The sequence below is a fragment of the Ascaphus truei genome, chromosome 20 (assembly GCF_040206685.1).
Source record: "Ascaphus truei isolate aAscTru1 chromosome 20, aAscTru1.hap1, whole genome shotgun sequence".
Lineage (NCBI taxonomy): Eukaryota > Metazoa > Chordata > Amphibia > Anura > Ascaphidae > Ascaphus > Ascaphus truei.
Genome location: NC_134502.1, coordinates 32,229,865 through 32,334,864, shown reverse-complemented (window position 1 = coordinate 32,334,864; position 105,000 = coordinate 32,229,865). Strand labels below are relative to the sequence as shown.

At 47.0% G+C, this 105,000-nt stretch overlaps 4 protein-coding genes across 5 annotated transcripts; 3 read left to right on the top strand and 1 right to left on the bottom strand.

Moving 5' to 3' along the window:
* The first annotated feature begins 3,832 nt into the window (after positions 1-3,832).
* LOC142470872 (vitelline membrane outer layer protein 1-like) lies at positions 3,833-15,445 on the top strand. Its single transcript, XM_075577673.1, has 3 exons — positions 3,833-4,173; positions 14,092-14,201; positions 14,925-15,445. The coding sequence occupies exons 1-3, from the start codon at positions 4,009-4,011 to the stop codon at positions 15,241-15,243; spliced, it is 594 nt and encodes a 197-aa protein (XP_075433788.1). The 5' UTR covers positions 3,833-4,008; the 3' UTR covers positions 15,244-15,445.
* A 5,691-nt stretch (positions 15,446-21,136) lies between these two features.
* Positions 21,137-81,829, top strand: LOC142471189 (uncharacterized). Its single transcript, XM_075577977.1, has 7 exons — positions 21,137-21,481; positions 42,794-42,903; positions 43,599-43,891; positions 48,212-48,307; positions 48,781-48,913; positions 49,842-49,979; positions 81,362-81,829. The coding sequence occupies exons 1-7, from the start codon at positions 21,317-21,319 to the stop codon at positions 81,678-81,680; spliced, it is 1,254 nt and encodes a 417-aa protein (XP_075434092.1). The 5' UTR covers positions 21,137-21,316; the 3' UTR covers positions 81,681-81,829.
* On the bottom strand, positions 62,518-68,225 carry LOC142470875 (vitelline membrane outer layer protein 1-like). Its single transcript, XM_075577675.1, has 3 exons — positions 68,015-68,225; positions 64,571-64,680; positions 62,518-62,992 (listed from the first exon to the last, which is right to left on the bottom strand). Exons 1-3 carry the CDS (start codon positions 68,177-68,179, stop codon positions 62,698-62,700), a joined length of 570 nt encoding a protein of 189 aa, XP_075433790.1. The 5' UTR covers positions 68,180-68,225; the 3' UTR covers positions 62,518-62,697.
* A 17,027-nt stretch (positions 81,830-98,856) lies between the features above and the next one.
* On the top strand, positions 98,857-104,670 carry LOC142470876 (vitelline membrane outer layer protein 1 homolog). 2 transcript variants are annotated; one of them, XM_075577676.1, is made up of 3 exons: positions 98,858-99,210; positions 103,292-103,401; positions 104,165-104,670. In XM_075577676.1, exons 1-3 carry the CDS (start codon positions 99,169-99,171, stop codon positions 104,457-104,459), a joined length of 447 nt encoding a protein of 148 aa, XP_075433791.1. In that variant the 5' UTR covers positions 98,858-99,168; the 3' UTR covers positions 104,460-104,670. The 2 variants fall into 2 exon arrangements, with proteins under 2 accessions (XP_075433792.1, XP_075433791.1); XM_075577677.1 differs by lacking the exon at positions 103,292-103,401 and having other exon boundaries at positions 98,857-99,210.
* The last annotated feature ends 330 nt before the right edge of the window (positions 104,671-105,000 follow it).

Below are 105,000 nucleotides of genomic sequence, written 5' to 3'. Positions count from 1 at the left end.
GTTAATATACCCCCTATCCTGCAGTTTCAGGTGAGTAACCCAAATTGAGCAGAGTGGTATTCATACATCCGCTGTTCTCAAATGAGAAGTTCCATACCTCCTGGAGAACTCGGCTAACCGTCTGGTCAGACAAAGTAAAAATCTGTAAGGGGAACCTGTATCAGGTATACATTAATTTGTGTTAACCAGGTGGGATGTGGTAAAGCACACTGTGGTGTGTTAACCGGCTTCAATAGGGGATCTACTGCACCGACACACTTTATACAAGCAAATACCCAGTATGTACCTGGCAGATACCTGGAATGCGCCGCTCCTCACCTCTGACAAGCCCCGTTGCGTTTGCCTTCCCAGCCTGGGTTCATGCCTGGCTGACGGGCGGCTGATCTGTTAAATGATAATGATTAGGATTTAATAGGCTGCAATGCTTCGCGTGTCTACCAGATGGCATAAATTCATGAATTGTAATGCAGTATATATATATATACTGTGCAGTATTGCAGCCAGCGGGAATAAAATGCTTCAATCCCTGCCTGGAAAATACCTCAATGCACTCGGGCAGAAAACAGTCACAAACCTCAATACACCCGGGTATACCCGAATTCGTGGGACTAGCCGAGCTCGAATAAAGTGTGTCGCCAGTGTATAGGGGAGGTGCCAGATCAGTCAGCTGTAAGGGACAGTTAGGTGGGACTTCCAGTTGTGCGTGTACAGGACCAGAATATGATGTGGTGTTTGTTGGTCACTGAAGCCACTGTACCATGCTGGCTGACCGCAGCAATCCCGAATGTGACTGGCTGGTGCAGGGGGTCGGTGGTCAGTGTGAGAGGGGAACTGTAATAACACCGGCACCGTGTGCTGCTCCCGATCCGGTGCCCTAGAGTAACCTGGTCTTGTGTTCTCCATGAGGTATAGAAGTTCTTATCTGAGAATATTAATACCACTCTGCTCGATTTGGGTTACTCACCGGAAACAGGGGTCCACAGAATGAGACCGCGTTATAACCGGGATCGCGTTATAAAATATTACCACGTGAGGACTTACCGGCATCTACATCTCTCTCCTCTCTGCAGCTGTCAGCTCTCTCCTCTCTGCTTCATATGGCTGTGTCCACGTGCCGCACTTATGTAGACTTTCGAGCGCAGAGGAAGTTTTTTTTTTTTTTTAAACATACAATTCAATGCTTTATTGCAAACGGACACATACACCCATGTGGGAATTGAACATTAACACATTTTATATAATACACATGCAAGAGTCGAACTTAAACTCTAGAGCACATTGAAATGGACTGCACTGTAGCGTAGAGGTAGAGAATTGGTACTAATATCCTGGGTTCGATTCCTGTATGATATGGTATAATTTATAAAATAAATAAAAAATAAAATGATAATTTATAAATTATACATAAAAATAAAATTAGTATTATTTTATAATTTTTAAATGAAAAATGGTTTTCAGGCAAAAAGTGACACAGTTTGCTCATTTGCATGCTATTTCCCAGAATCCCTTGCTGCAGTGGAAGCACTGTACACTAGGTGATAATGGTGAAAGGCAGGGTTGCAGACCTGTCTGAGACGTGAATGTGCTCACAAGTGATCTTTTTATTTGCTATATGCTATATGGTGGAGGTTTCTTGTTGCCTTTTTCACCCACCATAAATTAAAATGTTGATATATATATATACAAGCTGAGAGACCCGGTGTTGCCCGGGATGTGAACCGTGAATAAATATGTGTAAATGTTGAATTGTAAACTGTTAATGTCATGTGACTGTTATGACACTTACACACACACACACACACACACACACACACACACACACACACACACACACACACACACACACACACACACACACACACACACACACACACACACACACACACACACACACACACACACACACACACACACACACACACACACACAGTCACAGTCACGCGGTGACAGGGGAAAGCAGGGACCGGAGGGGCATCCCCCCTCCCATCTCCTGTCCCGCGGCCTGTCACGCGGTGACAGGGGGAAGCAGGGACCGGAGGGGCATCCCCCCTCCCATCTCCTGTCCCGCGGCCTGTCACGCGGTGATAGGGGGAAGCAGGGACCGGAGTGGCATCCCCCCTCCCATCTCCTGTCCCGTGGGCTGTCACGCGGTGACAGGGGGAAGCCGGGACCGGAGGGGCATCCCCCCTCTCATCTCCTGTCCCGCGGCCTGTCACGCGGTGACAGGGGGAAGCAGGGACCGGAGGGGCATCCCCCCTCCCATCTCCTGTCCCGCGGGCTGTCATGCGGTGACAGGGGGAAGCAGGGACCGGAGGGGCATCCCCCCTCCCATCTCCTGTCCCGCGGGCTGTCATGCGGTGACAGGGGGAAGCCGGGACCGGAGGGGCATCCCCCCTCCCATCTCCTGTCCCGCGGCCTGTCACACGGTGACAGGGGGGAGCCGGGACCGGAGGGGCATCCCCCCTCCCATCTCCTGTCCCGCGGGCTGTCACACGGTGACAGGGGGAAGCTGGGACCGGAGGGGCATCCCCCCCTCCCATCTCCTGTCCTGCGGGCTGTCACGCGGTGACAGGGGGGAGCCGGGACCGGAGGGGCATCCCCCCTCCCATCTCCTGTCCCGCGGCCTGTCACGCCGTAACAGGGGGGAGCGGTGACCGGAGGGGCATCCCCCCTCCCATCTCCTGTCCCGCGAGGTGAAGTGGTGAAGATGCGCTGATGCGGCGACCATTTTGTATTTTCCACGACCGCGTTTTAACGGGGTTTACGACAGGAAGGCTTTATTTTAATGGTTAAGCAGTGTGTCGCATGAGGCTGAAGGTGAGTCGGGCGGGGGGGTGTTTGAGGGGGGGGGTGTTTGTGGGGGGGGGGGTAGGTTTGTGGGGTGTGTGGGGTTTGTGGGGGGTGGGGGGGGTGGTTTTGTGTGGCACCGGAGTGTTTCTGGAGTGTTGTGTTGCAAGGTATATGAATTAATTTGGTGCCGACAGGAAGGCTTTATTTTTCCGGTGAAGCAGTGTGTCGCATGAGGCTGAAGGTGAGTTGTGTTGTGTCCTGCGGTTTTCAGGTGCTTACACAATATATATAGAGAGTCTGTACCTGATTCCTTTTGGTGGTAGCAGCCGGTGAGGGTTTAAGTGCGTTCAGAGATGAGAGCTGTGAAGCGTCATCTCCCAGAGCAGTGAGAGTTAGGTGCGTTCCCAAAGCTCAGTGAGGGCTGGGAGAGTGAGGCAGTGGTGAGGTGTGCGGGGGCGGGCCAAGGGGGCCTTGAAACAGTGGTGTGAGTGTGTCAGGCCAATGAGAGGTGTGGGGGGAGGGCCAAGGGGGTGGTGTCAGTGTGTGAGGGGGTGGTGTTAGTGTGTGAGGGGGCGGGCCAAGGGGGTGGTGTGAGTGTGTGAGGCCAATGAGAGGTGTGTGGGGGCGGGCGGGGGCGGGTGGGGCAAGGGACCAATGATATTGCCGCTAGGGACAGGGAACACACCAGGGAAACATACATACATACAATGCTTTCAAAAATATATAGTAGATATGTATTCAGCACTCAATAGGTTAAGATGTTTTAAGGAATCTTGTGGTCAGTGTGAAACTAATAGAATACAATGTTATTGGTATCAGGGGCAACTTGAAACCAAGTTGTATGATGCCCATTTTAGTGATAAGACTTGTTTTTGTAAGTTCCTAATGTTCCTGAGATAAGGTACGTGATGGTAACCACAGAAAAACAAGTATGTAAACAAGTACGTCATTTAGTTGGCTGAGACAGTGATGTATATCTCTTCGATCCAAGGGTATAAAATGTAGCTGTCGCAGGATACGCCACTGCCTTCTCAGATACTCGCCACCTTGAATAGAAGTATTTTGTATGTTGTATCCTTGCTGAATTGCTGAGCTGATTGAAGAAATAAAGATTGCTGATTTGAACTGCAAACCTGATTCCCGATTATTACATTGCCGAAGTTTTTCTCACCGTTGACATCTCTTGACATCTCCAGTTGAGTTCCTCAAGACCCCACCATGATGTTCCAGGCAGTCTCATCCCTCCTCCTCCTCTCTCTCTTCTCAGTAGGACAAGGGAACCCTAAATATGACATCAGTGTCTCCAACGGTGGTGAATTGGGTGAATGGGGGCCAGTTGAAATGTGTCCCGATGGTTCCCATGCCAGAGGATTCTCTCTCAAGGTGAGATAAATATATACAGTAATAATAATATGATTTCTTGCATGGCAATGTATGTGCTTCTGTATATGGGATTTTGATGGCACAATATTTAAATTGCCCCGCAGAACTTACAATCTAACTTTGCAGGCGCAGTCAAATATTTTAACTTATGTCAGGACTACTTCAGAGGCCAGCTAATTACGGCAAAAATCTCCTTTATAACTGTGATTTATACTTTTTACTCTCAGTATTTAGAAGTAGCCGATACTCCCTCCCCACGTATTAGATAACCCCCTTTCATTGTCCATATTAGACACTATGGGGGCTGTGCACAAAGCAGTGATACAGTAAGTGTTTTTAAGTGAGATAAATGCCGTTATGGCGCAATTTATGGCGCAACTTTTTTATCAATGACGGTGTTTTGGTGATAAAAAGCCTTATAAGTGCGATACTGCAGTGTTATCACTGCTTTGTGAATCGCGCTGCACGCAATTTTGCACCATAAGGCATTTATCTCACTTAAAACCCCCTTACAGTATCACTGCTTTGTGCATAGACCCCCCTGTGTGATGGGGACGATGCACCCAATAGGTTGACCATTGACTGGCATAGTGTTAAATGATGCCCATATTATATGGGCATGATGTATCCACTGTGCCATTCAATTGTTTTATTGGCAGTTGTTATGCATTTAGTTAGCCATTTGATGTGATTCATTTTGCAATGTAAGGTGTTTTATTTTGGCCTGTTTTTTTATTCCTTCACAATTTCTTGCTATAGTGGTAAATAAATCCTGCCCGTATTATATGAGCATGATGTACCCATTGTACCAATGAATGGGTGAAGGGTAGTTGCCTGGGGAGGGTGGTTAGGCCTCCTTGGTGGGTAGGGGGGGTTATTTAAAAGTATTATTTTTTGGGGGGGTCACACAATTGGTACCACAGGCCATTGTGGACCCCCAGACACCCGAGGGGATCACCCGGGAACACCCACCGGCCTGTTGTATTAACGGTGTGCTGAAAAAAGGTAAACAATGCTTTCTGACTGTCTCCGTTTCGTTTTGGCGCGCTTTTAAAGTACGATTCACGTATCACTGCTTAGTAAACTGGCAAAAAACTGTGCGTTTGCCGATAAAGCGCTGTTATCACTGCTTAGTGAATCGCGCCGCAGGCAGTATCGGACTTAAAAGTCATTTATCGGACTTAAAAGCAGTTATCACTGCTTAGTGCATAGCCCCCTATATAAAGGAAATATTACAATCCTCTTTAAATCACTTTTTGCAAATTCACTTTTTAACCTCACTTTTCTCTCCCTCGCCCCTTTTCCCTATGAGAAATCTCCTTACATTCCCTAATATAAATCCTTTTACTCTCCCTATCAGTAATTACCATTGTTTTACCTATTTAGTTAATCCTTCCCCCCCCCCGTACTATCCCCCTGATAGAAATCCTTTTATCTCTCCCCCCTATTAGAAATCTCACTTATCCTCCCCTATCATAACCCCCCTTATTCCCTCTATTAATCATCCCACTTATTCTACCCTATAAAAAATCCTCTTTAGTCTCCCACTACGTTATATCCCCTTTATACGTCCCCTATTAGAATCCCCCTTACTCCCCCTATTAGAATCCCCTTACTCCCCTATTAGAATCCCCCTTACTCCCTGTGGCAGGACGGCCTGTAGCCGAGGTCAGGGAACAGTCCACACGTGTAGTTTCAGGATAATGAAAAATGTTCAATGGCTTTATTTCTCCACAGTAACATAACATGCGGGTACACGGTCCCTTTAACAAAATAAATCCTGCTCCACGTTGGGAGAAAAACTGACTAACACAGCAGACCTATCTAGCAGGCTGGCTGGCTAAACCATAACCAAACCTTCAGAGTCTTTTAAGCAGTCATGAAAACAAATGAAACAAATCTTACTTTAGCTGCAGTAAGTAGTCTGTTGTATCCTTCTGGCTAGCAGCACATCTATCAGTGTGCTCTTGTCTGAGAGAGCCAGCTACTGCTGGTAACAAGATCCTTTTCTACCTTTCTGGCTCTCAGGTGTCAGCTTACTTCCTGACTACCCAAGTTCCACCTGAGTTAACCCTTATGAGTGCTGGATGAAGCACTCAGACATATGTCTCCCAGGCGTAACTGATAGGAGTTGACTTCACTCTGTCACATACCTCCCCTGTTTGTGTGGCTAGTGTCCCACACGGCTGAAGCCCGACCCTCCACTCCTTCCCTTGACAAAAAGTCAGCATTTCCTTGGTCCTTTCCAGGTCTATGCTGAATATCAAACGAGAAGGGATGGAGGGCAATATATCACCTGGTCAACCTTGGATTTGTGTCCTTCATGGTGTTTAACCACTTCAAGGGCGCATGGTCAGTGACCAGGGTGAAGTGTACTCCGGCGACATAATGTCTCAAGGCCTCAATTGCCCATTTTACAGCGAGGCACTCCTTCTCAATAACGGAATACCTCACTCCCCTTGGGAACAGCTTCCAGCTGATGAACAGTATGGGGTGTTCAACACCATCAAATTTCTGAGACAGCACTGCTCCCAGTCCTACCTCTGAGGCATCCGTCTGGATGATGAAGGGCTCTTTAAAATCTGGGCTCCGAAGAGCGGGGCCCTCTGACAGGCACTTTTTTAGCATGTCAAAGGCGTCTTGGCACTCCCAAGACCATTTAACTTGGGTTGGGGCACTCTTTTTTGTCAGATCTGTTAGGGGTGCAGAAATTTCCAAAAAATTGGGGATAAACCGCCGGTAATACCCTGCTAACCCCAAAAGGGAGCGGACCTGTGTCTTTGTCTGTGGGGTGGGGACTTCCTTTATGACGGCCACCTTGCTAGCTAGTGGCCTTACTATCCCTTCCCCAACGGCATAGCCCAAGTACTTTGTAGTGGATTTACCCTGGGCACATTTTTTTGGATTTGCAGTGAGTCCTGCTTCTCTTAAGGACGTTAGGACTGCCCTTAACCTTTTTATATGAGACTGCCAGTGTCTGCTATAGATGACAATGTCATCCAAGTAGGCCGCGGCATATGCCCTATGGGGTCGTAGTACCTTGTCCATTAACCTTTGGAACGTGGCTGGAGCCCCATGTAACCCAAATGGCATAGTGACGAATTGGTATAAACCGAGAGGGGTGGCGAAGGCATTTTTGCATTTGGATTCTTCCGCTAGAGGTCTGCCAATATCCTTTCATGAGATCTAGGGTGGAGATATACTCTGCTTTACCAAGCGAATCAAGCAATTCATCCACCCTAGGCATTGGATATGCATCAAATCTGGATACAGCATTTACCTTTCGCAGATCTACGCAAAACCTCACCTTCCCATCTGGTTTAGGGACCAACATGATAGGGCTACACCATTCGCTGTGGGACTCCTCGATCACGCCCAATTCCAACATGTCTATTATCTCCCTCTCTACCAGGTCTTTTCGGCACTCTGGCAATCTATAGGGACGGGACCGTACTTTTACGCCAGGTTCTGTCTCAATCCTACGGGACACTAAATCAGTCTGCCCTGGCAGCTCAGAAAAAACATCTGAGAACTGGTCACATACATCAAGTAGGTCTGACCTTTATTCCGTTGTTAACTGCTCTCCGATGGGAACCTGATGGTCAGTGTACGTACTACCCTTTGGAAGCTTTGGACCCAAATCCGTCTCTCCTTCCCGAGGGTGAATGAACAGCGATCTCATCGTTTTCCAGGGTTTCAGGAGGTTCACGTGGTAGATTTGTTTACCCTTCCTGGACCCTGGTTGAGAGATCTCATAGTTCACCTCCCCGGTGCGGCGGAGGACTTGGAAAGGACCCTGCAACTTCGCAAGGAGTTTACTCTCTGATGTCGGTAGTAGTAGCATCACTTGGTCCCCAGGTTGGAAGACCCTCAAGTGAGCATTCTGGTTGTACTGCCTCTCTTGACGTTCTTGAGCAGATTTGAGGTTTTCCTTCGCAAACCGACCTATCATGTCTAGGCGGTTTCTAAGGTCTATGACATACTGAAGGTTATTCTTGGAGGGGGAGGGCTCCTACTCCCAGGATTCCTTCAGTAGGTCGAGAATACCCCGAGGTTGGCGTCCATATAGGAGCTGAAACGGGGAGAAGCCTGTGGATGATTGGGGAATTTCTCATACCGCAAACAAGAGGAAAGGGAGAAGTTCATCCCAAGCTCGCTTTTCAGTGTTCACAAACTTCCTAAGCATAGATTTTAAAGTACGGTTAAACCTCTCTACCAATCCATCAGTCTGAGGATGGTAGACCGAGGTCCGGACTGATTTTACCTCCAATAACTTCAGGACATCCTGCATTAACTTTGCCATGAAATTTGTTCCCTGGTCAGTTAACATTACTTGGGGAAGTCCTACCCTAGAAAACAGTTCTAACAGCCTGTGAGCAACCTGTTTAGCAGTGGCTGATCTCAGAGGGAAGGCCTCAGGATATCTGGTGGCATAATCAACAACAACGAGTATAAATTTATGTCCCTTCGCAGAGGGTTCTAAAGGTCCGACCAGATCTACCCCAATTCTCTCGAATGGGATGGCTACCAAGGGCAGAGGAACCAAGGGAGCCGGCTTTTGTCCTTTTTGGCTAGTTAACTGGCATTCAGGACATGTCTCACATAGTTTCATGATGTCACCATGTATGCCTGGCCAGTAAAACCGGGACGAGATGCGGTCCGTGGTCTTATCTCTGCCCAAATGACCACCCCATGGGAGATTATGGGCTAGGGTGAACACTGTTTTAATCAACCCTTTAGGGACTAGCATCTGTCGAATGACCTCCCCTGTTCGTGTAACCTTATTCACACGATATAGTATGTCATTCAACAGTTCAAAATGTGGATACACTTTTACACCTTGTTCATCTATTATCTTGTTGTTGACCTGTACCACCTTCTCATATTGTCTAGTCAGAGCTGGGTCCTCCCTCTGCCTCTGACGGAAGTCAGGAAGATCCAGGGCTGGCAACACTCCCGTATCTATCTGTTCCCCACCCTGGTCATCCCCGGCCATGACCTGCAGTCCTTTGGGCTGACTAATGTTACCAAAAGTCCCAGCCTTTCTTAACCAGTCCTCTTTTTCCGTACGTTTCTGTTTACGTGTCTTTGGGACATGGTGTCTACGGGGGAAAATCTCTGGGGAAAAAGGGAACAATTCTCCGGGCTTCTCCGGTACCAGAGAAGTAGGCTCTGTAGGAGAAGGGGCCAACAATGTTTCGAGGTAGGGCTAGTCTCGGCCAAGTAGAACAGGAGCAGGTAGCCAGGGAGCAACTCCCACTAGTAGGCTGGCCTCTTTATCCTGGATACGTAGTAGAACGTTCGCCGTCGGGTATCTCTTTGTAGCCCCATGGATACACTCAATATTCCAAGGAGAGTCATAAGATAGTCTATTGCTTGGAATTAGGCCCTCTAGGATCAGGGTTTTTCCAGAGCCCGAGTCCAGCATGGCGTTTACTTTTGTCCCCTCCAGAGTTGCTGGGACTAACCACGGATTGTGGTCCCCTCGGAGACAAGCTGTGGCAGTGGTTCTGCCATATGAACAGTCCATCTCCTCATCTCCTGAGTCCGCAAACTCGGTCGTCCGCGGAAGCTCTCGACGGGGCTCGTGTTTGGACCTCTCCGCTGTTGGATGGGGTCATCCCTTCTGGTTGGTGGGGTTATCCTCTCCACTGGGTGGGTGACAGGAGTCCAGGTTCTCGGGGAATACTGTGGGTGGCGGCCTCCCTTGAGTGATCCAGTGGCCTCGGACCCAGGATGGGCGTCTCTGCCGGAGTTTGTACCAGGAACCATCTGAGATGGGAAAGGGTCTTCTGATCAGGTTGACTGGATCTCCCGAGCTGGCGGGTTGTAGACCCCTCGATTGTCTGCTCTCCTGCCTCTAGCATCACCGGAAGCAACTGGTGTTTGCACCGGCCGTTCCCAGCTATCCTGTTGGGTGTCGTCGCCCAGGAAGTTTTCCACCAAGCAGACCGCTGAATCCAGGGAAAATGCAGCGTGTCTTTTTACCCAGGAGCGGGAGGAGGGGGGCAGTATCTGTATGAACTGCTCAAGCACAAACTGTTTAAGGATCTCTGCCTTGTCACGTTTTTCCGATTGTATCCACCTGGTACATAAGTCTACTAAGCGGTGGGCTACGACCCGGGGTCTGTCTCTGTTTGTATATTTGACTGTCCGGAACCGCTGTTGGTAGGTCTCTGGAGTGAGGCCTAGGCGATCCAGAATAGCAGCCTTTAGTTGCTGATAGTCCATGGCCTCGTCTGCTGGAAGAGCCTGGTAGGCTGCCTGAGCTTCCCCTATGAGGAGTGGAGCAAGAGTCGTTACCCAGCGATCAACTGTCCAGCCATGGGCCGTGGCTACCCTTTCAAAAGTGAGGAGAAATGCCTCTGGGTCTTCGTTTGGCTTCATTTAAACAGCATCACTGGTGGGTTATTTGGAATCCCTGGTCTGCCTGGGGTTGGGCCTTCGACCAGCAGTTGGAGTAGCTTTTCCTCTCGCCGGGGCTGTTGCTCATCTTGCTGGGCTTGTCGCTCAGCTTGTTGGGCTTGATGTTCTGCTTGCTTGGCCTGCCATTGTATTTGCTGGGCCTGTTGCTCAGCTTGTTTCTCTGCTAGCTAGAGCTGTTGCTCAAGGAACTGAGAAAAAAAAAATTCCATTTTTTTTTTTCTGTGTGGCCCTTCAGATACAGGGGTTGTCCGTCATCTCAGTTCTGACACCACTTGTGGCAGGGCGGCCTGTAGCCGAGGTCAGGGAACAGTCCACACGTGTAGTTTCAGGATAATGAAAAATGTTCAATGGCTTTATTTCTCCACAGTAACATAACATGCGGGTACACTGTCCCTTTAACAAAATAAATCCTGCTCCATGATGGGAGAAAAACTGACTAACACAGCAGACCTATCTAGCAGGCTGGCTGGCTAAACCATAACCAAACCTTCAGAGTCTTTTAAGCAGTCATGAAAACAAATGAAACAAATCTTACTTTAGCTGCAGTAAGTAGTCTGTTGTATTCTTCTGGCTAGCAGCACATCTATCCACGTGCTCTTGTCTGAGAGAGCCAGCTACTGCTGGTAACAAGATCCTTTTCTACCTTTCTGGCTCTCAGGTGTCAGCTTACTTCCTGACTACCCAAGTTCCACCTGAGTTAACCCTTATGAGTGCTGGATGAAGCACTCAGACATATGTCTCCCAGGCGTAACTGATAGGAGTTGACTTCACTCTGTCACACTCCCCCTATTAGAATCCCCCTTACTCCCCTATTAGATATCCCCCTTACTCCCCCTATTAGATATTCCCCTTACTCCCCCTATTAGAATCCCCCTTACTCCCCTATTAGAATCTCCCTTACTCACCTATTAGAATTCCTTTTACTCCCCTATTAGAATACCCTTACTCTCCCTATTAGAATCCCCTTACTCCCCTATTAGAATCCCCTTACTCTCCCTATTAGAATCTCCCTTACTCCCCTATTAGAATTCCTTTTACTCCCCCTATTAGAATCCCCCTTACTCCCCGTATTAGAATCCCCCTTATTCCCCCTATTAGAATCCCCCATACTCCCCCTATTAGAAATCCCCTTACTCCCCCTATTAGAAATCCCCTTTGCTTTCCCATTATCCCCTAAATCCCAAACCTCACTATAACACCCCACAGTTGGTCCGAGTTTCTGGCCCAGATTTGGGGTGCAGATATCTCAATTATTGACATCCGATGTCCCATACCAGGGCCTGTAAGTCGGGAAGAAGCGGGTCCCTGAGTCAGAAATCAAAGCAGCCTAAGAATTGCCCCATTACTCCGTTCTGCCCCCACTGCTGCCTTCTTACCCAATTTAGGTCTGTACCCTAATAAGAAGTGTTACCTGTAACCCCATAAAGTGCCCCTCGTTCTAATATCCCACAATTAGGATTAATCTGAGAAGCAACATAGGTAAATTATATGGTCAGGTCAGTGACGTGTTTAATGGGTTAAATGGTCAGTCCCACATAGGGGCAAAGTGACCTAATGACAGAGGGTGAGAGGGGGAGAGTGGGGATGAAAGTGGGAGGGTGGGGATGAGAGGGGGAGGGTGGGGATAAGAGGGGGAGGGTGGGGATGAAAGGGGGAGGGTGGGGATGAGAGGGGGAGGGTGGGGATGAGAGAGGGAGGGTGGGGATGAGAGAGGGAGGGTGGGGGTGAGAGAGGGAGGGTGGGGGTGAGAGGGGAGGGTGGGGGTGAGAGGGGGAGGGTGGGGGTGAGAGGGGGAGGGTGGGGATGAGAGCGGAGTGTGGGAATGAGAAGGGGAGGCTCTTTCAAATTTTAGTTACGCCGCTGGCCCCTATTAGAATTTCAGTGGTTAAAGGGTCAGTCCCACCTAGGAGCATATTGACCTAATGACAGGGACGTGTTTAATGGTTTAAAGGGTCAGTCCCACGTGGGAGCAAAGTGACCTAATGACAGGGACGTGTTTAATGGTTTAAAGGGTCAGTCCCACGTAGGAGCAAAGTGACCTAATGACAGGGATGTGTTTAATGGGTTAAAGGGTCAGTCCCACCTAGGAGCAAAGTGACCTAATGACCGGGACGTGTGTAATGGGTTAAAGGGTCAGAGCCACGTAGGAGCAAAGTGACCTAATGACAGGGACGCGTTTAATGGGTTAAAGGGTCAGTCCTATCTAGGAGCAAAGTGACCTAATGACAGGGACGTGTTTAATGGGTTAAAGGGTCAGTCCCACGTAGGGGCAAAGTGACCTAATGACAAGGACGTGTTTAATGGGTTAAAGGGTCAGTCCCACGTAGGGGCAAAGTGACCTAATAACAGGGATTAATGGGTTAAAGGGTCAGTCCCATGTAGGGGCAAAGTGACTTAATGACAAGGACGTGTTTAATGGGTTAAAGGGTCAGTCCCACCTAGGAGCAAAGTGACCTAATGACTGGGATGTGTATAATGGGTTAAAGGGTCAGTCCCACCTAGGAGCAAAGTGACCTAATGACAGGGATGTGTTTAATGGTTTAGTGGGTCAGTCCCACGTAGGGGCAAAGTGACCTAATGACAGGGACATGTTTAATGGGTTAAAGGGTCAGTCCCACGTAGGGGCAAAGTGACCTAATGACTAGGACGTGTTTAATCGGTTAAAGGGTCAGTCCCACGTAGGGGCAAAATGACCTAATAACAGGGATTAATGGGTTAAAGGGTCAGTCCCATGTAGGGGCAAAGTGACCTAATGACCGGGACGTGTTTAATGGCTTAAAGGGTCAGTCCCACGTAGGGGCAAAGTGACCTAATGACAGGGACGTGTTTAATGGGTTAAAGGGTCAGTCCAACGTAGGAGCAAAGTGACATAATGACAGGGACGTGTTTAATGGGTTAGAGGGTCAGTCCCACTTAGGGGCAAAGTGACCTAATAACAGGGATTAATGGGTTAAAGGGTCAGTCCCATGTAGGGGCAAAGTGACCTAATGACCGGGACGTGTTTAAAGGGTTAAAGGGTCAGTCCCACGTAGGAGCAAAGTGACATAATGACAGGGACGTGTTTAATGGGTTAAAGGGTCAGTCCCACGTAGGGGCAAAGTGACCTAATGACAGGGACGTGTTTAATGGGTTAAAGGGTCAGTCCCACGTAGGAGCAAAGTGACATAATGACAGGGACGTGTTTAATGGGTTAGAGGGTCAGTCCCACTTAGGGGCAAAGTGACCTAATGACAGGGACGTGTTTAATTGGTTAGAGGGTCAGTCCGACTTAGGTACAAAGTGACCTAATGACAGGGACTTGTTTAATGGGTTAAAGGGTCAGTCCCACGTAGGGGCAACGTGACCTAATGACAGGGACGTGTTTAATGGGTTAAAGGGTCAGTCCCACGTAGGGGCAAAGTGACCTAATGACAGGGACGTGTTTATTGGATTGAGGGGTTATGAGTAGTTATATATGAGATGGATACATTGTAACTGATCTTCCTGATACAGGTGGAAAAATTCCAGTTGTTTGGTGATGATACGTCTCTGAGCGGGATACAGCTGCACTGTGTTAGCAGCAACAACAATGGGGAATATTCAATCCAGTCTACTGAAGGAGCGTAAGTCATTCACAGGACATGCACAGCCACACAGGTCTCTTCTTCACATGTACATAGCTTTCCTAACCTCACAGGTCTCTTCTTCACATGTACAGAGCTTTCCTAACCTCACAGGTTTCTTCTTCATATGTACAGAGCTTTCCTAACCTCACAGGTCTCTTCTTCATATGTACAGAGCTTTCCTAACCTCACATGTCTCTTCTTCACATTTAGAGAGCTTTCCAACCTCCTAGGTCTCTTCTTTACATGTACAGAGCTCACCAAACCTCACAGGTCTCTTCTTCACATGTGCAGAGTTTGCCAAGCATATATTACGATGACAGGATTTTGGGGTGTATAAGGAGGGGTGTATAAGGGAGTTCCGAGGGCAGCAAAATGTTGGGGTGTATAGGGAGGGAAATGAAGGCAGCTGGGAGGATAGCAAGGTATTCGAATATATAGAGAGGTGTATCACCAGGAGATTAAGGGAGGGGGTGATACCACTTTACAGATTAAAAATCCCCTTTCCTCTCACCCTATTAGAGATCCCCTTTCCTCTCACCCTATTAGAGATCCCCTTTACTACCCTGAAGGACGTAGGACAGGGGCGATGCCACTATATAGATAATTGGTCAGATCTCCCCTAAAATCCTGTGCCCCGTCCTACAGGTTAGGTCTCCTCTGCAAAAGCACCTAGGAAGTTTCCTCTTCACCACTAACCACGTCCTCCTTCTTCTCTCTCAGGTGGGGCTCATGGACCTCCCCTGTGTGGTGTCCCAACGGCAACCTCATCGCCTTCCGCTTGAGAGTAAGTCCACCTCAGGGGGACGGTGACGACACTGCCGCCAACAACATCATATTTATGTGCTCAGACAAAACGATACTAGAGGGATCTGGACAATCGTGGGGGACATACGGAGGGTGGAGCCAGTCCTGCAAAATAGGGATCTGTGGCATCAGAACCAGGGTGGAGGAGTACCAAGGAAAAGGAGATGACACGGCCCTCAATGATGTCAAGTTCACCTGCTGTAAAAACCCTTCTTTCTTCTCAACTTCCCCATGAAGGGTCTATATTCAATCGGGAAGGTCTTCGGGGGGTGGGGGGAAGGGTTAAGCCAGCGACGTCTCTAAATATATCTGGTGGAGATGGTTGGAGATGCAGATCTTTTAGGGCCCAAATTAGTGGGACGTTCGTATTGTTCAATATGTAATTTTGAAATAAAATTGAATTTTAATGTAAAATAAAATGGAAGTATTCATTGTGACTATTTGTATCCATTTAACGCATATTTGCTCCATATAACTCCTCCTATTACCCCATATAACCTCTCCCTATATCTCCTCCTTTTACTCTTATAACCACTCCCTATATCTCCTCCTATTAACCATATAACCGCTCCCTATAACTACTTCTTATGTTCCACATTACTGCTTCTTAAACTCCTTCTATTACCCCATATACCCGCTCCCTATAACTCCTCCTATTACCCCATATAACCTCTCCCTATAACTCCTCCTATTTCCACATATAACTACTCCCTATAACTCCTCCTATTGCTCCATATAAATGCTCCCAATATCTCCTCCTATTACCCCATATAACCGCTCCCTATAACTCCTCCTATTACCCCACTTAACCTCTCCCTATAACTCCTCCTATTACCCCACTTAACCTCTCCCTATAACTCCTATTACTCTATATAACCACATATGAAAGAAAGTCATCTCCACCTCTCAGTTACTCCGTAGACCAGTCAGCAGCATGTTGCAGTATTCGGGATATAATCAGCGCGTGAGTATGAATTTGATGGATTATCCCATGAGGATGGGACGTATTTTAGCAATATCGCAGAGGGGTAAATAACATGATCTGGAGGGGTGCTGAATGTGCAGGGGAATGAGAGGGGAGGGGCACGTATGACACCCAGGCCTCTAGCTTGGGGTATCGGGGTCATTGTGGAATCATCTGTTCCATGCGAGGAATCCGGTGTCGGTGTAGAGTAAGACGGAGGGGAGATGATGAGGTCCGTTTTTAACATGTTAAGCTTAAGATAGCAATTAGACATCCACGCGGAGATAACAGAGAGACAGATAGGGATATGAGACAGCAGAGAAGGGGAGCGGTCAGCAGAGGAGAGGTAGATGTGGGTGTCCTCTGCATAGAGGTGGTAGGAAAACCCAATGACTGTGTTAGTTTGCCAAGGAAAGAGGTGTAAGTGGAGAAGAGTAGAGGTCCTAGGGCAGAGTCCTGGGGTACACCGGCTGTGGGTGGGAGTGAGGAGGAGGGGGTGCCAGCACCGGAAACACTGAACGTGCGGTGAGATGGGGAAGATATAAACCAGGAGAGGGCAGACTAATGGAGGTCAATAAAATGGAGAGTGTGCAGAAGTGGGGTCGGTGGGGGGGGAGGGGAGGGTGTGTGTGTGTGTGTGTATGTATTGTGATGCCGTCATTGCCCTCTAAGGGCTAGAATGGGGCAGTTGTGGGACTTTACAGCTCTCATAGAGTTAATCATTCTGGAAAGGTCTGTTCAGCTGTGAGTTAATGAGCTAATTAGCCTAGCCTGTATAGTCAGGAAGTGATACAGAGATTCCCCCCCCCCTCCCATGCAGCCAGACACACCCTGTTGAGAGTTAGGCCTCGGGCATGGTCCGTGCTTATGCGCTGACCCGTGCTGCGTCGCGCTGCTACTCGGCACTGAGCCCCTGCAGCCGCAATGAGAGCGGCTTTAGCAGGGGCTCGCGCACGCTTCCGCAAGCGTGCATAAGTCTTAGCAAAATTTTAAATTCAAGCGCTCAAGGGAGCGCAGTGCCGGTCATGTGAGCGGTTCGGCCAGTGAGGGCGAACCAGCTCCGTGACGTCACAGCCCACCCCCCCCGACACGCACCTTGACGGACCAAGGCCAGGAAAAGCTTTCCCTCGGCCTCCGCGCGCCTCCGCACGGCTGCAGTCCTATGGACGCAGCCTTAGAAGGACCTCTGATGGGAAATGCCACAGTAAACCGTCTCCCCGTGCAAAGGCCAAGTCCAACCCTTGGCATCAGGAGATCTCCACTTCACCCCTTTCTCCCTTAACCCCACGATCCCTTAACCCCACCTCTATCCCTTAACCCCATGAGATTTCAGGAGATACCGTGTATGTAAGTGTCACGGTAGACCAGTTATTGCCACATTTATACCTGGATCCTTTGATAAAAACAAAAAACGTGAAATCAAATACATTGTAATTTATTCACCTAAAGAACACACACACAGCGTAATTACAGAATAACACGAATAAACAGTTACTGGGATGGGGTAAAACGAAATAAACCGTCCACGGAACGAAATGCTCAGAAATCACATCTCTAGGCACCCATCACCAGACGTGGAGATGATGCACAAAAGGAGCCGGGTAATAGTCCTTGCCTAGGAGGCGCTAGCGGCAACCCCTGTTTCTCCGCCAAAATTAAACTTTTCGGTCCCCCAATGTAGGATTAGTTAGCAAATCCTTAGTCCTTACGAATGCTGGAAGCTGGATCCAGATCTTGGTTACGGTGTGAAAGTCTTCGTACGGGTGCTGTATCTGCTTACAAGATGGGACTTCTTTACAAGGTGGAATTCAGGTGGTGTACACGAGAAGAAGACTAACCCAGTAAGGAGTACTCGGCTAACCGTCTGGTCAGACAAAGTAAAAATCTGTAAGGGGAACCTGTATCAGGTATACATTAATGTGTGTTAACCAGGTGGGATGTGGTAAAGCATACGGTGGTGTGTTAACCGGCTTCAATAGGGGATCTATAGGTGAGGTGTCAGATCAGTCAGCTGTAAGGGACAGTTAGGTGGGACTTCCAGTTGTGCGTGTACAGGACCAGAACATGATGTGGTGTTTGTTGGTCACTGAAGCCACTGTACCATGCTGGCTGAGCACAGCAATCCCGAATGTGACTGGCTGGTGCAGGGGGTCGGGGGTCAGTGTGAGAGGGGAACTGTAATAACACCGGCACCGTCTGCTGCTCCCGATCCGGTGCCCTACAGTAACCTGGTCTTGTGTACTCCATGAGGTATAGAAGTTCTTATCTGAGAATATTAATACCACTCTGCTCGATTTGGGTTACTCACCTGAAACAGGGGTCCACAGAATGAGACTGCGTTATAACCGGTATCGCGTTATAAAATGTTGCCACGCGAGGACTTACCGGCATCTACATCTCTCTCCTCTCTGCAGCTGTCAGCGCTCTCCTCTCTGCTTCATATGGCTGTGTCCACGTGCCGCACTTACGTAGACTTTCGAGCGCAGAGGAGGTTTTTTTTTTTAAAACATACAATTCAATGCTTTATTGCAAACGGACACATACACCCATGTGGGAATTGAACATTAACACATTTTATATAATACACATGCAGGAATCGAACCCAGGAGCTTTCATATACTAGTACCAATTCTCTACCTCTACACAACAGGCTTGGTGTGGCAAAACAGACTCTATAAATATACTTAACCTCTAGAGCACATTGCAATGCAATGGACTGCACTGTAGCGTCGAGGTAGAGAATTGGTACTAACATCCTGGGTTCGATTCCTGTATGATATGGTATAATTTCTAAAATAAAAAATAAATAAAATGATAATTTATAAATTATACATAAAAATAAAATAATTATTATTTTATAATTTTTAAATGAAAAATGGTTTTCAGGCAAAAGGTGACACAGTTTGCTCATTTGCATGCTATTTCCCAGAATCCCTTGCTGCAGTGGAAGCACTGTACACTAGGTGATAATGGTGAAAGGCAGGGTTGCAGACCTTTATAAGACGTGAATGTACTCACAAGTGATCTTTTTATTTGCTATATGCTATATGGTGGAGGTTTCTTGTTGCCTTTTTCACCCACCATAAATTAAAATGTTGATATATATATATATATACTAGCTGAGAGACCCGGCGTTGCCCGGGATGTGAACCGCGAATAAGTATGTGTAAATGTTGTATTGTAAACTGTTAATGTCATGTGAATGTTATGACAGTCACAGACACTTACACACACTTACACACACTCACACACACTCACACACTTTCACACACTTTCACACACTTTCACACAGTCACAGACACTTACACAGACTTACACACACACTCTCACACTCTCACACACTCACAGACACTGTCACACACTCACAGACACTTACACAGTTACACACACTCACACACAGTCACAGACACTTACACACACTTACACACACTTACACACAGTCACAGACACTTACACAGACTTACACACACACTCTCACACTCTCACACACTCACAGACACTGTGACACACTCACAGAGACTTACACAGTTACACACACTCACACACAGTCACAGACACTTACACACAGTTTCACACAGTCACAGACACTTACACACACTTTCACACACTCACAGACACTTACACACACTTACACACACTCACAGACACTCACACACACTCTCACACACTTACACACACAAGCACCAACACCCGCTCCCACCCCCCTCCTCCTGCGCAGGCAGCGGGGACAACGGTGGGGAGAAGGGGAAGTGGAGACCGGAGGGGCATCCCCCTCCCATCTCCTGTCCCGCGGGCTGTCACGCGGTGACAGGGGGAAGCCGGGACCAGAGGGGCATCCCCCCTCCCATCTCCTGTCCCGCGGCCTGTCACGCGGTGACAGGGGGGAGCCGGGAGCGGAGGGGCATCCCCCCTCCCATATCCTGTCCCGCGGGCTGTCACGCGGTGACAGGGGGAAGCCGGGACCGGAGGGGCATCCCCCCTCCCATCTCCTGTCCCGCGGCCTGTCACGCAGTGACAGGGGGGAGCCGGGCCCGGAGGGGCATCCCCCCTCCCATCTCCTGTCCCGCGGGCTGTCACACGGTGACAGGGGGAAGCCGGGACCGGAGGGGCGTCTCCCCTCCCATCTCCTGTCCCGCGGGCTGTCACACGGTGACAGGGGGAAGCCGGGACCGGAGGGGCATCCCCCCTCCCATCTTACGTCCCGTGGGCTGTCACACGGTGACAGGGGGAAGCCGGGACCGGAGGGGCATTGGTTTGTATGGCACCGGAGTGTTTTTGGAGTGTTGTGTTGCAAGGTATATGAATTAATTTGGTGCCGACAGGAAGGCTTTATCTTTCCGGTGAAGCAGTGTGTCGCATGAGGCTGAAGGTGAGTTGTGTTGTGTCCTGCGGTTTTCAGGTGCTTACACAATATATATAGAGAGTCTGTACCTGATTCCTTTTGGTGGTAGCAGCCGGTGAGGGTTTAAGTGCGTTCAGAGATGAGAGCTGTGAAGCATCGTCTCCCAGAGCAGTGAGAGTTAGGTGCGTTCCCAAAGCTCAGTGAGGGCTGGGAGAGTGAGGCAGTGGTGAGGTGTGCGGGGGCGGGCCAAGGGGGCCTTGAAACAGTGGTGTGAGTGTGTCAGGCCAATGAGAGGTGTGGGGGGCGGGCAAAGGGGGTGGTGTCAGTGTGTGAGGGGGTGGTGTTAGTGTGTGAGGGGGCGGGCCAAGGGGGTGGTGTGAGTGTGTGAGGCCAATGAAAGGCGGGGGCGGGCGGGGCAAGGGACCAATGAGATTGCCGCTAGGGACAGGGAACACACCAGGGAAACATACATACATACATACATACATACAATGCTTTCAAAAATATATAGTAGATATGTATTCAGCACTCAATAGGTTAAGATGTTTTAAGGAATCTTGTGGTCAGTGTGAAACTAATAGAATGCAATGTTATTGGTATCAGGGGCAACTTGAAACCAAGTTGTATGATGCCCATTTTAGTGATAAGACTTGTTTTTGTAAGTTCCTAATGTTCCTGAGATAAGGTACTTGATGGTAACAACAGAAAAACAAGTATGTAAACAAGTAGGTTATTTAGTTGGCTGAGACAGTGATGTATATCTCTTCGATTCAATGGTATAAAATGTAGCTGTCGCAGGATACGCCACTGCCTTCTCAGATACTCGCCACCTTGAATAGAAGTATTTTGTATGTTGTATCCTTGCTGAATCGCTGAGCTGATTGAAGAAATAAAGATTGCTGATTTGAACTGCAAACCTGATTCCCGATTATTACATTGCCGAAGTTTTTCTCACCGTTGACATCTCTTGACATCTCCAGTTGAGTTTCTCAAGAACCCACCATGATGTTCCAGGTTGTCTCATCCCTCCTCCTCCTCTCTCTCTTCTCAGTAGGACAAGGGAACTCTAAAAATGTCATCAGTGTCTCCAACGGAGGTAAATTGGGTGACTGGGGGCCAGTTGAAATGTGTCCCGTCGGTTCCCGTGCCAGAGGATTCTCTGTCAAGGTGAGATAAATATATACAGTAATAATAATATGATTTCTTGCATGGCAATGTATGTGCTTCTGTATATGACTGCCCCACACCTCTGGAATGCCCTTCCCCTCAGTACCCGACTAGCACCCTCTCTATCCACCTTTAAGACCCACCTTAAGACACACTTGCTTAAAGAAGCATATGAATAGCACTGTGGATATTCTGAACACGATACATAAAGCTTGGCCCCTGCAGACGCACTTACCAGAACTCCCTCCTACTGTCTCTGTACGTTCTCCCTACCTACCAATTAGAGTGTAAGCTCCTCGGAGCAGGGAAACCTCTTCCGAAATGTTACTTTTATGGCTAAAGCACTTATTCCCATGATCTGTTATTTATATTATCTGTTATTTATTTGATTACCACACGTATTACTACTGTGAAGCGCTATGTACATTAATGGCGCTATATAAATAAAGACATACAATACAATACAGTATGGAATTTTGATGGCACAATGTATAAATTGCCCCGCAGAACTTACAATCTAACTTTGCAGGCGCAGTCAAATATTTTAACTTATGCCAGGACTACTTCAGAGGCCAGCTAATTACGGCAAAAATCTCCTTTATAACTGTGATTTATACTTTTTACTCTCTGTATTTAGAAGTAGCCGATACTCCCTCCCCTCGTATTAGATAACCCCCTTTCATTGTCCATATTAGACACCATGGGGGCTGTGCACAAAGCAGTGATACAGTAAGTGTTTTTTTTTTTTTTTTAACTTTTTTTTCCCTTTTATTGGAGACAGATAGAAGTTGGTACATACAGGGGTTAGAATCGATATAGTACTTAACATTTTTGGAATAGTAAAAGTTGATTGTAGAACGCATTAACAGTCTCAATAAAACGTTTTCTCACTTAGTAATAAGAAAAGGCGGGAAGGGGGAGACTCAGGATAGGGAGGACAGTTGGGAACGACATAAGATGGAGGGGGGGGTTAAACTGGGGAAAGAGGGAGGGGGCAGGGGGGAGGGGGTGGTGGGGAGGGCAGTGCAGGGATACTCCTCTCTCGTCTTCAGTGTTAGGGGTGGGGAGAACGGGCAGACTCTTCCCACTCTGGTTGATTATTTTGACAGGGAGTTATTCCTTTTTGCGGGGCCTAATCTGGGGGGGGGGGGGGGGGAGTTCCGGAACTTATCCAGGGCTCCCAGGTATTGTAAAATTGTGGCATTTTCTGTTTGAGCATTGCTGTTAATTTTTCCATATTCATAATTACGTTTATTCTATTTATTACTGCCCTTCTTGAGGGTGCTTTCACCTGTTTCCAGGATGCTGCCACTGAGCATCTTGCTGCTGTGAGTATAGCAGACATCAGCCTGGTCGCGGGGGTTGGGATGTCTTCTATTGGACTGCCCAGCACGTATGTCAGAGTGTCCAGCGGGACCTCTAGGCCCAGGGTCTCGTCCAGCAATCTCTTGACTCTGGTCCAGAATTTCTGGATCTCAGGACATGTCCACCAAATGTGGGCCATGTCTCCCTTTTGTCCACATCCTCTCCAGCACATGTCCGAAGCGCCGGGGAAGATCTGGCTCAATCTACTCGGGGTCAGGTACCAGTGAAATAGTATTTTATATATGTTTTCTTTTGTTACCGAGCAAATTGAGGTTTTGGGGGCTGCCTCCCAGATGTCCTCCCAGTCTTCGAGTTCTAATGATATGCCCAGGTCTATACAGCATTTTTGCATATAAGCATGTGTGGGCGAGGGAAGGGAGTTTTCGATTATACTGTAAATTGATGTGATTAGTCCTTTTTGGTATTCTCTCACTTGGCAGAGGGACTCAAATTTGGTTAGGGGGGGGGGATTTTGAGGACTGGTATAGAGCTCTGAGGAAATGTATTACCTGTAAGAATGCAAAAATTGGGAAATTTGGGGCCGTTAGTTTGTTTTTGAGCTCCTGGAAGGACAGAGCTTCGTTATTCTCTAGCAGATCCGCTACCGTGTTAATATGAAGGTCTTGAAATAGACCGATTTGGGCTTGGGCGCACCCCGGAGGGAATTCAGGGTTCCCAAGTATGGGGGTGAGTTGGGAGGGGGCTGAAGTTAGGCCATATTTCCCTCTGTTTTTGGACCAAATAGACCACGTGCATTTCATTGCTCCCAGTTCAAGTTTCTGGGGAAGTTTTTCTTTATATTCTGGGGACCATAACATTACTGGGAGAGGGACAGGGGATACATAGTTAGCTTCCATTTCCAACCAGCAGGCTGTGTTCGGGGGGGTTATTCCAAACCACTGCCTGTCTGAGCTGGGCCGCGTGATAATATCTGACCACATCTGGTACTCCCAGTCCGCCTCTCGTCTTTGCTGCCGTAAGCACCGACCTCGGGACTCTGGGTTTTCTCTGCTTCCATATAAACTGCATTATCTGCTTTTGTATGTTTCTCAACTCGGCTAGTGGTATTGGGATTGGGAGAGTTTGGAAGTAGTATAACAGGCGGGGAAGAATATTCATTTTGGCGGAGACGATTCTGCCGAACCAGGAGATCTGGTATGTATTCCAAGTCTCAAGGTCTCTTTTAATTTGACTAAGTAGGGGGGGATAGTTAGTTTTATATAGCATGGAATACATTTTAGTAATTTTTATCCCTAGGTATTTTATATGGGACGAGTTCCATCTATATTTGTAGTTTGATTGGAGGAGTTTCCATGCATTTTCAGGGAGAGATATATTCAGGGCCTCTGACTTGTCCCTGTTTATCTTATAGTCCGAGGACTGACTAAATTGATCTAGTAGTTTGTGTAGGTTGGGAAGGGAGATATGTGGGTTAGTTAGGGTCAGAATGACGTCGTCCGCGAAAAGGGATATTTTGTAATTTGTGTCCGCTATGGATATACCTGAGATATTCGGGTCTGCTCTAACTTGGGCTGCCAGGGGTTCAATTGAAATTGCGAAGAGCAAAGGGGATAGGGGGCAACCCTGTCTGGTTCCATTTCTAATATGGATCGTACTGGATTGTCCTCCTGGTAGTTTCAAGTATGCTGTGGGATTCTGGTAAAGTGCTCGAATCCCCTCTAAGAATGGGCCTGAGAAGCCGAATTTGATCAGAGTTTTATCTAGGAAGGTCCATTTGATACGATCAAATGCCTTCTCAGCGTCTAGACTTAGGATCATAGCTTGGAGTTTATTGAGATGCACGTGGTCGATGATATTAATAATTTTGCGGGTGTTGTCAGAGGCCTGTCTTCCTGACACAAATCCCACTTGGTCTATATGAATTAGTCGGGGGAGAATAGGGTTTAACCGGTTTGCTAGGATCTTGCTAAAGAGTTTTAGGTCTGTATTAAGCAGGGAGATTGGTCTGTAGTTACCGCATTGTAGCGGGTCCCTTCCTTCCTTGTGAATGATGGCTAGGTTGGCCGCTGAAATTGTGCCTGGGATCGGGGCTCCTTCAAGGAAGGAGTTAAACATATCAAGTAGAAAGGGGGATAGCGGCACTTTAAATTTTTTATAATAGGCGTTTGAGAAGCCGTCTGGACCAGGGGTCTTGGCTATCTTAAGGGTGCTTATGGCTTGCGCCAGTTCCTCCTGGGTGATTTTACCATTTAGGGCTTTGAGTTCCTCATCCATGAGAGAAGGTAGTTTACATTTCGCCAGAAATTGCGAGATAAAGTCTACATCTGTTGGATCTTGGTTAGGGGGGTGGAGGTTGTAGAATTCCGTGCAATATTTTGCAAATTCTTGGGCAATTTCCTTTTCAATATAGGTGGTGTGGCCTCCTTTAGTATGGATTTTGGTAATTTGGGCCCTTGTTTTTATGCCCCGAAGTTTTGATGCCAGAAGTTTATCGGCCTTATTGCCTTTATCATAAAACTTCTGGTTGGACCATTTAAGCTTTCTTTCCACCTCTTCCAATTGGGACAATTTTAGCTCGGTCCTTGTCTTATCAAGTATCCTGAGTAGTTTCTTGGAAGGGGACTTTTTATGTTGTTGTTCCAGATTTATTATTTTCTCAGTTAGCGCCTTTTGCGTTTTTAATTTGATTTTCTTTTTATACGATGCCAAAGATATTAGGTCGCCTCTGATTTGTGCTTTGTGGGCTTCCCACAGTGTAGACGCTGAGGAAACTGACCCTTTGTTCAGTTTAAAGAATATAGCTAGTTTGTGCCGAATCGTATCTACAGTTTGGAGGTCGTTTAGTAGCGAATCGTTGAGTTTCCAATTATAAGAGGTGTTCTTCACAAACGGAAGGGATAGGGTCAAATCTATCGGGGCATGGTCAGACCACGTTATCGGCCCTATATTGGAATGGGAGGCCGCCTGGAGGACATTTGTGGAACCTATGAAATAGTTGATCCGCGAGTAAGATTGATGTGGGGCCGAGAAGAACGTATAGTCCCTCTGGCCTATGTGCTGAGCCCTACAAATATCCGTAAGGGAGAAAATCTTAAAGATCTCTCTAAATCTTGTCGCTTTTTGCTGGGCCTGAGCTGTGTGCTGGGTGGACGGCAAGGAGGTTCTGTCCTGCTCCGGTGATAGGACCATGTTGAAGTCCCTGACTATAAGTAATGAGGCCAGTGCGGGCTGATCCAGGGAGTCCAGGAGATCCTGAATAAATTGTACCGGGTTTTCGTTTGGTGCATATATGTTTATTATGGAGATAGGGTTTCCAGATAGAGAACCTTGTAAGTGCAGATACCTCCCCTCTGGGTCTCGGGTTATATTGGTAAGGGCAAATGTGACACTATTCTTTATTAAGATGGCTACTCCTCTTCTTTTAACTGGGGAGGAGGCGTAAAAGGCCTGGGGAAAGGTCTGTTTGAATGTGTTTGGTGGATCATTAGTGTTGAAATGGGTCTCTTGTAAGCAGATAATGTCGCTCTGGAGTTTTTTGAGTTCTTGGAGCGCTAACCTACGTTTTTTAGTTGAGTTAAGACCCTTTACATTGAGGGACGTGATTTTAATTGTTGACATTATGGGGGGGGGGTGTTTCCAGGTGTACAAAGCCTGGGCCCCGTTTTTATCCCAAGACGGGGGTTGGTGTGCTTATTACTGGGAGGGGGGTTGGTGAATTCGCCACCTGTTTCGTGGGTCCTTTTGATGGGGAGAGTTCGGGGGGAGGGGGGGGAGGGCGGGAGCTTGGGAGTATAAGTCTTTTCCCTATACACCGCCATTGTTCGTGGCCCCACATTATACAGATTGTTAGGTTATCATTTTAGACAAGCTGGTTCATGACAGAGGGAAATTCCAATCACATGTTATCTTAGTATTCTTCCTGTGAAGCTGAGGGTTTTCACAGATAACCTTAAAGAGAGCAGTTCCCTTTCTAGCTTGTCAGTCAGGAGAGCTGGGGAGGAAGAGGGGGGGGGGGGAAGTGGGAGAAGAAGGGGGGGGAGGGGTCTTGGGGGTTAGCGACTGTTCTCTATGCAGTATCATTAGTCAAGTCACAGCAGTATATGGGTTGATATGATGCATTTTTAGTATTCTGGAAGCCAGAGGGTCACGTGTAGTATGACTTAGCTCAGATAGTGCCAACTCGCCCTCTTTCCTAAGCACGACAAGATCTGTTTCATTCTTAGTTTTATTGAGGGAAAACAGGATAAGGTACAGTCTCTTGTGTAGAGGTGTAGGTGTCTCTGTGTGTGCTCAGTATTCAAGGGAGGTGAAAAGATACTTCTTCATCACCATTACAGGGATTACAGAGAGGTACTCACAAGTCCAGGAAAAATGGTGGAAAGGAAAAAGCAGTGTATGCTGGGTGGTAAAATAATCTGGGGACAGACCATCTGTGGGCAGAACAGAGGGGGAGACAGCAGGCTAACCCATTTGAGAGAAAGGCTGGGGCTGCCATGGAAACTCACAGGAGTGCCTGGGGAAGCTACAACATGTATCAAAAATGTAGCATCTTTAATGCAACAAACTGTTGGGAACTTGCTATCTGTGTAGAGTTTGACGGCATCTGGTTTGCTGTCCATCTCATTCTCGAGTCTGGGTATAGTATGGTCGGGTTGTGGCGCCAGCTTAGCTTTGCCAAGGATGAACCTGATGTGGCAACTTCCATCCACGTCCGTGGTTCTTAGGTAGGCCACCGCCGCTATAGCTTTGGTGGAGGCATCTGAGAACACGCAAAGCTCTTTGCAGTGTGCGGCGGTGAGAGATATAGGTGAATAGGGGCGTGGGATTTGAAGTTGCTCGAGGGCCTTCAAGGAGTGCTTCCACGTTTCCCACTCTCTCCGGTTTTCTGGAGGTAGTGGGGTGTCCCATTCCTGTTTTTCGAAGGACATTTCTCTGAGGAGAGACTTCCCTTGTATAGTGACAGGAGCCACGAATCCTAGCGGGTCGTAGAGACTGTTAACGGTGGACAGGACTCCGCGACGTGTGAAGGGTTTTTCTTCTATGGCTACCTGGAATGTAAAGGTGTCTGTTTTAAGATTCCAGCTTATCCCCAGGCTCCGCTGTATGGGAGGCGTATCGGTTCCCAGATCCAAATTCTTTAGATCGTTTGCTTGATCATCTGCGTGGAACGCCTTCATCACTGTGGCACTGTTGGAAGCTATTTTGTGCAATCTTAGGTTGGCCTTGGCTAACATCTTTTGTGTCCTCTTGAGTAGATCTATGGCTTCTTCTTCGGTGGGTACTGATTTTAACACGTCGTCCACGTAGAAGTCTCTTTCGACGAAGCTCCTGGCGTCTCTCCCGAACTCTGCTTCCCCGTCTTTGGCCATTCTTCTGAGGCCGTAGGCAGCCAGCGCAGGTGATGGGCTGTTCCCGAAGACATGTACTTTCATGCGGTACTCTGTGATTTCATTATCTATGTCGTCATCTTGGAACCACAGGAATCTTAGGTAATTACGGTTGTCTTCTCGCACAAGGAAGCAGTGGAACATCTGTTGGATGTCTGCGGTTACGGCGATAGGTTCCTTGCGGAAGCGGATCAGCACTCCCAGAAGACTGTTTGTCAGATCCGGCCCGGTGAGGAGAACATCGTTTAGGGAGACTCCCTGATGCTGAGCACTGGAGTCGAATACCACTCGAATTTGGCCAGGTTTTTGGGGGTGGTAGACGCCAAACGACGGGAGGTACCAGCATTCTTCGCCTTCTTTCAGCGGGGGCGCCGACTCTGCATGGCCACTGTGGAATATTTCTTGCATGAAGGCCACGAAGTGTTCCTTGGTCTCCGGTTTCCTTTGTAGGTTATGGCGGAGTGAAGCGAGCCTAGACATGGCGTGGTCTCTGTTGTTTGGGAGGCGTCTTCTTGGCGAGCGGAAAGGTAGTGGGGCCACCCAACTGCCTAATTCGTCCTTGAAGAGCTCCTTATCCATTAACCTCAAGAATTCTTTGTCTTCCATTGATGGCGCCTGTTTGTCGTCGTCCTTTATTGTCTGGAACACTGTACTCCCTAGGTCGTTGGAGTGTTTTCCTGCCACAGGCACGTCTCCATAGTTTCTTTTTGTCTCGAGCTTCTCGTGGACCTGAAAGTGGTTCGGACAAGGTTTGAAGTGGGATATATACGACCGTTCTCCAACAAGTTCGTTCGTAGGGAACCTACGTTGTCGGATCCTCGTATCCTGTCTATGCATACTTCTCCCACTACCACCCATCCTAGATCGAGCCTTTGAGCGCTTGGGCCGTTGTGGTCCCCATTTCGCTGTTCGCGGATCTTGTGTGCTCTCATGATGTCTTTGCCAAGTAGCAGCAGGATCTGGGCGTCTTCGTCTAATGGTGGGATATGATCGCCAATGGCTTTTAGATGGGGATGGTGTCACGCCACGTCTGGTGTGGGGATCTCACTCCTATCTTCCGCCATGTGGTTGCACTCGATGAGTGTGGGAAGAGGCATGCTCACTTTGCCGTCTATTGAGCATATGGTGTAGCCATTCACTCTTCTCCCTGTAGTCTCCATTCGCCCTGCGCACGTTCTGAGAGTGTAAGGAGAAGTACTGTCTTGTATGTTGAACATATCGAAGAATTCTGACCTGACCAGCGATCGGTTGCTCTGGTCGTCGATGATTGCATACATCCTTTTGGCTCTTTGGGGTTGTCCCTCTGGGTGCACTGCTACCAGACATATTTTAGAGCAAGATCTACCGTCTTTTCCTTCTCCACATACCTCTGTGCATTTGGACACTACCGACGTCGTGGGGGGTGTGTCTCCCACTTCTTCCTCCCCACCCTGCTTTGTCGGAGGGTTAGGGGCTTTGCTTGCTTTGGGCTTCATAGCCTCTGGGTGTAAAGCGGCTATGTGCCTGTCACTATCGCACTCTGTGCATTTCATAGCTTCTTTGCAGTCCTTGAATAAATGAGTTGTGGAAGCACAACATTTGAAACAGGCTCCCCATTCCCTGAGTAGGTTCTTTCGCTCCTCTATGGGTTTCATCCTGAATCCGAAGCACTTGTTAAGTGGATGCGGCTTTTTGTGGATAGGGCATTCTTTGTTAAGGTCCCTTGGTTTTTTGTCCCTGTTGGCCGTCTGGCTGGGACTCGCGTGGGTCGTAGGGGGCACGTCCGTCCTGTGGACCGAGATGGGTGTTCTGGAGTCCTTGTACCTTGCTGTTGACCTTTCGTTCCTCGGGTGGCTGGCGCTGGATGTGGTTTGCGCCCCTAAGATGAAGCTGGGGTCGTTCCTTGTCTTTGCTGCTTCGCGAATGAAGCTCAAGAAAATTGAGAATGGGGGGTAGACAACCGAGTTCTGCCATGCTGTAGGTGTGTGTAGGCCTTTTGCCAGTGTGTGTGGCGTGCAGTCTTTTACCTTGTCAGCGATGGGCGTCTGTCTCAGATGATGCCGAGCGGTGTCCTGCAGCGTGCAGTGTTGGGGTAGCTGTACTTACAGGTGTCCGTTGGCTCTGACGCGTGTCCTGGCGGGTGTCCGATGGCATGGCCCTTGATGGCGCTGGCCGTGGGAACGTGCGCAGGGGTAGGTCGGAAGGTGGCTCCTCACTGTGGGGCTGAGCAGCGGGTGGACTCAGACAGAGAAAAAGGCAGTTAGGAATTGTGAGAGAAGCACTTTTGTTGCAAGGCTGCTGTGCAGTTTGAGCTACTGGTTGTCTGTGAAAGCTGCAGACTGTGTGCAGTTGCAGAGGCTGCTCTGTGTAGTCATGGAGTCTGGAGTAGCAGCTCCTGTAAGTGTCTGTAAGGCACAGATATCTTTTCACTATTCTGGAAGCCAGAGGATCACGTGTAGTATGATTTAGCTCAGATAGTGCCAACTCGCCATCTTTTCTAAGCACGACAAGATTTGTTTCTTTTCTTAGTTTTATTGAGGGAAAACAGGATAAGGTACAGTCTCTTGTGTAGAGGTGTAGGTGTCTCTGTGTGTGCTCAGTATTCAAGGGAGGTGAAAAGATACTTCTTCATCACCATTACAGGGATTACAGAGAGGTACTCACAAGTCCAGGAAAAATGGTGGAAAGGAAAAAGCAGTGTATGCTGGGTGGTAAAATAGTCTGGGGACAGACCATCTGTGGGCAGAACAGAGGGGGAGACAGCAGGCTAACCCATTTGAGAGAAAGGCTGGGGCTGCCATGGCAACTCACAGGAGTGCCTGGGGAAGCTGCAACATGTATCAAAAATGTAGCATCTTTAATGCAACAAACTGCTGGGAAGAGGGGAACTGGCACTGTGTTTGTGAGCAGAATCTAACACATGCAGCTTGTTCTAATAAGCTGACAAACAGGTCTGCAATAAAAGGGGGTTAAAACAAAAGTGGAGACAGGGGTATTCCTGTTCCATGACGTTTAGATAGACATGTTTTCAACAGTGGGAGATTCCCGTTGTGCATTCTTTTAGTATACCTGTAACAGGGGACTTATCCCTATTCAGGTAATGTGCCTCTAATCCAGCAGTGTGGTGGTTAACTGCTCTTAGTTAATTAACCTTAAAACACCTGCCTGATTAGATGGCTTAGAAAACCTGTCTTGTGAAACAGGAAGTGAGAACTCTGTAGCTCTGACTGAGAGCTGACCCTTGGAGCTGACCAGTCTTGAGCTCTGCACAGCAGACCTGATTTCAAGACCCAGGGAAAAACTTCTAAACCTGTATGCTGACCAACCCTGAAGGGAGCTGAAGCAGGGACAGTGAAGATTTTTCCCTCCAAACCACAAGGACCAAATAAGACTTCTAAAACCTGGATGCTAATATTTTCTATGCACGCATGGGTGCGGATCCAGGAGAGCAGAGAAGCTTACAACCAGATAAGACTTTTATTCTTAAGAGACTGTTTATATCTGCTTATTTTCATGCTATGTTTGGGGCTGGAAAGAAATGCTTGACTGGGGAGATGTGAATTGATTGCAGTGTTTTCACTAGAAATACTCCCAAGTGAATGGAAGCTTTGTTCCCCCCCCCCCCCCCTGTGTTTGGATGTTTTCCTGATAAAAAGGAAAAGGCAAAATAAAGCCTTATTATAATTTCACATTATAAAGACTCAAAGTGTGTACCTCTGTGAACGTCCGTCCACATATGGTGTCAGAAGTGGGATAAGAGGTGTCTTTGTAGTTAAAAAGGACCGGAGTTTTTAAGTGAAATTTTTTTGTTATGCTTTTTGGCCTCCAAACAAATCTGAGAAACTTAAAAAAAACCTCCATACAGACCAGAATTAAAGGGACACACCACTGCATTGAAACTTACAAAAACACAGATGGACTCTTTTGCCCAATCCCAAGAGGAGAGAGACTGCTGAAGCAGCTAAAACATTATTTGCCTATCACAAAGCGTAATACGGTCATTGAAATAGGGGTTTTGCCTTCCAGCCATAGTCAGGGTTCAAGAAGTGAGTCAGCCCTTAAAGGGGATAGGTGTTTGTTATTTTGAAAAGTTTAGCTGAAGCAGTGAAAACAGATGGTGACCCACGAGGGGTACTGATTTTGCAAATAAAGGTTGCCACACCGCATAGGACTACCAGCTGTGAATGGAGTATATGCAGAAAAGTGTGAAAATTGATACAAGACTGTGCTGAAGCAGGGGAATTTTTAGCAAACAAGTGCTGAGTGTAAAATTGCCCTATAAAGAAAAGGTTTTTCAAAGCCAATTGCTGAGTGTTGAGTCCACTGCCAAGAATGTTTTTTTTCTGCAAGTAAAAAAGTATGCCTATATATATCTTGGGAGCAAAACAGACACCCAAAGTGTGACGTGTGAATGCCATAATACCCAAAGATGAAACTGAAAATTACTGAACTCAAGCAGAAAACCAAATTCTGTTGCTGAAGCGGAGGAATTGCACCGAGCAAATAAATGGTGTATAGCAAATAGATTTTATTTTTAACCTAGCAACTGCACAATCTTGTATACCTGATAAAAGAAAATGCATGCACAGTACTGCTGATATTGAAAATTTTTTTTACCCAAGAAAGAAAAGTCTACGGAGATGCCTGTGAGACCTGCGACCTCTACACGCAGGATATGCCCACCTGTAGGACTACCACAATTGGGGGTTCTAGCAAATGCAGTGGCAACAGCTGCAATAGCGCCTCCTGAGGTCAGGAAGAAAATTACACCTGATAGCCTAAAAATGGAGGACAAGATGCAGCGTTCCTGTAATGAACCCTACCCCACGGAAGAGTGGCCCTTCCAGTCCAATAAAGAGGAAGACATCTTTTACAGGGAACCTGAACCGAGTCACACCCACAAAACACCCCAAGAATGGTGGGGGTGCCTGAACTCGGCAAGAACAGAAAAGACCGCTCCCTTTGATGACGAATATGATCAGCAGGAGACAGAGTGGGAGCAGCAGATCACCGAATATTTCTGTCAGCTAAAGCAGCTGCAAGAGAAGCCGGGTGGATCCAGTGATGCTGCTAAAACTTAAAATGAAGATGGAGACCCCAGTAACCCTGAAGGGACGGTGTCATCCAAATCAAAAAGGCGGAAAAAGAAAAGCGGTTCTTCACTTACCGTGGAAGTAACAGACACGTCCACAGATCCTGTGGAGGAAAAGGGGGACCGAGTTGCCCTGCAGCCTAGAGAAAATGGAGAATTCGTCCCACGGTTAACCGAATATCCAGAGGGCCCAAGGCAGAAGTCGTGTACCCCAAAGAAGTGTCTGTCCGGTGCCAACAGTGAGGAACCCTCAACCAACCATCCCAGGGAAGTGGAGCCAGAACCAATGAGTGACGATCCCTTGACCAGCCCTAAAGACGCCCTGAAAATTGCCAGACATGACTGTGATCTGCTCTGTGAAGAATTGGAAAGGGAAAAAAATAATAATGCTGAGCTACAGAAGACTGTGCTCGCAATTTACTCTGCGGCCAAGACCGAATTGGAGGATCTCAAGACTGAGCTAGATACTGCAAAGGCTTCTATTTCCGCCATGGATGAAAAGCAGAGCCAATCTGATAAAATGGAGGCTACGCTAAAGCGGAAGTATGAGGAGGCACTGAAGCAGATGACAGTCTTCCAGCAAGAGGTTCACACTCTGCGCATAGAGTTGAATGCCTCACAACAGGAGGTCAACAGTGTCCGGATAGAAGTGGACGTATCTCAGAAAGAGGTTTAGACACTCCGCAGAGCACTGGATGCCTCACATCATGAGACCAACAGCTGCGGCACAGACCTGGAAGTTTCCAGAAAGGAACTACACAGTCTCACTGAGGAGCTGGACATTGCTAAAGAAACTATTGGTAATCTTGATACAGATCTTAAAGTCTCTCAGAAGGAGCTTCAGACCCTAAACCTAGAGAAGGAAGTCTCCCGCCAGGAGATGGTCATTCCCAAAACAGATGTGTATAAATGGAAGGAGGACTGCAAAGAAGCCCTGAAGAATACAGAGACTGAAAAAGGAGAAAATTCAAGATTAAAAAGAGAAAACTTAAAACTGAAAGAAGAACATTTTCAGTTAACAGAAGAAGTCAAGGAAAAGTTTGACGCAGAGCACCGACTGCAGAACCAACTGCAAGGTCTGCGTACACACCTCCAGTATGCTGAGGAGAAGCAGCAAACGCTGCCGGAAGAAAAGCTGCAGGCTGCTAAAGAGGTACAAGCGCTGCAGGAACGTCTGAATACCCAGTACGTCCCCACAGAGCAGTATGAGGAGCTAAAGGCCACGCTGCATGTCTTCAGAGCATCGTTGGAAGCGGAGCTTCGATACCAGGTGACTCTGTATGAGAGGGAGCGTGAGAAGGCTCAGAAACTGGAGCAAGAGCTGGAGAGACAGAGAGACTGTTCCATTCCCTTGGGTCAGTACACCAAGGAGAAAACAGACGCAGCGGCAACCTTGACGACAAAAATTACAGAGCTCCAGAATATGAAGGAGACTCTGATACAGATTCCTCCAATACGGAAAAAGGTATTGGCTCTGCCCAAGCACCAGTATCCCACAGTAACTTATGCCCGCAAGGACAAGGGTACAGTGAGAGTTGGGGACTCCATGCAACTTCAAAACAAAATTACGAAGTTTGAGCCACCTAAGAAAGCACTAGCCAAACCTACAGCTGCCCAACAGGCAACAAACAGAGGTAGGAGTGCAGAATCAAAACCAGAAGAGTCCTTAGCTGAGGAATCTGAAAAAATAGGACATTCTCTGGAAAAGGAGGTGGAAGTGCAACTCGGTCCCAAAGAAGCTGAACTGGCAACTCCGTGGTGTGGAGAAACTGCAGAAAGACCGCTTAAAGAGCAGAAAACTCTAAGGGCTAGTCCTAACGGCCCTACAACTGTTGCCATACACTTTGTCTACAAAAAGAGGAGTGCCCGATGCAACAGAAATCTCATGTCCGCGCACGAGATAAAAAGACTTTACTTGGGAAAAGTCCTCCTCGAGCGACTGAGGAGTGCTGATCTCAAGCACCTTCGGGAGGAGACAAAGTTAAACTGGAGAAAGGGCTGCAATCCCAGCAGGACTGAGGGTTCTCCTCCTCCATCCACTCTCATTCAAGTCACAGAGATATCTAGAATGAGAGTGGAAGGATGGGCTTTAGCCGTGGCAAGCCCGAGCTTCCCACAAACAGGTGAGGTATGTAACAGGGGACTTATCCCTATTCAGGTAATGTGCCTCTAATCCAGCAGTGTGGTGGTTAACTGCTCTTAGTTAATTAACCTTAAAACACCTGCCTGATTAGATGGCTTAGAAAACCTGTCTTGTGAAACAGGAAGGGAGAACTCTGTAGCTCTGACTGAGAGCTGACCAGTCTTGAACTCTGCACAGCAGACCTGATTTCAAGACCCAGGGAAAAACTTCTAAACCTGTATGCTGACCAACCCTGAAGGGAGCTGAAGCAGGGACAGTGAAGATTTTTCCCTCCAAACCACAAGGACCAAATAAGACTTCTAAAACCTGGATGCTAATATTTTCTATGCACGCATGGGTGCGGATCCAGGAGAGAGAAGCTTACAACCAGATAAGACTTTTATTCTTAAGAGACTGTTTATATCTGCTTATTTTCATGCTATGTTTGGGGCTGGGAAGAAATGCTTGACTGGGGAGATGTGAATTGATTGCAGTGTTTTCACTAGAAATACTCCCAAGTGAATGGAAGCTTTGTTCCCCCCCCCCCCCCTGTGTTTGGATGTTTTCCTGATAAAAAGGAAAAGGCAAAATAAAGCCTTATTATAATTTCACATTATAAAGACTCAAAGTGTGTACCTCTGTGAACGTCCGTCCACAATACCCCTTTTGCATGTTATGGGAATTCACCATTAGCTTTAAGGGAACCAATTCTCTTTATATTTAGCCAGTCTGGGGGAACCAGGGGGATGGGGGGGGGGGGGGGGGAGGGAGGGGGTAGTTGAGTTGCATCTCTTTCAAAACACAGCCATAATTCACAAGTTATAAGCAAGTGTTTGGGCTGATTTGCGATGTTGTGCCAACAGTTACACGACACTTGTTAACCCTTGCTGTTCTTATTCATTATACACATTTTGAATTGTTGTGGGCCTTTGCCGTCCGTTATTGATCATTAGCATACTTTTTCATTCTATTTAGTCAGGGAGGGGGGGGGGGGGGGAGAGGGGAGGCAGGTATATATGGAGGCATTTGTATGTGCACATTACATTATTTGCAGATGTCTATGCCTGGCAGTTCACAGTCCCACAAGGGGATTATTGAGTCTTGCCTTGGATTAGAGCGTCTTCAACATATCGGGGACACCAGCTGTGTCGGGGAGGGGGTGGGGAGGATTAGGGGTACATCTTCTATGCCTTAAGGGATGGCTGGGGTAGTGGTGGTGGGGGGGGGGGAGAGGTAGGGTGAGGTGGATGCTTTCATACAACCTGTCCTTTGGAGATTGTAGCCAGGGGGGGGGGGCATTCCGTTGTCCAAATGGGGACGGGGGGGGGGGGGGCAGCGTCCCTGCCAGTGCGGGTGTCCTGGTGTCGAGGTCCCTTCCCTCAAGGAAGTATTGGCTGGAGGGGGAAAAAATAGGAGGTGGTCGCCTCCTTTCGGAGTTGTTTCGCCGTTTTGCAGTTGCAGGTTTTGTAATCCTGTTCACGGTGCGAGATCCTCGGAGCTGGTGGCGTAGGAGGTTTCAGTCTTTGGTGCCTCTCGGGATGGTCCAGTCAGCGGGCAGATCCAACGCGTTGTTTCATCGGTGGCAGGGTTGGTCGGCTCTTGCAGACTGTTCTCTGTCGGACTGTGCTGGGGAACATTGCGGCTCGACCCGTGGCAGTAGAGGTGAGGAGGATGGAGGGGGGCGAGGGCAATGGGGGGTGAGGGGAAGAAGGGGGAGGGGGAATGGGGGGAGACTTGGGGGGGGGGGTAGGGACGGGGGGGTGGAGGGAGGGGGAACTTGGGTTCTAGGGGGGGGGAATTTCATGGAGCTTTTGTTTTGAGGTCAGTTAATGGGGTGTTGCACGAGGGAGGTAGTCTGAGCGGGGCGAGAGTTCGGTTTGGGGGGGGGGGAGGTTTTGCTGGGGTGTGGTGATCAGTTGTCTCGGTCTTGATTCGCCGGCCTTGTTGTTCACTGGGTTTTTTGGCTTGCGATTCTTTCTGATGCTCTCGGTGTTTCAGCCGGATCCACTCGCGTTGTTCTGGGGGGGCTTCTCTATCTCTCCTCATCACTCCGGGTGGGGACGCCAATCCCTTTGAGGAATTCTTTGATTTCTTCAGGGTCGGTGATGGTGTAGAATCGCCCGTTCCTCGGTACAATGAGTTTAAAGGGGAAGCCCCAGCGGTAGGGGATTCCGTGGTCCCTGAGAAGGGTTGTGAGAGGCTTCATCCCTTGCCTCTTCAGGACTGTTGACCTGGATAGGTCATTAAATATTTGAATTGTACAGTCCTCCATTTTAACGCTCCCTTCCCTTCTCGCCGCTGCAGAGATCTTCTCGTTCGCTGTGTACGTGTGGAACTTCATTATTATGTCTCTTGGGCGGTTAGGGTCTGGCGATTTGGGGCCAAGGGCTCTGTGAGCCCTATCGAGCAGGAGCTCATGCTCAGTGAGGTCGGGGACCAGCTTTAGGAAGATCTTCTTAAGGTAGGACGGCAGAGATTCCGGCGGGACCGCCTCAGGTATTCCCCTTTATCGCAGATTCTGCCTGCGGTCTCTATTTTCGTGGTCTTCTATTGTGTTTTTCAGCGCGGCAATCTCGTGTCCCATTCTCGTTAAGTCATCCTCTAAGCTGGAGTGTGTGTCTGCAATTGTTGTGATTTGCGCCTCCACTGCGTCTGTTCGTGCGCTCAATTTGCTAATATCCGCCCTAATGTCTCTTAGTACTTTTTCGAGGTCTTGTACAAATCCTTTTCTCATTTTGAGAAGCAGGGCTTCGAAATCGCCTTACATTCCCTAATATAAATCCTTTTACTCTAACTATCAGTAATGGCCATTGTTTTACCTATTTAGATAATCCCCCCCCTCCCCCCGTACTATCCCCCTGATAGAAATCCTTTATCTCTCCCCCCTATTAGACATCTCACTTATCCTCCCCTATCATAACCCCAAATTATTCCCTCTATTAATCATCCCACTTATTCTACCCTATAAAAAATCCTCTTTAGTCTCCCACGTTATATCCCCTTTATACTTCCCCTATTAGATATCCCCCTTACTCCCCCTATTAGATATCCTCCTTACTCCCTTTATTAGATATCCCCCTAACTCCCCTATTAGATATCCTCCTTACTCCCCCTATTAGATATCCCCCTTACTCCCCTATTAGATATCCCCCTTACTCCCCCTATTAGATATCCCCCTTACTCCCCCTATTAGAATCACCCTTACTCCCCTATTAGAATCCCCCTCACTCTCCTATTAGATATCCCCCTTACTCCCCCTATGAGATATCCCCCTTACTCCCCCTAATAGAATCCCCCTTACTCCCCTATTAGAATCCCCCTTACTCCCCCTATTAGAATTCCTTTTACTCCCCCTATTAGAATCCCCCTTACTCTCCCTATTAGAATCCCCTTACTCCCCTATTAGAATTCCATTACTCCCCCTATTAGAATCTCCCTTACTCCCAAATTAGAATCCCCTTACTCCCCCTATTAGAAATCCCCTTACTCCCCCTATTAGGAATCCCCTTTGCTTTCCCATTATCCCCTAAATCCCAAACCTCACTATAAGATCCCCCAGTTGGTCCGAGTTTCTGGCCCAGATATGGGGGGCCAATATCTCAATTATTGACATCCGATGCCCCATAACAGGGCCTGTAAATCGGGAAGATGCGGGTCCCTGAGTCAGAAATCAAAGCAGTCTAAGAATTGCCCCATAATTCCTTTCTGCCCCCACTACTGCATTCTTACCCCATTTAGGTCTGTTCCCTAATGAGAAGTGTTACCTGTAACCCCATAAAGTGCCCCCTCGTTCTAATATCCCACAATTAGGATTAATCTCAGAAGCAACATAGGTAAATTATATGGTCAGGTCAGTGACGTGTTTAATGGGTTAAAGGGTCAGTACCACGTAGGGGCAAAGTGACCTAGTGACAGGGACGTGTTTAATGGGTTAAAGGGTCAGTCCCACGTAGGGGCAAAGTGACCTAATAACAGGGATTAATGGGTTAAAGGGCCAGTCCCATGTAGGGGCAAAGTGACCTAATGACAGGGACGTGTTTAATGGGTTAAAGGGTCAGTCCCACCTAGGAGCAAAGTGACCTAATGACAGGGACGTGTTTAATGGGTTAAAGGTTCAGTCCCACGTAGGAGCAAAGTGACCTAATGACAGGGACGTGTTTAATGGGTTAGAGGGTCAGTCCCACTTAGGGGCAAAGTGACCTAATGACAGGGACGTGTTTAATTGGTTAGAGGGTCAGTCCCACTTATGTACAAAGTGACCTAATGACAGGGACTTTTTTAATGGGTTAAAGGGTCAGTCCCACGTAGGAGCAAAGTGACCTAATGACAGGGACGTGTTCAATGGGTTAAAGGGTCAGTCCCACCTAGGAGCAAAGTGACCTAATGACCGGGATGTGTTTAATGGGTTAAAGGGTCAGTCCCACGTAGGGGCAAAGTGACCTAATAACAGGGATTAATGGGTTAAAGTGTCAGTCCCATGTAGGGGCAAAGTGACCTAATGACAGGGACGTGTTTAATGGGTTAAAGGGTCAGTCCCACCTAGGAGCAAAGTGACCTAATGACAGGGACGTGTTTAATGGGTTAAAGGGTCAGTCCCACCTAGGAGCAAAGTGACCTATTGACCGGGATGTGTTTAATGGGTTAAAGGGTCAGTCCCACGTAGGGGCAAAGTGACCTAATAACAGGGATTAATGGGTTAAAGGGTCAGTCCCACGTAGGGGCAAAGTGACCTAATAACAAGGATTAATGGGTTAAAGGGTCAGTCCCATGTAGGGGCAAAGTGACCTAATGACAGGGACGTGTTTAAAGGGTTAGAGGGTCAGTCCCACCTAGGAGCAAAGTGACCTAATGAAAGGGACGTGTTTAATGGGTTAAAGGGTCAGTCCCACGTAGGGGCAAAGTGACCTAATAACAGGGATTAATGGGTTAAAGGGTCAGTCCCACTTCGGGGCAAAGTGACCTAATAACAGGGATTAATGGGTTAAGGGTCAGTCCCATGTAGGGGCAAAGTGACCTAATGACAGGGACGTGTTTAATGGGTTAAAGGGTCAATCCCACCTAGGAGCAAAGTGACCTAATGACAGGGACGTGTTTAATGGGTTAAAGGGTCAGTCCCACGTAGGGGCAAAGTGACCTAATGACAGGGACGTGTTTAAAGGGTTAGAGGGTCAGTCCCACCTAGGAGCAAAGTGACCTAATGAAAGGGACGTGTTTAATGGGTTAAAGGGTCAGTCCCACGTAGGGGCAAAGTAACCTAATAACAGGGATTAATGGGTTAAAGAGTCAGTCTCATGTAGGGGCAAAGTGACCTAATGACCGGGACGTGTTTAATGGGTTAAAGGGTCAGTCCCACCTAGGAGCAAAGTGACCTAATGACAGGGACGTGTTTAATGGGTTAAAGGGTCAGTCCCACGTAGGAGCAAAGTGACCTAATGACAGGGACGTGTTTAATGGGTTAAAGGGTCAGTCCCACGTAGGGGCAAAGTGACCTAATGACAAGGACGTGTTTAATGGGTTAAAGGGTCAGTCCCACGTAGGAGCAAAGTGACCTACTGACAGGGACGTGTTTAATGGGTTAAAGGTTCAGTCCCACGTAGGAGCAAAGTGACCTAATGACAGGGACGTGTTTAATGGGTTAGAGGGTCAGTCCCACTTAGGGGCAAAGTGACCTAATGACAGGGACGTGTTTAATTGGTTAGTGGGTCAGTCCCACTTATGTACAAAGTGACCTAATGACAGGGACTTTTTTAATGGGTTAAAGGGTCAGTCCCACGTAGGAGCAAAGTGACCTAATGACAGGGACGTCTTCAATGGGTTAAAGGGTCAGTCCCACCTAGGAGCAAAGTGACCTAATTACCGGGATGTGTTTAATGGGTTAAAGGGTCAGTCCCACGTAGGGGCAAAGTGACCTAATAACAGGGATTAATGGGTTAAAGGGTCAGTCCCATGTAGGGGCAAAGTGACCTAATGACAGGGACGTGTTTAATGGGTTAAAGGGTAAGTCCCACCTAGGAGCAAAGTGACCTAATGACAGGGACGTGTTTAATGGGTTAAAGGGTCAGTCCCACCTAGGAGCAAAGTGACCTATTGACCGGGATGTGTTTAATGGGTTAAAGGGTCAGTCCCACGTAGGGGCAAAGTGACCTAATAACAGGGATTAATGGGTTAAAGGGTCAGTCCCACGTAGGGGCAAAGTGACCTAATAACAGGGATTAATGGGTTAAAGGGTCAGTCCCACGTAGGGGCAAAGTGACCTAAAAACAGGGACGTGTTTAATGGGTTAAAGGGTCAGTCCCACCTAGGAGCAAAGTGACCTAATGACAGGGACGTGTTTAATGGGTTAAAGGGTCAGTCCCACGTAGGGGCAAAGTGACCTAATGACAGGGACGTGTTTAAAGGGTTAGAGGGTCAGTCCCACCTAGGAGCAAAGTGACCTAATGAAAGGGACGTGTTTAATGGGTTAAAGGGTCAGTCCCACGTAGGGGCAAAGTGACATAATAACAGGGATTAATGGGTTAAAGGGTCAGTCCCACGTAGGGGCAAAGTGACCTAATAACAGGGATTAATGGGTTAAAGGGTCAGTCCCATGTAGGGGCAAAGTGACATAATGACAGGGATGTGTTTAATGGGTTAAAGGGTCAGTCCCACGTAGGGGCAAAGTGACCTAATGACAGGACGTGTTTAAAGGGTTAGAGGGTCAGTCCCACCTAGGAGCAAAGTGACCTAATGAAAGGGACGTGTTTAATGGGTTAAAGGGTCAGTCCCACGTAGGGGCAAAGTAACCTAATAACAGGGATTAATGGGTTAAAGAGTCAGTCTCATGTAGGGGCAAAGTGACCTAATGACAGGGACGTGTTTAATGGCTTAAAGGGTCTGTCCCACGTAGGGGCAAAGTGACCTAATGACAGGGACGTTTTTAATGGGTTAAAGGGTCAGTCCCACGTAGGAGAAAAGTGACCTAATGACAGGAACGTGTTTAATGGGTTAAAGGTTCAGTCCCACGTAGGAGCAAAGTGACCTAATTACAGGGACGTGTTTAATGGGTTAGAGGGTCAGTCCCACTTAGGGGCAAAGTGACCTAATGACAGGGACGTGTTTAATTGGTTAGAGGGTCAGTCCCACTTAGGTACAAAGTGACCTAATGACAGTGACTTGTTTAATGGGTTAAAGGGTCATTCCCACGTAGGAGCAAAGTGACCTAATGACAGGGACGTGTTTAATGGGTTAAAAGTTCAGTCCCACCTAGGAGCAAAGTGACCTAATGACCGGGATGTGTTTAATGGGTTAAAGGGTCAGTCCCACGTATGAGCAAAGTGACCTAATGACAGGGACGTGTTTATTGGATTGAGGGGTTATGAGTAGTTATATATGAGATGGATACATTGTAACTGATCTTCCTGATACAGTTGGAAGAATTCCAGTGGTTTGGTGATGATACGTCTCTGAACGGGATCCGGCTGCTCTGTTTTAGCAGCAACAACAATGGGGAATATTCAATCCAGTCTACTGAAGGAGCGTAAGTCATTCACAGGACATGCACACCCATACAGGTCTCTTCTTCATATGTACAGAGCTTTCCTAACCTCCCAGGTCTCTTCTTCACATGTACATAGCTTTCCTAAACTCACAGGTCTCTTCTTCACATGTACAGAGCTCGCCAAACCTCACAGGTCTCTTCTTCACATGTACAGAGCTTTCCTAACCTCACAGGTCTCTTCTTCACATGTACAGAGCTTTCCAAATTCCCAGGTCTCTTCTTCACATGTACAGAGCTCGCCAAACCTCACAGGTCTCTTCTTCACATGTGCAGAGTTTGCCAAGCATATATTACGATGACAGGATTTTGGGGTGTATAAAGAGGGGTGTATAAGGGAGTTCCAAGGGCAGCAAAATGTTGGGGTGTATAGGGAGGGAAATTAAGGCAGCTGGGAGGATAGCAAGGTATTCGAATATATAGAGATGTGTATCACCAGGAGATTAAGGGAGGGTGTGATACCACTTTACAGATTAAAAATCCCCTTTCCTCTCACCCTATTAGAGATCCCCTTTACTACCCTGAAGGACGTAGGACAGGGGCGATGCCACTGTATAGATAATTGGTCAGATCTCCCCTAAAATCCTGTGCCCGTCCTACAGGTCAGGTCTCCTCTGCAAGAGCACCTAGGAAGTTTCCTCTTCACCACTAACCACATCCTCCTTCTTCTCTCTCAGGTGGGGCTCATGGACCTCCCCTGTGCGGTGTCCCAACGGCAGCCTCATCGCTTTCAACTTGGTAGTAAGTCCACCTCAGGGGGACGGTGACGACACTGCCGCCAACAACATCGTATTTATGTGCTCAGACGAAACGATACTAGTGCAACCTTTGCTCTGGTGGGGTTCATCCGGAAGGTGGAGCCAAATCTGCAAAATAGGGATCTGTGGCATCAGCACCAGGGTGGAGGAGTACCAAGGAAAAGGGGATGACACGGCCCTCAATGATGTCAAGTTCACCTGCTGTGAAAACTGAGTCTTCTTTCTTCTCAACTTCCCCATGAAGGGTCTACATTCAATCGGGAAGGTCTTCGGGGGGTGGGGGGAAGGGTTTAAGCCAGCGATGTCTCTAAATATATCTGGTGGAGATGGTTGGAGATGCAGATCTTTTAGGGCCCAAATTAGTGGGACGTTCGTACTGTTCAATTTGAAATTGTGAAATAAAATTGAATTTTAATGTAAAATAAAATGGAAGTATTCATTGTGACTATTTGTATCCATTTAACGCATATTTGCTCCATATAACCACTCCCTATATCTCCTCCTATTACCCCATATAACCTCTCCCTATATCTCCTCCTATTACCCCATATAACCGTTCCCTATAACTCCTCCTATTACTCCATATAACCTCTCCCAATAACTCCTCCTATTACCCCATATAACCGTTCCCTATAGCTCCTCCTATTACCCCATATAACCCCTTCCTACCACTCCTCCTATTGCCCCTATAACCGCTCTCTATAACTCCTCCTATTGCCCATATAATGCTTCCAATAATACCTCCTATTACCCCATATAACCGCTCACTATAACTCCTATTACTCTATATAACCCCTCCCTATAACTCCTCCTTTTACCCTATATAGCCACATATGAAAGAAAGTCATCTCCACATACCAGTTACTTTGTGGACCAGTGTAGCCTGGAGCTCCCGCAGCTCCTTGAGACCCCCCTCCCTTGGAGCAGTGCGGTCGCGGTTGCCGTCGGAGCCAGCGCCGGGCCCAACGGCTACTTCCAAGGGTGGGGGCCGGAGCAGGGAGTCGCGCGCTGTTCCCTGATGCGGCCAGTTGCCGGGGACGCGAGCGGCCCGTTGTTAGGGCCGCGAACGCGTTGCCGAGGTCCCGGCGGCTCGGGGTACAGGGCGCCGCCATTGCGCAACAGCGCGCGCATGCGCAGGGATAGTCAGGCGCCCGGAGAGCCCCAGAGTGATCGCGCATGCGCAGAAAGAACCCCAGAGCCCTTAGGAAGTCGCTCGAGGGCAGGGACTGTTCAGGAGAGGTTGCGGCGGACATTAGGGGTTTGCGCAGGTGCAGGGAAGGTGCGCACGCGGCCCCAATGTATTTGCAGCCTCGACGGGACCACAACTCCCATGAGGCTTAGGGGCAAGCACATCAGGTGCCTCCGTGTGGCCAATGAGGGCCAAGGATTTCTAGAGGAAGAATAAGATAACTTTTGCGCGCTGAGAACGTCAGTTGGAGGTGGGGAGCTGTGAGGGAAGGAAGGGTGCAGAGAGCATGTACAGCTCCTGCACCGAGTAAGGTCCCCCACATCCCAAGTAAGGCCCCAACTCCCCACCAGGTTAGTGGGTAAGTGCTGAGGGATGGCCCAAGATAGGGACGCTGCCCTTAGTGCGTGTGTGTGTGCTGTCTTGTCAGGGTCACGGCTGGCAGTGCTGTGAGGCCTGACAAGAAGGCATAGTGCTAGTGTGCAGCAAGTTGCTGTACGCGTTCCGAAGGTTGCAGTGCGTAGCTGCTAGTGTTAGTGAGATTTAGGGAAGTGGGGCAGGGTATTACCCCTGTAGGCCCCTAGGAGTTTTCCCCAAAGTCATTACAGGTTGCTGTGCTGTAGGGACGGCCTATAGTATAGCGCGTGCCACTTAGTGCTGTAGGGACAGGTCCTATGTTAGGGATCCTGTCACAATAGGGTATCTTAGTTAGGGACACAGCGGACGCTGCGGTTCCTGCTAAGAGGTTCGGACCCAAGTTGGGGTCCGCAGAGACTGTTTCCAGGTTCGGATCGCCCCTGGCGGTCCGCGTGTAAGGAGTCCGGTGTAGGATCAGACGGAACCATCACACGACGGATCCTTTGTGAAGCCAGTTGGAGATCCGAGCGCGGGAGTGCTCGGCAGGTACTATCTAACACACAAGTGCACCAACGGGCCCTTAGTATAAATAGTGACTGCGCAGTCACCCACGTCCTCTCCTAGAGTGCGGGACATTGGGTGGGGATTCTCGGGACACTGGGTGGGATCACCTGGTGTTGGGGAAGCGTCCTGCGCGACGCAGTAAGTGTCTCCTCTAGAGAGGGACACAGGTTATGATGATGTTGCCGTGATCTGTTGTCTTGCATGTTCAGTAAAGTCACTAGTTAATATATATATCTGTGTGAGTATTGATTATTGTGATTGTCCTGCGAGGAACCACTCCCCCTCTGGTGGGAGCCATCGCAGGTGGAGGCGCTGCATCGTTGGAAGTGAGTACCCCTAGTATAAATGCCCCAGGTTCCCCGTGGCGGAAGCTCAGCCCTCCTGTGAGCCAACAGGTATAGCACCACACTGAGAAGTAGTCAGATACACCTACCCACCCCAATCTCACTTAGGGGGGCGGGGGGGGGGAAAGAGGGCTACACCAGCTAGCAGCATGTTGCAGTATTTGGGATATAATCAGCGCGTGAGTATGAATTTGATGGATTGCCCCTTGAGGACGGGACGTATTTTAGCAATATCCCAAACACAAACAAATTAAGTGCAGATGTTTGGAAATGTGGTAAAGATGGTAACGTGGCTCTTCACAGCCTATACCCTATAAACCTCTTCCCTATAACTCCTATTACTCCATATAACCCCTCCCTATATCTCCTCCTATTACCCATATAACTCCTCCTATTACCTCATATAAACGGTCCCTATAACTCCTCATATTACTCCATATAACCCCTAACTATAACTCGTCCTATTACCACATATAACCCCTCCCTATAACTCCTTCTATTACCCCATATAACCCCTCCCTATACCTCCTCCTATTACCCCATATAACCGCTCCCTATAACTCCTATTACCCTATATAACCCCTCCCTATATCTCCTCACATTAACCCATATACCCGCTCCCTATATCTCCTCACATTAACCCATATAACCGCTCCCAATAACTCCTCCTATTAACCCATATATCCACTCCCTATAACTCCTCCTATTACCCAATATAGCACCTCCCTATAACTCCTCCCATTACCCCATATAACCACTCCCTATAACTACTATTACCCTATATAACCCCTGCCTATATTTCCTCACATTAACCCATATAACCGCTCCCTATAACTCCTCCTTTTACCCCATATAACTGCTCCCTATAATTCCTTATATTACCCATATAACCGCTCCATATAACTCCTCCTATTACCCAATATAACTCCTCCCTATATCTCCTCACATTAACCCATATAACCGCTCCCTATAACTCCTTCTATTACCCCAAATAACTGCTTCCTATAACTCCTCCTATTATCCCATATAAATGCTCCCTAGAACTCCTTCTATTACTCCATATAACCGCTCCCTATAACTCCTCCAGGATGGGCTGCAGGTGAGCTCCTGCAGGGGAGCCAGGATGGCCTTAGACCCAGGGGTTGGTGGCTGTGAGTTGGAGATGGAAGTAGGAGAGGCCGCAGGCTGCAGCAGTGGTGTAGGCCTTGGTGAGGCTGAATGTAAGTTACAGGAGAGTTTGGAGAGAAAGGAAGAGGCAGAACAGAATCTGCTTAAGAAAGAAGAGAAACAAGCTTTATTGAAGAAGTATAACAGGAAGGTAGAAGAATTGGAAATAGAAAATATTAAATTAAAGAGATGTCGTGGTCGTGAGATAGACGTGCGCAAGAAGCAAATAAATCATCTGCATGTTGAATTAACCCGGTTGGAGGTTGAGATTGCTAAAATAACAGGGGTTCCAGTCAAACAGAAACGTTCCCTTTTAAAAACTATTGAAATGCTAACCCACAGTGCTGAACAGGGTGCTGAGAAGGGTGCAGAGCGGGGCGCAGAGCAAAATGCTGAGCAGGGTGCAGAGCAAAGTGCAGAACAAGGTGCAGATTCATATTGTGGAAACGGAAGCCAAAATCCCATTAAATGCTCTCAAGAAAAGATAAGTTTGGTGACGCCTACAAGAAGTGGGAGAGAAACCAGATCCCAGAACAAGTCTGCAGTGTCTAAAGATAAAACAGAGAACTTATCCCAGGAAAATTCTGATTCAGATCCTGACAGTTTAATTCCACCAACTGCCAGGAAAACCCCAAAGGGTAAAGCTGCAAAAAAAAAAAAGAAAGCAAAGGACCAGCGGCTAAAGGTTTCCACAGGAGAAGGTAACAGCCCTGTAATAGGGTCCAAAGACATCAGGGAAGGGGACTAACCTCAGGGTGTATCAGACTGTGAGCAAGGATCTGTTCCAGAGCTTCCAGCATCCCAGGGGTTAATAGCAGAAGCAGCAGAAGATCTGATTAAAAGACCATTGCAGGAAAAGAAAGCAGCAGACACCTGTGATGTTGGGTTATCTCAGACTCCCACGCTGGGAGAAGTTAAAGAAATTACAAAGAAATCTGGAGAGCAGCAAAGCAAGAACCTAGAAACACTGAGAGGAGATCAGCTGGAAATTGAGTTTGTACCTGAGAGCAGTGAGCCAGAGAACCCATGCTCACCTGAACTTACAGAACCACCCCCCTGCTTATTAGCAGGTCCTGGGATTCAGAACTCTGAGAGAGGAGAACAGCAGGTGGTAATTAGCAGCAATGGAGACAGCATTAACCCTGTAGTGCCTGGGAGTGAAGTTGAGGTTGTAGAGACTGAAAGTGCTGCTTCTATCCAAACAGTTCCTGATGGAGTGTCCTAATCAGAAGATGGGGTAAAGCAAAGTAATGGCATCAAGGTAACCCCAGTTCACACAGCACCCCCTTCAGCCTGGAGTGGGAGATCCTTTGTGAGTGCTGTGACCAGAAATGCACAACCTTTAAAAAGGAGGAACGTGGTAAAGTTGAGATATAAGGGTGCAGAGGAGATGAAGCCTGATAGGATTTTGTAGGAAAACATCTATTGAAAGAATCTTTGGGCTTCAGTGCAGATGACATTTACGCACTTATCCATGTTCCAGGTTCATGCGAATACGATGTCAGCTTTAAGAGACCGCAGGCTCTGGACTACTTTTGGACAAAATATGAGAGTCTTAAAAATTCAGAATTATGGAAGTCCTTTGCTGCTATTCCTGTGTCCAAACCGGATACAAAGTCGGTAACAATTCTCTTCAGACACGAATCAGTCCCAATATCAGATATTCTGATATGGCTTTTCAGACAATGCGAAGTACTGGCTCCACCTACAAGAATTATGGACTCAGAAGAAATTTGGATTGGAGGTTGGAAAGTGCAAGTCAGACTTTGGCGACATGGCAATGTTACAAAGCATTTGCCCAACTCCTTCTTCATAGGAAGAGAAAAAGGAAATAGTTTTAACTATGGGCAGAAAACCTTGTGCCATAGATGTGGTTCAGCCAGAAATTTAAGCATGTCTTGTGATGTTCTAAAAGTCAACTTGTGCCAGTCCTTGGGCAACGAGAGGGCAAGTTGTACAAACATCAGATGTAATTTATGAGATAAATTTGGACATTCATACACGAATTGCAGAGAAGCCTGGCATAATATTTCAAAAGTATGGGAGCAGGAAGTGGACTTCGAAGACAATGAAGCACTTTACGACCGGGCCCTGAAAGTTGCAGACAGAATATGTCTGGATCCGCCTGCAGATGGGGTTGGTCTGGTTCAGCCTAGGGATGGCGCTTGCTTAGACCCTCCTGGGGACGGAGCTTGTCCTGGACCGCCTGTGGATGCAGTTTATCCAGATACACTTACAGAAAAAACAATTATTGAGAGTGTAAACAAGGCCCAGGAAATGTCAGAAGACCCCTTAGAAGGAACCTCCTCAAATCTACTCCCAGCAGGGGAACAATCTGGGGAATCAGATGATCCTACTATGATGGAAACCCAAGTGAGGGAAAATAATAATAAAGAAAAAGAAAGTGAGCAGATTTGGGCACAAGGAAAAAAGAAAAGGAAGAAGAGCATGGTAAAAAAAACTTGGAGGGACTCTTCGACGTCCTGCAGGTCCCGCTGGTAAAGTTCCTCAGGTAGCTATAAAAAACCGTTTTTCTGCTCTCAGAAAGGATTGGGGGTCAAGAGCTGAGGACTCCGACGATGTGGAGGAACTTTCCTTATCCGAAGAGGAACATACTATGGATGTTTCCAGAGAGACAGACTCGGACATGATTCCACCTTCAGTGACCGTTAAGAGATTTGGGTCATTGGGGGATAATGTGGGGAAAAAGAAAAAGTAATACCGTGTGGTTTTTTTTGGGGTGGGGTGAAGGGGGACTTAAAATGTTTGTTCATTAATTAATCCTTTAAAGGTAGCAGCTATTAATGTTATAGTTAAGGCTTTTATTTAGTTTCAATTAAAATGTGTATAAAAGGAATGTGAAGTTGCTGTTGAGGAGAAAGGTTGGCACACATGCTGAGTTCATATTGATATAATATAAGTTTGTACATAATGTGCAGTTTTTGTTTGAAATGTTTTTCTATGAAATATAATGTTGGAAATGTTTTCAATAAAAAGAGTTCCTCCTATTACCCTACATAACCCCTCCCTATAACTCCTCCTATTACCCTATATAACCCCTTCTTATAACTCATATTACTCTATATAACCACATATGAAAGAAAGTCATCTCCACATATCATATTGGACTTCCAGGACGTTCACTCAATTGGACTTGTAAGGCGCCGGTTTTTTCTTTTTGTTTCTATTGTCCATTCTGATTTCTACGTATCAGTGTCTACCAGGCAGCCTTGCCTGCCAATAGGGGTTTAACTCCTATAGAGGTGTTATTATTCATTCATACATTTTTTTTAGCGCTAATTATACACATCTCTCTCTTTAATCTCCACATACCAGTTACCCCGTAGACCAGCTAGCAGCATGTTGCAGTATTCGGGATATAATCAGCGCGTGAGTATGAATTTTGATGGATTGCCCAATGAGGAAGGGACGTATTTTAGCAATATCGCAGAGGGGTAAATAACATGATCTGGAGGGGTGCTGAATGTGCGGGGGAATGAGAGGGGAGGGGCACGTATGACACCCAGGCATCTAGCTTGGGGGTATCTGGGTCATGGTGGAGTCATCTATTCCATGCGAGGAATTCGGTGTTGGTGTAGAGTAAGAAGGAGGGGAGATGATGAGGTCCGTGTTTGACATGTTAAGCTCAAGATATTGATTAGACACCCACGCGGAGATAACAGAGAGACAGCTAGTGATATGAGACTGCAGAGAAGGGGAGCGGTCAGCAGGGGAGAGGTAGATGTGGGTATCCTGACAGTCTTCTAGGGTTTGTTTTGTATAAAAAGGGGGACAAACACATGTATACACACATAAGGGGCACCCAGCCCTCAACCTTCAGCCGTTTATTTCTCCATTAGTGACACTACACATTTTTAAACACCGTCACTTTAAGTCAAAACAAACTCATAAAAATAACATCTACTCCTTTCAGGAGTCTAACTCACATGCAGATGGCATAACGGAGATGGTGTTCTATACAAGTGGAAAAAAACAGATAGGACACCAATTTGTTCAAATAGTATATTATTAATTTAATGACCCCCTATGTTAGGGGTACTCCAAAAATTCCCCTTGATAATCCTTAAAAAATTAATAGATATATTCCAATAGTGTAGTTCTGCGTGGTGATGATAATGACCACACTGTATGAGAGTCAGTTAGAGAGGAACAGAGTGGATCAGGGGGTCTTCTCTCAGATGATCAATATATGAGTAGAGGAAATGGGGAGCAAAAGGAACATACAGATAGTATGTGTATATTAGAATACTTATGGAAGGAGCAGAATAGACTAAGATCTCCTGAAAAGTAATGTTCAATCGATCTATAAACAATCAGTATCTGTCATTACCAGCCATCTATGGAATCACTAAGAAGTCATGTGAAAGATTCATATACAACAACAAACACGTTGAAATGAAAATAGCATAATGTCTCTAATGTACCAGCGTGGAATCAACTCTAAGGTTCCATCTTTGCCAGCGACATGTTCGTTCACAATAAATGTCAGGGGTGATGGATATTATCATTTAGTGATATCTTATTCTGGGTGTTACACCTAGGAGATGGGGGGAAAAAAACAGCGTGGAATGTAAATCTAAAGTGTTGGTGAAGAAGCCACATTCACGAGCTACCAACTAAAGACAAAAGATGCGGCAGTTAAGCAGTTATTGCAGGGAGATGTAAATTTACCAGAATTACAAACAGATTTCATAATTGACAGCATCAAATTCATACTTAGCCATAACTGTTTTTGGGATGGGGGACATTTTTATTTACAGAAGTGTGGACGGCGATGGGTTATAGGTTCGCGCCGAGCTATGCCAATCTGTTTATGGCAGTTTGGGAGAGTAATAACATCTGGTCCGGGGATGAGCTCGGCGCGAGCCTTGTCCTCTATCGTTATTTCATTGATGACTTGTTTTTTTGTGTGGAGAGGTGGTGAGGAAAATCTAGTTCGCTTCCTTGACACTATGAATACCAAGATCTCCTGATAAGTAATGTTCAAATCGATCTATAAACAATCAGTAAATGTTCAGTGAGGGGTATTATCCCCAGGTCAGGTCTCAGCTGTCCCAAAAGTATAAATACATTTTCAAAGTATAAGTTTAAAATCCCTGAGCTTGAGAGCATATATAAGTGCTAGGGAGACTCAATAAGGCAATATAAGCATAGGTATAAATGTACCAGTAACGCTGGACAGCTAGCTCAGATCTCCATATATACCATAAAGGTGCTGAATGAGCCCCCAGCAAAACCAAAAGTACATACCATATCAGCCAGTGTTTGTAGTTTGTAGTTTGATCTCCCTCTTGCAGCACAGCTCTGTCCCGGATAGGTGGGTGCGTCACGCCGAACGTGATATCAGGAAAAGGTGGTCCCAGGGGTCCAATGGCGGAGCACTACCAAGCAAACAATGGGGGCTGCAGCCAGTTAAAAGTAAAAGCAATTTATTTGGTGGTCAATAGGAAGTACATAGTTACATAGATGAGGAAAATCATGATTTTTAACACAATAATATATATCTAGATATCTATATCATACTCAGGGGGAAAAATACTTAAATTATACGAGTTAAAGCAGCACCTTTTATTGCTTTTAAAAGTAACTATGTACTTCCTATTGACCACCAAATAAATTGCTTTTACTTTTAACTGGCTGCAACCCCCATTGTTTGCTTGGTAGTGCTCCGCCATTGGAGCCCTGGGACCACCTTTTCCTATAAACAATCAGTATCTGTCATTACCAGACATCTATGGAATCACTAAGAAGTCATGTGAAAGATTCATATACAACAACAAACACGTTGAAATGAAAATAGCATAATGTCTCTAATGTACCAGCGTGGAATCAACTCTAAGGTTCCATCGTTGCCAGCGACATGTCCGTTCACAATAAATGTCAGGGGTGATGGATATTATCATTTAGTGATATCTTATTCTGGGGGTTACACTTAGGGGATGGGGGAAAAAACAAACAGCGTGGAATGTCACTACACATATCCAGTAATGGACCCAAGTGATTTAGAACGGCGCCAAACAACAGTGCTGGTGATTAAAGTGATAAATACACATATACAGTGAAATTATAAGGTGCAAAAAAAAAACAGATTCTCAACCTTCCTACGGGGAATATGTACAGATTCCCCTCGAGATAATGTAGATACAGGTGTTGGAAGGGAGCGATGGTATCAGGAACACCCCAAAAATAGAAGATACAAAAATATTGGTGCAGTATAATAACATATAGTTAGGAAAAAATCTTGGCTCTATTGAGTGCTTACTTACACCAAGTAAGTGATTAAATCAGCATTTAGCAGGTCAGCAGGTAAGTTGTACACCGCAGTTGCAGGAACCCAGACAGCTGGTAATGCAGGAGAGATCTCACTCGGGTAGGGGTTTCATGGAAAACAAGGGGAGATCATGGTGTACTGTAGATCGAAAATTCAACTTTATAAGATAAAAGCATATAAGAAATGTACTCACAATAAGTACATAATACATGCACACATAGCGTTTTCTTGAGGCAGTAGAGCGCTGGAAGATGGAACTCTCGCTGTTACACTTCCAAGTGACCCTCGCCGGATCGCGATGGATGGCGTGTGATGTCACAACCGGTAAAGGGATGACGACTTCCGGTACGGCACAGACGGAAGAGGGGCAGCAGGGAGACGCAGCAGACTCGGCACCTTCAGTTTCTCAGCAGCTGTGCCGACTAAAGATGGCTCAAAGATAGCTCTACGCGTTTCGCTGTGTTCACCACAGCTTCCTCAGGAGTCGCCCAATAGGCAAACGGCAGCTCGCGCATGCGCCTGTCAGCACGTCCTGAACAGCAATACCGGCTTCCTACCTTTACCGATGCTGTGCGCAAGCGGGGAGACTATAGAGCCGGTTACACACGCGTTATTTACATCAGTTACGCACGTATATGACGATTGCAGTACAGTACATGCATCGATAAGTGGGGAAAAGGTCGTGCTTCACTTTAAGTACAGTTTCACTTTATATACATGCTCCGGTCCCATTGCATACGTTAATGCGGGGTATGCCTGTACATGTGAAGAAGAGACCTGTGAGGTTTGGAAAGCTCTGTACATGTGAAGAAGAGACCTGTGAGGTTGGGAAGCTCTGTACATGTGAAGAAGAGACCTGTGAAGTTTGGGAAGCTCTGTACATGTGAAGACGAGACCTGTGAGGTTAGGAAAGCTCTGTACATGTGAAGAAGAGACCTGCGAGGATTGGGAAGCTCTGTACATGTGAAGCAGAGACCTGTGAGGGTTGGGAAGCTCTGTACATGTGAAGCAGAGACCTGTGAGGTTTGGGAAGCTCTGTGCATGTGAAGAAGAGACCTGTGAGGTTTGGAAAGCTCTGTACGTGTGAAGAAGAGACCTGTGAGGATAGGAAAGCTCTGTACATGTGAAGAAGAGACCTGTGAGGTTTGGGAAGCTCTGTACATTTGAAGAAGAGACCTGTGAGGTTAGGAAAGCTCTGTACATCTGAAGAAGAGACCTGTGTGGCTGTGCATGTTCTGTGAATGTCTGGATTAAAGTTTCTTGATCATTGTTTCTGTGGTGAATGCAGAGCAGTCGAATCCCGTTCTGAGCCGTATCATAACCGACCCTGGCTCCCCTTCCACCTGAAACAGGAGGTTACAATGTATCCATCTCATATATAACTACTCATAAACCCTCAACCCATTAAACACGTCCCTGTCATTAGGTCACTTCGCCCCTACGTGGGACTGACCCTTTAACCCATTAAACACGTCCCTGTCATTAGGTCACTTTGCCCCTATGTGGGACTGACCCTTTAACCCATTAAACACGTCCCTGTCATTAGGTCACTTTGCTCCTACATGGGACTGACCCTTTAAACCATTAAACACGTCCCTGTCATTAGGTCACTTTGCTCCTACTTGGGACTGACCCTTTAACCCATTAAACACGTCCCTGTCATTAGGTCACTTTGCCCCTACATGGGACTGACCTTTTAACCCATTAAACACGTCCCTGTCATTAGGTCACTTTGCCCCTACGTGGGACTGACCCTTTAACACATTAAACACGTCCCTGTCATTAGGACACTTTGCAGAAAACACACTAGATGGCGCTCAATATCTAATCAGCTGAACATAGTGCAAGTGAATAATGAAATAAAAACAAACACAATGTGAAAGACAAATGCAAATAGAATCAAATGCAAACAAGGTAGAAAAAAACACTCAAACCCTTAGACGGACTGTTTCAAGGTCCACACGAACAGAGATAATAGAAGAACCAGGGGAGCGTTGATACCTTAAAAAGAAATAAAATACATACAGTACCGACACACTTTATTGCAGTGTGGTCGGTACCGTAAGCCAGGAGATTTCCCGGCTTGCTAGTGGCCGCCCCTCGGCGTGCCGCGCGTCATAGACGCGCGGTCACGCGTCTTCGGGAGCGTGCGCCCCCTGCACGCACGTCCAGGGGCTCCCCGAGGGAGCCCTGGTGTCCCGCGATCGCGGGACAGCGGCAGGGGGTTCCGGGGGACCCGGCGGACCCGGCAGCGGTAGGGAGAGCGCCCCGATCGGAGGGCGCTCTTCCGCTGCTTCGGCGCGCGCCCGTCACACTCGGGCGCGCGCCAGGCTACTGCTGCGGCCAAGAACGGGCAAATGCTCGAATAAACTTGGCCGCAGCAGTAGTGCAACACTGTGGCAATATGTCAATAGGAGCTCCCAAAAGAGCACTTCTACTGTGAATGGTTAACAGACTAGAAAATAACCGTTGGTTGATCAGGAACTATTTCACCCAAAATTGAATCACTTTGAACAATGTGCCAATGTTTACGTATGATTTTAACTATTTTTTCAGACTGTCTATTAAAGTTTGTAAGGAAAGAGAACTCAAAATTTTTATTCGTCTTAACCTTTTCTGAATCCCTTAGGAGATCTTTCCTTTCTAGACATCCCAAGTAAAAAACAAAAGAGGAGATGGAGCGCAGAGAAAGAAAATGCCAAGGTGACGAAGCGCTATACTGCGTGAAACGCGTTGAGGGTTGCTTAATACCTTTATGTTGCACTCCTGGGTAGGAGTGCATTTTTAGTACGGTAGAATTTTCCCTAATTCAGCAGTGCTGATATCCCCCTGTCATTTCACGAGCAGCTGTTGCTATTGCCATAGCCTTTGCCTGAGCTCGAGAGCCCGCCTATCACCCTTGGTTGGTAACCCTTCCGGTTCCGGGTCAGGGACCCTGTGAGACTTGGAAGCAGTGTGTTACAGTCGGGACAGGGGGTGACAAACAGATGTATATACAGACCTCTGTGGGAACTTCTACTTGTATGCTGTTTTAAACTAATTGTAAGTAATACTGTGCATTGTTGTTCAAATAAATTGACCCATATCTTACCTTGGCATTTTCTTTCTCTGCGCTCCATCTCCTCTTTTGTTTTTTACTTGGACTGTCTGTGGCCGGCTGATCACCGTAGGGAGAAGGAGCAGCGGGAAGAGAGGCATCTCAGAAGAATCCCCTTGAAGTTTACAGACGAGCGCGGTCTCCATTTTCTGGAACTTTCTAGACATCCTACTCTCTCTACTGCATCCTGAATAGTCTTTTCCTCATACTTTTTTTCCCTAAATCTGTCTTGTAAAAAAAGGGATTGTTCATGGAAAACATTGGTATTGGAACAATTTCTTCTAACCCTACGTAGTTGACCATATGGCACATTTTGTAACCATTTAGGGTGATGACAGCTTGAAGGTGTGATATAGTTGTTAATATCAACATCCTTAAAGAAAGTCTGCGTACTGATTGCTCCATCTTCTATGAGTTCAGTCAGGTCCAGGAAATTAACCCTTTCCCGACTGTACTCACAGTTAAATTTAAGATTAAGCAAATTATCATTTAGATAATGTATAAATCTTACTAGACTTTCCTCATCCCCTTTCCAGATAAAAAATATATCGTCAATATATCTTCGCCACAGGCACAAGTCCACACCCAGCTCTGCAATGGACCAGATATGGTCTTCCTCCCATGAGCCCATGAGAAGATTTGCATAGCTGGGTGCAAACTTTGTGCCCATGGCGGTGCCACATTTCTGGAGGTAGTAGACTCCTTCGAACAAAAAATAATTATGTTCTAGGATAAACCTTATCCTATCTAGAATAAAGTTTGCCTGTTCATGAGGCATATCATAATCTTTTGACAGAGCTCTATCTATAGCATCATGCCCATCTTTATGGCTGATGCATGTATATAAGGAAGTTATATCACATGTTGCAAGAAACCACCCTTCTTCCCATTTTTGACTATCCAAAACACGTAGGATGTCAGTCGAGTCTTTCAAGTATGATGGGAGTTGTTTCACATATTTTTGCAGGTAGGTATCTATATATGCAGATAAGTTAGACGTCATGAAATCAATACCCGCTATTATGGGTCTTCCTGGGGGGTTAACTAATTTCTTGTGGAGTTTAGGGAGGTAATAAAAGATGGGTCTAATTGGATGTTCTCTATACAAAAAATTGTACTCACTCTCATTTATTACTCCATCCAGTTTCCCTTTGTCTAACAGTTTTTTTAATTTACAAAGAAAGTCTGAAGTGGAATCTTTTTTCAAAGGTGTATAAGTATGTTTATCACCTAGAATCTGATATGCCTCAGTGATGTAATCTTCCCTGTTGATAATCGCCACTCCTCCCCCTTATCAGCCTGTTTTATAACTACACTGCTATCTTTTTGAAGGGTTTTAAGGGCTTCTCTTTCGCTTTTACTTAGGTTACTGTCAAATTTGTGTCAATTCTATGCTTACTTTTGTTTTGGCATATATGATTTAGTCCTCCAATTATCCCTTTCGGGACTTATCCTAGGCATTTTCGGGGTATATTTTCTAGGTTTTTTCTTTTCTTTAGATGTGTCTTTTTTGGGGGGAGGTTTCTTAGGGGATTTTTTATTTTTATTTTGAATACCTTTTTCAACAATGGGTTCAATTTTATCATTTTTATCAAGTTTTCTAGGGGCCCCATCTTTATAGTCATCCTCATCTCTTAAGATTTTTTTTTACTTTCTTTGTAATTGTCTCTTTCCATATTTTATCCAATTTATTTTGCAATTTGGTGTCTTTCTCTTTGAAGAGTACAGTCTGGTCTAAATTACCAATCTTATCTTCAATTTCCTTCACCTCTATGCCAATCTGTGACACATGGTTTTTTTGTTGGTCTATAACTAAACCAATTAGGTCATTTGAAAATTTTTCCAAAAGACCATACCATTTCTCAAGAAAGATTTCATCTTCCAGATCAATGGATGGATCCTTTTTAATTCTAAGACATCTTGGGACTCTCCCATTGAAGACATATTTTTCTAAAAATGTGTAGTCCCAAAACTTTTTAATATCTTTGATTAGCAACCTCTCCAATTTTTCAAATTCAGATTCTAAAATATTAGCCTCCCCTATAATGGGGACATAATCCAGATCTAATTTGAGAATATTCTTGAAGTCCACAGATTTTGTGTGTCTTCTAGAGAAAATATTGGAGGGGTTGCTATCTATCTCTATATCTTCCATAGTGAAAAAATAGTGCAGCCTATCTAAAAGAAACCAACAGATACAGAAAACACACTAGATGGCGCTCACTATCTAATCAGCTAAACATAGTGCAAGTGAATAATGAAATAAAAACAAACACAATGTGAAAGAAAAATGCAAATAGAATCAAATGCAAACAAGGTAGAAAAAAACACTCAAACCCTTAGACGGACTGTTTCAAGGTCCACACGAACAGAGATAATAGAAGAACCAGGGGAGCGTTGATACCTTAAAAAGAAATAAAATACATAGTGCAACACTGTGGCAATATGTCAATAGGAGCTCCCAAAAGAGCACTTCTGCTGTGAATGGTTAACAGACTAGAGTGCCACAGATGGAGGCTATATGAAGGAGGTGTAATCTCAAGGAAGAGAGACACACACGGAACTCAAGTAAAATCACACAATTTATCCAAACACAATAAAAGTGGAGGTTTACAAGATCCCAATGGGATAACAGCATAGGACGTTGGTGATCGCAATATCACATAACAGCGTCTCTACTGCATCAAACCGCCACGGTGCATCGAAGCCTGGTGTCGACACGTCACTTCCGGTCGCGGTAGCCGATACGTCATTTCCGGTGTCGCCGCCGGTTGGAAAATGATTTCACGGGAATCCAGGCAATCTCTCCCTCTCAATCGTAGGGTCACACTCTACGCGTTTCGCCATTCTAAATGATGGCTTCGTCAGGAGTAGCAGTAGAGCCAAGATTTTTTCCTAACTATATGTTAATATACTGCACCAATATTTTTGTATCTTCTATTTTTGGGGTGTTCCTGATATCATCGCTCCCTTCCAACACCTGTATCTACATTATCTCAAGGGGAATCTGTACATATTCCCCGTAGGAAGGTTGAGAATCTGTTTTTTGTTGCACCTTATAATTTCACTGTATATGTGTATTTATCACTTTAATCACCAGCACTGTTGTTTGGCGCCGTTCTAAATCACTTGGGTCCATTACTGGATATGTGTAGTGACATTCCACGCTGTTTGTTTTTTCCCCCATCCCCTAACTGTAACACCCAGAATAAGATATCACTAGATGGTAATATCCATCACACCTGACATTTACTGTGAACGAACATGTCGCTGACAAAGATGGAAGCTTAGAGTTGATTCCACGCTGATACATTAGGCCGAGTCCATAGAAGGACAGGCCGCGCTTAGCCGTGCGGATGCTCAGCGCTGAGCCCCTGCATCCTCAATGAGGATGCCTTGAGAGGGGGCTCACGCGAGCGTCCGCAGGCATGCGGAGGCTTTGGAATTTTCAGCCGAGCGCCAAGCTGTTTTTCAGCACGCTGTCGGCTGAAAACATCCAATCAGCCTGAAGCAGCGTCAACGTCACGGCGTCGTGACGTCAGCGCCGTGACATTGACGTCAGTGCGTCGCGGGCGATTGGCCCAGCGACGTCACTGCCCCGCCTCCAACCATCTCCCCCCCGGCTCCCTTTGCACACACTAGCTCGCCTGCAAGTCCGTGGAATCGCGCTGACTTAAGCAGGTGAGCCTCAGCATTAGCGCGCCTCCGCTCTCCTGAAGCCTCTATGGCCCCGGCCTTAGAGACATTATGCTATTTTCATTTCAACATGTTTGTTGTTGTATATGAATCTTTCACATGACTTCTTAGTGATTCCATAGATGGCTGGTAATGACAGATACTGATTGTTTATAGATCGATTTGAACATTACTTATCAGGAGATCTTGGTATTCATAGTGTCAAGGAAGCGAACTAGATTTTCCTCACCACCTCTCCGCACAAAAAAACACGTCATCAATGAAACAACGATAGAGGACTAGGCTCGCGCCGAGCTCATCCCCGGACCAGATGTTATTACTCTCCCAAACTGCCATAAACAGATTGGCATAGCTCGGCGCGAACCTATAACCCATCGCCGTCCACACTTCTGTAAATAAAAATGTCCCCCATCCCAAAAACAGTTATGGCTAAGTATGAATTTGATGCTGTCAATTATGAAATCTGTTTGTAATTCTGGTAAATTTACATCTCCCTGCAATAACTGCTTAACTGCCGCATCTTTTGTCTTTAGTTGGTAGCTCGTGAATGTGGCTTCTTCACCAACACTTTAGATTTACATTCCACGCTGTTTTTTTCCCCCATCTCCTAGGTGTAACACCCAGAATAAGATATCACTAAATGATATCCATCACCCCTGACATTTATTGTGAACGAACATGTCGCTGGCAAAGATGGAAGCTTAGAGTTGATTCCACACTGTTAATGACAGATACTGATTGTTTATAGATCGATTTGAACATTACATTTCAGGAGATCTTAGTCTATTCTGCACCTTCCATAAGTATTCTAATATACACATACTATCTGTATGTTCTTTTTGCTCCCCATTTCCTCTACTCATATATTGATCATCTGAGAGAAGACCCCCTGACCCACTCTGTTCCTATCTAACTGACTCTCATACAGTGTGGTCATTATCATCACCACGCAGATCTACCCTATTGGAATATATCTATTCATTTTTTAAGGATTATCGAGGGGAATGTTTGGAGTACCCCTAACATAGGGGGTCATTAAATTAATAATCTACTATTTGAATGAATTGGTGTCCTATCTGTTTATTTTTCACTTGTATAGAACACCATCTCCGTTATGCCATCTGCATGTGAGTTAGACTCCTGACAGGAGTAGATGTTATTTTAATGAGTTTGTTTTGACTTAAAGTGACGGTGTTTAAAAATGTGTAGTGTCACTAATGGAGAAATAAACGGCTGAAGGTTGAGGGCTGGGTGCCCCTTATGTGTGTATACACCTGTTTGTCCCCCTTCTTATACAAAACAAGCCCTAGAAGACTGTCAGGAAACCCACATCTACCTCTACTCTGCTGACCGCTCCACTTCTCTGCAGTCTCATATCACTAGCTGTCTCTCTGTTATCTCTGCGTGGGTGTCTAATCACTATCTTAATCTTAACATGTCAAAAACTGACCTTATCATCTCCCCTCCTTCTTACTCTACACCGACACCGGATTCCTCGCATGGAACAGATGACTCCACCATGACCCCGATACCCCAAGCTAGATGCCTTCAGTAGGTGTCATATGTGCCCCTCCCCTCTCATTCCCCCGCACATTCAGCACCCCTCCAGATCATGTTGTTACCCCTCTGCGATATTGCTAAAATACGTCCCGTCCTCATGGGACAATCCATCAAATTCTTTCTCACGCGCTGATTATATCCCGAATACTGCAACATGCTGCTAGCTGGTCTACGGGGTAACTGGTATGTGGTGATGACTTTCTTTCATATGTGGTTATATAGGGTAATAGGAGGAATTATAGGGAGGGGGTATATGGGGTAATAGGAGGATTTATAGGAAGCATTATATGGGGTAATAGGAGGAATTATAGGAAACGTTATATGGGCAATAGGAGGAGTTATAGAGAGCGGTTATAGGGGCAATAGGAGGAGTTATAGGGAGGGGTTATATGGGGTAATGGGAGGAGCTATAGGGAATGGTTATATGGGCAATAGAAGTTATGGGGAGAGGTTATATGTAGCAATAGGAGGAGTTATGGGAAGAAACTATATGGAGCAAATATGAGTTAAATGGATCCAAATAGTCACAATGAATACTTTCATTTTATTTTGCATTAAAATTCAATTTTATTTCACAATTTCAAATTGAACAGTACGAACGTCCTACTAATTTGGGCCCTAAAAGATCTGCATCTCCAACCAATGCCACCAGCTATTTTTAGAGACGTCGCTGGCTTAACCCTTCCCCCCCTACCCCCTAAGACCTTCACAATTGAATGTAGACCCTTCATGGGGAAGTTGAGAAGAAAGAAGACTCAGTTTTTACAGCAGGTGAACCTGACATCATTGAGGGCCGTGTCATCTCCGTCTCCTTGGTTTGACTCCACCCTGGTGCTGATGCCACAGATCCCTATTTCGCAGAAAGGGCTCCAGGGTCCGTATGTCCCCCACGATTGTCCAGATCCCTCTAGTATCGTTTCGTCTGAGCACTTAAATATGATGTTGTTGGCGGCAGTGTCGTCACCGTCCCCCTGAGGTGGCTCTACTCTCAAGCGGAAGGCGATGAGGTTGCCGTTAGGACACCGCACAGGGGAGGCCCATGAACCCCACCTGAGAGAGAAGAAGGAGGATGTGGTTAGTGGTGAACAGGAAACTTCCTAGGTGCTTTTGCAGAGGAGACCTGACCTGTAGGACGAGGCACAGAATTTTAGTGGAGATATGACCAATTATCTATATAGTGGTATTACAAGAGACAGGGGGTGCCCAATGCTGCATCCAATTGACAAAACATATAAAGTAAAATACTTCAATAATAATAATTGGTTATTTAGTTAACCCTTTGGCCAAAGGCATCATAAGCCTGCATACCAACGTCAAGGTATAACCAAGGTTATACCTTGACGTTGGTATGCAGGCTTATGATGCCTTTGGCCAAAGGGTTAACTAAATTGCTGGGTAATACCACTATATAGATAATTGGTCATATCTCCAAGAGACAGGGGCACCCCCTTGCCACGCTCAGTAGCTCTCTGGTTGACATAAATATATATTCACTTTGTGGTGGGTGGGGGAGTTTGAGCTTGCTGGGTATCTGTGTTAACCTATGTCTCTTTGGAGGCTGTGGCACCTCCCCCCAGAGCTCACTCCTCCTCCTTCACCCTTTTAACTTGGAAGGTCATTTCACTTGCTGCAGGAACAAGACCCATTATGGTTTTTTCCCCTCTCACAGAGGTAAAAAGAAGGGTTCACAGTGTAGTGTAGGACCTGCATTATTTTGGTTATACCTTGACGTTGGTATGCAGGCTTATGACGCCTTTGGCCAAAGGGTTAACTAAATAACCAATTATTATTATTGAAGTATTTTACTTTATATGTTTTGTCAATTGGATGCAGCATTGGGCACCCCCTGTCTCTTGTTATATACAATTGCCACGCTCAGTAGCTCTCTGGTTGACATAAATATATATTCACTTTGTGGTGGGTGTGGGAGTTTGAGCTTGCTGGGTATCTGTGTTAACCTATAGTGGTATTACTCCTGTCCTACGTCCTTCAGGGGAGTAAAGGGGATCTATAATAGGGTGAGAGTAAAGGGGATCTCTAATAGGGTGAGAGTAAAGGGGATCTCTAATAGGGTGAGAGTAAAGGGGATCTCTAATAGGGTGAGAGTAAAGGGGATCTCTAATAGGGTGAGATTAAAGGGGATCTCTAATTGGGTGAGAGTAAAGGGGAACTCTAATTGGGTGAGAGTAAAGGGGATCTCTAATAGGGTGAGAGTAAAGGGGATCTCTAATTGGGTGAGAGTAAAGGGGATTTTTAATCTGTAAAGTGGTATCACCTGCTCCCTTAATCTCTTGTGATACCCATCTCTATATATTCAAATACCTTGCTATCCTCCAAGCTGCCTTAATTTCCCTCCCTATACACCCCAACATTTTGCTTCCCTCGGAACTCCCTATACACCCCTCCTTTATACACCCCAAAATCCTGTCATCGTAATATATGCTTGGCAAACTCTGCACATGTGAAGAAGAGACCTGTGAGGTTTGGCGAGCTCTGCACATGTGAAGAAGAGACCTGCGAGGTTTGGCGAGCTCTGTACATGTGAAGAAGAGACCTGGGAGGTTAGGAAAGCTCTGTACATGTGAAGAAGAGACCTGTGTGGCTGTGCATGTCCTGTGAATGACTTACGCTCCTTCAGTAGACTGGATTGGAAATTCCCCATTGTTGTTGTTGCTAACACAGTGCAGCCGGATTCCGTTCAGAGCCGTATCATCCCCCTTCCCCTGATTCCCTTCCACCTGTATCAGGAAGATCAGTTACAATGTATCCATCTCATACAGTATATAACTACTCATAAACCCTCAACCCATTAAACACGTCCCTGTCATTCGGTCACTTTGCCCCTTTGTGGGACTGACCCTTTAACCCATTAAACACGTCCCTGTCATTAGGTCACTTTGCTCCTAGGTGGGACTGACCCTTTAACCCATTAAACATGTCCCTGTCATTAGGTCACTTTGCCCCTTTGTGGGACTGACCCTTTAACCCATTAAACACGTCCCTGTCATTAGGTTTCTTTGCCCCAATGTGGGACTGACCCTCTAACCCATTAAACACGTCCCTGTCATTAGGTCACTTTGCCCCTATGTAGGACTGACCCTTTAACCCATTTAACACATCTCTGTCATTAGGTCACTTTGCCCCTATGTAGGACTGACCCTTTAACCCATTAAACACGTCCCTGTCATTAGGTCACTTTGGCCCTACGTTGGACGGACCCTTTAACCCATTAAACACATCCCTGTCATTAGGTCACTTTGCTCCTAGGTGGGACTGACCCTTTAACCCATTAAACATGTCCCTGTCATTAGGTCACTTTGCTCCTAGGTGGGACTGACCCTTTAACCCATTAAACACGTCCCTGTCATTAGGTCACTTTGCCCATACGTGGGACTGACCCTTTAACCCATTAAACACGGCCCTGTCATTAGGTCACTTTGGCCCTATGTGGGACTGACCCTTTAACCCATTAAACACGTCCCTGTCATTAGGTCACTTTGCTCCTAGGTGGGACTGACCCTTTAACCACAGAGATTCTAATAGGGGGCAACGGCGTAACTAAAATTTGAAAGAGCCCTAAACAAAAATCATAAAATAAATTGATTTTCAAATATCGGTGCCCTTGTGAACTGCCCCCCCTCTCCCTCTCATACTCCCCCTCTCATTCCCACACTCCACCTCTCCCTCTCACACTCCCCTCTCATCCCCACACTCCCCCTCTCCCTCTCACACTCCCCTCTCATCCCCACACTCCACCTCTTCCTCTCACACCCCCCTCTCATCCCCACTCTCCACCTCTCCCTCTCACACTCCCCTCTCATCCCCACACTCCCTCTCTCCATCTCACATTGCCCTCTCATCCCCACACTCCAACTCTCCCTCTCACACTCCCCTCTCATCCCTACACTCCACCTCTCCCTCTCACACTCCCCTCTCATCCCCACGATCCCCCTCTCATCCCCACACTCCCCCTCTCCCTCTCACACTCCCCTCTCATCCCCACACTCCACCTCTCCCTCTCACACTCCCCTCTCATCCCCACACTCCACCTCTCCCTCTCACACTCCCCTCTCATCCCCACACTCCACCTCTCCCTCTCACACTCCCCTCTCATCCCCACACTCCACCTCTCCCTCTCACACTCTCCTCTCATCCCCACACTCCACCTCTCCCTCTCACACTCCCCTCTCATCCCCACACTCCACCTCTCCCTCTCACACTCCCCCTCTCCCTCTCATACTCCCCTCTCATCCCCACACTCCACCTCTCATCCCCACACTCCACCTCTCCCTCTCATACTCCCCTCTCATCCCCACACTCCACCTCTCCCTCTCACACTCCCCTCTTATCCCCACACTCCACCTCTCCCTCTCACACTCCCCTCTCATCCCCACACTCCACCTCTCCCTCTCATACTCCCCTCTCATCCCCACACTCCACCTCTCCCTCTCACACTCCCCTCTCATCCCCACACTCCACCTCTCCCTCTCTCACTTTCTCCCTCTCATCCTCACACTCCCCTTCTCATCCCCACCCTCCCCCTCTCATCCCCACACTCCCCCTCTCATCTCCATTCTCCCCCTCTCATCCCCACCCTCCCTCTCTCATCCCCAGCCTCCCCCTCTCATCCCCACACTCCCCCTCTCATCCCCACACTCCACCTCTCCCTCTCACACTCCCCCTCTCATCCTTACACTCCACCTCTCCCTCTCACACTCACCCTCTCACTTTCTCCCTCTCATCTTCACACTCCCCATCTCATCCCCACACTCCCCCTCTCCCTCACACTCCCCCTCTCATCCCTACACTCCACCTCTCCATCTCACACTTACCCTCTCACTTTCTCCCTCTCATCCTCAAACTCCCCTTCTCATCCCCACACTCCACCTCTCCCTCTCACACTCACCCTCTCACTTTCTCCCTCTCATCCTCACACTCCCCCTCTCATCCCTACACTCCACCTCTCCCTCTCACACTCACTCTCTCACTTTCTCCCTCTCATCCTCACACTCCCCTCTCATCCCCACACTCCACCTCTCCCTCTCACACTCACCCTCTTTCTTTCTCCCTCTCATCCTCACACTCACCTTCTCATCCCCACACTCCCCTCTCATCCCCACACTCCCCTCTCATCCCCACCCTCCCACTCTCATCTCCACACCCCCCTCTCATCCCCACGCTCCCCCTCTCATCCCCACTCCCACTCTGCTCCTCACGCTCCCCCTCTCATCCCCACACTCCCCTCTCATCCCCGAACTCCCCTCTCATCCCCACATTCCCCTTCTCATCCCCACCCTCCCCCTCTCATCCCCACCCTCCCCCTCTCATCCCCACCCTCTCCCTCTCATCCCCACCCTCCCCCTTTCATCCCCACCCTCCCCCTCTCATCCCCACGCTCCCCCTCTGCTCCCCACACTCCCCCTCTGCTCCCCACCCTCCCCCACTCATCCCCACCCTCCCCCTCTCATCCCGACGCTCTCCTTCTCATCCCCACACTCCCCCTCTCATCCCCACACTCCCCCTCTCATCCCCACACTCCCCCTCTCATCCCCACACTCCCCCTCTGCTCCCCACCCTCCCCCTCTCATCCCCACACTCCCCTCTCATCCCCATGCTCCCCTCTCATCCCCACACTGCCCTCTCATCCCCATGCTCCCCTCTCATCCCCACACTCCCCTCTCATCCCCACCCTCCCCCTCTCATCCCCACACTCCCCTCTCATCCCCATGCTCCCCCTCTCATCCCCGCACTCCCCTCTCATCCCCACGCTCCCCCTGTCATCCCCACACTCCCCCTCTCATCCCTACGCTCCCCCTCTCATCCCCACACTCTAGTATTATTACTAGGGGAAAACAATACAAAGAGTAAAAAATGTTCAGCACAGTTAAAAAAGGAGATTTGTGCACTAAGAAGCTGGCCTCTGAAGTAGTCTTTGTTAGCCAAATATTTTACTGCGCCTGCAAAATTAGATTGTAAGTTCTGCGGGGCAGGTAATTACTGTGCCAGCAAAATCCCATATACAGCACAATATACATTGCCATGCAAGAAATAATATTATTATATATATCTCACCTTGAGAGAGAATGCTTTGGCACGGGAACCATCAGGACAAGTTTGAAGAGCCCCCCAGTCACCCCAAGGACCTCCGTTGCTGACATAGAGGACAGGGGGAGTCTGCCCGTATCCTACTGAGAAGAGAGAGAGAAGGAGGAGGGATGAGACCGCCTGGAACATCATGGTGGGTTCTTGAGAAACTCAACTGGAGATGTCAAGAGATGTCAACTGCGTTGTCTATTTATAGACCAACCCATCCCAGAATGAGCCAACCCAATGCCGGATCTTCTTGAGTTAACCCCTCCCACCCAACCCCCTTCTAGATTTAGCAAGAACTCGTTTAACCAGTTGAAATTGGAGTATCTTTACATCACTCCTCGGGTTATTACAACATCTGGGGACTGATTAGAGATAAGATTTTAGGATGGGGAAATAGAGCGTTTAGATGACAATGATCAACAGGATCTTCAAAGAGAGATTTCCAAATAAGGGCTATCAGTTAAAATAACTGCATTAAAATCATACTCCTAGCTGCAGATGGACGGACGGGTCTGAATCTGTCTGGGATAGGGGCTGTGACAGAGATTGTAAGAAACCCCAACCCTTTCTTACAGCGCGTCTGAGATCAGATGCATTGTAAGGAATCCCAACCCTCTCTAATAGCGCGTCTGAGATCAGATGCATTGTAAGGAATCCCAACCCTCTCTAATAGCGCGTCTGAGATCAGATGCATTGTAAGGAATCCCAACCCTCTCTAATAGCGCGTCTGAGATCAGATGCATTGTAAGGAACCCCAACCCTCTCTAATAGCGCGTCTGAGATCAGATGCATTGTAAGGAACCCCGACCCTCTCTAATAGCGCGTCTGAGATCAGATGCATTGTAAGGAACCCCAACCCTCTCTAATAGCGCATCCGAGATCAGATGTATTGTAAAGAACCCCAACCCCCTCTAATAGCACATCTGGGATCAGATGTGTTGCTAGAAACCCCAACCCTCTCTAATAGCGCGTCTGAGAACAGATGCATTGTAAGGAACCCCAACCCTCTCTAATAGCACGTCCGAGATCAGATGCATTGTAAGGAACCCCAACCCCCTCTTATAGCGCGTCTGAGATCAGATGCATTGTAAGGAACCCCAACCCTCTCTAATAGCACGTCTGAGATCAGATGCATTGTAAGGAACCCCAACCCTCTCTAATAGCGCGTCTGAGATCAGATGCATTGTAAGGAATCCCAACCCTCTCTAATAGCGCGTCCGAGATCAGATGCATTGTAAAGAACCCCAACCCCCTCTAATAGCGCGTCTGAGATCAGATGTGTTGCTAGAAACCCCAACCCTCTCTAATAGCACGTCTGAGAACAGATGCATTGTAAGGAACCCCAACCTCTCTAATAGTGCGTCTGAGAACAGATGCATTGTAAGGAACCCCAACCTCTCTAATAGTGCGTCTGAGAACAGATGCATTGTAAGGAACCCTCTCTAATAGCATGTCTGAAATTAGATACATTGTAAGGATTCTAAACCCACTCTAATAGCGCGTCTGATATCAGATGCATTGTAAGGAACCCCAATCTTCTCTAATAGCGCGTCTGAGATCAGATGCATTGTAAGGAATCCCAACACTCTCTAATAGCGCGTCTGAGAACAGATGCATTTTAAGGAACCCCAACCCTCTCTAATAGCGCATATTAGATCAGATGCATTGTAAGGAACCCCATCCCTCTCTAATAGCGCATCTGAGATCAGATGCATTGTAAGGAACCCCAACCATCTCTAATAGCACATCTGGGATCAGATGCAATGTAAGGAACCCCAACGCTCTCTAATAGGACATCTTAGATCAGATGCATTGTAAGGAACACCAACCCTCTATATTAGCGCGTCTGAGATCAGATGCATTGTAAGGAACCCCAACCCTCTCTAATAGCGCGTCTGAGATCAGATGCATTGTAAGGAACCCCAACCCTCTCTAAGGCGTGTCTAAAATCAGATGCATTGTAATAAACCCCAACCCTCTCTAGTAGCGTGTCTGAGATCAGATGCATTGTAAGGAACCCCAACCCTCTCTAATAGCGCGTCTGAGATCAGATGCATTGTAAGGAACCCCATCCCTCTCTACTAGCGCATCTGAGATCAGATGCATTGTAAGGAACCCCAACCATCTCTAATAGCACATCTGGGATCAGATGAAATGTAAGGAACCCCAAAGCTCTCTAATAGGACATCTTAGATCAGATGCATTGTAAGGAACCCCAACCCTCTATATTAGCGCGTCTGAGATCAGATGCATTGTAAGGAACCCCAACCCCCTCTAATAGCTCATCTGAGATCAGATGCAGTGTAAGGAACCACAACCCTCTCTAATAGCGCGTCTGAGATCAGATGCATTGTAAGGAACCCCAACCCTCTCTAAAAAGCGCGTCTGAGATCAGATGCATTGTAAGGAACCCCAACCCCCTCTATTAGCGCGTCTGAGATCCGATGCATTGTAAGGAACTCCAACCCTCTCTAATAGGGCGTCTGAGATCAGATGCATTGTAAGGGACCCCATTCCTCTCTAATAGCGCATCTGAGATCAGATGCATTGTAAGGAACCCCAACCATCTCTAATAGCACATCTGGGATCAGATGCAATGTAAGGAACCCCAACGCTCTCTAATAGGACATCTTAGATAAGATGCATTGTAAGGAACCCCAACCCTCTATATTAGCGCGTCTGAGATCAGATGCATTGTAAGGAACCCCAACCCTCTCTAATAGCGTGTCTGAAATCAGATGCATTGTAAGGAACCCCAACCCTCTCTAATAGCGCGTCTGAGATCTGATGCATTGTAAGGAACCCCAACCCTCTCTAATAGCGCGTCTGAGATCAAATGCATTGTAAGGGACCCCAACCCTCTCTAATAGCGCGTCTGAGATCAGATGCATTGTAAAGAACCCCAATCCTCTCTAATAGCGCGTCTGAGATCACATACATTGTAAGGAACCCCAACCCCCTCTAAAAGCGCGTCTGAGATCAGATGCATTGTAAATTCTTCTGAATTTGGTACAATTTTCCAATGACCTGAAAATTGCAGGGACCCTTTAGGGACACCCGTTGAAACTAAGGGTGCTAGAAACCCCGGTTGAAAAACACTGGTCTAATAGTTGATTTGGTGGTAGACGGGGCGTAGTAAATATATAGGATGATCCTTGCGAGAACAAGGAAAGATCTCCTTCTGTCAGCTCTACAATCCAAACAGGATGAAATGATCGCGTAATATAAAATGTAACGTTTAATATAAAACCTACATGAGAACAGTGTCACAAACAGGCAAAGACGCTTAGACAACACAAAATATAATACAAATGTTGAATCATACAGCGCACAGCTGTGAGAAATAGTTAAATTCTCCCTGTGTCTCTCCTTTGAGTAGTGGGGGTGTGTGAGTAGTGGTGGGGTGTGAGTAGTGGGTGTGTGTGAGTAGTGGGGGGTGTGAGCAGTGGTGTGAGTAGTGTTGGGGTGTGAGTAGATTAACTTGGGGTCATCCCTAGCAAGGCTGAGCACAGGACTAAGGTATCTCAGAGGTCGTTGCCTCCTAAAGAATATGTGGACACAATTACTGGCTTATTATCACACCCCCACTGTCTCTCTGTGTCTGAGACAGACTGGCCGGGTTGGAAGTGTATACAGAGGTATATAATCACAGCCATACTGATAAGGTATCATTATCCCACTGTCTCTCTGTGTCTGAGACAGACTGGCCGGGATGGGAGTGTATACAGAGGTAAATAATCACAGCCATACTGATAAGGTATCATTATCCCACTGTTACAGAGGGAGGACACACAGATGTAAGTATAGATGATACAGCTCGGAGGCAGGGTCCATTCTATGTAAAATCAGTATGCTGGCTGCGGCCTTCTCTCTGCGTGGGGAATACTCACAGCGCGGGGATAAAGTCAGCGCATTGTCGGCTGACTTAGCATTGATTTACCGCGCACTAAAACATGGGGCAAAATGGTATTCACTAAGGCACGTTCTATAGTGCCGGGCGCGTGCAACGCCGTGCGCACGCGCGGATTTTCAATTGGCTGACGTCAGTTATCCTTTCTATACAAGTGCCGCGCGCGCGCACGGCAGGGAGAGGGGAGCCGACAGGCAGCGGCGAAGATGAGGAAATTCATCTTTTCACGCCACTGCCTGCGTGTGTGTGTGTGTGTGTGTGTGTGTGTGTGTGTGTGTCGTGCGTGCGTGCGTGCGTGCGTGTGTGTGTGTGACCTTTGGTCCTTCAGTGTGCAGGTTCAGTGTGCAGTGTGCAGGTTCCCTCAGGAACCTGTGAGGGAACCTGCACACTGAAGGACTGGCAAAACCATTGCTGACATCAGACCCAGTTTGGCTTCCCGCCCCTTACCTGTGACGCGAAAGCGGAAGTGACGCGACGGCAGTGACGGATGCGGAAGTCCACGGCGAGGTGCGAGTGAAGCACTGGGAAGCAGCTCCAAATTATACCATCCTTCTATCGGCAGTTCTCTCCACCATCCGTTTAATATATGGAAAATGTGAGTTTCCTTAAACATTTGTGATGAATACATTATTTGTAGTTCAAACAGTATGCACTATTGTGGTTTTCCTTTATTTACATACCCTGAGGGATATCCGGATTTCTGAGTATTAAAGGGCTCCAGTCAGAGAGAGAAGGATCTCTGACATGCAGTAACTTACAGCGATTTTTGTGAGTTCGATTCCTATTGTTGTATACAGAATATTAGCAGTGATTTACCATCTGCACTATATATATATTTTCTTCTTTTTTATATGTAGCCCTTTTTCTGGACACCTACCTAAGGACTACTGGTCACTGTCTAACACCTGTGGCTCCAGGAGATCTGAGCTTCCGCTAGCTGGGAGCCTGGGGCAATACACACTCATAACATAGCGCAGCGCCTCCACTTACCCAGGATCCCCAGTACGAAATATTTACCCTGGGCAAGAACCATACCATACATCGTGGGACAACCAAACTTTACTGCATCTGTTGGTGGCACCTCCTTGACAACACAACATGCATGAATATATATATATGCGAGTATATCATAACATGGATAGCACTTCCTAACACATTATAACCGCTATTATGCTAAAGTGGCTCGGCCACACCTCAAGGGGAATACTGTCCTGTACAGCCGTGGCTCGGCCACGCTCTCATAGAGTATGTCCTTGTGACACTTGGAGAGAATGTTATCTATCCGCTAGCCACTTGCTAGTGTCTGTTCAAGTTAATACTAAGGCGGGATCAGCGCCTGATGACCGGTGTCGGTGCACTTGCAGAATACAAAATACCTCCCGGTCACGGCGGTGACCACGCCTCTTCTCAAAGGGTCCGTCGCATCTGTTCCAGACCTTCCGCTGTCGCCGGCTCCGCCGTCTGCGCCCAGACGGCAGTATCAGTCCACAACTCCGTGCGCTTGAATCTGTCTAAGGTGACAATAACTATTCACTACGGGCGGCCCTAAAGTACCGCAACCTACGGTGACGCGGGGGATACTCCTAGGGACCTGGGGATAGTCTCTGGCCTACGCCGGCGGGTCACGGACCCCCTGCTCTCGCACTCCCTGTTCCGGCAAAACTCCAACTCCTTCTGCTAGCGTGGTCCTTTTCCCCCACGCTTCCTGTTCTCCTCCCCTACCAACCCAGCCTGTTCATTGGCTCTTCGCACCAGCTGACTCCTCCAAGGTTCGCGGGGGGGGGGTTAAAGTTCAGTCCTTTCTCATTGGTTCGCTGTTCGCGCGCTTCCTGGGCGCATGCGCGACCTTTCCTCTATACCAGTGACCTCGCAACATTGCGCAACAATATGGCGGCGCCCTGTACCAACCCGCCGTACAGTGTACACACACACAGTGTATTAACACATCCTTACATATATATCACGTTTTTCCCCTGCGCTCCTACTCAACTCCAAGCAAAGAAAATTCCATATCCTGGGACATGGAACTGTCCCATCAGAGGAAGTTGAGCTGCTATTCTACACATTATATTTGTAATTCACTTTTTTTGGTGTAAGGTATACCTGTGTACTATTTGTGTTTCACTTATTACACTAATTTATTTATTATCACTTGGGAAGCGCCCAGTCCACCCACTCCCCCCCCCCCCCTTTTTTTTGTAGTGTCTGCTCTAGGGAGGGACACCTGTTGATATAAAGCTTATGGTTGCAACAAGTAAAGTTAATTGGCTAAGGTGTATTGCTGTGTGTGTGTGTTAATGTACATAAGTTCCTGCGAAGACCCACTTCCCCTCGGGCGGAAGCTGTCGCAGGTGGAGGCACTGCACCAAGTTATAAGTATTGTGCCGGGCCAAAGGACACACACACACACACACACACGCAGGCAGTGGCGTGAAAAGATGAATTTCCTCATCTTCGCCGCTGCCTGTATAGAAAGGATAACTGACGTCAGACAACAGAAAATCCGCGCGCGCACACACACACACAGACACACACACACTACTCACACACAACTCCACTACTCACACACACTACTCACACACAACCCCACTACTCACCCCCACCCCACTACTCACCCCCACCCCACTACTCACCCCCACCCCACTACTCACACACAACTCCACTACTCACACACACTACTCACACACAACCCCACTACTCACCCCCACCCCACTACTCACCCCCACCCCACTACTCACACACACCCCACTACTCACACACACACACACTACTCACACACACACAATACTCACACACACCCCCACTACTCACCCCCCACTACTCTCACACACCCACTACTCACCCCCCCCCACTACTCACACACACCACTACTCACACCCCCCACTACTCATACACATACCCACTACTCACACACACCCACTACTCACACCCTCCCCACTACTCACACCCCCCATTGCACTCACACCCCCCCTACTCACACACACACCACTACTCACACACAACCCCACTTCTCAAACCCCCCCACTACAAACACACGCACCACTACTCACACACACACACCACTCACACCCCCCACTACTCACACCCACCCACTACTCACACACGCACCACTACTCACACCCCCCCACTACTCACACCCGCCAACTACTCACACAACCCCCCACTACTCACACCCCCCCAATACTCGCACACACACACACCACTACTCACACCCCCCCAATACTCACACCCCCACTACCCACACACCCCACTACTCACACACACCCACTACTCACCCCCCCTCCATTACCCAGGAGAGACACAGGGAGAATGTAACTATTTCTCACAGCTGTGCGCTATACGATTCAACATTTGTATTATATTTTGTGTTGTATAAGTGTCTTTGCCGGTTTGTGACACTGTTCTCATGTAGGTTTTATATTAAACGTTACGTTTTATATTACGGGATCATTTCATCCTGTTTGGATTGGAGCGCTGACAGAAGGAAATCATTCCTCGTTATCGCAAGGATCTGTCCTATATATTTACAACGCCCCGTCTACCACAAAACCAACTATAAGACCAGCGTTTTTCAACTGGGGTTTGTTTCTAGCACCCTTGATTTCAACGGGTTTCCCTAAAGGGTCCCTGTAATTTTCAGGTCATTGGAAAATTGTACCAAATTCAGAAGAATTTACAATGCATGTGATCTCAGAGGCGCTATTAGAGAGGGTTGGGGTTCCTTACAATGCATCTGATCACAGATGCGCTATTAGAGAGGGTTGGGGTTCCTTACAATGCATCTGATCTCAGACGCGCTATTAGAGAGGGTTGGGGTTTCTTACAATGCATCTGATCTCAGCTGCGCTATTAGAGAGGGTTGGGGTTCCTTACACTGCATCTGATCTCAGACGCGCTATTAGAGAGGGTTTGGGTTCCTTGCAATGCATCTGATCTCAGACGCGCTATTAGAGAGGGTTGGGGTTCCTTGCAATGCATCTGATCTCAGACGCGCTATTAGAGAGGTTTGGGGTTCCTTACAATGCATCTGATCACAGATGCACAATTAGAGATGGTCGGGTTTCCTTACAATGCATCTAGATCTCAGACGCGCTTTTAGAGAGGGTTGGGGTTCCTTACAATGCATCTGATCTCAGACGCGCTATTTGAGAGGGCTGGGTTTCCTTACAATGCATCTAGATCTCAGACGCGCTTTTAGAGAGGGTTGGGGTTCCTTACAATGTATCTGATCTCAGATGCGCTATTAGAGAGGGTTGGAGTTCCTTACAATGTATCTGATCTCAGACGCGTTATTAGAGAGGGTTGGGGTTCCTTACAATGTATCTGATCTCAGATGCGCTATTAGAGAGGGTTGCAGTTCCTTACAATGTATCTGATCTCAGATGCGCTATTAGAGAGGGTTGGGGTTCCTTACAATGCATCTGATCTTAGACGCGCTATTAGAGAGGGTTGGGGTTCCTTACAATGCATCTAGATCTCAGACGCGCTATTAGAGAGGGTTGGAGTTCCTTACAATGTATCTGATCTCAGACGCGCTATTAGAGAGGGTTGGAGTTCCTTACAATGTATCTGATCTCAGACGCGCTATTAGAGAGGGTTGGGGTTCCTTACAATGCTTCTGATCTCAGACGCGCTAATATAGAGGGTTGGGGTTCCTTACAATGTATCTGATCTCAGATGCGCTATTAGAGAGGGTTGGAGTTCCTTACAATGTATCTGATCTCAGATGCGCTATTAGAGAGGGTTGCAGTTCCTTACAATGTATCTGATCTCAGACGCGCTATTAGAGAGGGTTGGGGTTCCTTACAATGCATCTGATCTCAGACGCGCTATTAGAGAGGGTTGGGGTTCCTTACAATGCATCTGATCTTAGACGCGCTATTAGAGAGGGTTGGGGTTCCTTACAATGCATCTGATCTCAGACGCGCTATTAGAGAGGGTTGGAGTTCCTTACAATGTATCTGATCTCAGACGCGCTATTAGAGAGGGTTGGAGTTCCTTACAATGTATCTGATCTCAGACGCGTTATTAGAGAGGGTTGGGGTTCCTTACAATGTATCTGATCTCAGATGCGCTATTAGAGAGGGTTGGAGTTCCTTACAATGTATCTGATCTCAGACGCGCTATTAGAGAGGGTTGCAGTTCCTTACAATGTATCTGATCTCAGACGCGCTATTAGAGAGGGTTGGGGTTCCTTACAATGCATCTGATCTTAGACGCGCTATTAGAGAGGGTTGGGGTTCCTTACAATGCATCTGATCTCAGACGCGCTATTAGAGAGGGTTGGAGTTCCTTACAATGTATCTGATCTCAGACGCGCTATTAGAGAGGGTTGGGGTTCCTTACAATGCATCTAGATCTCAGACGCGCTTTTAGAGAGGGTTGGGGTTCCTTACAATGTATCTGATCTCAGACGCGCTATTAGAGAGGGTTGGAGTTCCTTACAATGCATCTGATCTCAGACGCGTTATTAGAGAGGGTTGGGGTTCCTTACAATGTATCTGATCTCAGATGCGCTATTAGAGAGGGTTGGAGTTCCTTACAATGTATCTGATCTCAGACGCGCTATTAGAGAGGGTTGCAGTTCCTTACAATGTATCTGATCTCAGACGCGCTATTAGAGAGGGTTGGGGTTCCTTACAATGCATCTGATCTTAGACGCGCTATTAGAGAGGGTTGGGGTTCCTTACAATGCATCTGATCTCAGACGCGCTATTAGAGAGGGTTGGAGTTCCTTACAATGTATCTGATCTCAGACGCGCTATTAGAGAGGGTTGGAGTTCCTTACAATGTATCTGATCTCAGACGCGCTATTAGAGAGGGTTGGAGTTCCTTACAATGTATCTGATCTCAGACGCGCTATTAGAGAGGGTTGGGGTTCCTTACAATGCTTCTGATCTCAGACGCGCTATTAGAGAGGGTTGGGGTTCCTTACAATGCATCTAGATCTCAGACGCGCTGTTAGAGAGGGTTGGGGTTCCTTACAATGCATCTGATCTCAGACGGCTATTAGAGAAGGTTGGGGTTCCTTACAATGCATCTGATCTCAGACGCGCTATTACAGAGGGTTGGAGTTCCTTACAATGCATCTGATCTCAGAAACGCTATTAGAGAGGGTTGGGGTTTCTTACAATCTCTCTCACAGCCCCCTTTCCCAGCATGCAGGTGGTTCCCAATCCACAGACAAATTCAGACCAGCCGTCCATCTCTAGCTGGGAGAATTTTTTTAATGAAGTTATTCTAACTGATAACCCTTATTTGAAATCTCTCTTTGAAGATCCTGTTGCTCATTGTCTTCTAGATGCTCCATAAACTAATCGTAAAATCTTATCTCTAATCAGTCCCCAGATGTTGTAATAACCAGAGGGGGTGATGGAAAGATACTCCAGTTTCATCTGGTTAGAAGGGTAGTTTGTAAATCTAGAAGGGGGGTTGTGTGGGAGGGGTTAACTCAAGAAGATCCGGCATTGGGTTGGCTCATTCTGGGAAGGGTTGGTCTATAAATAGACAATGCAGTTGACATCTCTTGACATCTCCAGTTGAGTTCCTCAAGAACCCACCATGATGTTCCAGGCGGTCTCATCCCTCCTCCTCCTCTCTCTCTTCTCAGTAGGTTACGGGCAGGATCCCAGTTTCATCACTGCTTCCAACGGAGACCCTTGGGGAGACTGGGGGGATCTTCAAACTTGTCCTGATGGTTACTATGCCCGAGCATTCTCTCTCAAGGTGAGATATATATATAAAATTATTTCTTGCATGGCAATGTATATTGTGCTGTATATGGGATTCTGCAGGCACAGTAATTACCTGCCCCGCAGAACTTACAATCTAATATTTGGTTTACTCAAAGACAACTTCAGAGGCCAGCTTCTTTCTGCAAAAATCAAATTTTTTAACTGTGCTGAATATGTTTTACTCTTTGTATGGGTTTTCCCTATTAATAATACTCCAGTCTTCCTATTACACGTCCCCTTTCCTTTCCCATAATATAAAATACCCGTTTCCCCCCTTAGAATTCTCTTTTTATTCTCCCAGAATCGTCTATTTAGAAAATGTTCCTTTTTTTTTTTTTTAGAAATCCCCCTTACATTTATGTATGAGAAGTATCCATTACCCCCCCTATAAGAAATCCCCTTTATATTTATCTATGAGAAGTATACGATGCTCCCCCTATAAGAAATCCCCTTTATATTTATCTATGAGAAGTATACGATGCTTCCCCTATAAGAAATCCCCTTAATATTTATCTATGAGAAGTATACCATGCTCCCTCCCACCCTATTAGAAAACCCCTTTAATTTCCCATATTAGACACTGTGTTTTCATGATACTGTAAAGCAGATGGTATATATGGGAAATATTACAATCCTCGTTACTTCCCCTATTATAAATCCACTTTGAACCTCCCTATTACATCCCTCCCCCTTCCCTATGAGAAATCTCCTTACGTTCCCCTGATATAAAGCCCCTTTATTCTCCCCCTTTGTTTGCCCCTATCAGTGCCGTAACTACTGTGTCGCTAAACCACGATGATATGTTTGGGGTCGGGGCGCGAGAGTGCAGGGGGGGTCCAAAAAAGCAGGGGGGGGGGAGATCACAGGGGGGCACGAGAGTGCAGTGGGATTCCCGAAAGTATAGTGGGGCCCCCAGCATTCCTCGGCCAGAAGTCTCTGCTCCCTGCTGGATGCGGGGCAATTACTGCACACAGGCAACCCCCTGCCTGTCTCCCCTCCCCCTCCCTCCCCCTCCCCCTGCCTGTCTCCCCTCCCCCCTCCCGGTCTCCCCTGCCCCCTCCCTCCCCCTGCCTGTCTCCCCTCCCCCCTCCCTCCTCGTCTGTCTCCCCTCCCTCCCTCCCTCCTCCCTCCCCCTGTCTATCTCCCCTCCCTGCCTCCCCCTGCCTGTCTCCCCTCCCTCCCCCTGCCTGTTTACCCCCCTGCCTGACTACCCTCTCTCCCCCTGCCTGTTTCCCCCCCTGCCTGTCTCCCCTCGCCCCCTGCCTGTCTCCCCACTCTGCAGGAGCTGGACCTGAGCAGGGTTAAAGGGTCAGTCCCACGTAGGGGCAAAGTGACTTAATGACAGGGACGTGTTTAATGGGTTAAAGGGTCAGTCCCACAAAGGGGCAAAGTGACCTAATGACAGGGACGTGTTTAATGGGTTAAAGGGTCAGTCCCACGTAGGGGCAAAGTGACCTAATGACAGGGACGTGTTTAATGGGTTAAAGGGTCAGTCCCACGTAGGGGCAAAGTGACTTAATGACAGGGACGTGTTTAATGGGTTAAAGGGTCAGTCCCACAAAGGGGCAAAGTGACCTAATGACAGGGACGTGTTTAATGGGTTAAAGGGTCAGTCCCACGTAGGGGCAAAGTGACCTAATGACAGGGACGTGTTTAATGGGTTAAAGGGTCAGTCCCACAAAGGGGCAAAGTGACCTAATGACCGGGACGGGTTGAGGGGTTATGAGTAGTTATATATGAGATGGACACATTGTAACTGATCTTCCTGATACAGGTGGAAGGGAATCAGGGGAGCGGTGATGATACGGCTGCTCTGTGTTAGCAGCAACAATGAGGAATATTCAATCCAGTCTACTGAAGGACCGTGAGTCATTCACAGGACATGCACAGCCTCAGAGGTCTCTTCTTCACATGTACAGAGCTTTCCTAACCTCACAGGTCTCTTCTTCACATGTACAGAGCTTTCCTAACCTCACAGGTCTCTTCTTCACATGTACAGAGCTTTCCTAACCTCACAGGTCTCTTCTTCACATGTACAGAGCTTTCCTAACCTCACAGGTCTCTTCTTCACATGTACAGAGCTTTCCTAACCTCACAGGTCTCTTCTTCACATGTACAGAGCTTTTCAAACCTCACATGTCTCTTTTTCACATGTGCAGAGTTTTCCGAACCTCACAGGTCTCTTCTGCACATGCACAGAGCGTGCAAAACCTCACAGGTCTCTTCTTCACATGTACAGAGCTATCCCAACCTCAAACCTCACAGGTCTCTTCACATGTGCAGAGCTTTCCAAACATATATTAGGGTGACAGGATGTTGGGGAGTATAGTGAGGGGTGTATAAGGCAGAGAGGAGGGCAGCAAAATATTGGGGTGTATAGGGAGGGAAATTAAGGCAGCTGGGAGGATAGCGGGTTGTTCGGGTATATAGAGAGGGGTATCACAAGAGATTAAGGGAGGGGGTGATACTACTTTACAGATTAAAAATCCCTTTACTCTCACCCTATGAGAAATCCCCTTTACTCCCCAGAAGGATGTAGGACAGGAGAAATGCCACTATATAGATAATTGGTTAGACCTCACATAAAGTCCTGTGCCCGTCCTACAGGTCAGGCCACCTCTGCAAGAGCACCTAGGAAGTTTCCTCTTCACCACTAACAACGTCCTCCTCCTTCTCTCTCAGGTGGGGTTCATGGACCTCCCCTGTGTGGTGTCCCAACGGCAACCTCATCGCCTTCTCCTTGAGAGTAGAGACACCTCTGTGGTTCGGTGACGACACTGCCGCCAACAACATCATGTTTAAGTGCTCAGACAACTCGATACTAGAGGGATCTGGACAATCGTGGGGGACATACGAAGGCTGGAGCGAGTCCTGCCAAATAGGAATCTGTGGCATCCAGACCAAGGTGGAGCCAACCCAAGGAGACGGAGATGACACGGCCCTCAATGATGTCAAGTTCACCTGCTGTGTTGAAGACTATTACCTAGTTGGTCTACATTAAATCGGGAAGGTCTTGGGAGGGAGAGTTTAAGCCTGTGAGGTCTCTAAAAATAGCTGGTGGAGATGGTTGGTGATGCAGATCTTTTAGGTCCCAAATTGTGAAATAAAATTGATATTTAATGTAAAATAAAATGGAAGTATTCATTGTGACTATTTGTATCCATTTAACTCATATTTTCTTCATATAACCACACCCCTATAACTCCTCCTATTACCCCATATAACTGTTCCCTATAACTCCTCCTATTACCCCATATAACCGCTCCCTATAACTCCTACTATTACCCCATATACCCGCTCCCTATAACTCCTCCTATTACCACATATAACCGCTCCCTATAACTCCTCCTATTACTCTATAACCCTTCCCTATAACTCCTCCTATTACCCCATATAACCGCTGCCTATAACTCCTCCTATTACCCCATATAACCGCTCCCTATAACTCCTCCTATTACCCCATATAACCCCTCCCTATAACTCCTCATATTACCCCAATATAACCCCCCTATAACTCCTCCTATTACCCCAAATAACCACTCCCTATAACTCTTATTACCCTATATAACCCCTCCCTATAACTCCTCCTATTACCCCATATAACCTCTCCCTATAACTCCTCCTATTACTCCATATAACCCTCTCCCTATAATTCCTCCTATTACCACATATACCCCCATATAACTCCTCCTATTACTCCATATAACCCCTCCCTATAACTCCTCCTATTACTCCATATAACCCCTCCCTATAACTCCTCCTATTACTCCATATAACCTCTCCCTATAACTCCTCCTATTACCCCATATACACCTCCCTATACCCCCTCCTATTACCCCATATAACTGTTCCCTATAACTCCTCCTATTACCCCATAACTGTTCCCTATAACTCCTCCTATTACCCCATATAATTGCTCCATATAATGTAACTCTTTTGCTTCATTTAACAACTCCCTATAACTCCTCCTATTACCCCACATATACCCCCCTATAACTCCTCCTATTACTCCATATAAGCCCTCCCTATAACTCCTCCTATTACTCCATATAACCCCTCCCTATAACTCCTCCTATTACCCCACATATCCTCTCCCTATAACTCCTATTACTCTATATATCCACATATGAAAGAAAGTCATCTCCACATACCAGTTACCCCGTAGACCAGCCAACAGTATGTTGCCGTATTCGGGATATAATGAGCGATTGAGTAAGAATTTGATGTATTGCCCCATGAGGAAGGGACGTATTTTAGCAATATCGCAGAGGGGCAAATAACATGATCTGGAGGGGTCCTGAATGTGCGGGGGAATCAGAAGGGAGGGGCACGTATGACACCTAGGCATTTAGCTGGGGGTATCGGGGTCATGGTGGAGTCATCTATTCCATGCGAGGAATCCGGTGTCGGTGTAGAGTAAGAAGGAGGAGAGATGTGAGTATCCTCTGCATACTGAACGTGCGGTGAGATGGGGATGATATAAACCAGGAGAGTGCAGAGTCATGGAGGTCAATAGAATGGAGTGTGTGCAGAAGTGGGGTGGGGGGGGGGAAGAGGTCCACAGGAGAGGTCCAAAAGTATACGAACTGTCCTTTTGTCAAGGGGAGGTCTGGAGTCCAGTTGCTGGAATGGGTAGCAGGCAGGCAGTGGTAGTGGACAGGCAGAGAGGTCAGAGGTGGACAGTTAGTGGTGGTGGTCATGGGACCAGCAGAGGTCAGAGGAAGGCAGCAGGTAGCAGTGGTCAGTGCACAGGAAGAGATCAGAGGCGGGCAGCAGGCAGATAGTAGTGGTGAGTAGATAGGCAGAGGTCAGTGGACTAGCCGAGGTCAGTGGACAGGTAGAAGGTCAGTGAACAGGCAGAGGTCAGAGGTGGGCAGCATTGGTCAGGTAGTGTAGAAGGGTCACAATAGGGTCTGGTACACAGCAACAGCAAATGGAAACAGTGAGGCAGCGCACCTGTTACTGAGAAGCCCAATAACCATGCAGGGAGGCACAGGAAGGGAAGGCGTATAAAGGGCTGGATGGGGTGAGGGATGGGTGCTGTGTATCACACAATCACAAGATACAGGGACTTCTCTGCAGGAATAATCAGCAGGCCAACAGCACTCCCAGTGGCAGACCAGGAGTACTGCCGGCTTGGAGCGAGAGAGACCAGAGGTCAAACCCCACCCTGGACATTCTTAACACTTTGTGATTTGGCCTTGAGTCTGTATGTGTGTGTATGTCTGTAGATGTATGAGCGAGTGTGTGCATGAGTGGGAGTGTGAATATGAGTGTGTATGTGTGTATGTCTGTAGATGTGTGAGCGAGTGAGTGCATGAGTATGAGTATGAGTGTGAGTGTGAGTATGAGTGCATGTTTTGTGGCAAACTGCTCCTTTTATGTAGCGGTCAACCGTTTATTTCTCCATTAGTGATACTACACATTTTTAAACACTGTCACTTTAAGTCAAAACAAACTCATAAAAATAACATCTACTCCTGTCAGGAGTCTAACTCACATGCATATCCCTATCTGCAATATTGGCTGGCTAAGCCAGTTACCAACTTAAAAATAACACACAGGTAGAATAACATTGAGTCCTTAACTGTGAGATGGGGACAGCATACCCATTAGATCCTCACATGCTGCAGTATGTGAAGGGGGGCGTCCTCCCCGAACTGGATGCAGAGGAGCGGCGATGCCCCCCAGCCTCCAGGTGAGAGAGTGGAAAAAGCAACTCTCTCTGCTCTAAATACCTGTTCTAGTAATTAGGAGAGCAGGTGAGGGAAAATCAGCACCATTAATCTCTGGCCTGGAGTTTCTATCCCACAGTCTCAGCAAACGTGAAACTGTGGAGTGGAACATTTTTTTCCCTTTTTTCCCCCCACTTTCGGCCTTAAAATTGGACAGACCGCTTCCTAATATTCTGGGACTATGTCACAGTGCTTATGTATGTGTATGTACGTGTGTGTGTACGTACGTGTGTATGTATGTACGAGTGTGTAGTGTGACATAGTCGCAGCTTTCTGTCTAAATGTATAGAAGAAAGTGCAGACGTAGTGTTGAAGTTATCCATTCCACAGTTTCTGAGACTGGGACAGAAACTCCGGGCCACAGTTTGCAATGGGTCTAGCTCTCCCTCACCTGCTCTCCTTATTAAGGAACGGGTATTTTTTTTTGCAGCTTGCTTGGCTGTTTCAGTCTCTCTCCTAGAGCCTGGAGATATCGCAGCTCTCCCCTGTATCCAGTTCGGGGAGGACGCCCCCTTCACGTGTTGTGGTATCCAAAAGGACTCACTTGGGACCGAGTTCCCACCACGAACAGATAAGACTTAAACAAATGTATATTGCTGTGTCTATAGACTGCGGTTATTATGCTGTATCTAGGGACCCTAAATAAGAGGGTATTGTTTTAAGCTGGGGAACCAGGTTAGTTAGCCCAGCAGCAGTTAGAGAGGCTGAATCTGCGGTGTAGTTAGATCCCTGAATGGGATAGGATTTATTTATATGATTGCTTTGGTTTCTTAAAGTGACAGTGTGTGAAATATTATATAACTGATATGAGTAAACCGCTGAAGGTTAATGACTGAGGGCCGCTTGCCTACACCTGTTAAAGCTGCAGTCCCTTAGTGGGATGAAAACAGAGCAGGCAGAAGCCTGAGTTAAGCAACGTAACGCTTTGTGTTATCCTGTTATTTTGTCTAACTAACCCTAGAAGACTGTGTCGTGAAGAGCCCAGACAGACGTCAGCGCTACAAAAGAAGGGCGTTTCTCACAGTATATATATGTGTATGTAAGCATTTCTTTATTTATATAGCAATACAGCAATCCGTGGGTGGGGAAGGAACATGTCCACGTAGAAGATATAACCCCAGTTAGCGCACTCAGTCATAACCTGGCTGTGTGGTGAAGGAATTACAATCATTAAACTTTATTGGTGTCCATTAAAATAAAGTGGAATAGGACGAGCATTAAACAAAAAGTTTGTGTCCCATGTGTAAGGCTCTGTGTGCCGAGTCCAGAACACTCTGCCGATGAAGGGCTTAACATATCCCCTATCCTGCAGTGTCAGGTGAGTAAACCAAATTGAGCAGAGTGGTATTAATATATCCGCTTTGAGAAGTTCCATACCTCCTGGAGAACTCGGCTAACCGTCTGGTCAGACAAAGTAAAAATGTGTAAGGGGAACCTGTATCAGGTATACATGTGTGTTAACCAGGTGGGATGTGGTAAAGCACACTGTGGTGTGTTAACCGGCTTCAATAGGGGATCTATAGGTGAGGTGCCAGATCAGTCAGCTGTAAGGGACAGTTAGGTGGGACTTCCAGTTGTGCGTGTACAGGACCAGAATATGATGTGGTGTTTGTTGGTCACTGAAGCCACTGTACTATGCCGGCTGACCGCAGCAATCCCGAATGTGACTGGCTGGTGCAGGGGGTCGGTGGTCAGTGTGAGAGGGGAACTATAATAACACCGGCACCGTGTGCTGCTCCCGATCCGGTGCCCTAGAGTAACCTGATCTTGTGTCCCTGAGCTGGTAAGGTTCGAATGCTGCTATAGCAGGGGTACGAGTGAACCTCTGCATGAGGGCTGTTACTGTATATACAGCGGGCAGCCGTGCGTGCCTATGCGAACGCGCATGCACGTGCCGCATGCTTTTCGTGAGTATACTGTGTTGAATGTATATAGTGTTGTGTGTTTGTGTGTGTTTATGTGTATATGTATGTGTGTTTATGTATATGGGTGTGTGTGTGTTTATGTGTATATGTATGTGTGTTTATGTATATGGGTGTGTGTGTGTTTATGTGTATATGTATGTGTTTGAGTATGTGTATGTATATGTGTGTGTGTGTTTATGTGTATACAGTATGTATGTGAGTTTATGTATATGGGTGTGTGTGTGTTTATGTGTATATGTGTGTGTGTATGTGTATGTATATGGGTGTGTGTGTGTTTATGTGTATATGTATGTGTGTGAGTATGTGTATGTATATGGGTGTGTGTGTTTATGTGTTTATGTATGTGTGTGTATGTGTATGTATATGGGTGTGTGTGTGTGTTTATGTGTATATGTATGTGTGTGTATGTGTATGTATATGGGTGTGTGTGTTTATGTGTATTTTATTATTATTTTATTATTTATTAAAAAAAAACATTGGTAAAAAATAAAAAATGTATTAGACTTGTGCAGACACACACACACACACACACACACACACACACACACACACACACACACACACACACACACACACACACACACACACACACACACACACACACACACACACACACACACACACACACACACACACACACACACACACACACACACACACACATATTAAGGGATTGATAATGGTGCAGATTTTGAAATAAAGGGAATATTGGGACTCTTTCTCCTCGAGAAAACGCCGTAGGGGGCGTGAAACGCGTGGGAGAGTCCACTCACTGTGTTTATTTCTGTGTTTTTTTTTTAATGTAGTTTAATAAATATTTTTTTCAAATTCTCCTTTGCTGGGGAGTTCTTGATTTTATTTATTATTTCTTTGGAGCGGCTGTTGCTTGGATCTGTTTTTTGTACTACCTATTCGGCAAGTTCACAAGTTGTCAGGTTAAAACCCCTGCGCGTGCACCCGCTGCCAACACGCACGTTTCGCGTTGGAACGCTTTCTCAAGGCTGATAATGGGTAGAGGGGGGTGACGGACCTATAGGCTACATACAGCTATATATAGCCAATATGTTTAATGATTCGCTCGTTGACCAATGACAAGAAGCCTCAGTAGGCACAGTGTAATGTGCATGGTGTGACCAGTAGAGGGTGTTGTTTACACTGCTTCAGATTGTCATGTGCACTTGGGAAATGAAAGTAAATGGTTTGTACCATGTAATGCTTATTATTATAGCTAAGCATATATATATATATATATATATATAATCAAAAAATAAATAGATGATACCGTTCTGTGGCTAACGAAATGCTTTTATTTGTGCGAGCTTTCGAGATACACTGATCTCTTCTTCCGGCGATGTTACAATGAATGAAGCAAGGATAACTTAAAAACAGTGTCTCTTGGAATGTTATCTGTGCTTGTCCTTCCCCCGTGTGGATGTGTTTTATGGCTAGAGGTGTCAAAGGGTAACTGAAAGCAAGTGAAGAAAGAGTGTGTATGTGTATCAGTGTGAATAAAAATGAATGGAGAGCCCACAGTATAAACAGTGCTCTACACAAGGTGTGTGTGGAGTGAGAGGGATATAAATGGTGTGGGTGGGTGTGGAAATGTGAGAGTTTGTAGCACAACTAAAAGTGTGTGTGGATACTATGTGCTCCCTATTGGTGTATATGGATGGAAAAATAAGGAGTATTAGTATGTGTGAGAGACAGCTGTGTGTGCATACATATAGCACAGTATGTACAGACATGGCCTTTAGCGCTCATGGGAAGAGAGTTCGCTAGTGTCAGTAATGACTCATAAAATTTCGATCTCTGTTTAGGCCACTGCTTAGTGTCCCGAACAGTTGCATAAATTTGTATTCATGCAACCGTCTCTCTTTCGGGGTTTTAAGATTACCTTTGAGTATGGCAACCCTCAGATCGTTCATCTTATGGCCAGAGTCAGAGAAATGTTCGCCAACAGGACTGTCTCTTGTTCCGCGTGTGATGCTGTGGCGATGCAGGTTCATTCTCTTGTTTAGCCCCTGTCCTGTCTCACCTATGTAGTAGCAGCCCCCTGGGCATTTCATGCACATGATGAGGTACACGACATTGCTGGAGGAACAGGTGAACCCTCCTCTGATTTTGTATTCCCGATTCTTGTGTGGTATTTGAATTGTGTCCGCTGTGTAGAGCATTGCGCAGGTTTTGCATCTTGGGTCCTGGCATGGTTTTGTCCACCCACACCATTTATATCCCTCTCACTCCACACACACCTTGTGTAGAGCACTGTTTATACTGTGGGCTCTCCATTCATTTTTATTCACACTGATACACATACACACTCTTTCTTCACTTGCTTTCAGTTACCCTTTGACACCTCTAGCCATAAAACACATCCACACGGGGGAAGGACAAGCACAGATAACATTCCAAGAGACACTGTTTTTAAGTTATCCTTGCTTCATTCATTGTAACATCGCCGGAAGAAGAGATCAGTGTATCTCGAAAGCTCGCACAAATAAAAGCATTTCGTTAGCCACAGAACGGTATCATCTATTTATTTTTTGATTATTGAAGCTCGGCTAACACGGTACTGATACCTCTACATATATATATATATATATATATATATATATATGTAGCGGTCATGTAAAATGCCTACAGTCATCTCTCCTGTTGGCAGTAAGGCCTGGTAAGTGTGGGCATGCCAGCAGTAATTATGGAGGTTTCCCCTCGCCCGTGGTGGGGTGCCCTGTGTATGGCTGGGACTGGTCACATGCTCTGACTCCATGGTTAGTGATGTCAGAGGTGTGTCAGCCTCAGAAGCTTACATAAGGCACAGCACTGTGTTTAAAAGTTAGTTCTGCTGAGAGGAGGAGGGTTAGTTCAGTTGAGGAAGAGTTCCAGCTCTTGTCAGAGCTGAGGAAGGAGTTCAAGTTCTATCAGAGTGTCAGTTATGTTATAGTAACTCCATGGGAGGCTGTGTCCAGGGACCTGGCACAGGGCAGTGATTCCTGCGGGAATAGTGAATCCCTCATCTAGGTGACATACCTATCAAAGGGGAGCACGGGCGAGATGATCGGCTAAATACACCCCATTGTGGAGGGCCGCTATGCCCACTGTGACAATAAAGATGGAGCTGATCAGAGAAACCCCTGTGTGTGAGAGTCCAATGATTACACAGGAGGTTGCACCACCGAGGAGTTCCTTGTCAGGATCATCCCCATGCGGACGCAGGGACCCTGGTGAGGTGGAGGCGCTGCACTGGAACTAGGTGAGACTCAGCACACTACCTCAGCTGCCTGTCTGACGGGTCCTCCCCACACACCATCATGCGGGAGACTCAGGAGTCCTGTAGCCAACAGGTGCACCATCAGGCATATCTACACTGTAATGGGGTCCGGTTAGACCACAGGGGCCAATGTGAGATTGGGTGGGTCAGGCCGGGCCAGAAATACCGTTACATATATATATATATATATATATATATATATATATATATATATATATATATATATATATAATTAGCTGTGGTATCTTTTTTTTTTTTCCACAAAAAGGTTTTTATTGTCGGACAATAGTACATTGCATACAGTGTCTACCAACCCAATGTCATTTTTTAATGTACCAACATCCAACTTTTCTCGTTCCCACCTTCCTCCGGTCTTACAAAGACAAACTGGGTAGACCAACTCACATACCTGACACGTCACACTGACAAACAAAAGGAAAGGTGGGGGAGGGGGGGGGGGGAGCTCAGTGTCTTCTGCCTGTTCACCGTCTCACCTCTTTCTGTCCTACTTAGGAGCAGCTCTCAGCTGCGGGAGATCCATGGATGTCTTCCCTACCTGTACCCCTATTGTGCGCCGTCTGTACTGGCACATCGTAGGAGAATGCATTTAGGTGTATTATGGCATGATGGTGGTGGCACTCACCCCTGGGATATCGGAGTGGTCTAGCCACTTGGTCCAGATTTTCAGGAAATTTGTGCCGGTGTCGTTGACCAGACTTGTCAACTGCTCCATCCGGCAAATGTACCAAATTCTGTTTCGAATTTTCGGAATGGTGGGTAAGTCTGGGAGCTTCCACAAGGCTGCGAGTTCGCACCGCATGGCTGTTGCAAAATGTGCAATCAATTTTTGAGCCGGTCTGCCTATTCCCCGAGTGCGCCTGCCCAGCAGGAACAGCCAAGGGTCCAGGGGGACCGACTGTCCGAGAATACTCGTTAGCCAATCTTGGATTTCCTCCCATAAAGGAGCCACTTTGAGGCAACCCCACAGCATGTGAAGCAAGTCTGCCTGTTCCCCACATTGTTTTGGGCACAATGGGGGGTAACCTTTGACAAACTTTGCTAATCGTGTAGGGGTGAGGTACCACCTCATTAGGACTTTATATGCATTCTCCTTCAAGGTGGTGCATATGGAGCTTTTCGCTGCTGCCAGTACTATAGTGGACCAGTCCTTGTCGTCTAATGTCTCCCCTAAGTCCGTTTCCCACCTGGTTCTGTATGCTAATTTAATGTCTACGTCTCATCCAGGACAGACCACCTCTCCGTATATCCGAGAAGTGAGTCCCGTGGTGTCCGTGCCTCTGGAACACAGCTGCTCAAAATTTGTGCGTTTGGGGCGTTTGGGGATTTTAGCGTAAAATGCTCGCACCTGGAGATATCTAAAAAATTCGGAGTGGGGCATCTCTGTTTCTGATCGGATTTGTTCGAATGATTTAATATTTTGGTGTCTCTCCAGGTGTAGTAATCTGGTGATACCTTTTGCTTTCCAGACTGCAAGGTTCTTGCGTAACAGACCCGGAGCGAAATCGGGGTTCCCCATAATCAGGGTCATAAGTGTGTGCTGGGTTGTCAGTGCACACTTGTGTTTGGTGTTCTCCCAGGTCGCTAACGAGCTATTCACTGCGGCCAGCGGCTCACTCACTGTCAGATATGTCTTTTTGGGTAGCCAAATTAGGTCTTGTATCTCTACAGGGTCACAGCATGCTTTTTCCAGCTCCACCCATCTGCGTAGGCTTGGGTGCATGTGCCACTGAATAATTTGGGTTAATTGCACCGCTTTGAAATATGATATCAAGCAAGTTACCCCCAATCCTCCTCTAACTGTTGGCCTCGTGAGGATGCTACTTTTTATTCGTGGTTTTTTATTACCCCAGACAAATTTCACCATAGAGGACTGTAAGCGGAGGATGTCATCCCTGATCACTTGTATCGGGAGGGTCTGAAACAGATACAAGATTCGGGGTAGGAGATTCATCTTAAGGCATTGGATCCTGCCGATCCACGAGATTGTTTGGCCTGACCAGATCCGAAGATCCTCCCTTAAAGTCCTAATTAGTCTGGGGTAATTGGCTTTGTATAGGGCTGAATATTCTTTGGTGATATAGATACCTAAATATTTAATGGAGGATGCTTGCCATTTGAAATTAAAATTCAGTTCTATTAATTTTCCGGTGACCTTTGGCAGGTTGATGTTTAATGCTTCTGATTTTGTCTGATTGATTTTGAACCCCGATATCTTATTAAATTCATCTAGTAAGCTGAAGACATTTGGCAGGGAGGTAAGGGGTTTGGACAACATTAGTATAATGTCATCTGCATACAGGGCCACTTTGTGTGACTGATCTTTTATCTGTATACCTGTTATATCTGGAGAGTTGCGGATATGTGCCGCTAGGGGTTCTATACATAATGCAAAAATAAGTGGGGACAGGGGGCATCCCTGCCTGGTGCCGCTCTTTATTGGAAAGTCTGCCGAGGGGAAGCCCTGGTGTCTGACCTTCGCCCTCGGTTCCCTATAGAGAGCCAGAATAGCGCCCAACATTCTCCCCCCTATGCCAAACACTCGCAGCGTCTCTGTAAGGTAGGGCCAATCAATGCGGTCGAAGGCCTTTTCAGCGTCTAAACTCAATGCCATAGACGGGATGTGTTTTTTCTGTGCCAAATCAATTAAATCTATTATCCGTTTGGTATTGTCCATAGCTTGCCTGCCGCATATAAATCCTACTTGATCGGGGTGGACCAGCTTCGGCATGACCGAATTCAGACGGTTGGCTAATAGTTTGGAGAAGATTTTCGTGTCTGAATTGATAAGAGATATTGGCCGATAACTTTTACAGTCTGCTGGGTCCTTTCCTGGTTTAGGGATCACTGTTATAGACGCCTGGAGCATTTGGCTAGGAATAGGGGCACCATCTAAAAATGAATTGAATAATCGGGCCAGGTGAGGTACTAAGGTTTTTCTGAATTTTTTATAGTACAAATTAGAGAAGCCATCCGGGCCCGGGGCTTTGGCTGGCTTTAGTGCTTTTATTACCTCTGAAATCTCCTCACCTGTGAAGTCTGCCTGTAATGCCTCCCTTTCCAATCTGCCCAGTCTGGGTAGTTTTGCCTCAGTTAGAAACGTCCTCAGCTGCCTATGAGTGTTCTCACAATGGGAGACCTTCGCCCCGTCATACAGGGTCTCATAGTACTGTTTGAATTCCTCTACAATTAGTTTAGGATCAGAAGTAAGGTCACCGTTCTTGGTACGAATGGACTGAATATGGAAGTTACGGTTACAATTTTTGAGTTTATTGGCAAGTGGGGTATCTGGCTTGTTCGCTTTCTCATAGAATTGTCGCCTAGACCAGGTCAGCTCCTTTTCAGCTCGGGAGGACATCAACAGATGCAATTTAGTTTTAGTGTCACGCCAGGCCTGTAAGGTCTGCGCTTGTTTGGTAGTTTTGTGTAGGGCGGAGAGGGCTGATAGTTCGGATTGGAGGATCAGAATTTTCTTTTCCCTTGCTTTTTTCCGCCTACTGGCTATCCCCATGAGTTCTCCGCGGAGAGTTGCCTTATGGGCCTCCCATAGGGTGGATTGGGATGTCACGCTACCGACATTCTCCTCAAAATAGACCCTGATTTTATCCCTTATTTCTGTTTCAATTTCAGGGATTTTTAGCAAGCATTCATTAAGCTTCCATGTCGCTCCTGGTCTATCTAGTCTGAAGTCTGTGCACCGCAGCTCAATTGGCGCATGATCTGACCATGAAATATCATGGATGCCCGTATGGGAGATCTGCGAAACCATTCTGTTAGACACAAAGAGGTAGTCTATCCTGCTGTATCTGTCATGGGGGTGCGAGTAGAACGTGTACTCTTTTGCTCCTGGGTGTTGTTCCCGCCATATATCTACCAGCCTATTTGTCTTAAGGCCTTGGTTCCAGATTGCTCTACTTTGTGTGTGCTTCGGTGCTTTGGGTGTGCACCTATCGGCCTTGGGATCTAATGTCAGGTTGAAATCGCCCCCTAAAACTATACCGCCTTGTGCCACTCTATGGAGGATGGTGAAGAATTTCGTGAAGAAAGTATCGGCTCCCTCGTTGGGGGCGTATACGTTAGCAATTGTAAGGGGCTGTCCTCCCATCTCGCCTACTATTATCAGGAAGCGACCATTCTTATCCTTTTTTGTTAGCGTGACATTGAATGCCAGGCGATTATGTAATAGGGTTGCTACCCCTCTTTTTTTTACGTTTGCTGTTGCGGAGAGCCACGTTCTATATCTGCTATCTAGGAACTTGGGGGAACTGGTCTTTGAGAAGTGGGTCTCTTGGAGTAGTATTATGTCGGGGTCTTGCCTCCGGTAGTCTGTGAATGCTAGTTTTCTTTTCAGGGGGCCATTAAAACCTTTTGTGTTGTGTGATAAGATTGTAAAATCCTTACCCATTGGTGTTTTCAATAGGAATTGCTGCTTTACCTCTTTCTAGTGGGGGCATGAACTTCCTCAAAGTATGATCTTGTGAACTGCTTTGTATACTGCTCATCTGCGCAGGGGAGAAACACTGGGGTAAACACAATGGGAACATTGGGGAGACAACAAATAAACTTGAATAACTTTCGGCGACCTCAGAGGACCGAGATCCCCTGGGCACCTGGACTGCCCCACGTGGGGTTCCGGTTCGGGCGGGCCCACCTCCGATCACGCGAGGTTGAGCCTTACCCGTGTTCCCCGGCCCACCGGGGTCTTGCATGAATCTCCTGGGGTCTATCCCCCAGGTATCCATGAGGAGACTCATGGCGACGGCAAGAAGGAGGCCACCCCCCCCCCATCAGATTTTAACCAAACTTATGGCAACTCGTTATAATCAATGTGAACGTCCAGCGTCTTCAGGACTGCAAGCTGAGTTGGTGTATATGTATACCCTATCTATGTGGGGGGCTTTACCCATTGCTTAGCTTGTATGTGGCGTGTGATGTCTCTGTGCCCTGTGACCACTATCTATCCCACGGTGTTTTACGACCTTTTTTACTTGCTAGCTCTCTCCGGGCCCCTTCCTTACTGGCCCCTCACTTTGGAGCATAAGACTATGTGGCCCTGCTCCCCTTTAATTCGTGGTGTTACTGCTGTCCGCTGTGTGGTGTTACTCCTCTCTGCCTTGCCGCACTGGGGTATTCCTCTTTCCCCCTACTTCCCTCAACATATCCTAACCCCTTGTCTAGGTTATGAGTGGGTGATGGCCTTGTCCATCCGGGCGTCTGCATGCGGGGCCGGGGTGTCTTCCGGCGGGGAGTCTGCGGCCGGTGGGTCTGCGGGCAGGGCGACACTGCTCAGTTGTCCGTGGGGCTGTGCCTTGTTGTATATATGCTGCCGCGGGCATCCGGTTTCTCTGGTCTCGGGGCTGTTCCGGCGCCGTCTCGTGACGTAGATCCTCTTTTCCCACTGAGGCGCCTCTACCAAGATGGCCGCACGGCCATATCCGGTGACGTCCTTCCGGTCTTGGCTCATTCACCGCCGGACGTCGACGGAAGTGGACGTCTTCCCGCGCTGGGCTCCTCTTCTTCCGGCCGTGCAGGTTGTTTTTGTCTCGCCACGAGGCGCGATGCCTCCATCTTTCCTAGGTGCGTGTCACGCGTCTCTTCCGGGTTGCGGGGCAGCCATTGTCACCGGAATTTCTGGTAAGTCTTTTCTTTTGCAGGTTTAGATCTGAACCCGTGGAATAGGATCTGTGTATCCCGCCTTAGATAGGAGGAGTTGTGGCATTACTTATGCCTACTCCGCTACTTAGCGCTTCAAGCTGTTAGCAGTCCTGAGAGTCCCAACTGTAGGCCATAACTTGTAGGCAACCAAAACTGGAAACAAAACATTTTATTGGAGCTGAGCAATCTTTGTTCTTTATGTGCTATTTCACTCCTTCTCCGGTTCACTGGCGGCTCGAGTTTTCCGGGATGTGCCGGCCTGCTGCCACTCATTGTCCGGCTCTCTCTCCGCCCGGGGGCTCCTGGGTTCTCCGGTCGGAATTCCCAACCTACGCAGGAATTCCTCCCCCTCCTCCAGGTTTTTCATTGAGGTGGCCTTTCCGTTCCTAATGACTAGTAAGCCGAACGGAAAGGTCCACCGGTATCGGATGGCTTTGTCCCTGAGGAGGCGGGTGATAGGCTGCAACTTCAGGCGTCTGGCCAGGGTCAGGGGGGACAGATCCTGATAAAGTTGTAGTGAGATGCCCTCGAATTTACAGGCTTCCTCTCCCCGGGCTTTCGTAAAGACTGCCTGCCGGGTGCGGTAGTAGTGTAACCTGGCGATCACATCCCTGGGTTGCGCATTCACCAGCGGTTTGCTCCTTAGGACCCTATGGCATCTATCCAGCATTAGTTCTGCTGCCGGGGTGTCAGGGAGCAAACTCGTCATCCATCTAGTGAGGAAGTCTTCAATCTCCGTTATGTCCTCCGGTATGCCTCGGATGCGAATGTTGCTCCGCCGGTCCCGGTTCTCAGCATCCTCCTGTCTCTCGGCCAGCTCTGTGATCTGGTTTTGTAGGTATGCAGCACGTTTGTCTGATTTTTTAATTGTGGAGGAGACCGCCACCATCTTGTCCTCCAGGGCCCCAGTTCTTTCTCCCAGTCCTTGTACCTCCTGTCTTGGATTTCGGCACTAAACAACGACTTCATGTCGTTGTACAGCCGGTCGAAATCGCACCGCCGCACTAGCCGTTGCTCTGGTGTCTCCTCTCGGTCCTCTTCTCGTTCCGATCCCGATCCTGGTGCCGAGCCGGGCGCCATTTCTGCCCTCCCATCTCTGGATGAGGATCTACTCAAATACCTCCGCAGATCCCCTGTGTTCTTTTTTTTTGTTGATGGCGGGGCCATCGCGGTGTATTCTGGCATCGGTACCCTTGCTTTTTCTGTAGATTTAGTAGTTTTGGTTAGCGTTATTTGAAAAAATGCTTTGGCGGGGGTGGGAGCTATACGATTAGGCAACCGTTCCCCTCACCATCGCGCATGCGCCTCTAGCTGTGGTATCTTTATAGCAAAACTATGGGTGCATGAGAGTTGATATTTTTGTGCACCACAAGTTTAATGGGCACTATAGTGATTGTGCTCTTTACAACACCTGTTCTGCAGGTATAAGGGCGCATCGGGGACAATGCTCTCAACATATCCACCACTGGTACTGAAGGTTTAAGGGCGCCTTACACGGACATACCCTCTGGTACTTCCATACAGTCGCTGCTCAGATAGGCCTCAGCCTGGATTCAGTTACAATTACCAGAGAGTCTGTCCGGCGCTTCTGTGTATTGCACACCTTCCACCCCGTGGGTGTGTGTCAGACACTGGAGCTTAGCATGAGGGAGCTTGGCATGTCCACAGAGTTGACCGGTGCAGGGGGATATCAATCTTTCCTCACCTGCTCCTCCGGTCTGGGACCCGCTCTCCTCGCCTGCTCCTGCGGGCCGCCATCTGGGACGTCAAGGAAGAAGTTCGGCGCAACTGCGCATGTCTGAAGAATGGAGCTCCCGGATGTTTCTTCAAAAAAACTTTGATCCGGGGAGATCGCGGGTGTAGCCCTTGTGTGTGCACAATAAAGTTTTTTTTTTTGAAGGAAAATCCGGGAGCTTCATTCTTCAGACATGCGCAGTTGCGCCGATCTTCTTCTTCTTCCTGGATTCAGTTACAGCAGTGCTGGCTCATGCAGAGGTTCACTCGTACCCCTGCTATAGCAGCATTCGAAACCTTGCCAGCACAGGGTCACAAGAACAGGTTACTCTAGGGCACCGGATCGGGAGCAGCACACGGTGCCGGTGTTATTATAGTTCACCTCTCACACTGACCACCGACACCCTGCAGCAGCCTGTCACATTCGGGATTGCTGCGATCAGCCAGCATGGTACAGTTGTTTCAGTGACCAACACCACATTATATTCTGGTCCTGTTCACGCACAGGTGGTGTACCCCACAACTGGAAGTCCCACCTAACTGTTCCCCCGCAGCTGGCTGATTTGTTACTTTACCCCAGTATCCCCAATCGATGCCGGTCAGCACACCACAGTGTGCTTTACCACATTCCATCTGGTTAATATACATTAAGGTATACCTGACACAGGTTTCTCTTACAGATTTACTTTGTCTGACCAGACGGTTAGCCGAGTACTCCATGAGGTGTAGAAGTTCTTATCTGAGAATATTAATACCACTCTACTCGATTTGGGTTACTCACCTGAAACAGGGGTCCACATAATGAGACCGCGTTATAATCTGGATCGCGTTATAAAATGTTGCAACGCGAGGACTTACCGGCATCTACAGCTCTCTCCTCTCTGCATCATATGGCTGAGTCCACGTTCCACACTTACGTAGACTTTCGAGCGCAGAGGAGGTTTTTTTTTTTTAACATACAATTCAATGCTTTATTGCTAGCGGACACATACACCTATGTGGGAATTGAACATTAACACATTTTATATAATACACATGCAGGAATCGAACCCAGGAGCTTTCATATACTAGTACCAATTCTCTACCTCTACACAACAGGCGTGGTGTGGCAAAACCGACTCTATAAATATACTTAACCTCTAGAGCACATTGCAATGCAATGGACTGCACTGTAGCGTCGAGGTAGAGAATTGGTACTAACATCCTGGGTTCGATTCCTGTATGATATGGTATAATTTATAAAATAAATAAAATAATAATTTATAAATTATACATAAAATAATTATTATTTTATCTATTTTAAATGAAAAATTGTTTTCAGGCAAAAGGTGACACAGTGTGCTCATTTGCATGCTATTTCCCAGAATCCCTTGCTGCAGTGGAAGCACTGTACGCTAGGTGATAATGGTGAAAGGCAGGGTTGCAGACCTGTCTAAGACGTGCATGTGCTCACAAGTGATCTTTTTATTTGCTATATGCTATATGGTGGAGGTTTCTTGTTGCCTTTTTCACCCACCATAAATTAAAATGTTGATATATATATATATATATATGGATGTTTTAAGGAATCTTGTGGTCAGTGTGAAACTAATAGAATGCAATGTTATTGGTATCAGGGGCAACTTGAAACCAAGTTGTATGATGCCCATTTTAGTGATAAGACTTGTTTTTGTAAGTTCCTAATGTTCCTGAGATAAGGTACTTGATGATAACAACAGAAAACAAGTATGTAAACAAGTACGTCATTTAGTTGGCAAAAGCTAGTTAGCTGAGACAGTGATGTATATCTCTTCGATCTAATGGTATAAAACGTAACTGTCGAAGGATACGCCACTGCCTTCTCAGATACTCGCCACCTTGAATAGAAGTATTTTGTATGTTGTATCCTTGCTGAATCGCTGAGCTGGTTGAAGAAATAAAGATTGCTGATTTGAACTGCAAACCTGATTCCCGATTATTACATTGCCGAAGTTTTTCTCACCGTTGACATCTCTTGACATCTCCAGTTGAGTTCCTCAAGACCCCACCATGATGTTCCAGGCGGTCTCATCCCTCCTCCTCCTCTCTCTCTTCTCAGTCGGACACGGGAACTCTAAAAATGTCATCAGTGTCTCCAACGGAGGTAAATTGGGTGACTGGGGGCCAGTTTAAATGTGTCCCGTCGGTTTCCGTGCCATTGGATTCTCTATCAAGGTGAGATAAATATATACAGTAATAATAATATGATTTCTTGCATGGCAATGTATGTGCTTCTGTATATGGGATTTTGATGGCACAATATTAAAATTGCCCCGCAGAACTTACAATCTAACTTTGCAGGCGCAGTCAAATATTTTAACTTATGCCAGGACTACTTCAGAGGCCAGCTAATTACTGCAAAAATCTCCTTTATAACTGTGATTTATACTTTTTACTCTCTGTATTTAGAAGTAGCCAATACTCCCTCCCCACGTATTAGATAACCCCCTTTCAGTGTCCATATGAGACACTATGGGGGCTGTGCACAAAGCAGTGATACAGTAAGTGTTTTTAAGTGAGATAAATGCCGTTATGACGCAATTTATGGCTCAAATTTTTTATCAATGACTGTGTTTTGGTGATAAAAAGCCTTATAAGTGCGATACTGCAGTGTTATCACTGCTTTGTGAATCCCGCTGCACGCAATTTTGCACCATAAGGCATTTATCTCACTTAAAACCCCTTACAGTATCACTGCATTGTGCATAGACCCCCCTGTGTGATGGGGACGATGCACCCAATAGGTTGACCATTGACTGGCATAGTGTTAAATGATGCCCATATTATATGGGCATGATGTACCCACTGTGCCATTCTATTGTTTTAGTGGCAGTTGTTATGCATTTAGTTAGCCATTTGATGTGATTTATTTTGCAATGTAAGGTGTTTTATTTTGGCCTGTTTTTTTATTTCTTCACAATTTCTTGCAATAGTGGTAAATAAATCATGCCCGTATTATATGAGCATGATGTGCCCACTGTACCAATGAATGGGTGAAGGGTAGTTGCCTGGGGAGGGTGGTTAGGCCTCCTTGGTGGGTAGGGGGGGTTATTTAAAAGTATTTTTTTTGGGGGGGGGGCACACAATTGGTACCACAGGACATTGTATACCCCCAGACACCCGAGGGGATCACCCGGGAACACCCACTGGCCTGTTGCATTAACGGTGTGCTGAAAAAAAGGTAAACAATGCTTTCTGACTGTCTCCGTTTCGTTTTGGCGCGCTTTTAAAGTACGATTCACGTATCACTGCTTAGTAAACTGGCAAAAAACTGTGCGTTTGCCGATACAGCGCTGTTATCACTGCTTAGTGAATCGCGCCGTAGGCAGTATCGGACATAAAAGTCATTTATCGTACTTAAAAGCAGTTATCACTGCTTAGTGCATAGCCCCCTATATATAGGAAATATTACAATCCCCTATTATTCCCTTATTGCAAATTCACTTTTTAACCTCACTTTTCTCTCCCTCGCCCTTTTCCATATGAGAAATCGCCCTACATTCCCTAATATAAATCCTTTTACTGTAACTATCAGTAATGGCCATTGTTTTACCTTATTAGATAATCCCCCCCCCCTGTACTATCCCCCTGATAAAAATCCTTTTTCTCTCCCCCCTATTAGAAATCTCACTTATCCTCCCCTATCATAACCCCACCTTATTCCCTCTATTAATCATCCCACTTATTCTACCCTATAAAAAATCCTCTTTAGTCTCCCACGTTATATCCCCTTTATACTTCCCCTATTAGATATCCTTCTTACTCCCCCTATTAGATATCCCCCTTACTCCCCTATTAGATATCCTCCTTACTCCCCCTATTAGATATCCCCCTTACTCCCCCTATTAGCTATCCCCCTTACTCCCCCTATTAGAATCCCCCTTACTCCCCTATTAGAATCCCCCTCACTCTCCTATTAGATATCCCCCTTACTCCCCCTATTAGAATCCCCCTTACTCCCCTATTAGAATCCCCCTTACTCCCCTTATTAGAATTCCTTTTACTCCCCCTATTAGAATCCCCCTTACTCCCCCTATTAGAATCCCCCTTACTCCCCCTATTAGAATCCCCTTACTCCCCCTATTAGGAATCCCCTTTGCTTTCCCATTATCCCCTAAATCCCAAACCTCACTATAACACCCCCCAGTTGGTCCGAGTTTCTGGCCCAGATGTGGGGGGCCCATATCTCAATTATTGACATCCGATGCCCCATACCAGGGCCTGTAAGTCGGGAAGAAGCGGGTCCCTGTGTCAGAAATCAAAGCAGTCTAAGAATTGCCCCATAACTCCGTTCTGCCCCCACTGCTGCCTTCTTACCCCATTTAGGTCTGTTCCCTAATGAGAAGTGTTACCTGTAACCCCATAAAGAGCCCCCTCGTTCTAATATCCCACAATTAGGATTAATCTGAGAAGCAACATAGGTAAATTATATGGTCAGGTCAGTGACGTGTTTAATGGGTTAAAGGGTCAGTACCACGTAGGGGTAAAGTGACCTAATGACAGGGACGTGTTTAATGGGTTAAAGGGTCAGTCCCACGTTGGAGCAAAGTGACCTAATGACAGGGACATGTGTAATGGGTTAAAGGGTCAGTCCCACGTAGGGGCAAAGTGACCTAATGACAGGGACGTGTTTAATGGGTTAAAGGGTTAGTCCCACGTAGGGGCAAAGTGACCTAATGACAGGGACGTGTTTAATGGGTTAAAGGGTCAGTCCCACATAGGGGCAAAGTGACCTAATGACAGGGACATGTTTAATGGGTTAAAAGGTCAGTCCCACGTAGGGGCAAAGTGACCTAATGATAGGGACGTGTTTAATGGGTTAAAGGGTCAGTCCCACGTAGGAGCAAAGTGACCTAATGACAGGGACATGTTTAAATGGTTAGAGGGTCAGTCCCACCTAGGAGCAAAGTGACCTAATGAAATTGACATGTTTAATGGGTTAAAGGGTCAGTCCCACGTAGGGGCAAAGTGACCTAATGAAAAGGACGTGTTTAATGGGTTAAAGGGTCAGTCCCATGTAGGGGCAAAGTGACCTAATGACCGGGACGTGTTTAATGGGTTAAAGGGTCAGTCCCACATAAGGGCAAAGTGACCTAATGAAAGGGACGTGTTTAATGGGTTAAAGGGTCAGTCCCACGTAGGGGCAAAGTGACCTAATGACAGGGACGTGTTTAATGGGTTAAAGGGTCAGTCCCACCTAGGAGCAAAGTGACCTAATGACAGGGACGTGTTTAATGGATTAAAGGGTCAGTCCCACATAAGGGCAAAGTGACCTAATGAAAGGGACGTGTTTAATGGGTTAAAGGGTCAGTCCCACGTAGGGGCAAAGTGACCTAATGACAGGGACGTGTTTAATGGGTTAAAGGGTCAGTCCCACCTAGGAGCAAAGTGACCTAATGACAGGGACGTGTTTAATGGGTTAAAGGGTCAGTCCGACGTAGGAGCAAAGTGACCTAATGACAGGGACATGTTTAAATGGTTAGAGGGTCAGTCCCACCTAGGAGCAAAGTGACCTAATGAAAGGGACGTGTTTAATGGGTTAAAGGGTCAGTCCCACGTAGGGGCAAAGTGACCTAATGAAAAGGACGTGTTTAATGGGTTAAAGGGTCAGTCCCACGTAGGGGCAAAGTAACCTAATAACAGGGATTAATGGGTTAAAGGGTTAGTCCCATGTAGGGGCAAAGTGACCTAATGACCGGGACGTGTTTAATGGGTTAAAGGGTCAGTCCCACATAAGGGCAAAGTGACCTAATGACAGGGACGTGTTTAATGGCTTAAAGGGTCTGTCCCATGTAGGGGCAAAGTGACCTAATGACAGGGACGTGTTTAATGGGTTAAAGGTTCAGTCCCACGTAGGAGCAAAGTGACCTAATGACAGGGACGTGTTTAATGGGTTAGAGGGTCAGTCCCACTTAGGTACAAAGTGACCTAATGACAGGGGCGTGTTTAATGGGTTAGATGGTCAGTCCCACTTAGGTACAAAGTGACCTAATGACAGGGACTTGTTTAATAGGTTAAAGGGTCAGTCCCACGTAGGAGCAAAGTGACCTAATGACAGGGACGTGTTTAATGGGTTAAAGGAACAGTCCCACCTTGGAGCAAAGTGACCTAATGACCGGGATGTGTTTAATGGGTTAAAGGGTCAGTCCCACGTAGGAGCAAAGTGACCTAATGACAGGGACGTGTTTCATGGGTAGAGGGGTTATGAGTAGTTATATATGAGATGGACACATTGTAACTGATCTTCCTGATACAGTTGGAACAATTCCAGTGGTTTGGTGATGATACGACTCTGAACGGGATACAGCTGCACTGTGTTAGCAGCAACAGCAATGAGGAATATTACATCCAGTCTACTGAAGGAGCGTAAGTCATTCACAGGACATGCACAGCCACACAGGTCTCTTCTTCACATGTACATAGCATTCCTAACCTCACAGGTCTCTTCTTCACATGTACAGAGCTTTCCTAACCTCACAGGTCTCTTCTTCACATGTACAGAGCTTTCCTAACCTCACAGGTCTCTTCTTCACATGTACAGAGCTTTCCAAAGGCCCAGGTCTCTTCTACACATGTACAGAGCTCGCCAAACCTCACAGGTCTCTTCTTCACATGTGCAGAGTTTGCCAAGCATATATTACGATGACAGGATTTTGGGGTGTATAAAGAGGGGTGTATAAGGGAGTTCCGAGGGCAGCAAAATGTTGGGGTGTATAGGGAGGGAAATTAAGGCAGCTGGAAGGATAGCAAGGTATTCGTATATATAGAGATGGGTATCACCAGGAGATTAAGGGAGGGGGTGATACCACTTTACAGATTAAAAATCCCCTTTACTCTCACCCTATTAGAGATCCCCTTTCCTCTCACCCTATTAGAGATCCCCTTTACTCTCACCCTATTAGAGATCCCCTTTACTCTCACCCTATTAGAGATCCCCTTTCCTCTCACCCTATTAGAGATCCCCTTTGCTACCCTGAAGGACGTAGGACAGGGGCGATGCCACTATATAGATAATTGGTCAGATCTCCCCTAAAATCCTGTGCCCGTCCTACAGGTCAGGTCTCCTCTGCAAAAGCACCTAGGAAGTTTCCTCTTCACCACTAACCACGTCCTCCTTCTTCTCTCTCAGGTGGGGCTCATGGACCTGCGGTCAGCATTGTCTCAACAGCAACCTCTTCGCCTTCCGCTTGAAAGTAAGTCCACCTCAGGGGGACGGTGACGACACCGCCGCCAACAGCATCATGTTTATGTGCTCAGACAAAACGATACTAGAGGCAAATAAGCTCTCGTGGGGGAAATACGGAAGGTGGAGCCAGTACTGCGAATTAGGGATCTGTGGCATCAGCACCAGGGTGGAGGAGTACCAAGGAAAAGGAGATGACACGGCCCTCAATGATGTCAAGTTCACCTGCTGTGAAAATTGAGTCTTCTTTCTTCTCAACTTCCCCATGAAGGGTCTACATTCAATCGGGAAGGTCTTCAGGGGTGGGGGGAAGGGTTAAGCCAGCGACGTCTCTAAATATAGCTGGTGGAGATGGTTGGAGATGCAGATCTTTTAGGGACCAAATTAGTGGGACGTTCGTATTGTTCAATTTGAAATTGTGAAATAAAATTGAATTTTAATGTAAAATAAAATGGAAGTATTCATTGTGACTATTTGTATCCATTTAACTCATATTTACTCCATATAACTCCTCCTATTACCCCATATAACCTCTCCCTATATCTCCTCCTATTACTCCATATAACTACTCCCTATATCTCCTCCTATTGACCATATAACCGCTCCCTATAACTACTTCTTATGTTCCATATTACTGCTTCTTAAACTCCTCCTATTACCCCATATACCCGCTCCCTATAACTCCTCCTATTGCTCCATATAAATGCTCCCAATATCTCCTCCTTTTACCCCATATAACTACTCCCTATAACTCCTCCTATTTCCCAATATAACCCCTCCCT

Bases quoted from the DNA above. Each gene is read 5' to 3' on its own strand.
- LOC142470872 (XM_075577673.1), top strand. From the start codon at position 4,009: ATGATGTTCCAGGCAGTCTCATCCCTCCTCCTCCTCTCTCTCTTCTCA. The intron at 4,174-14,091 runs GTGAGATAAATA...TTCCTGATACAG, and splicing joins CCAGAGGATTCTCTCTCAAG to GTGGAAAAATTCCAGTTGTT. The intron at 14,202-14,924 runs GTAAGTCATTCA...CTTCTCTCTCAG, and splicing joins ATCCAGTCTACTGAAGGAGC to GTGGGGCTCATGGACCTCCC.
- LOC142471189 (XM_075577977.1), top strand. From the start codon at position 21,317: ATGATGTTCCAGGTTGTCTCATCCCTCCTCCTCCTCTCTCTCTTCTCA. The intron at 21,482-42,793 runs GTGAGATAAATA...TTCCTGATACAG, and splicing joins CCAGAGGATTCTCTGTCAAG to TTGGAAGAATTCCAGTGGTT. The intron at 42,904-43,598 runs GTAAGTCATTCA...CTTCTCTCTCAG, and splicing joins ATCCAGTCTACTGAAGGAGC to GTGGGGCTCATGGACCTCCC.
- LOC142470875 (XM_075577675.1), bottom strand. From the start codon at position 68,179: ATGATGTTCCAGGCGGTCTCATCCCTCCTCCTTCTCTCTCTCTTCTCA. The intron at 64,681-68,014 runs GTGAGATATATA...TTCCTGATACAG, and splicing joins CCAAAGCATTCTCTCTCAAG to GTGGAAGGGAATCAGGGGAA. The intron at 62,993-64,570 runs GTAAGTCATTCA...CTTCTCTCTCAG, and splicing joins ATCCAGTCTACTGAAGGAGC to GTGGGGTTCATGGGCCTCCC.
- LOC142470876 (XM_075577676.1), top strand. From the start codon at position 99,169: ATGTGTCCCGTCGGTTTCCGTGCCATTGGATTCTCTATCAAG. The intron at 99,211-103,291 runs GTGAGATAAATA...TTCCTGATACAG, and splicing joins CCATTGGATTCTCTATCAAG to TTGGAACAATTCCAGTGGTT. The intron at 103,402-104,164 runs GTAAGTCATTCA...CTTCTCTCTCAG, and splicing joins ATCCAGTCTACTGAAGGAGC to GTGGGGCTCATGGACCTGCG.